The sequence below is a fragment of the Ochotona curzoniae genome, unplaced genomic scaffold (assembly GCF_017591425.1).
Source record: "Ochotona curzoniae isolate NIBS_2020 unplaced genomic scaffold, NIBS_Ocur_1.0 contig_883, whole genome shotgun sequence".
In the NCBI taxonomy this organism is placed as follows: domain Eukaryota; kingdom Metazoa; phylum Chordata; class Mammalia; order Lagomorpha; family Ochotonidae; genus Ochotona; species Ochotona curzoniae.
Genome location: NW_024466599.1, coordinates 29,859,328 through 30,003,506, shown reverse-complemented (window position 1 = coordinate 30,003,506; position 144,179 = coordinate 29,859,328). Strand labels below are relative to the sequence as shown.

General features: G+C 40.9%; 2 protein-coding genes and 1 long non-coding RNA gene across 9 annotated transcripts; 2 read left to right on the top strand and 1 right to left on the bottom strand.

Moving 5' to 3' along the window:
• Positions 1 to 2,973: 2,973 nt before the first annotated feature.
• On the top strand, positions 2,974 to 10,212 carry LOC121164841 (cytochrome c oxidase subunit 7A-related protein, mitochondrial). 2 transcript variants are annotated; one of them, XM_040993153.1, is made up of 3 exons: positions 2,974 to 3,136; positions 8,128 to 8,259; positions 9,293 to 10,212. In XM_040993153.1, the coding sequence occupies exons 1-3, from the start codon at positions 3,065 to 3,067 to the stop codon at positions 9,485 to 9,487; spliced, it is 399 nt and encodes a 132-aa protein (XP_040849087.1). In that variant the 5' UTR covers positions 2,974 to 3,064; the 3' UTR covers positions 9,488 to 10,212. The 2 variants fall into 2 exon arrangements, with proteins under 2 accessions (XP_040849087.1, XP_040849089.1); XM_040993155.1 differs by having other exon boundaries at positions 2,975 to 3,136; positions 9,347 to 10,212.
• Positions 10,213 to 17,755: 7,543 nt separating this feature from the next.
• Positions 17,756 to 19,699, top strand: LOC121165301. The gene is made up of 2 exons (XR_005885214.1): positions 17,756 to 18,030; positions 18,212 to 19,699. It is a non-coding gene; the product is annotated as an uncharacterized LOC121165301 (long non-coding RNA).
• Positions 19,700 to 28,055: 8,356 nt separating this feature from the next.
• On the bottom strand, positions 28,056 to 139,042 carry EML4 (EMAP like 4). Of its 6 annotated transcripts, XM_040993147.1 has the most exons (24): positions 138,758 to 138,986; positions 81,627 to 81,809; positions 73,031 to 73,160; positions 69,792 to 69,965; positions 67,917 to 68,045; positions 67,438 to 67,463; positions 67,208 to 67,240; positions 60,882 to 61,005; positions 59,241 to 59,390; positions 57,238 to 57,307; positions 55,369 to 55,479; positions 52,932 to 53,027; positions 51,358 to 51,492; positions 51,111 to 51,246; positions 48,420 to 48,571; positions 46,389 to 46,514; positions 46,176 to 46,307; positions 45,396 to 45,463; positions 37,871 to 37,959; positions 36,533 to 36,630; positions 33,773 to 33,860; positions 33,319 to 33,417; positions 30,935 to 31,065; positions 28,056 to 30,674 (listed from the first exon to the last, which is right to left on the bottom strand). In XM_040993147.1, exons 1-24 carry the CDS (start codon positions 138,780 to 138,782, stop codon positions 30,255 to 30,257), a joined length of 2,925 nt encoding a protein of 974 aa, XP_040849081.1. In that variant the 5' UTR covers positions 138,783 to 138,986; the 3' UTR covers positions 28,056 to 30,254. The 6 variants fall into 6 exon arrangements, with proteins under 6 accessions (XP_040849081.1, XP_040849082.1, XP_040849083.1 ...); XM_040993148.1 differs by lacking the exon at positions 67,208 to 67,240 and having other exon boundaries at positions 138,758 to 139,042; XM_040993149.1 differs by lacking the exon at positions 69,792 to 69,965 and having other exon boundaries at positions 138,758 to 138,969.
• Between the last annotated feature and the right edge of the window lie 5,137 nt (positions 139,043 to 144,179).

Sequence of the window (144,179 nt, the reverse complement as noted above, 5' to 3'; positions counted from 1 at the left end):
TGATTTGAAGCCAGGAGCCAGGAGCCAGGAGCCAGGAGCCTCTTCCTGGTTTCCCATGTCGGTGCAGGGGTCCAAGGACTTGGGCCATTCTCTGATGCTTTTCCAGACCATAAGCAGAGAGCTGGATTTGAAGGTGGAGCAGCTGGGACACGAGCCAGCACCCATATGGGATGCTAGTGCTTGCAGGTGAAGGATTAGCCTGTGAGCCACAGCTGCAGCCCCCATCTGCTACTTTCTTAGGAGCTGGAACCACAAGGGGAGCAGCCAGGACTCGAACCAGTGCTCTGATAAGGAATGCTGGCTTCACAAGCAGTGGGCTTCATCAAACCACCAGCCCCAGTTCACTAGAGAAAAGTAAGTTGATCCAGAGATAAGGTGAGCAACTTAGGGTAAGCTTTATAGCTTATCACCTGTTGATTTTCAAATCACCACTGAGAGAAGATGAGAAGGACAATGATTCCTCCTTTATGGAAGAGGTAAGTGGGCCTCCAGCATTGGAAATAAAACTAGCCGCGAAGTATACAGTTTGGAGAAATTGGAACTTAAGCCTAAATCAGTCTCCTCTCGTTCTGTCTCTCGGATTCCATTCCTACCATGAGACTCAACTGCTCTGGTGTAGCTTTGCAGATGAATACGTAGAAACTTTTACTGAACAGGCTAGTGGCAGTGGTGAATACCTGGGGCATGTGGGCTTCAACCCATGACCACCAGGCTGCTGGCATTCACCCTGGCTCTGCGCTATCTGTCCTTGATCCTTCTCAGAATGGATTTTTGTTTAACAGTATTTTAAACAGTTCTTGGAGACAGGGATGAATGCTGTGGTGCTGTGGACTAAGCTGCCCCTTGGGATACCCGGCTCCCATTCTGGAGTGCCTGGTTTGAGTCTGGACTCCTCTGCTCACGCATGTGGGAAGGCGGTGGATGTTGGCTGAAGCACTTGGGTTGCTGCTCCCACGTGGGAGACCTCCAGGTGTTCCAGGTGCCTGGCTTCTTTCCTGGTCCAGCCCTGGCTATTGTGGACATTGGAGGAAGGATTCAGCAGATGAAAGACTCTCTTCGTCACTTTGCCTTTCACATAAATATCTTTTAAAAGGTCATGGGAGGGCCCGGCGCGGTGGCGCAAGTGGTTAGGTCCTCGCCTTGCACGCCCGGGATCCCATATGGGCGCCGGTTCTAATCCCGGCAGCCCCACTTCCCTTCCAGCTCCCTGCCTGTGGCCTGGGAAAGCAGCTGAGGACGGCCCAAGGCTTTGGGACCCTGCACCCGCGTGGGAGACCCGGAAGAGGCTCCTGGCTTCGGATCGGCATAGTATCGGCCCGTTGCGGCTCACTTGGGGAGTGAATCATCGGACGGAAGATCTTCCTCTCTGTATCTCCTCTCTGTATATCCGCCTTTCCAAAAAAAAAAAAAAAAAAAGGTCATGGGAAATGGAATTATAATGTTTATTTTGGTGCAAAATTAAGTTATGTATGTGAAGGCCTTCAAAAAGTTCACAAAAATGCATATTATAAGAAAACTATGTGTGGATTTAGGCAAAGTATCTTTTAATTGCATTTCCCCCAAATGTTTTCAAGGACCTTATTAATGACCGGAACCATGCTGAGGAGGACAGACCCTGGAGCCAGTGGCTCTGCTGCTAATCGCAGACCTGGGTAAGTTGCTTAGTTTCTTTGGGCCTCATTTGCTTCTGCTGAAAGGGGAAGTGCTAACAGCAACCTTATAGGAAAGTTACGTGAGTTTATGGGAAATGTACCCAAAGGCTCCATTCATCAGTGTGCTACATGATTGCTTTCTTCTACTTTTTAATTTGATTTTTAAATTGGAAAGTCAGATATTCAGAGAGAAGAGACAGAGAGGAAGATCTTCTGTCCGATGATTTGCTCCCCAAGTGACCGCAACGGCTGGTTCTGTGCTGATCTGAAGCCAGGAGCCAGAAACCTTTTCCAGGTCTCCTACACGGGTGTAGGGTCCCAAGGCTTTGGGCCATCCTCGACTGCTTTCCCAAACCACAAGCAGGGAGCTGGATGGGAAGCAGCGCTGCCAGGATACAAACTGGCGCCCATATGGGATCCTGGCACATGCAAGGTGAGGACTTTAGCCACTAGGCTATGGTACTGGGCCCTCTACTTCTTTTTTAAGGATTTATTTTACGTGAAAGACAAGGGTTTTCTTGCACACCGTGGAGGCTTTAAAAGCACGTTTAAACGAACCGAATGCTACGAGAACAGAAAGTTTCAGACCCTTCAGGCTCATGGTCGAGGTGTTTCCTTTATCTCCAGGAGCAGAGGCCAGGGAAAGGAATATTCCCCCAGTGCCATAAATCCAGACTGCAGGTTCAATCATTTCCGTGAAGCCTCAGCATTTGGCTAGTGCCTGCGTTTCCTTTGACAAAGCCAGGCGGCCATGCCCCTAACACTCCTAGGTACAAATCAGGCCCTCAGCAGGTGTTTCCCAATTTCCTTGTTTGCTCCCACTCCCAGGTTGCCAGGGGAAGCTCGGGCGTATCTCCTGACACTGAGTGAGAGATGCTAACCCAGGTGTTACAGGCCAGGAGCTCACAAATGAGACCACAAACAAGTGCAATTGGATAAAAGAGACACCTTTAACCTAACCATTAAGGCTCCAGCCCGACTGCACCTGCTCTCCCCAGAGCGCTCTGGCCCCGCCCCGTCCCCGCCCTCCTGCCTCAAAGTCCCGCCCCCATGGCCCGTCCCAGCTGACCCCGGCCGCGCTTCGCCAGTAGCACGCTTGCGCATTTCCTAAGACGTCTTAGCAGCTCCGGAATCTAAATGGGTTCGTGGAGGTGGGAAGCACCTCGTGTTTCCCACAGATGTTTGCCCAGCTTTTTTCTGTGCTCTCTCAGAGCTGGTTCTGTCTTTTGTGGTCTCCTTCTGGTTATCTCGTGATATATAAAATGTGAGTTTTAAATTAGGCGGGCTCCGGGCAGCCCGTAACCTGGCGTAGGGTCCTGACGCTGAGCCTTGGGACGACCGCCCGGGAGGCAGGGTCCTTCTCCAGGGCGGTCGCGCAGGCAGCGGCTGCAGGAAGCCGGACTCCGGGCGTCATGTATTACAAATTCAGTGGCTTCACGCAGAAGTTGGCGGGCGCTTGGGCTTCGGATGCCTATTCCCCGCAGGTACGAGTCGCGCCGCCCGTGTTCCGAAGGGGTGCGTGGCGGCCAGACCTCCGCGCGGGCAGTCACGGCGTTCGAGCCGGCGAGGCTTGTGCCCGCAGTTGTGTTGGATTCGCCCGGAACCTTGTGGTTCCTCTCCCGAGCGGCTCGTCCCGTGTGTCTGCGCTCCGTGTTGTGTGGCTGTTTGTTTGGCAGGGTCGTCTTCTGACTCCATGCAGGGTTCAAGGTGACCCCCAGGGTCGCTGCTCGTCTTTGGTGCGTGACTCGTGGGGTCGGGAGAGGGTGGCTGACCCAGCTGAGTCCACGCTCCTGCCCTCTCGCTCTTGCAGGAGGTCCAGCTCTGGACCTGCGTCCTTCTGCCCCGTCCCCCTGTCACTGCCCGGGATGCAGTGTCCCCTTCGGGCGAGGCTGGAGCCTGGGCAGCCTGGGTCGGTTCGAGCTGGAAGGGGTTCTCAGGCGTCCGAGGGAGCCTGGGAGTTAGCACGGAGGGAGAGGAGTGCATCACACTTGAAAAGTGGTGGGAGTGCCTGTAGTAGCCTCAGAAGTATTCGGGTTTAGCATTCGCTGTCTACCGTTTGGAGTTTAAGTCTCCGTCTTGAGTGTTATGAAGAGCTCGGATTTTAGTGTGTCAGGCAGGTTCGGTTTCACAGCCCATCTTTTATGCCCTTAGCTCGCGTGACCTTGGCCAGACTGTTAGACCTGCAGACAGTGAGCGTAATTTCACCCACAGATTACAGCTGTGTGTCACGTGACAAGCACTGTGGCTTGTGTGTTTCTGTTTGGTGATAGCTGTTCTCCGGCCGAGCCTGCTGGAACGTGGTGTTCTTCCTGGTTCTTCTCCGGTGGGAAAGGTTGATGAGACAGCTGGGAGCCCAGGTGCTGTGTGGAGAAGGTATTGCAGCTCCCCCCGCTCCCGGCTATTTTTTTCCTGCCGGGCATTGCAGCTTCCCTAAGTGGGGAAGAAAGCTTTCCTCGTATTAGAGATGCTGTTGGCAAGGTTACAGACAGATTTTTAGGGAAGGATGGTGAGAAGGAATTTAAGGTTTGTAACTCTTGGACTGTGACATGACTTGTCTAGGAGCAGTTGGATTTGTGAATTTAGAATTTGATGGAGATACATGGGCTGCAGTCATGGGGGGAGGGAAGGCAGATAGACGATGATTAGATTATAGGTACGTGAAGGTGGACAGGGAAGAAAAATTATGGGTTAAAAAGTCCAGAATTAAAAGAGAAATCACTGCAGTCACTAAAACCCATTTGATTATGACTTGTGAGGGAGGAATTAACAACGGTGTTGCAGCAATTTCCTTTACAGATATGGGAAAGTGTTGCTTCTACGTTTAGGTTACGACTTGTTTTTCAGCCTGTGGATCTTGTTAAGAGTTTGAAGAGTTTTGACAAGCGTATAGGCTTGTGCCCCACCTTGCTCAGTAGGACACCAGGGTTACGCCATCCCCAGAAGTTTCCCCGTGAGTTGCTGACCGCTTTCCTAGTATGACTTCATCACAGCATACATGGGATCGCACACTGTCCACTGTGCTGTTAACGTTTATTTTTTCCTAATGTAATATTTTGGAGGTTCATCTGTGTTGCAGGAATCAGTTTTTTTGTTTTGTTTTGTTTTGTTTTGTTTTTACTGCTCTGTAGGGCTCCATTGTATGAATATATCATCTACTTGGATAGTTGTAGATTTTAAAACTTTTTGTTGTTTATTTTCATCTTGAAATGCAGAGCAAGAGAGGTCTTCCATCACTGGTTCATTCCCCAGATAGGCCCAGTGCTAGGCCGGTGGTGGAGCCAGGAGTCCAGAACCCCAGCTGGGTCTCCTGTGAGTATGATAGGGGCCCAGGTGCTGTGTCATTGTCTGCTGCCTCCCAGGATGCGTTGGCAGGGTGCTGGACTGGAAGCCAAGTAGCCAGGTATGGGGTGTGGCTGCTCTGAGAGGTGCCCTGACACGCATGACTGATGTTCTTCATAAACTGGGTTTTGCTAAGCGTTTTTTTTTTTTTAAAGTAAACAGTTGGAATAAAACTGACATTGGGCAGAAATTCCCTTGTGGTGCATTTGGTAAAGATCGGGTGTTTGGATTTTATCACCTCTGGAATTGTATTCCTCCTGAAAATTGGAAGTTCACGGTTGCTTAGATTTCAGCTGTGATGGTGGAAGTGATACTTTGTAGGTTTTATCTGGCGAGTACATTTCAGAATGTGGCGGTTAAACCCACCCTCTAACCAGGCACTCCAATTTAGATAATTAGGAGTCCTTTAATATTTCCTTTCTTGGGATCATTAACATGCTATAGAATGAAGATATTTGCAGCTTTCAGTACTGTGTAAAACGAATAACCTGATGTGCATCATTAAATAGTTTTACTTGTTCCATAACAGTATTATAGGTAGAGATTTTAACTTGACGTGATAACTTTGTCATTAGAGAAGCAGGGACGGATTTGAGGCTTACCATGCTAAGTTGCAGCACCTGCAGCCCTGGAGTAAGCACAGGTGAAGTGCTTTTCTCAATCCCTTTGGACACAGCTTTTAGTAAGGCCTATTCTTGAGAAATGCAGTGCTATAAAGCCAGCTGTCTTGAGACATTAGAACCCTTGGCTGCTCTGATAATTGTTGGCAGGGCTGGTGATGGGTAGGTGAAATATTGCGGCATTTTATAATCATTCCGTTAGCCTTGGGGCCAAGCTGAATTTTGGATAGTGTGGTATAATCAAAGCACCTGGGGGACTGGTTTGTGGCAAACGGAGTTAAACCACCACCTGCAGAGTTGACATCTCACACTGCCCTATGCTGATTCCAGTCCAGCTCCTACACTTACATAGAAGACCTGAAAGAAGCTCCTGGCTTCTTAACTTGCCTGGCATAGTCCTGTTTTGGCCATTTCTCTCTTCTCTTCTCTAACTCTGCCTTTAAAACAAACAAAACAGTAAATCTTTAAAAAAACAAGAATAGCTCAGAGAACCTCAGTTTGAATCCTCTCTTGCTTATGGAGTCTGAGCTTTGTTTTAATCATCTGTTCCAGGGACTTCTAGAACTTCATTTACAGGCTGTCAACAGTGAATTCATTGACAATTATGAATCTGTGAATGAGTCAGAAAAAAACTTAATTGCAAATGAGAAAAAACAATATAGATCTTTGCACGGACTGTAAATGTTAAAATAAGCATATCAAAAACGATAGGGGGACTGGTGCAATAAATGGTTAAATCCTCACCTGAAAGCACTGGGATCTCATCTGGGTACCAGTTTGTGTTCCGGCTGCTCTGCTTCCCATCCAGCTCCCTGCTTGAGGCCTGGGAAAGCGGTAGAGGATTTGTTGGGACTCCACACCCATGTGGGAGACCCAGAAGAACCAGCACATGGAAGATCTTTGTCTCCCCTGGTTTCCATAAATCTGATCTGGCTTTCCAGTAAAAGTGAGCAAATCCTTAACAACAAATGTTTACTGAAAAAAGAAAGATAGGGATGCTGGCATTATGGTACAACAGGTTGAGCTGCCACCAGCAGTGCCAGCATTCCGTACACGTGCTGGTTCAGGCTCCAGCTGCTCCACTTGGGTTCTGGCCCCTTGCTAATGGCCTGAGAAACGCTGTAGGGGATGGCCCAAGCACTTGGGTTGTTGCCACACCTGTGGGAGACTGCAGTGACGCTCTCGGCTGCTGCCTTCTGCCTAGCCCAGCCTGGCCTTGATGGCCATGGGGAGAGTGAGCCAGCGGTTTGAAGCTCTCCCTCTGTCTTTCAAAATAAAAATACTAATCTTTAGAAAAGAAGACTATATAATTTGTAATGGATGGGTAAAGCAACAAGTAGGTAGCTAAGATTCTGTGTTCTAAACGTTTGTAATATGTTAAAGGAAATATGGAATTGTTTAAAATAGTTGATATACTTGTTCAAAAACCGGTTTTGAATCATTGGCTGGATAACCAGAGAAAGTAATTAGGAACAATCTTTTCTGAAAATGCTCTCACAGTAGGCTTGTCAAAATGTGAATTTATTTTCCGAGTGTTTCTAGAGATGCTTGTAGAAAGTGACTTTTAGTTTTTGTAGTCGAGGGGAAAGGATCGGTAGGAGGAAGCAGTGTGAGTGCAGGGTCATTTCCAGGAGGCCGGCGTTGTGCAGTCCACGCTGAGCCCTTGTGGTCTCGTGAGTTCAGGAATCGGGCCTCTCCTTCCCTCTCTGACTCCTTTGGAGTCTGTGTCAGTGTGTTATGCAACACCTTGTCATATGGAGAGTCAAAATGTGTTATTTTTCTTTTTAAAGATGATTTGAGAAGTAGAGTTCAAGAGGGAGAGCTCTTCAAGTCAGTGGCTCATTTACTAAAGCATTGGGGTCATCTGCTGCTTCCCCAGACACAGTAGCAGGGAGCCCGAATGGAAGGGGCACATTTGGGACTCCAGCTGGAACCCACGTGGGCTGCCGCCTTCTTTCATCAGCATGATGCTTTCAGGGTTGCTGTTGTGTGTCAGTACTTCGCACCCTCATTTTACTTTGGTTGTGCATCTAATAATCATACAGTGTCAGTTACTTTATACTTTGTGGCTTGTTTTCTGTTCCTGACAGCACACGTGTGTGTCTTTGTCTTTAAACTGTTACAGGCCATTTCAGACTGAGTTATTGCTAAGTTTCTGAAGTACACGTTGGGGTTATGAGTTTCAGGTTGGTACGTTGGCTGACCCAGAGGAGGAACGAGGGAGATGTGGTCACAGGTCACACAGATCATGGGTGTTCTGCTGGTCCCATGGGAGCAGGGGCGCAGTAGGCATTTTAGAAGCGTAGATTGGTGTGCCTTTCCCGCCTTCTCCCTAAGTGCTAGTGTTTGAAAAAGGAGGTTAGGCTGTTGTCAGAAGTTGGAAGACCAGCTGGAGCCTCCCCTTTCCAGCTTCTCCTGTGATTGAATGGCTGCCCTCACTAGCCAGACTGCTCTTTGAGAGGTTTGTCCAACTATCCACACATTTTTAACTTGCTGTTTTCCTTGTTTTCCTACAGGGATTAAAGCCCGTGATTTCCACAGAAGCACCGCCTATCATATTTGCTACTCCAACTAAATTGACCTCCAGTTCTCCCGCATATGATTATGCTGGGAAGAACAAAGTTCCTGAGATGCAGAAGTTTTTCCAGGTGAGACGATGCTAAAACAGAAGTCTGTAAAAAATACTGTAAATAAAAATCCCTTCTTAAGATGAATCTTAGTCCAGATTACTGTCAGACTTCCTTTTTCTGTGATTAGGATTCCCTCAATTTTAATTTGATTCATACACATAGAAGTTTATATGAAGGAGGGAAGGGTAATTTTCAGATTGCATGTAAGCAGTCACATGCATGATGACAGTGAGTACCTCCATGTATTTTGGCTTTGTATGCAGTGATTTTTGCTAGTGGGGTTTTTTTTTCCTCTAATCATTCTTTGCTTGATATTAAAATTCATTGATTTGTCACTGGAAGTACAAGAAGGCCTTCTTGAGCTTGCTGATTAACAGAGAGAAGTCAAAATTAGAACTCAAAATACTGTGAAGTTGACCTGCCTTCCGAATTGGATAAATTGGCCCCCTCACTGAATCTCAGCTACGGTGGTGGTGCCTGTTGTAGGAAATCACTTCCTTTTCAGCAAAAAATGTCCTTATTCTGTTTTCATCATTTTTAATCTCTATATGATAAGATTTGAGAAAGGGTGTTTTAAGTCTTTTGAGATGCGTTGGGTTGAGTTTCAATGAAAAATAACTAAATTTTACTAATCTGTTAAATGGGCACTTAAAAGTTTGGCAGAAAGAAGATAGTGGAGGAGAAAATGGATTTGAACCTTTTAGTTGACCTGGTGTCCTCTGTGTTCATGACCATGAGCCACACTGAATGCAGTGACCCCGGGAGCATGTCCACTGCACTCGGTTGTTTCCCTTCTGGTTGCCTGTGCCTTAAACCAATCCACCATGCCTCTTTCCTAGTTATGCCATATTTGATAAATACCGTAGGAACTCGGAATTTGTTACATGTCTTTCCTTTGGACTGCATCTTGGAATGACTTCAGACTTGCAAGCTTTAGCTGCATGTTCCTAAAGTTAACACCAGCATTTCTGTTAACGTTCTGATGGATTAGGGCTTTGTTCACTAAGCTGCATCTGTGAGTTAAAAAGTAAACACACTTGTTCTTTATTAGCTTATAATTGTAAAACCTTTTTCTTACCAACCATGCCCTTGTTCATTCTTTAAGAAATCAGATGGTGTGCCTGTCCACCTGAAGCGAGGCCTGCCTGACCAAATGCTGTACCGGACCACCATGGTGCTGACCTTGGGAGGGACCATCTACTGCCTCATCGCCCTCTACATGGCTTCACAGCCCAAAAACAAATGAATTAGGCTGCCCGGGACTGGTTTGCTTTCTGGCATTAAATCCTTTGAATTTTCACTTTTCATTGTTTGTTAATTTTTTGTTGTTAAACTTGGTATTTTTTTTTTTTTCCCAAGGAAAAAAAGTCAAGAGACTGTTTTGGTTTGTTTATGAAATACATATGGCTTGCCAGATGTCAGCACTCATTTGACAGTCAAATCTATTGTTTCAAGAAACAGCGCTGTGTCCTGTATTTGGGTTTCTGATTTGCCTGGTGGTTCTGGAGGAAAGTTGTGCACGTGCTCATGGAGGGCAGCCCCTGCTGAGGCCCCAGGGACTTGGGGTTGCGGTTCTGAACCGGGGTGCAGGAGCCTTTCTGGATTTGGGGTGTGACTCGAGGAAGGACGGCAGAACCCAGGGCCTGGCACTCGGGTGAAGGGTCCAAGGCGCTTTGGGGGTTTCCTCTTCACTCTTCAGCAAGATGTTAGTAGATCCTGTTTGCAGCCTGCCTCTGTTCACCACTCAGTTTGTTTCAAAGGATTATTTGCCTCACCTTGGCTTCTTAGTGGATTTTCATGTGTCACTGTTTATTTATTCCAGCCTGGGAACAGAACACCTGTTTAGTATTGCCCTTTGGACTGGTGTCTTGTTAACGCAGCCGCGCCACAAATTTTCTTTTGTCTTTTAAAAATGTTATGGCTTTAAATTATGATTTATTTTGATTGTGGAATAAATACATGAATGGAAAATTTCAAGTTTGTAGTTGTTTTAAATTAAATAACCTTTCAGAATAATTTCAGCAAACCAGAGGGATCTCACATGTTTTTCTTTGTAATTGGGCACCAGATAATCTTTACAGAATGGTTCCTTAAGGTGAGGTAATAGTAATAGGATTTTAATGGCATGTTAATGATTCCATATGGTTCTTGTAAGAAACCCACTGATTCCTTAGCGAAATGTGCCTGCAATGCACAGTTCATGTAGACACTAATTCCCTGTGTTGTCATAATTATCAGACTTCACTTACCCTGGATAAAGGTGGGATTTTATTGTATATGATTATATTATATAAGTATGAGTGATCTGTATCTTGCCTTTGCATATAACATTGACTTCTTACTGAGGACAAAATATGGTATTTGGAAATATTCAATAGCGTTTTTATGGGCCAAAAACTTCTTTTATGTTTCAATAGATCTAAATTTCAGTTGCTAAGAATCATACAATATACATTATTCACTGAGATATAACCAGTTACCCGTATTTTGCCTCCTTGATTTTTTCTTGTCCTCACACACAGACTTAAACACAGGGCATGAATCTTAAACATGAGCCTCAGGTTTGTTTTTTTCTCTAAATCATTTAAGGTAAAGAATTATCACAAATCATCTGTAAGTCTTCAACAGGTAGGTATCTCCCCTGAGAGTAAGGGCCTGTTCCTCCCCTGTCTGCAACAAGGTTGTCACACTCGGTTGATATTGGTTACAGGTAAAACAGTCTAATACAGTATGTTTTCAAATTATCTCAATACATCAATAGTGTGTCCTTTATACTTGTGTTTAAAAGCAGCTTTTTTGAGATATAATTCACACATAGCATAATTTACCTGAAATATACAGTTCAGTTCTTTTACAATATTTAAAGTTTATGAAGCCACTATCAAACCAATTTTAATATATATGTATTTCTTAGAGACTTATTTATTTTTAAAAAAGGCAGATTCACAGTGGGAAGAGACAGAAATATCTTCATCTGTTGGTTCACTCCCCAAGTGACTGCAGTGGCTGGAGCTGAGCTGCTCCAGAGGCAGGAGCTTCTTCTGGGTCTCCCACGTGGGTACTGGGTCCCAAGGTTGGGCCATTCTCTGTTGCTTTCCCAGGTCACAAGCAGAGAGCTTGATGGAAAGTGGAGCAGCCGGGACACGAGTTGGCATCCATGTGGGATCCTGGCATGTATTAGGCAAGGATTTAGCCACTGAACCACCATGCTGGGCCCTAATTTTTTTTTTTTTCTTTAATTGGGCTGGTGCTATGGCTTAGCAGGCTTGTGCTGCCAGCATCCCAATTTTGGGTGCTGGGTCTGTGTTGCTTGCTCTACTACTGGTCCAGCTCTCTGTTCATGTGCTTGGGAATGCAGCAGAGGATGGCCCAAGTGCTTGGGCCCCTACACCCGAGGGAGAGACCTGGAAGCAGCTCCTGGTTTTGGGCTGGTCTAGCTCGAGCCTTTGTAGTCATTTGGAGGTTAAACAGTGGATTGAAGATTTTTCTCTGTTTTTCTTGCCCTCTCCCTCCCTACTGTCTTTTCAGTTAATCAGTCCTTTTTCTTTTCAGTATCTTTTATTATGCTGCGAAAGAACCTTGTCCCCAGTAACAGTCACTTTCTTTCCCCACCCCCACCTCTAACTCCACCTCCTGGTTCCTAGGCCACCACTCATCTTCCAGTCTGCACGATTCTTCTCTCTGGGTATTCCATGTAATTGCACTGTGAATGGCTATGACATTATTGGTGCCCCCCCCCCCCCCCTTAAGATTAATTTGAAAGAGTTTAGAGAGGGTGGGGGGAGGGATGAGAGATCCATCATTCATTCACAGTTTCATTCCCCAGGTGGCTGCAATGGCCAGAGCGGGGCTGGTCTGCAACCAGGGGCCCAAGGACTTGGATCATCTGCTGCTTTCCTGGGTCCATTAGAGAGCTGGCTCAGAAGTGAAACAGCCAGGACAGGAAGCAGTATCCATGTGAGATGCTAGTGTGCAGGTGGCGACTTTACCTGCTACACTAAAATGCCGTCCTATTTTGGCACTTTCTATGGCTACTTGTCTGGATATACCACCTTTTGCATAGCCACTCACCTGTTGATGGGCATTTGTGTTATTTTCATGTTTGAACTGTTACGGGTAATGTTTCTGTGAACAGTGGTGAAGGCCTCCATGTGAGCGTAATATCCTGTTCTCAGGTATGTACTTGGGAGTGGAATTGCACGTTTGTGTGGTTAACTTTTTGAGAACTTCAGGCTTTGTAACCCAGCTGTGCTATTTTACATCCCTGCCAGCAGGGTTTTTTTTTTTAATTAAAAATAATTTCTTGGGGTGGAGCATTAGCCTAGTAGGTGAATAGCCCTGTTCCTGTTGGGGTGCCTTGTTCAGTCCCTGGCTCTGACTCCTCACTGCTGCGCGCCTGGTGCTTGGCTCTGGCCAACGTTGTGGGTGTTTAGGGGGTGAACTAAGCAGATGGACACCTGCTCTGTTTCTGAAAGAGACACATTTGAACTGTCACTGCTGCCTCCCAGGGGCTGCCTTAGCCGGAAGTTGAGACAGGAGGCAGAGCTGGGCATTGCACCCAGGCTCTTTGGTGTGGGATGGAGCATCTTAACGGCTGGGCTGACACCTGCCTGTTTGCTTTTGGATCCAGGGCCCAGTCAAGGATCATATGTTACGTTTAGGTTTTATGTCTTTCAGTCTCCTTTTGTCCGCAGGAGTCGCAGCATCCTTCCTGAACTGACCTGTTTGCAGAGTCGGGACAAGTTGGTGTGCAGGACATCCCTCAGCTTGTCCCTGTCTCCTCACCGATGGTTTCAGGTTAGACGTCAGTGTCAGAAACTCTTCATAGATGGGGTAGTGACCTTTATGTCAGGTGGTACTTGATACCAATTGATACTCTTTGAATTTAGGTAGTTGAGATAACTGCCAGCTCTTGTCTTTGCAGTTAGCAACTGGTCTGGGGTAACATTTGAATCTGGGAATATCTCGCCCTCATTTGTTTTTGCACCACTGTCAATGTTCCTCAGTGGTTCTTACTGATTACTGAGGGCGTAGTGACAAGTGATTGTCTATTCTGTCATCGCTTCTACATCGCAAGCATCTGTGAAACTGAAGGTGTTCTGTAATTTCCATGTTCCGGGTGTAATAACTGTGCCTGTCGTCGCTCCCTGCTGACAGGCATCCGTGGTGGCTCAGTGTCCTGCTGACGTGCCTTACTCTGTGACACAGGTGGCTCCCACATTGACCTTGTGTTTTCTTCACCCGAGTTTCCTGTTTACTTTCAGGTATAGTCTGTGAATATGAGCATATATAAATGTGTTTTCCTTGTCTTTTATTTTTGCCTAAATGGCAATTTTTTGTCTAAGTTGTAGGTTAGAAATTTTCTGCCTCATTTTTCTGCATTATGTTTCGTCTTATAAATGCATCATGGTTTGTTTAGTATTTATTTTGGTGAGTATTTAATTTTAAATACTTTAAAACAACTCCTTTAGTGCCTCATTTTTTAAGGTTTATTTTTATTGGGCCTGGTGACATGGCCTAGCGGCTAAAGTCCTCGCCTTGAATGTGCCAGCATCCCATATGGGCACCGGTTCTGGTCCCAGTGGCTCTGCTTCCCATCCAGTTCCCTGCTTGTGCCTGGGAAGGCAGTTGAGGACAGCCCAAGGCCAGGGGACCTTGCACCCGTGTGAGAGACCTGGAGGAAGCTCCTGGCTCCTGGCTTTGGATTGGCGCAACACTGGCTGTTGTGGTCACTTTGGGAGTGAATCATCAGATGGAAGATCTTCCTCTCTGAGTCTCCTTCTCTCTGTATATCTGACTTTGTGATAAAAATAAAATGCATCTTTTAAAAAAATTATTTTTATTGCAATGTCAAATACAGAGAGGAGGAGAGACGGAGAAGAAGATCTTCCATCCGTTGATTCATTCCCCAAGCAACTGCAAAGCCAGGAGCCAGAAACTTCCTCCAGGTCTCCCATGCGGGTGCACCATCCCAAGGCTTTGGGCCGTCCTCGACTGCTTTCCCAGGCCACAAGCAGGGAGCTGGATGGGAAATGGGGCTGCTCGGATTAGAAATGGCATTCATATGGGATCCTGGCATGCAAGGCGAGGATTTTAGCCACTAGGCTGTTGCGTGGGGCCCTACTGCATCAGTGTTTTTAATGTTGTTATTTAATAAAATAAAATTAAAGGCAGAATTAGAGACCGAGATCTGCCATCCTTGGGGTTCACTTACCAAATGCAATGGCCAGGCAGGGCCAGGCTGAAGCCAGGAGTCTTGAAACTGCATCCTGGTCTCCCACGTGGATGCCAGAAACCCAAGTACTTGGATCATCTTCTGCAGGAAACAGAATCTGAAGTGAGACAGCCGGGACTTGAATTGATGCTGTGCTGTGGATGCCAGTATTGCAGGCAGAAGCTTAGCTCACTGTTCCACAGCATCTCTTTCCCCCACAGAAGCTGTGTTGGGCCCTTTGTGGACCAACCTCCAAACCTGTGAACTAACTACACCTTTTTTTTTTTTTAAAGATTTATTTATTTATTGGAAAGTCAGATATACAGAGAGGAGGAGAGACAGAGAGGAAGATCTTCCATCCGATGATTCACTCCCCAAGTGACTGCAACAGCCGATGCTATGCTAAACTGAAGCCAGGATCCAGGAACTTCTTCCAGGTCTCCCACACGTGTGCAGGGTCCCAAAGCTTTGGGCCGTCCTCGACTGCTTTCCCAGGCCACAAGCAGGGAGCTGGATGGGAAGTGGAACTGCTCGGATTAGAACCGGCGCCCATATGGGATCCCGGGGTGTTCAAGGCGAGGACTTTAGCCGCTAGGCCATCGCGCCGGGCCCTGACTACACCTTTTATCTTTAGACATCAGGTGTTTTCTTAAAGTAATAATAAACCCAACTAATGTGCAAAGCTAAAGTTATATTGCATTAGGGTAACATTTGAGAGGTAAAATTCTAATTATGCTGGTGGAATGGAAATAGAAGTCCAAGAAGATATTTCTGTTTTATTAAAAATAATTTGGGGAAGCAGAAACAGTGCTCCCATCTGCTGGTTCATTCTCTGAATTCCCGTCATGGCTGGGGGTGGGTGGCGATGGGAACAGGAAGCTCAAGTCCAGGTCTCCTACAGGGTGGAGGCACCCAGCCACTGAAGCCAGCCTCTGCTGCTCTCAGGCTTTGCGGGTATCTGCTGTGCAGAGCTGGAAGCAGATGCTTGCGCCAGGTTCTCCCATATGGCATGTGGGCATTTTACATGCATCCCCAAGGAGGAATGGAGACACTCGGTGGTGCCAGGATTCACACCAAAACTGGACCCCCATTGTGAGGTGCAGTCTGACTGGTATGGGGATTCAGTTTCAGTGTGAAACCTGGCCTCAGGTGATCTGAATTACCTCCACTTAGATTTTCAACATTTTTTTAAGGATACGCAAGGGCAAGAAAAGTTGAAAATGATGTTTATGGTTTTTGGAGGAAGTATTTTCCATCCATTACTGACTTCCCAAATGGCTGCCAATAGTCCAGTCTGGGCCAGGAGCCCAAAACGCTCATCTCCATGAATGATAGGGGCATCTTCCGCCTTTCCCCATGCATATTAACATATTAGCATAGCAGCAGGGAGCTAGACAGGAAACAGAGCCACTGGAACTCAAACTGGTATGTGCCATGTTAATATCACAAGTAGTGGATTAACCCCTATGCCACAAGCCTGGCTCCTACACCTTTCAGAGGTAATTCCCTTTATCTTTTCTTTATCTTTTCCCACCTGTACATTCCCTTTATCTTTTTTGACAGTTTAATTCCTTGTCAGGGCTGTGTGGCCTTTTTTTCCCTTGCCCCTCATCCTATGTGAGTGTTATGAAACTGTGACTTGGTGAAGGGGGTGTGGGTTTTAGAACCTTGGCCAACTTGCTTTCATTCCCTCCTTTTATGTGCCCTTTATATGTGAGGCTCCAGGTTGACTCCCAGCTTGTCTGATGTTGAGACTTGGAATCTTCAAGTTCTCTGTCGTGTTCAGGAGCTTTGTAAATCTGTCCCTTTCTGGTCCATTTCTCTGCAGTAGCTGGTGGTCAAACCCGAGATAGTAACTATTGGTTGCTAAGGAGTTTTGATACCACCTTTCCCAGTGACATAATATACCCGGTTGACCTGTAGATGCCACACCTCCTTGGTTGGAGTCTTTGTTAGCACCACTCTGTATGTGTGAGGGGTTGGTTGAGAAGTGGGATTCTGTTCCTGGTGGTCCTCTTGTCAGGTTTGCTGGTTGTCATTTTTAGCAGCTCTCTTATCTGATTCCATAAGTAATTGCTGTGCACATACTATTAGTTGCTGGAACCTCAGAGGTGTGCCAAACACCCTTGCCTTTGCCAAGCTGGTGTTTATATTTAAGGAAACCCTTTTAAGGATCATTTTTAGGACCGTTTTCATAGTATCTTCCATTCTGGTGGGCAGACCATACGGTGGATCGTACGACTTACTGAGGAACTCTTCGGTGGAATCCCTCAGCTGTCTCAGTCTGGGAGTTCCCTGTGACTGGAGGGCTTTGCTTTCTGCAGTCAAGGCTGCCCCTGGGTGTACGTGGGTTGGAGAGGCCTGAGTGGTGCTTCAGTTCTGGGAAACTTAGAGGAGCCACCTGCTGAGGTGAGAGAGATGTAGGGAGGGAGGACTGTTGCTGGGCTGCTGAGCCATTAGCACCTGTCACTTGTATAAGTGCTCCTGAGTGGCAGGGAGGCAGGGGTGCTGGCTGCTGCAGAGCCTGTGCAGGGCCGAGTCGGTTTTCGCAGGAGCTGCTGCACAGTCCTAACAGAAGAAGGCGCCGAGCAGAACCCTGGGACTCAGGTTCTTCAGATAATGTCTTTTCCTTGGGCTCTGACACCACCCGGGGACGTCACGTCTTGCCTTGTCTGACCTTGCTTGTGGCCGAGATGTGTCTTAGCCACACTGTCCACAGCCCACTATTCAGATTGAGATCTTTGCAGTGGAAATGAGCCTGGAGCTGTCCCTCCGTGGCTGTAAGAAACGGCACTCCCATCTGCAGGGGAACAGTTTTAAGAAGCACCTGCAGCAGCTGGCTTGTTCTGGGGCCTTGGTGGGACTGCACAGAATAACAGTGAGGATGCAGGGCCCTGTGCAGGCTTTTAACTTGCCTGCAGCAAGAACTCTGGGGAAATCCATGGAAAGAGACAGCCCAGCCCAGAATCTGCTGCTAAGGAGGGCCCAGTTAGGAAATAGCCCACAGAGCAGGGCAGAAGATGTTGTGGAATCAGTTCATAGCTCATAGGCTCCATGCCCATCCCCGTTATGTTCCCCCACTTTGGCACCTCCAGCCTGTATGGCAGGTGAGTTTGGAAATTGAGTTGCAGCTGAATGAGTTGATGTCAGCTTCAAAGTTCATTGGTGTTTAATTAGAGCCATCCAGAGGTTGAACTTGCTCCCAGGAAATTATTCTGACCGAATAATTAAAGAGAATAAAGGTTAGGTTTTTGTTTCTGGCTAAGGCTGAGTTGAATTCAGCATCTCTAAAAACATGAATTCTATTAACCTTTCCAGAACCACATAAATTGCCTTCAATTAGTTGTCATTCTAATTAGAGTCACACAGAGAAGCCTTTGTTTATTCTGGGCGGCTGTTCCTTTTTCCCCTCTGGAGCAGGTCCTCCTGAAGAAGTGGCCGTTTGGAAAATTGCTGTTTTGACGTGTGTGAGCTCCCTTCGTCACAAACATGGAGAGGCTGGAGCTGGAGGAAGTGGCCTCGAATGTGATCGCAGGGCTGGCCTCCGTGTCGGCTGTCGCCAGCTGGATTCTGAGGTTTGTATGGCACTTGTAAATGTGTCTCAGAGCTGTGAAAGGCAAGAACTGAGGTCACCCAGCCTGCCCTGCCAGGCTCCGGCAGGCACCTGCAGAGGTTTGAGGGTGCACGGGTCAGGCTGCTCCTGTGCTATACTTGGTGACGCTGTCATCTTGCTCACGTTGAGCCTTCACACCTCAGGTGCAGGTGGCCGTGCGGAGGGGTGGAGCTGAGCCTCATCCTGAGTGTCTGCAGTGTCCGTCTCCTGCAAGCCAGCACTCCGAGGCTCCTGGTTAGTAGTCACCTCCAAAGGTGGGTAGGACTGTGCAATAAGGCTATGAGTTCCCCCTCTAGGGGTTTACCTGTACCTTGTCATCTAGCATATTTTCCTGTTTGTTTTCCAGGCTGAACATGGATGAGACGTGTTACAACCCAGGCAGACTGTAAGCTAATGCAGGATTCCACAAGGGGGCAGCTGCAGACCCCTGGAACCTGAGAGGTGAAGGTAGGCTCGTCTGTTGACTAGCTGTGGACAAAGCCAGCAGCACTAACCTTCCCCTTCGCTTGTATATCTTTGGAACTCTGGTATCGGCTGGTCTTTGCAAAGCTACAAGCTTGGAGGCCCCTTGGTGTCGTCTGACATTTGGGTAGACGGTGTTGAAAACAGGTGTGTTACTGAATGAGGTGTGCTTGTCGCCACGGCACACCAGGAGCAATCTGTGACTCTGGTCTTTAGGGAGGAGAGAGGTTTGATTTGCATTGCTTACCAGCAGGGAGGCAGATAGGAACCAAGTTTGTTTCCCCAACTAGTCTTGGCAAGGAGTTGTTAGAGCATGTTTGCATGAAAGAGGGAAGGAGTGCCCGTGCTGGTTGGCTTTGAAGTTCCTCTTCCGTTTGAGTGTATCTGAGGAGACTGGGCACCCACCCCTCACTTGGAAGTATCTTCCTCTCGGTGCTGGATTCTTTGCTTCTGCTGAACCCGAAGGCTTAGCTCCTGGCTCACCTGGGGTCCTGCAACGATGAGTTGGACAGCTTGTGTTTAAGTCCTTGAGTAACTTTCCTTGGAAAATAGCAGCTTTTAAAAGATGTGATCAGAATGTGGCTCAATCTGTTGTTGCAGAATACATTAGGGGGATTTCCGGAAGGAACTGGGAAGCCTCGTAGGATGCCTCTGAGTTTTGGGGTTGTTAAGAGGAGAGCTGACTCTGCCTGAGCAGACAGATGTGCTTCAGCCTTGCATCTGGGAGCAGCAGCCTGACCTGGCTTCCCCGTGTTACCAGCCCGCCCAGCTGCTTCAGAGTCACTTCCTGAAGTCTGGCTGCATCCTTAGCTGTCCTCGTTTCCCAGCTTCTGGTTGTCAATGCTCCTCTTACGGCTTCCTTTTGGCTAGCACATGTGCCATTTGTCCATTCCCCGGGGCTTGGCCATGAGAGGACCTCAAGTGACCTGAGTGCAGGACCCTTTCTCCCTGTTGGACTCGGACATACACCTGGTTCTGTCAGCATTCATCCTGCAGTCACTGTGTCAGATTCCACACTGGGCAATAGGAACCCAGAGAAAGAACGCTCTAGAGGCGTGCCTGGGCCCCAGCGAGGGGAGGGGGCACGACGGCAAGGAAGATCTCAGAGTGCCACCACTGAGGCTGCCCGCTGGCTAGGTAGGTGAGTGGTGGCAGGGAACAAAGAGAAGGAAGGCAGGATTCCTAACTAGACAGAATCTAACCTTAAGCCAATACAGGATTCTACAAGGTAGGCAGCTGCAGTTCTCTGAAACCTGAGCGGTGAACGAAGCCTTTGGGGCCAGGTGAAAGGGCTCCGACTGGCCAGGAAGCAAGAAAACTTACAGGAAGGAGAGAGGAAGGGACAAAAGAAGGATGGTAAAGAAGCAAAAAGGAATCTGGAGTGGTGCCAGAGGGGTTAGGCTTTCCGGGAAGGCACGATGCCCAGTGTGACACAGCCTGAGATCAGGGCAGTTGGGGTGGCTGGGGATGCGGGCCCCAGTGCAGTCATTGTCCTTCCGGGTTCTTGCCCCCTGGGTAAGAATTCTAAGAGGTGTAATATGTGCAAGGAGGAGCCGAGTTTATTTACCAGTGAGAGAGCGTACTCAGTCCCATGGAAGTGTGGGCTGCCCCACATGCAGAAGCGTGTGTCCTGGGAGGCCAGAGGGTTATGCCACAGGGGGCGGGAGGACCCCTCCCTGAGGTGTGCTTTCCGCCATCATTGCCACTTTTAAGGGTGCCCCACTAGGAGGGAGCTAGAGTCAGGAGTGGAGAGGGCCCTGGCATGCAGGAAACCGTCTGGCAGTTTGGTGGCATTTCCACATGGAGTGGCATCTCTTCCCTGCTTGTTTTGGGTTGAGAAACAGGGCTTTCCCAGGAAATTAGGCAAATGGTTTTGATGGCAGGATTTGCCAGGATTCCAGCTCACTTAGGCCTCACCAGCTGCCTGCCTGATCATAACCATGTTATGTAGATACGTAATCCTGATGGTGACCTCGGAGCTCACTCTGCCAGCACTGCTGGTCTATCTGTGCCCCTTTGGCTGTGGAAGGAGTGGCAAAGAAGAGACCCTAGCATTGAATGGGAATGTGGAGGAGTGAAGGATGCTGCCAGGACCCTGAGGCGAGTGTGTTCCTGGGAAATCACTTGTGCTTTGTTCCCAAATCCTGGAGGAGCTTCCTTGCCCTCTCAGGCAAATCCTTGTGTTTAAGTTTGATAATGTTTAATAGGAAATGGAATTAATTAATATAACTTAATTAAAAAGTTTCCTTTTATTTTAACATGAGGGTTTCCCATAGAAACCACTTCAGCTTTGAATGGCAGCCTTATCACTGGAGCAGCGTGCAGGCTCTGCTGGCAGTCTGCTCATGGCTCCTGCCTTGAATGTAAACACCCTCGTGGGGACAGGGATCTGCAGGAGGGGCCATGACAGGAGCGTCTGTTACTGTCAGGCGCCCTGGACCTGGGGCCTGGCTAGAGACTGAAACCATGAAGTTGTGCTTTGGGGCAGCACAGATAACACTAATCTCACTACACTCACAGGAGGAAATATTTCCACAGAATCGAGTAAAGCTGGCCATGAGGGCCTCTGTGTTTTGTTGTTTGTGCAGGCGTTAGTGTGCCTGCGGGAGCTGAGGCGCCTGTGGGGCCCCAAGGGCTCCGCTCCAGCCCCTTGTTGACCAGAGGGGTTGGGGGGGGGGTGATGGTTGTTGGGTTTGTGCCTCGGGTGACTCATGCCCCCAGGACAGGGCTGGCCCACTGAGTCAGGGGTAGGGGGGTTCACACCAAGGCTCCCAAGACCTTGGAAGGTGCAAGTCCTAACCGAGGGGTCTCTCGGCTTACTCGGAGTGAATTCATATTCTGACAGATGTTTCTGCTAGTAGTTCAAACGATGAGGTAGACACTGCTAAGGAGTATACTGAGCGCCCCAGGCAGTGGATTCTGCTGCTAAAGCCAGTGGCCTGTCCCTTGTGGGGGGCGGCGGGGGGAGCCTGATGCAGCAGCCCAGCAGGGCGCCCAGGCAGGGTGAAGCTCTTGTTTTCCTTTCGTTGATTCTCAGTGAAGGGAGGCGATCCGGCTGAGCGGCTTGGGGGGGACAGAGGGAGTGCAGTGACACCTGGCAAAGGAGGGGGAGAAAAGGAAGGAGAGTCGGACGCAGGAAAAGTGCTTCAAACCGGGAACGCACGGGAACCCTCCTTCCATCTGTACCGGGAGAGATGAGCATCCCTAATCCCGAAGGCCCGGAAGTTCCAAACTTTCAGTGCCAACATGGTGCAAAAAAGTTCCACAGCCAACATTCAGGTACAAATATTAAATATTAAATTCCCTTTGGGTTGTTTATGGAGAGCATATGAATCATTAAATGAGTTTCCTGTTTAGATGTCTGTTTAAGTGCAAATATTCTAGATTCTGAAAAACAGTCCCAAACCTGAAACACTTCAGATAAGGGATAGCTCCGCTTGGACCAGGCACCTGTCATTGATTGTGGAGGAGTGGACCGGACTCCGGGAACAAAGGCTGGTCACGTGATTCAATTAATGTGGCATGTGTGTGCGTCAGGTGTAGTGTGAACGTGTACAAGTATTACATTTGCATCCAAACTTTTTTAAGATTTGCTTATTTTGGGCCCGGCGCGATGGCGCAGTGGTTAAGGTCCTCGCCTTGCACACCCAGGATCCCATATGGGCGCCGGTTCTATCCCAGCAGCCCCACTTCCCTTCCAGCTCCCTGCCTGTGGCCTGGGAAAGCAGTCGAGGACGGCCCAAAGCTTTGGGAACCTGCACCCGTGTGGGAGACCCGAAGAGGCTCCTGGCTTCGGATCGGCATAGTATCGGCCGTTGCGCTCACTTGGGGAGTGAATCATCGGACGGAAGATCTTCCTCTCTGTCTCTCCTCTCTGTATATCCGCCTTTCCGATAAAAAAATAATAATAAAAATAAATCTTTAAAAAGATTTGCTTATTTCATCTTTATTGGAAAGTCAGATATATAGAGAGGAGGAGAGACAGGAAAATCTTCTGTTGATTCACTCCCCAAGTGGCCACAGTGGCCAGAGCTGCGCTGATCAGAAGACAGGAACCTGAGTCTCTTCCAGGTCTCCCATGTGGGTGCAGGGTCCCAAGGCCTTAGGCCATCCTTGACTGCTTTCCCAGGCCACAGGCTGGGAGCTGGATGGGAAGCGGGGTCATTAGAACTGGCGCTTATATGGGATCCCAGTGCGTACAAGGCAAGGACTTTAGCCACTAGGCTACTGCTCTGGGTCCACATCCAAAGTTTTTAAAACAACGGAAAAAAAACATGGAATGGTCTCAGTAGTGCATTTAAAAAAACTTAGTGATTTAAAAAAAAGGATCTTTTAGAGCTTAGGTCTGGAGCTCTCAGGTTGTCCCCTTGTCCCTGCTGTCACTGATGCTGAGCTCTACAAATGCCTCACATTGACCACAGCACACAGCTAGCAGAGGAAGAGCTGAACAGCTGCAGACACCACCCCGTGCACACGTTCCACTCGGCCTGCAGGTGGAGCACTTCAGTTGCATGGGGTAGAAATGGTAAGTAACAAAAAAAAAAAAAAACCCTTGCAACCACCATCTGGTTTTTTGTCTCTGAGTTTTGTCAAACAAATATGAAAATGCAAAATCCAAATTGTTGAGATTAGCTTTTGTCACCATGTTTGTGTGTGTCAGTGATTATTCCTTTTTATTACTAAGTAGCAGTGTTCCACTGGGTGGAGTGCATGGTTTTTTTTGTTTGTTTGTTTGTTTTGGTAATTCTTATTTGAAAACTTGGGATGCAATGTAATACTTGTACACTTCGTACAATAGCTGACACAGTGACTAGCTTTTCTGTTTCCTTCTGTGTGTCTGGAGGCTCCACCTGCCCTGAGAGAAGCATAAGGAACGCAACAGCTGCCCCACGGTGTCGTACAAGACAGATCCCGTTGCGTCTGTCTCACTGGGGTTGACGTCTGTTGCCCAAGCTTCCTTCCGTCCCTTCCGTCCCCTTCCCCCACCCTTGCTAGCCTTCAGTAGTCACTATTCCAACTCGAATTGACTTGTTCTGGAAGACTTATTAGAAAGAGAGGGAAAGAAGAGTGGTTTACTCCCCAGAGGACTGCACTGGTTGAGGCTGGGCCAGATGGAAGCCAGGGGCCAGGCACTTCTTCTGAGTCTCCCGTGTGAGTAGGGGCCCTAAGATTTGGGCCATCCTCTGCTGCTCTCCCTGGGTCTTCAGCAGGAAGTTAGACTGGAAGTGGAGCAGCTGAGGCCTGAACTGGTACCCATATGGCATGACAATGTCACAGGCTATAGGGATTTACCTGGTATGTCCCAATGCTGGCTTCCAGGAAGACTTCAATTATGAAGGAGTGTGTAATAATTGTCTGTCTTATTGTATTTAATGCAGCAATCCTCAGTACTGTCTGTTTATCTTAAAATCTCAGGATGTCATTCTTTTTTCATGATTGTATAATATTCTATTGTGTTAATGTTATATTTCCTTTATTCAATCATTTATCAGGTCAACAAAGTTGATTCCATTATCTTAGTTATTGTGAGCAGTTTAGTATACTGGGTCATAGCAGCCCTATTTTTAGTTTTTTTTTTTTTTAGGAACTTCCATAGAGTTCTCCATAATGAGTGTATTAATTTTCATTCCTGCCAGCAGTATATCAGTTCCCTCTTTCTCTGCAGTTTGGCCAGCATCTGTGATTTTATTTTTATAAAATAGCCTATCTTGAGTGAGCTCCCTTATTCTGATTCCTGATTTGCATTCCCTGCTAGCTGGTGATCTGGGCATCTTTTCAGGTATTTGTTGGCTGTTTTTCTTTCGTTGAGTAGTGTCTTCAGATCCTTTGCCCATATTGTAACAAAATCGCTTGGTTGTTAGAATGTTTGAGTTCTGATATTTGGCCTTTGCCAGATGCGTAGTGTTATGGTTTAATGGGACTTCGCTGCCCGGTCTGATGTTAATAGTTAAATGGCCGATGGGATACAGACATGAGCCGGTGCAGCAGAGTTGGGCCCTTCGGGAGGTCCTGAGGTCCCAGGGGCTTTCCTTCAGAGGGGAGCTCCCGCAAAAGGCTTGTTATCTAAGCCAGGATCAGTCCTCACTTCCCCTCTGCACCCTGGCCGTTATTGTCACCGCACCTCCATACATGCTCCACTTCGGCTTGCCTTCCCCAGATCCTGAACTGTGACCCACTAAACCGTCAGCCAAAACGAATGTCTTCCTTCCCACGAAGCTCCTTTTGGGTGATGTTGTTGTAAAATGCTGCAGTGCCATTACGGCTAGTCTGCATGTATTTTCCTCCGTCAGTCCATCGTCTTCTCAGGTTGTTGATTGCTTCTTTTGCAGCAGCTGCTTTGATACAATCTTGTTTGTGCAGTTCTGCTTTGTGTCACCTGCATTTCCGGGATCATTTATCCCTTGTCGCCCATACCAATGTCCTGAATTGTTTTCCTTATGTTTTCTTCTAGTAGTTTCATAGCTTCAGGTCTTGGATCCAATTTTAGTTTTTTCTATGGAGTAGGGGAACAAGGGGTCAGGTTTCAGTCTTCTGCATAAGAAGCCCGATTTCCCAGCACCAGGATTGCAGAAAGTGTCCTTTCTCAGATAGGTTTCTAGTATCGTTGCTGAAAGATCAGCAGGCTGGAGGTGCATGGATTAATTCCTAGGGTCTTTATTTTGTTCCCTTGCTCTGTATGACTGTTTATACTATTACCATGCTATTTTGGTCCCAAGAACTCTATAGCATCTCTTGAAATTTGCTTTTTTGATATCTCCAGCTTTGTTCCCTTTGTTTATGATTGCTTTGACTGTTGGGGACTTCTGGTCTCCATGTGATTTTTAGGATTTTTTTTTCAAGTTTTATAAAGAATGTTGTTAATGGGACTGGCACAGTGGGTTAAGCTGCTGCCTTTGTCATCTGTGTGCTGTGTAGGAGTACTGCTTTGAGCCCTGGCTACTCTGCCGCTGGTCCCGGTTCTCTGCTAGTGAGCCTGGGGGCAGCACATGATGGGTGCATTGGAGTCCTTGCCTCTCTCATTTCCGAGATTTATTTGGTTCAGGAGCTTTCTCCTTGCAGCATCTCATTGGCATTGATAATCCCATTAACATGTATACTCACGTTATCATTGTGCTTATCCTTGTGATTATTTTTCTGAATTCACCAGGCATTTCATGATTTGCCTTTTCACACTTCCAGTGGCCCTACTGTGGAAACCCGACTGTCTCCATCACTTTCAACAAGTGGTTTCTGTCGCAAAAGGCTTTTCCTGAAGATGCGTTTTTAGGTGTCAGTTTGGGAGGCTACAGTGTGGTCTCCTAACTTCTTGCACTGTAATTGACAGCACTGTGTGAGTGGATGGAGCTCCTGTCAGGCTGTGTTGGTGTTGACCTTACTTTAACAGCTTTAAGCTGGGGGCTGCGGGAATGCAGGCCTAGGAGGGACGTGCTTGGGCCCTGGCACTGGCAGGAACAGGTAGGTTCCCACATCAGTCTTCATCGTTTACCTAATGTCTTGGCACCCACCTACCTTTTCACTTCTACAGCAGACAGTTCTCTGTGTGAGGCCATCTCAGATGGGGGGTGGGGGGCAGTGCAGTGCAGTAGTCCTGTGACCTGCGATGTCTCATGCTGGCTCACACTGCAGGAGCAGCTATCGTGGGATAGGGCTACTTCGCAGGTTGCTCTGGGCTGCCTGATGCTTAGTCCAGGAAATTGGGTCCATGGGTCTCCATGGCACTGGGGGCAAGTCCAGTCGCTCCTTGAAGCCAGCACTGAGTTCCAGGATGGGATCCTGTGCTTACTTTGGTTGTCTCCTCCCCCGTGGCTGCAGTTCTGCCCCCTTGCTCTGTGGCGGTTGTGAAGGGTGCCCTGGCTGGCTCTCGGCCGGATTCTGTCTGTCTGTGGAGGCATGTACGGCATGTGTGAGCCTGGGGTTGATGGCTGGACAAACCACGAGTGTTTAAACCAGGACACGTCTCCACATCTGACTCCGGGACAGAACAGAGGATCGTGCTGGGGACACTGGTCCAGGGTGGGGGGGTTTTTAGCAGATATGTGAACTCTTGCTCCCCCAGCAGTTGGATTTTTTATAAAGGTCTGAATTTCTGATTAAAACAAAAACAAAGGAGAGACAGAAGGATCTTTCATCCACTGGTTCACTCCCTGATTGGCTGCAGTGGCCAAAGCTGAGCTGACTTGGAGCCAGGAGCCTCTTCCAGGTCTCCCAGGACAGCAGCTGGGATACGAGCTGATGCCCATATCCCAATGGATGGAAAGAAAGGATTTAGCCACTAGGCTATCACGCTGGGCCCAGTACTTGAATTCTTGCAGTGTGCTGGAGACAAGGTTGTTATGTAGGAGGTCCTGCATGGAGAAGGCGAGCCCTCAGTGTGCATGTTTCACAGGCCTGGGTAGGGGGTTTCTTTTAAGATTTATTTTCATTGGAAAGTCAAATATACAGAGGAGAATCAGAGGAAGATCAGGCTGGAGCTGAGCTGATCTGAAGCCAGGAGCCTCCTCCAGGTCTCCCATTTGGGTGCAGGGTCCCAAGGTCTTGGCCTGTCCTCAACTGCTTTCCCAGGCCACAGAGCTGGCTGGGAAGCGGGGCTGCAGGGATTAGAACCAGCATGCATATGGATCCTGGCACATGCTAGGCTACTGCACCAGGCTCCTGGGTAGGATTTCTAGTATCTGCCTTTTTCTTTCCCAAGCTGAAGGGATGTCTCCTATGCTGTGCTACTTGGAGCAACTCTTCCTGCCTCTGTCAATATGTCTGTTATACTAGAACCAGTTAATGTGGCTTTGCATTTGTTTTCCTTAGCTCTTGTGAAGGTGTTCTGGTTCAAATTCATCAGCACAGACAATTCTTGGAATGTCTTGCTTAGCTTCTCTCATCACTCCCACCAAGGCAGCTTCCCAGGTCGACTCCTACATGTTTGCTCTTCAGCCGTTTTCAAAATGTGTTTTTGTCCTTACTCTCTTCTTTGCAGTTCTAAGTTGGAAAGCTAATTACTTCTGCAAGTTTCTACACTAACACAATATTATCTTGATTCAAAGTCTAATTCATCATTATGTCCATGGAAATGTTTGTTTTCTGGGTTTCTAGATGTTTTATTAAGAAGGCAATTTGCATTGTTTACCAGGTTTGTTGTGGGGCCTATCAGCTGTTCTGTGACAGATGAATGGACAGGTAACAGCAAAGATGAGGAGCCAATAATGGAAAGCCCATCTTACTAAAAGCTGGGAGTGTTTAGGATAGTCTCAACCTTTCTTTCAGAAAAAATTTTCTAGTGTGTTCAGGTGATAAACAGGCCTTGTGGCAGGATCCCAAGGATTAAGCAGAGTGAGAGAAAGGGGAGACAGGAATTAAGTTACAAGGAGGCTCTTCTTCTATTACATGCAAGAACAAATAAAAAATCCTCTCCTCTCATGTGGTAGAGCTTTTACTGGCTCACTAAGTTTCCTTCTCAACTGTCATCTTCCAGTACTTGAATATTGATAGATCCTAGGGATATAAAAGTCACAATACTAAAGAGACAAAGGAAACATTTTGATTATTTTTTAATCTTCAAAATTTTCTGCCATGACACAGGAATGCATGATAGAAATGGCTCAACATCTTCACATGAAACACTTGGATTCATTTTCATTCACAAGTTTTTCTAAAAACCACTAAAATTTCATAATCCTACCCACTTTCAACCTTATCACAGATTTAACTGACCATTAAACAGTAGTTACCAGCGTCAGATAGCTGGAATGCTTTCTGCAGATTAGTAGTGTCTTTTGAAACTACCACCCAAGAGTATCATGATTATGTATCTGATTGTATTTGGCAACCCCAGAGGTGACTGCTGTCTGAAACCAAACTCCCTGCTCAGGATGGAGAGCTGATCCTCCAGCTGCTTCAGTAAATGCTCGCTCTCCTCCTGGAATTGCTTGTTCATTCCTTGTATTTTGCTCGCAGGGAACAGCACATGCGGACCTGCTGACTGTCCTCACTGCTAACAGGTGGGTATATGCCTGATATCTATTGGTGCTCATGTTAAACTATGTACAGAACATATGGGTAAAAACTGGGTTGCTTGGAAGCTATCTCTTTTGAAGAGAACTAGTTTGAGGTTTCTTTTTTGAACAGTTGTAAACAAAAGAAGAGATATACACAGACATACCTATACACACAGAGATTGACACTGAGTATTCTGAATGTGGTGTGTATCTTCTTATCAAGAGATACACATAGAAGAAGTGTTTCTCCACTTCCCCTTCACACACACCTACACCCTTCCATGCAGCGTGTGAATGTAAATGTTCTAAGTGTCCTTGGGAGTTCACTGGAGTTTTCATATTACCAAATGATGACGAAATACCTGATACGTGTTACTCCTGAGAAGATACTAGAAGGGAATGACAGTTCTGATGCACTTTGGAATGGCACAATCACGTAAACACTTGCATACTTAAGACTTCTGAATTCATCCAAAGTTTCTAGACATGATCCAACCAAACAGTTATCAAAACAATGCAGCAAGTTCAAAAATAAAACAAAACTTTTTGTAACCAGTATAAACAAATAGGTAAATGCGTATCTGTCAGTAATCATTTTTAAAGAAGGAAACAATAGTTGTATGACAAAATGTTAAGGAAAAAAAAACACCTTGCAACACACAACACATGCATTGCTCAAATAGCAGAAAGTAGGCCTACGGCACTTACAAGGCTTATAAGCAACTCTACCAGAAGGAAATGACTATATAGCATTATAGACAGTTAAGAATGCAATTTATAAAAAATTACTGTGACTGTTATTCACACTTCTGTAAAAAAGAATTTGTAATTTGAATCTTACCCCTCAGTATAATTTGTATAAAAGTTACAACTAAAAAAAACGAATTTCAAGCACCAATTCAATCATTTAAACTTCCTAAAGTTTGTTTCTCCTATTGGGGGAACAAATTATGGTGAAGGCTAAGTTAAAATTAGCCAGGTAATCCTTATAGTTTAGTTTAAAGGCATGTGGTTTTTTGTTTTTTTCTCTCTTCTAAACATCCAAGAATGGTTGAGGCCAGTGAAGGACTGACTCTTTGGCAGAATCCATCCTGTCAGTGGTTACTATACATGAAAAGCTCTTCATCAAACTGACAGTCGCTTGGTTCTAGGATACAAGAGATTCCCACCCAGGAACGTAAGGGATTGTTCCTCGTAATGATTCGGGAAAGGCAGCACCTATGCAGCAGACTAAGAAGCACATCTGGACAGCTACTGGTAGTGTTAAGGAAATGGCATTATTCAAGAAGGCAACACCACTGCACTAGGCAATAAGGTTTTTCTTTTTTGGAGTGGGAGAGTATCACTAAGAGCACATTTTCTTCTTTCTGGTTTCTGCATCAGGAACAAAGCGGCAGTCTGAGCCAGCAGATGAGTGGCAGTGTTGTCCTCAAGACCTGTTCTGGTAACAAGGCGGTTGGTTCTCCATCCATCCAACTGCTGCTTCTGGTTCCAGTATTTACAACACATACTAACTGCACAGCAATTTCCAAGAAATAATGTTTCAGTCTTCTATTATCAAGCTTGGTTAATTTTTAAAGCACATCAAACCAAACCCTTGGACTGAATTCGAGAGACTGAAGAAAACTGAGTGCATGGAACCCAAGATCTGTCGACAGTGACACTGCATCACTGGCCTCAACTTCCCCAGAGTGACATGCCGCTGAAGGCAGCGTTAGGACAGGGCCGGGGAGGCTCACTGCTCCTCCTGCCCCTCACTCAGCTCAATGACAGGCTCTTCCTCAAGGGGCTCCCCGAGCTCCTCACTGCCCTCTTCACTCCGCTCCTCACTGGGCTCCCCGGTCTGCTCCAGGCTGTTCTCCAGAAGTGGAGAATTGCTTACTCTGCTTTCCTCTTCAGCGGCTGCAGGTAAGGGCTGGGGGGCAGGCGGGGGAGGAGTAGGAGGCTGGATGGCATTTTCCATGGAAGACGGGGGTGCTTTGGGTAGAGTGGTATCCACTGCAGTCTCGTTCTGAGGCAAAGGTAACTTTTCCACAAGTTTCCACTGAATGATGCTCATGTCCTTTCCACCAGTTGAAATCAGGTGACTGTCATTATGAGTAAAACTGACATTGGTGACATGGCTGCTGTGGGCACTGTACTTGTGACTAGGAGCCTATATGAAAGACAGGAAAATCCAATCTATTGTTAATATACATGCTTCCAACAAACACCCATGACTAGGTAAGGGAGATTATTGAGTAATTAGGATTAAAAGCAAAAAGCATCAGCATCTAAGGATTCTGAAGTAATTTCTTTCACTCACAGCCCCCGTCCTCTCTGAACTGTACTGTCAGAGAAATTAACCTTACAAATAACGTGAAGTGACTGTCAAATAAAGGAATGAGAAACCAGTTTCTATTAAGTTGAATTTACCTTTGCTTTGGAGCACGGATACTGGAACAGATGAACTTTACAAAAGTCATCGGCAACAGCTATCACCTTCCTGTTATGGGATCGCACCAGCGCGTTGATGTCTGTCCCATCGGAGCCTTCTGGCCAGACACCTTTGACATGGAGGGACGGGGTGTAGAGAAAGTTAGCCAGAGTTGATCATGAGGATGTCTAACTGTATATATTGACTCTGTTGTGGCTATGTTCAAATTCTTAGTTGCCACTATTTCCTTTACGTTTTCTTCTCAACATTGTTCAAGCAAAACAATGGCATTTTATAAAAAATCAGATATTGGAGTCAAACCCAACTACTGGTTGCTACTGAGGCTAAGTTATTGCCAGTACTTCACTTTGACTCTCCTCAGCAATGTTAGGTTTAGCAAGTGCACTTTAAGTACCTTTTCAACAGACACTTCCCCCAAAAAACTGTAGATTGATTCTGACAAACACACTGGACAACTACTAGTCTAGCATGTTATTTCATGAAACATCCTTGAGAATATTGCTAATATCCAAAGATAAGACATAAAAATGTCTTATTTTTCAGGTAAGTGGAGATTCTCTCATTAAAGTAACAAAAGAAGTTACAGCTAGTGGCTAGTTTGAAATTTTACCTGGACTAATCAAATTGTTTACTGACAAATCAGGATTATTTTTTCTCATTTTTTCCTTGCCTATCAGGCTTTTCCATGTTGGCAGCACTTATGTCCAGGACAGTCCCCTACAATGGATTAGCTGTCACATACAAAGCATAAAGGAATGTTCACATTTAGGATCAGGAGGGGAGAGCCCAATTTTCAGAAGGTAAAGATACACTGCTGCAGGGAACAGGTAATGTATCTGCATGAAGAATTGTCCCATGCACTTCCAGTACCTTATTGCCCAGTGTATTTCTTTACAATGAGGCTTTATTACTTCAACTTTTCCACTGATCTTCTAACCCCCTTCAGGAGAACACTGAAGACCATAAAAGGCTGAGAAAGTTAAATCTAACACAGAGGAGAGATTCCTAGAAATGATGCTGGGACAAGTGGGACAGCCACAGGCAAAAGAGTAAGACTTAGTGGAAAAACTGGATCTGGAGCATATGCATTGGGGTAGTAGGTCGAGTCCCTGCCTGCAGCACTGACATCCCAAATGGCTACCTGTTCAAGTCGCAGCTAATGCACCTAGGAATGCAGAGAAAGATGGCCCTGGTCCTTGGATCCCTGCACCCACATGGGAGACTCAGAAGAAGCTCCTGACTTCAGATCGGCCTAGCCCAACTCTGTCGCAGCCACTTGGGGAGTGAACCAGTGGATTGAGGTTATGTCTCTCCTCTCTGTAACCTTGCCTTTCAAATAAAAATAGACCCTTAAGACATTGCTAGTGGGAAGATCCATGGTGGAGTTGCTTATAAAGTAGTCTAGCAGGCCTTCAGGTCAAACATAAAAATTACCATTGACCCAGCAATTCTGTACATGAGAAATTTTAAAGCATACCTATAAAATAACTTGCATGTGATGTTTTATATTACTTGTATCAACTAAAAAGTACAAACAACTTAGGTGTCATCAGCCACAAAAACCAAAATATGGCTACCTGCCACAACCCAGATGTAATCTGAAAATGTTAAAGGAAAGAAGCCAATTCAGTGGGCCACAGTGTTATACGAATTATTTAGGGTAGAAGGACTACCTTTTAGGGATGGTGGATTTTAGATTAAGATGTTCACTCTGGCTGCAGGACATGATTTTGACTCCTGACTCTACTTTCTATTCCAGCTTCCTACTAATATGCATCTTAAGAGGCAGGATGGGTGGCAGCTTTAACATCTGCGTTCCTGGGAGACTTGCACTGAATGCTGGCTCCTGTCTTTAGTGTGGCCCAATCCTAGCTATGGCAAGTTTGTGCAGAGTGAACTAGCGGGTATTAATCAAAATTTTTAACATAAAAAAATTCCTTCACAAATTGAAGTTTCAATTTTAACTTGGAGGACAAAACAATGGGAAAGCAATCTTTCCCTTTCTCTTTCCTATTTACTAAGGGACCAGAACTGGTTTCTGCACAAATTAGTTCAACTCTAGCATACTTCTCTGAGCCTAACATTCATACTGATAACATTAATGAAAACCTATAGGAACTGGTGTTGTGGCAGGGCAAGCTGAGCCTCTGTAGTGCAGAGATGTGGGATCTGAATGTTGGTTCAAGTGTTGGCTGCTCTACTACCCATCCGGTTCCATGAAGCTGGCTCAAGTATCTGGACCTCTGCCAACAACATGGGAGATCCAAACGGAGTTCTAGACTTCAGCATGGTGCAGTGCTGGCCTTTGGATTATATATCAGAATCCCATACATCACCTTCTCGTATCAGGTAATATACTTACCAAAGACTTGAAAGCCTAACACACAGGTGTATGTCGTCCAATCAATATCCTTACAATCAGATCGGTTTCTGATTAGCTTACAGCCACCTGGAATGTCCCCTTTAAAGTTGAAAACAGGAAGGATTATAATATTTGTGAGCGAATGTATTTGAAAATGCATCTTAACTTAAACTAGCGACGTTTACCTTTCATTTATGAAATATAAATTGAAAATTCTTAAGACATATACAAACACATTTTCACATTTAACAGGGTTTTATAAAATTTCAAATTTTCAGTCTGGAGCTGTAAATTAAAAATCACTCAGCAATCTTACCAAGTAACTTACTACTACATGTGCCTCTCGAAGCAGTGAACTGTGTTTGAAATTCTCACTGCCTAGCTGAGAGGCCAGTATTCCAACTCCACACAGCCCATTAGCAGCCAACACACATCTGTTCTCACTGATACTTACAGTACAGTATCTCGTAGTCCCCAGAGTTAGACATTATGTACTTGTTGTCTGGTGACCAGTCAAGGTGTGTGATATAGCTGGAATGTCCCTAGGGAATGAAAAGAACAACTCTCAGAAAGCAGTTAAGAGTTTTGAATGACGAGTAGGTTAGTCAATATTGTTTTCTGAGTACCAATTTGCCACATATGGCTTTCTGTTTAGGTTGTATTAAATGCTAAATTCTGTTGGCTTCACATGTGTTTGATGATTTCCAATGACCCACATCAGATAAATTACACAGATATCTGACAATTCACCAAAATACACAAATTCACTTTCCATCCAAACAGTTCAGGGAAAATATAAACTGTTTTGGTGCAAAAAATTTTTTGAAACAGTTGTTTTCCCCCCAAAAATACTTTTCCGAGAATTTTCCTCCAATGTATCTTGGGTGCAAGATTTCAAATTTTTTCACTGAATTAAAATCAATTTCAATTTCTATGAACTTTTGGAAATAACTTTGTACATCATCACATCTAAATCTCAGGGAAACCTCAATGACGATATTCACTAAGGCTCAGAGAGGTGGTACAACTTTTCTGAAAATTACAAGGATTTAATGGAATCTTACTCTTCCTGGCTTTCCAAAAGGGGTGGGGAGGGCAGGAATCGCCCATCTGGGTGCCACTTCGGGATCTGACTGCTCTGCTCCACTTCTGATCCAGCTCCCTGCTCGTGTCTGGAAAGGCAGTGGAAGATGGCCCAGTCGCTTGGGCCCTGTGGCAGTCTAAGGGATGAACCAGCAGATGGCAGCTGGCTTGCTCTCCTACTCTTCCCCCAATGAACTCTGCCTTTTAAATAAATCTTAACAAACAAGCCAAAAGGTGGAGCCAGGACATAAACTCAAGTCAAATGATTCTGGAGAAAATTAAAGTTAGCATTCAAACTTACCTTTCATTCATGTATGGAACAATAAAGATGAGAACAAAATAAAGTAACATTTCAAGAGAAAGTTACAGATAAATAAGGACCTTCATGCATGTTCAAGGTACTTGTGTAAAATAATGTAAAATGAAATACTCATGTAAAACCCTCTGTCACAGGAAATTTACTTGGGAAGCTTAATTACATAAAATAAAATCAGATTCATAACAGCACAGCTCAACCCTGTTCCCAGAATTTAAAGGATGTTGTGTGAACAAGTTAAACTCTCTGAACCTAAAGCTGCTTTCTGTACTTTTCCATGGCGTTAACTACAAAGCCATACTGCTTCCACAGAAAGTATGTGATACAGCCATGAATCTGTACTCTATAGGTTATGATCAAACCACTTTTTCTAGTCCTTTAGTAAATACCATAAAGATGGGAGAGACCACGTTTCCACTGGAGATCATGAGATGCAGCCCAGAGAACAAAACGTCAACAATGAATTCTAAACTAGACGAAAGAAGTGAGACTCGCCAACTGCCTCAGCTCAGGTCAAGCAGGGTGTGCGTGCTGCGAGGAACCCAGAGCCCAGCAGCAGCAGCAGCCTCTGCTCCCAGGGCTCCCAGGAGAGTGCAGGAGTGACAGGATGGACTAGTCCCGCTCCACATCTCCCAGCCACCAGGAGTGGGCAAGCTCATGAAGAGCCAATGATTTCCTGGGAGAAGTGTGGGGTTCTTTCAAAGTAATGGGTCAGGAACCCTGCATCATTGCATCCCTTGCATAATCATCTGCTCTTAACAGCTAATGGAGGCAGGTATGCATTTGTGCACTAATCTACACAAAGCTATAGTGGGTAGTGCTCTTCTACTATTGTAAATGACATGCTTTTCAGTGAGATGTGATTGTCATACTGTTGTTTTATAAGCAACATCTAATGCTATATTCCAGTGACAACAGTGAATAGCTAGTCTAAAAGACAGGCACACCAAATAGGGTGATATCCCGATTATAAAAGACTATTTGTAGCCTGGGCTACCTGAAAATAAAGAATCTTACCGGCCCCCTCTGTACCACTTCAAACAAACAAACAAACAAACCCCATTAACTGTCAGACTGTACTTTGTACCATACAGCCATATTTGTATTTTTTTTTCTTAAGTGGCAAAGATCCTCAACATTAAAATGGAATGCAAGGGTTAGAAACGGGAGGGAAAAGTAACAGAATATGAATGTTTGGTCCAAAATGCCCTAGGTCAGGTTCTTCTAGCACATGTTAAGAGATCTGTAGGTTTCATCAATAGCAAAACTTTTTCACTTTAGGAGACTAGTTTATTCATGTGGTTATACTACAAAGCAACTGGGTTAATCCAGATTGATTTCATCAGAGGGGTTGGAACTCAAATCAAGTGAGACAAATATTAAATCCCACTGAAGGCGGATGTTGTACAGTGGTTCAGAAGACAACTGGAATGCCTGCATCACATTTCTGAGTACCTAGGTTCAAGTCCTAGCCCTGTTCCAAGCCCAGCCTCCTAGCAATCTGCACCCTGAGAGGCCTGATTTGGGCTCCTGGCTTTTACAGGTCCAATCTTAGTTGTGGGCATTTGGGAAATGAACCAGTAGATCAAAGATCACTATCCTTTCTCTCAAACAAAATGAAAATATTTTTAAAAGGAGACTTTTACCTAGAGCATATGGCAAACAATACGGTTTGCTGTCAAGTGATCTGTCTTCAAAAACAGATTAAAGCTTGAAGGAGCAAATACAAAATACCACAACATCAATATTTAGTTATTTTTGATACAAGTAAAATTTGCTAATAGTTTCATAATTTAAGTTTATTTTACTACTTACAGTGCACTTTCCATATCTGCTATATTTTCTTCCATTTTCTGAGACTACATAGAGGTAAATAAAGTTGTCATGAGAGCCCACAGCAAGAAAGGTACCATCTAGAATGAAACAGGGAAAGTGTTACCTAGAGAAATGCATTGATGTGTGTGTATATGTATACATATATTTACAGTTATTTTATTGGATCTGTACTAAAAAGCATTTCACAAATAGTACTAAATCTCATTAACAAGTGTTACTTGGCATTGTCACTTAAGCATTTCCCTGTTACATCCCTTCTTGGAGACATGCACAGACCCTGGACTCTGTACTCATCTACCCAGCCCAAAGACAGAATGAGCTCTCAGAGCTAGCTGAGGAGCCTGCTTGGTTTGGCTAGAACCCATGATCTCCCTAGTTACAAGACAGGTTCTCTTGGGAAGGAATCATCATCTCTTACGATCTCCATCATACATATCACTGTGCTAAGCGTGAAATCAATGGACAATAAAGTCCATTTCATCTTTGGATTTTAATCTTTTCATTTGCTGTGGACCACTGGCTGTTACAGAAATATGTCTGCCTTGAGGTGAGTCTAGTATTATAGTTTCAAGTATATACCTTTGCCTTCCTTGCTAAATTCAGAGAACAGAATTCTGTGCCTTTTCTGAAATGACTGAGAAGCAATTAAAAAAAGTTCTTTGGACTCCATGGTGATAGAACTTTTGGAATGTATTTTTCAAATATTAAACTAACTCCAAGGAGGAACAGTGTGAACCAAATTCCCATTAATAACAGGAAAGGGTAATTGGAATATGATTATGGAAATTTAATTGACATTTTGAATCAAGTACAAAGAATTAATCATGGCTAAATGAATGTGCCAAACACGATGAATTGCTAAGTATTTTACCTAATTAAAAAAAGTGATTACTACATAATCAATAATACTATAACTAGATTCTAAAGAACTTGAAAGGCCTGTAATATTTGCAAATTTGAATATTACTAGAATTTCTTTTATATTCATATATACACATATAGGTTGCTAACTAGAGGTAACATTCAACCAAAGCCTTATTCAAAATTCTAAGTCTATGTAGCAAAATATGACATTCAACTGCAAATGAAGTTACAACAATTCTCAGCTTATGTTTGCTTCATGAGTTAGAATTATGTTTAACATAAGCAGAACTCCTGGAGTTTCCAGTGGCAGAATTAATCTAATGTTGGGGAAAACATACTCAATTCTTAGCACCACTAGAGAAAAAATAATGAGCTTTACTGAAGAGGCAAAAGCAAGCAATGTTTATGAAGCGCGCTGGACCCGAGGGTAGCAGAGTGGGCACATGTGCCTACCTACTGAATATCGCATCACAGAGAGCTGTTCATTTCCATCCGTGTGAATAGAGACTAGATCTCTGGTTTCTGCATCCAGAACAAACCACCTATTAAGAAGTAAAAATTAAAAATGAAAATTCTCTTCACATAGCAGCATTTTTATATATATAAAAGTTGATCTCCACTTTTTTCTTTCATGAAATTTCAATAGCCCTTTATGACATGTTCCCCTCATAACATGAAGGATAAAGTCATTTTGTGCTTTTAAAAAAAGATTTATTTTTATTGCAAAGTCAGATATACAGAGAGGAGGAGAGACACAGAGAAGATCATCTTCCATGCAATGATTCACTCCCCAAGTGACCGCAACAGCCGATGCTGCACTGAACCAAAGCCGGGAGCCAGGAGCCTCCTCCAGGTCTCCCATGCAGGTGCAGGGTCCCAAAGCTTTGGGCAGTCCTCGACTGCTTTCCCAGGCCACAAGCAGGGAGCTGGAAGGGAAGCGGGGCTGCCGGGATTAGAACCGGCGCCCATATGGGATCCTGGCACATTCAAGGTGAGGACTTTAGCCACTAGGCCACGCCGCTGGGCCTTATTTTGCTTTTTTGGGCCTAGAGTTGTTCTCACTCATAGTTCGATATTCACTAATTGCCAGCTATCCCTGCAAGGCACTGTTAACATAGAAAATATGTCAGGATTTGTGCTCCTGCAGATTACTACATTACAGCTGGGGAAAGGAAATGATGCAGCTGAAACGAAGAATCTTCGTAACAGTGATCACAGGAACTCATGGAAGGAAGAATGAGGGATAGCTAACAAAGGCAACCTTCAGGGAAGATACAGGCTACAGCTTGAAGGCTGGCACAGGCAGCCTAGGCACGATGCAGTTAGGACAAAGTAGGGGAAGGATCCTGGAGAGAATCAAGGAAGGAGGAAAAAGCAGTGACACTCATTAGGTGTGATTTCCAAGGGACCAGTAGGGGGCACTCTGCTCTCCCAATATTTCCAACATTCATATATGGAAGCTCTAAAATCTGAGGTTTTTTTCTTTTTTATAATAATTTTTTAAGATTTAACCATTTATTTATTTTTTATTGGAAAGTCAGATTCACAGAGAGAAGGTGAGACACAGAGAGATGCTCCATCTGCTCATTCATCCCCAAGCGGCAGCAACGGCCGGAGCTAAGCTGATCCAGAGCCAGGAACCTCTTCCAGGTCTCCCAAGCAGGTGCAGGGTCCCAAGGCTTTGGGCCATCCTCAACTGCTTTCGCAGGCCACAAGCAAGGAGCTGGATGGGAAGTGTAACAGCCAGGACAAGAACCGGCGCCTACATGGGATCCCATTGCATGCAAGGTAAGGACTTTAGCCACTAGGCTACTGTGCTGGACCCACAAGTTTAACTTTCTAAATCTATTCTTTGAAAAGCAGAGACAGTGACTTCCCACCCAATGGTTTACTTTCAAGTGCTTCAAAAGCTGGGGTTGGGCCGGGCCAGACCAGAGCCAAGACAGGTCCCAGGATGGAACCCGATCTCCACCTTCCAACTTCCCGAGTCATCACACTGTATATCTCAGGGTGTACATTAGTAGGAAGCTGGAATCGGAAGTCAAACTGGGATTCAAATTAAGCCATTCAACCAAGGATGCAGGTGTCCCATCCAGGGCTGTAAATGGGGGTTTCTCATTCACATTTATAGGGCAGTAAAAACAACCCAATGACCTAAGTCTCTACTTTATGGATGACTGCTGCCAGATCTTCTAGGAGCACTTAAAGGGACAGGTGCTTCAGAAGAGCAGAGCAGGACAAGATAAAGCTACCCAATGGAGCGCCGAGGAGGGCATTACAGACAGCATGCAAGGGGAGTCGCAGAGCTCACAGCTGAGCACTGCTCCTCTGAGGTTGCCATTTACTATCAAGTTCTATGGCTACACCATGAAACTCCCCTGTGCCAAGCTCCAAAACTGATGCCAAGTGAACTCCCTTTCAGAGCCAGGAACAAGGTGGCAATCCAGAGCAGCCTGAACACTCCTAAGAGCAATAAACAGAGCTACTCCACATCAGGTTCCACATTTTTAATGAGTTTTTGGAAATTTTATTACTTCCCTCTAACACATTTAAAAATCATTTTTATTCTAGACAAGGTCTAAGTAGGTTTAATCTTCTTAGGGAAACAGCACACTCTCATCTTTCTAGAAAGCCCTTAGAAAGCAACAAAAATTACCCACTGGTACAACATGTAGGAGCCCAAAACCCTCCATCATTTACTGGTTTATAGGAAATAATTAGAGAGAAAACCTTGCCTGCTTTTCCATTTTTGTAATTACACTATCAGAAACTACTTTTTGGGGAGAGGGCTGTGGCACAGAGGCTTAAGCCTCTGCCTGTGACACTAGAACCCAAATTGTAATGCCAGTTCAGCCAATCTTATATTGGAATGCTAGTTCAAGTGTCAGCTGCTCTGGTTCTGATCCAGCTCCCAAAAAATGTCCCTGGGAAGGCAGAAGATATCCCAAGCACTTGAACCTCAACCACCTACATGGGAAACCTGGATGGAGTTCCAGGCTTTTGACCTTGGCCTGGCCCAACGCTAGCTAGCTGTTATGGCCATTTAGGCAGTGAACAAGGAAATCTTTCTCGTGCATTTCAAATAAATATTTTTAAAAGATTTTATTTAAAAATAAGTCACTTCAAGCAAATAGTTTTTAGCAATGCAACAGGTGCTACTAACATGTACAACTTCACACAAATCTCCAGGAGTAATTTCAGAGTTCCCATCCTTCACACTACATGAGCTGTATCTACTCCATGTGCAGGACCTCTGCTCCTAGCCACAGATTCTCTAGGCAAAGGGGATTTCATTAAAAATAAAAACCAAACATTACTGTATTTAATCATATTCTTGTTTTAGTCTAGAGCACACACATTAGAACAAAAGCTTCTGCTGTACAATAATCTGAAGTCATTATGGGACTGTGTGGCCTGTAAGACACACTCAATCTTTCTAAATGGTACTGCTCAATATCAGAGATGGGAAATTTTTGGCCGAACATTTAAAACCAACTTGACTTGTGAGCTAAGTCCCAAAACACAGTACCATCGTTTGTTTTGATGACTTTTTTTTTTTTTTTTTTTTTAAGATTTTTCTCAACCTATGTATTTGAAAGGTAAAGTTAGGGAGAAAGATGTTTTGTCAGTTCCCCCTTGAAACAGCCACAACAGCTGGGGCTGGGTTGGAACCAGGAGCTTCTTCTGGGTCCCACATGGGTCCAAAGGCCTCAGCATCTGCTGCTTTTCCCAGGCCATTAGCGCAGCGAATCAGTGCACATATGGGATGTGAGCATTTCAAGCTATGTCTTAACTTGCTGGGACACAATGCCAGCCCTTTGATACATTATTTAAAAAGACACTGCACTGATCTCCTTAGCGGCAAATATTTTATAGCTGGGAAATTTCTTAAAATCCTAAATGTATCTTTTCATATCAATTATAAAAAGAATATATTACAATGTGAAGTGTGTCCTCTGGTAGCAGGCTTGTAAGCTCTATACTCTCTTTCCCCATTCCTTTGTGGTTTTCTACTGATAAAAGCAGGAATGTCAGTTTTAAAATTTACAAAGACATGAAGCCAAAAACAAGAAAATCAATTCAAATCTCTTGAAAGCCCTGAAGTCCTATGATATCCAAACATCTAACCAGATAACAAGCAATTAGTGACAGAATCAGGAGAGCTCCTGGCCTTTGCATTTTTTCTCTGCATCGTACCAGGAAAGGTGGAATCTCATGGAAAACACCTCCCAGCCTTCAACCCTTTGTCTTTGAAGACACAATGACATTCAGGGACCCAGAAAAGAAAGGAAACAGCAAAGGAGACAGGAGTATATGATCTAACTGGAGAGACAGACATATTAATACCAAATAGCAAACAAATATCTCTAAAACAGCCTGGGTGGCAAGGTTAATGCAGTTTGAGAGCAGGGGGAAATCCCTGGAGATCTGTGTGAGCTAGGATCTTCCCATGGATAAGCAGGACATCAAAAGGCAGATAGGAATAGGTCAGAAGTGGAATTTTCCTAATTTACTCCTCTTGCTTGATACAAGGTCCTCACTCTGCTCTGCCTCTTCAGCAACCAAATCCTCCTTCAAGGCCAGGTCCATTCATATTCCTCTGAAGTCTCTGACCACTCAAGTTCCCATTAATTTCTGAGTTCCAAACACTAGTGTGCATGCCTTTATTCAAGTAACACTGAACTATATATTATTTATCTTTTTATGAAGGATATAAGTGGGTTATCATCTACTTGGAGTAAGGACCATGTCTTCTATTTCTTTATAAAACACACTCTAGCATACTATTTTCCAAGTTAAAGGAACTGAATAAACTTTGAAGTGTGACTGAGAAGTGGAGTTCCCACAAGACAGGGAGATGCATGCTTACAGAGATGAGAGACGCTCGGCAACCTGGAAAATGAGCTCTGGAGTACCTACAGGTTGCAACAAACACCATAGGACAAATTATTCCAATTAGCTTTCTCTGTTAGTTCTGTCATAGAAGGAAGTCTCCATGATTTAAAGAGTCTTTGGAACAGAAGGAACATTTCTTAGACTGAGAGCCTTTAGAGTCAAATTTTTGTGGTGAGAATTTGGTAATGACTTTAGACCCGTTGCGGGCTTGCCCAAGACTGCAGCTACCATAATTGATGATGAGTTGAGCTGCATCACTTAAGTGTCTCTAGGCTGAAGGTCCTGTATTTCATCTCAAAAGTTAAAACTCTCTACCTCCCTACTCACCACAGTCACTTTCCCAGCATGCTGTGTGGTTAGAGATCACTTCCAGGACAGCTCAGAAAACTGAATTCTTCTTTGTTCCCTCTCTTCTGCGCACTCCCCTTTCCATTCCTATTTTGTTAAACAGATTATATTTTATATACTAACTCAAAGTCTGTGGATTTGACACATAAAAAAAAAATCTAACTATGGCTAGGAAAGGAATTCAGCCTTCTACCCTACTGATTGCTCGAATTCTGGGATTTCTCTGATTTATTTCCCTGCCTATAAAACATGTATGGCAAAAAAATTTCTTTAATATATTTTACATGTTGGTATGGAAATAAAACTGATCCAGCCAGGACCAGAGTAAACAGTTGTAAAACCGTCTGGAGTATTCTGCAAGTTATTAAATATCTGACATTCTGATGAGATAGTAAAAACATCTATAGTTTTGCTGAGGTCTAGAGAGGGTATAAAGATTAAATTTCTATGAAAAACTACGTTCAACAAAGCGGAGGCCAGCAGTATGACACAGGGAGTTAATAAGCCACTGCTTACAATGCTGACATTCCACATCAGAGCACCAGTTCAAGAGCGGCTGTTTTGTTTTCAATCCAGCTTCCTGCAGAAGTGCCTGGGAAAGCAGCATATCATGGCCCATGTATGTGGACCCCTGCCACCCATGTGGGAAACAGGCTCAGCCCCAGCTGCTGAAGGCATTGAGGAAGTAAACAGCACATGCAAGATCTGTCTTTTCTTCTCCATCTATATACCAGAATTCTTCAAAAGGCTCACGAAAAATGAATTTTGTGAAAAGCAATCCTTAGATATACAAAAATTTTCCACCCAAATAAACATCTTAAATTCTATTTTCAGTAGTGGGGTTATGATGAGTTAAGCCACCATTTGTGAGACTGGCATCCATGACAGAGTATTGGTTTGAGTCTTGATACTGCACTTGCAGTCCAGCTTCCTATTAATGTGCTGGGAAAGCAGAAGAAAATGGCCCAAACACCTGGACCCCTGCCTCTTATGTGGGAAACTGGGACAAAGTTCCTGGCTCCTGCTTTTGGTCTGGCCCAGACCTAGCTGTTATGGCCACGTGGGGAATCAATCAGTAGATGGATGATACCTGCCTATAATTCTGCCTTTCAAATAAATAAATCTTTGAAAAAATTCCCATGACCCTTTTGAAATATTCTTGTGTTACACAGTTACATTCATGTGAATGTATGGAATAGGCAAATCTATACAGAAAGTATATCTGTTTCCCAGAAAGTGGGTGGTATAATCAAAATTTCTGAAATTAAACGGTGAAAATGGTTATACAATGCCATGAACTAAACCAGAACCATTGCATGTTAAGGAAATACCATGTCTACATAGGGCTATGGATTTAATTTTTTCCTCTTTAAAGCTGGTATATCTGCAGTGGCCGCATCCCAAACAGGCCCTGGTTCATACCTCTACTAACCCATTTTTGATTCAGCTCCCTGCTGATGGCCAGGGAAAGCAGCAGAAGTATGGACTACATGGTCTCTCTTACTCGTATTATTGCAGTGACTTCAGCACTTATGATACATGTTTAGCTGCCAAATACACTCATCTGAAGTGAACTCATTTGTGGTTTTCTGAAACCTAGATCAATGATATAACTCATGTGTAAGATCTTTTCTGGTGGTGTTGTTAAGTAAAATAATTTCCTCTAAATCTTACTAAGTGACCCATCATATGCCTGTTTGTTCAAGTCTAATAAGTGCTTTAAAATCATGACTATTATTGACATGCATTTTGTGGAAAACCTGAAAGAGTAAAACCATTGTAAATTTGCAAATTATCACCAATTATTCTCCCAAGCAACCTGACTCAAATTCAGTGATTTGCAGAATTAAACAAACAGCATTTTTGTTAGACATTCACAATTCAAATATTTCCATAAAGACTTTGCAGTATCGAATTGGAATAATTTTCACTTTCCAGTAGTGCTATTTTGTACTCAACAGTCAAAGGCAAAAACCTACTAACAAAAACAACCTCTAAATTACTAAAACATAATTAGGCTTAAATAAGATGGAAAGCTGAGATTTCTAAGCTTATATACACAAAAGTTATTTATAAAATTGTGTCCACTATGGTTACCCTCCAATTGGAAATTAGCATTCAATACTTTTGGAGTTCAGCTTTAGTGAAAATTCACTTCATATCTTTTCTCTGCATCTTAAAATATATAAACATATATTACTTGACCTTATGAAGTATATCTTTAATGAGCATCTCTATAGTATTCAAAACACACAGGATGGCAAAAGCCACAGTACAATTTATAAAAGCCTAACTTGGTGTATCAGCAATAAATTCCTCTTCCCTGCCTAAAAGGTAATACAGCAAGACATTTTCCTTCTAATTTCACAAAGAGGAAACAAGTCTGCTATCAGTAAACCCTCTCCTGACTATTGTACTGATCATTTTACAACTGTACCGCCTTCCTAGAACCCACTGCTCCACTCCTGACACATACTACAATGTGAGCTTCAAAAGGCTAGGGATTTTTCTCTTGCTCTCTAATAGATTCTGAATGTCCACAATAGTATGTAGCAAGTGATAGGCACTCAATTAATAATTATTAAGTGATTAAGTATACATAACAGATAAGAGCAATAAGCATATTAGCATGCCATGGAAAGAGAATCATTCTCTAGTTCAGATAGGAATACTTCTGAATAACGGTATAAACACCCCACCATTTCAGATTACTCAGCTCACTTCAAGACCCTACCTGCCTGAGTGCGTTCCTATGGCCACCACTGTGCCACTTGGATGAAAATCTGCACAGTGTCCTGGTTCCTAGAAGAAAGACAGACAGCTGTTGGGGAGTACATAAGAAAGTCTCCCTAGAACTACGGTGACAGTGGCAAAAACATTTGAAAAAAATGTGTTTCATATAAACATGGAATTCTAACAACTTTATTGGAGCTAATAAGAAATAAATAGATATTAGAGGGAAAGGATTTCAGAAGCTGGAGGAGATATGCTGGCACAATGGTGAGGGAAAAACCACCAGCTTCTGGCCACGCAGGAACACAATAATAATAATAATAGCAATATTGATATAGTTCTTCAGTATCTGCAAAGAACTTACATGCACCTTTTTGTGCTAGAAAAGGTGGATATATACGTAGAGTAAGGAGAAAATACAGTGACAGACCATTCAAAAATAGAGTCTACTAGTGAACAGCATTTACTGAAATCAACTGCAACCCACCAGAAACTCAAATATTTCCATAATAATTTGTTTCACGAACATGTGAAATCTATGATTTATACTATTGAAACTGAGAAAACAACTAATTTATTTTAGCTTGTTACCTTGCTTCCTAGAAGTAGGTTCACATTGCACTTTGAGATGAACACTTGGTTATTATTCCCGTCCCCCTTACTAACACATGTAAGATGCTGGTCTGAAACAAATGCTTAGTGCTTTTTCCTTTGCTACTCTAAACTGCCAGTTAGTAGAGTTTCCATGGGTAGAATTTTAATCATAATTTGCTTCACTCACATCTACGAGCCTGGTCCACTCCAGCTTGTGTTCCACTGAGTTCCACATGCACACTTGCCTGTCCTGAGCACATGTCAAGAGCAAGTCTTTGAAGGGATGTGTGGCAAGTCCCCAGAGTTCATCTGTATGACCCTGGAAGGGAAAGGCACTGGCTGTTAGAAGAATGAAAGCGTCTCATCAAAAGCATCCAGTTAATAGCTGATGTTGGCTTACCTGTACTTCTATTTGGAAGCCATCATTAAATGTTCCCCGCAAGATAAAGTTTCGTGAGGTACCTACTAAAAACTGATCTGCCTTTCCTTCTGCTACAGCTCTGATTGTGCCATACTGATCAGGGACCTAGGAAAAATAAGGAATAAAGTCACCATTTACACATCAAAATGCATTAATTATTACCTCAAGGTTACATCTATAGTTGGAAGCAACTGTGTAGTGGAAAAGGACAGAATTCCAAATCTGAACACATCTTGGTCAATCCACGCCAATAATGACATGTTTATTTTACTATACAGATGTTGTAACACTTATATTCTTGAATTCAGTTATCTTTAAATTTACATGATTCAAGAATTAAGTTAGGATTAGCAAAAAAAAAAAAAAAAGAACAGATCACATGAAGCAGGTAGTCTTTGTAACATATTACAGTATTCTGTGTAATAAGTCAATCAGTATAGGAAAAATGTCTTTATCTGTAATTATCTGCAATATGACATAACAGTATGTATGTCCCATCTACTCAACTAAGGATCAAAACATAAAACTGAAGCACATGAAATTTCTTTGTAAACTGAAAAGCAATAGATAGATTCTGTAATCTTGGATACAACCAATCACGGCTGTAAAGTATTAAAAAAAATAAAAACCTGTGTCTGTACTGAACACAGATTTTTCCCTTTTCATTATAAACTATTATAGTACAGTGAAACAACTGTTTACACATTATTTACTCTGTATTGGTAAGGAATACAGAGATGGCTTACTGTATAAGAGAGAAGGGACGTGAGGTTTAGTACACTTGTAGATAAGTGAGTTGAAAGTCTAAGGACTCTGGCTTCCTGTGGCTCTGGAACTAATCCTCTAAGGACACCAAAAGAAGGCTATCATACATTATTCTGTCATTAGGACTCCTTGGGGTATCAATTTCAGACTGTATCATATATATTATAAACATCATTAGAAGGAATGAAGCCTGGGTCCAAACTCCCTGCCCTCTCTCTAGGTAGGCTCAACACACATTCTTTCTAGTCCTCACGTGTTCTTCAAGACCCTAATGTGAAGTCTTATTAACTTAAAATAAAAAAATTATTAAGAGCACTCCATGGAATATCAGCTGTAATGCATTACATATGATATATTCTTAGTCAATGTCATATTAATCTCAAAGAATGAATCTGAAACATTGGAATTTTTTTTTCTTTGATGGTATCCAAACTTGCTCCTAAAAACACTAAGCACGGAGTCCAAATCTATTTTAGAAATGGCAAGGAAAGCAGAAAACAACATTGTGTAGCTTTTGATTACAAAGTCTATCAGGTATCTGTGATGAAAATAAATGGTAAAGGAAGTGGCATTTCCACTATGAATTTAAAAGGTTATAATAAAACAATTTCTTCATTATCTGTCTGCTTAGAAACCCAAGAATAGTTTCCTCTGGGATCTTATTCATAGACTGTGTTTAGAAAGTACATGTGTAGAAAAGCATTGAGCACCTATTCAAAATTTGTCACCAAAAAACCAGAAGTGTTTTCAGAGGCATCAGTTCAACCAGCAAACTTTGTGCACACGGATACAGGTCAGGTTTTAAGGTTATACTTGGTCTATGCCATGAAACAGGGACACACACAGATACAGAGATTTTTAATAATCATCATAGGCTCAGTTTAAAATTCAATTGTTTAAAAAAAAGTATGTGTATGCTTAGACTTTTAAAAAAGTACTCAATGAACATCTGTTGGATTTTAAGTTTTATGTTTGGTTTTAGATTACTAAAAATACTTTAGAAATAAACTATAAGCAAGTTAATCATTCTATTTATTCTTTTTATTTGTTCAGATGATTTTTAGTTAATGGTCTTTTTTCTTAAATGAGGTTATCCTAAAGGCAATAAAAAACTCTTCCACTGGAAGGGACTGAAATGATAAGAATGTATACTAATTAAAAAAAAAATAGTTATCTACATAAGCCAAAATAGATACATTTAGAAGGTGTAATATTTTAAACATTTTGTTCTATTTTCATCCTTACCTCTATTTCTCTTTCAGGATTCAAATCATGATCCCACAGAATTACCTTTCTGTCCTTCCCTCCTCCAGTTAATATCATCCCATTTCTCATCTGGCAAAGCGTGAATACACTGCCATCATGAGCTTTGATTTGTTTGCTGATCTGATATACACCTAAGATGTTGAAGGAAAAAGGAAAGCATTAATGAAAATTTAAAATTATTTGAAAGGCAGAGTTACACAGACAGGGAGACAAAGAGAGACATCTGCTGGCTCACTCCCAAATGGCCACAATGCCTAAGGATGGGCTAGACCAAAACCAGGAGCCAGAAGATTCATCCAGGCCTCCTACATGGGTGCCATCATTCACTGCTTCCAGAGACACAGTAGTAGGAAGCTGGATCAGCTAGGAGATGAACAAGTGCCCATATGGAATGCCAACGGCAGTTGGTGGCTTAAATACCAATGCCACAGCACTGACCCCTACTGATAACTTTTTGCCAGACTTCAGAGTCCTTTTGGAAGAAAGTTTTAGCAGAATCACAGAGAAAATAATCAGAAACTGTACATAACTCAATAATTGAAACTGTACTTTTGGCAACGCCAGCAGAAAAGTTTGACTGAATACTACTGGGTCTGGCATAATAGCTTAGTGGCTAAATTCTTGCCTTGAATCTGCTGGGATCCCATATGGGCACCAGTTTGTATCCCAGCCATTCTACTTCCCATCCAGCTCCTTGCTTGTGACCTGGGAAAGCAGTAGAGGACAGCCCAAAGCCTTGGGATCCTGCACTTGTGCGGGAGATGTGGAAGAAGCTTCTGGCTTCCAGTTTTAGACTGGCTCAGTTCTGGCAGTTGCAGTCACTTGGGGAGTGAACCAGCAGACATAAGATCTTTCTCTGTCTCTCCTTCTCTGTATGTTGCCCCTTCTAAATAAATAAATAAATAAATAAATACTTACTACAATTTTTATTTATCAGTATTTACTTGAAAAATATTTCAAAATATTTGCCAACAAAAAAGCAAAAAGAGTAGTGATAGCAACTCCAAAGATAAAGAGGGTGTAGTGTGTTTTAGCTTCAGAACTTTGCCATCTCTTGTGATCATCTTGCACAGAAGCTGTGGAAGCCATTACATGAGTTTAGAATTGAGGTCAATACTCCAGGATCACAATGCTGGAGTCAGAACTCAAGAATCCTTTAACTTTAATGTTAGGGTAACAGCTATACTATTTACTATTTACTATTTACTAACCATTGTTCACCTGGAGGTCATCAGTGCCATGGATGCCCTGTTTTACTTGCAGATTGAGAGTCTGGGGAAGGCACTGGGGCAAAGGTGGGCCTGGCAGTGCTGAGCAGAGGAAACTTTCAGTATTTTACTAACTACTCCAACTACACCAATGTGATAGTTAAGGGGCAACACAGTTCTCTGACATGCCTATAGCATCCAGCACTGGGGATAATGTGGGAATATATACCTTTTTTTTTTTTTTTTGCTTAAACTCATATGGAGTGACACTTTATATTTCACCTCCTCTAAAAATTCTCTTTCTGAAGGCTGAGGGTAAGAAATTATAGTACTTGAAAAACAATTTCTTAAAATAAAGATTTGGTTTGATCTGAAAGGCAGATTTAAAGAGGTAAGGACACAAAGAGGTCTTCTATCACTGGTTTACTCCTTAAATGCCTGCAATGGCTGAAGCTGAGCTGACCCGAAGCCAGGAACTTCTTCAGGGGCTCCCACGCAGGTGCAGGGTCCCAATGCTCTGGGCCATCCACAACTGCTTTCCCAGGCCACAAGCAGGGAATTGGATGGGAAGTGGAACACAAACTAGAGCTATATAGGATCTTGGCATGTGCTAAGGTGAAGAAGTTCCTGCCTTCAGATCAGCTCAGCTTCAGCTAAGGTTTTTCAGACAAAAACTAAAATAAACATCTCAGAATCTCTCCTTGTACCTCACAGGAACATACAACACTAAAGTTAAGGAAAGCAACATTTATACCCAAATTTGCCTCAGTGTTGGAGAATATGGGAACAATATTTTTTAATAGATTTAATATAATTTGTAGATATAACTCTAAGAACATAATGATATTCCCTTCCTGTCTCTCTCCATCCTTCCGTCCCAAGTGCATTAGCAGGAAGCTGAACTGGAAATGGAGTAGGCAGGACTCAAAATGGAGCTCCAGTATGAGGTATCACAATTAAAAGTTTACTTCATTGTGCCAACGTGCAGGCTCCCTTCCTATTTCTTTTTTCTTCAATCTACCATAGAAGAGAGCAAGACTGGTTTGAGGTGACACTGAATGAATGCCGAGCATAGCACTGGGGCTGGGAAGAAGAGCTAAAGTGAGAGAAGACCAAATAGCACATTCTTTTTTCCTTTCCTATAACATTTTATCATATAAACTTGAGATTTTGCCTTACCAGAAACCCTACCATTAGCCAAGGGGAAAGTGAGTACATATACTTTTTAAATTAACATTTACAAATATTAGTAGCATCTCTCTCCATTCTGTAGGGAACAATCAGAACAAGTGTATGTTATACAAACTTAATGAGTAACTACATAAATGATTTTTTTAAAAGATCAAATCAACCTTAAAACAAAAGGTATGCTGGCCAGTCTCACACTGTACATCTACCGGGACAGCAGCAGCCCTGAGTGAGAACTATCAGCAAGGCATTTACGACTAGGAAGACACTGCACCTTTCGGTCCTTTCCCAGGTGTCGGCTCCACAGCAGCTTTGCTCCATATAAGCATGATTCCACCTGAGTCTCCAGTAAGAACATCTCCGTTGCCCAAGAATGCTAAACACTGTACAAACTTTGGTTTTTCATATTTCTATAATGAAAAAAATGACAATTTTAGTTTTTCCTTTGACATGATTTTATACTCAAAAATTTTAAAATTTATTTTATATACCTAATGAAGTGCTAATATTTTCATCCTTACCCCAAATATTCCCTGTTTCCTTGTTAATGAATTGCCACTCCAGGTCCAGAAAAATATATGAGATTTACCACATGTTATTATGGTATTTGCATCTGTTGGGTGAAATTCCACAGCCAAAACAACTTCATTTGTTGTCTGTAAAAAGAGAAAAAAATGTTAAATAGCTGTGGCCAGAGCTGAGCAGATCGGAAGCCCGGAACCTGGAGCATCATCCAGGTCTCCCACACAGATGCAGGGTCCCAAGACTTTGGGCCATCCTCGACTACATTCCCAGACCACAAGCAAGGAACTTGATGAGAAGCAGGGCCACCAAGACACGAGCCAGCACCCATACAGAATCCCAGCCCGTGCAAGGCAAGGACTTTAGCCACTAGGCTACCGCATTGTACCCCCTCATGTACTTTTGAAACTTGAACAAAGAACCTTTTGTCTGTTGAAGCATTTTTGTTTTGCAAACCAACGTTGTAAATAAGGCAATCTTACAAAAAGAAAGATCGAATATTTCATGTTCTGATACAAATAAAATGAGACTTGAAAGGGTTAGTTTGAATGTTTTCTTTTCTCTTGAGGCTAAAAGTCTTACATTTCGATTAGTGACATTTGGGCTCAAGGGTCTTTGCATAAACAATAGATATGTGCTCCATAAAATCTAATCTGAATTTTTTTTAAAAGATTCATTTATTTTTACTGAACAGGAAGATTTACTAAAAGAAAGAGAGATAAAGATCTTTCTTCCAGGGCCCGGCGCAATGGCTAAGGTCCTCGCCTTGCACGCCCAGGATCCCATATGGGCGCCGGTTCTAATCCCAGCAGCCCCACTTCTCATCCAGCTCCCTGCCTGTGACCCGGGAAGACAGTCGAGCACGGCCCAAAACTTTGGGACCCTGCACCCGTGTGGGAGACCCGGAAGAGGCTCCTGGCTTCAGATCAGCATAGCATTGACCATTGCGTTCACTTGGGGAGTGACGGAAGATCTTCTCAAAGCCATTCTGTTTTTCCAATCTCCTTGAAAGCCACCAGAGAGAAAAGGCCATTTTCTAACTCTCCTAGGGGCATCTGCAAAGCTAAACTTACTCTTCTCTTGCAAGTTACATCCCAATCCATACCAAAGCAGCAATGCCAATCTCCAGCAATTACAAATGGTATAGTATTTCCTGCACTAATTCTATAAATATGATTAAAACCAGAGAAACTGTAAATGTTGTTTCAGTTATATCAGCCACACAGCTAAGATTAAATCTGTCCTTTGAATTTCTAAAGCATTAACAATGGAATGAAATGATGTACTTTACGAAACAAACGCAGCCAAGTTTCACTCAATTTTGAGATTGGACATCGATCTGCTTTGGCATTCCAGTGGCATAATAATGCATGAAACACTACAGTTACTTCATGTGGCCAGGCTACCTGATCTTCTGTAACTGCAATGTAACGCCAGAAGAATCACAACAAATCAATACATATAAAGCATTTGGTCAGTGGGCTTACTGTATACAATTTAAGAAAATATTCCAAATACATACCAAATATTATATTCTAAATGTTATACATAATTCAAGTATTTTAAAATTTACCTTTATTTCTGCTCCTTTTGATTTCTTCTGCCAGTCCCAAACAGTAAGCATATGCTCATTGGAGTCATCAATAACACATAAATGTACACCTGAATCCTAAAATAAAACCAGTTAAAGGTATTTAAGAATTCCTGAATACGTTCATCTTCTATGAAATAATACTGTTACAACAATAAAGTCACTGAAAAGACTTTAAACTCTGCTCTCTAGAAAATAATCAATGCACTACTAAAACTATAGTTTTATCAGAAATACATAGATTCTTATTTTTAAAGGTTTGAAAAGCAGAGGTATAGTGAGACAGGGGGAGACAGAGATCTTCCATCTACTAATTCACTCCCCAGATGGTCCCAATGGCTGGGACTGGATAGGTCTGAAGACAGGTGCCAGGAGCCACAACCAAGTCTTCCAGAGCAAAGGCCCAAGTAGTTGTTGCTGTCTTCCCAATCCTATTTAGCAGACAGATGGATTGGAAATGCAGCAGCCTAGACTTCAACCAGCATTCACACGAGATGCCAGTGTTGCAGGCAACTGCTTAATCCACTATGCCAAAATGCTAAGCTCAACTGTTTTAAAAAATTCACTTTCTATGTTTAATTTTTTCCCTGCAATGAAACATCCCATCTAGCTACTTCATTATTTAAGGACAGCAAATAATTTAACTGGATGATATTTTCAGTCCCTTTGGCACATTTCCTTCCTGCTGCACAATAAGGTTATTTTGAGGTAGGCAGGAAAGGACACACACAATTTACTTTGTTCCTGACCAAGGTTTGATAGTTTGATGGAATAAGCAAAACTAATGGCTATTTTAAAGATTGCTGATAAATGTTTTCTGTGGCACACCTAACTTATGCTCACATGAATACACAAGATAAACATGTAACTAAGCTTCTGTTTTTCTGAAATCACTTTTATTAACCTAATTTATGTGACAAATAGGTATGGATGATATGGAACAATTATTCTCATAGTATCTGTGTATGTGCCTTATGTCTATGGAAACATTGTAGTGAGGAGTGTACTGAGGAGGGTAAAACTTTACATTTCTTTTAATCTGTATTTGGAATACCTGTCTCAACTGCAAAGAGGTAGAATACCAATCAATTCAAGACACGGTAACAACGGTATCAACAACAAATCAGTTCTCACTACAGAGATTTTTGGCAAAAAAAAAAAAAAAAAAAAAAACCAAGTATTTACTCCCATTATTCAGAATATAGCTGCTGGTGGGTAAGAACTAAAAAGATGAGTGGATAACTATATTCTAAAGAAAATAAAAAGGTCCAATAAAAATACATATGGGAGTTTTCATATTTGAATCTAAAATTTCTAATCCTGGAATAGGCATTTGGATTCGTATTTAAGATGGCAGTCAGAAGGCCCACATCCTACACAGGAGTGTCTGGGTTCAGCTCCCTGCACTGGACCTTACCAATAAATTCCTGTGAATGCAGATCTGGGCAGAGAGCTGTGATGGCTCAATTGTGTCCAGGCCATAAACACAGGACACTTGCATAAATAACATCAGGTCTTATTCCTCACTCAGAATAAACCTCAGACTGCCAAACATAGGGAAAAGCACATGGCACAGTGGTTAAGCTGCTGCTTGGGACATCTGCTTTCCACTGAAGTCCTGGTTCTAATTTGCAACCTGGTAGGTAGCAGGTGGTATTTAAAGTAACTGGGTCCTTGCCAATCCACGAAGACGACCTGGAATGAGTTTGTCTCTTGGCTCTGCTGTGGCCCAGGCCTAGCTTCAGCTGCTGTGAGCATCTAGGGAGTGTAGCAACAGATGGGAGATTTCTCGAAGTGTTTTCTCATGTCTCTCAATATTGCTGCCTACCAACTGTGATTTTAAATAACCAAATAGGCAGAGGGCTTTTGGTGTAGCGGTTAAGGCATCTTGTGTGATGCGCACACCCCACTCTGGGTTCCATGAATTTGAGAGTCCTGGCTCCACCATCAATTCCAGCTTTTGCTGAGTGTACCATGAAGGCAGACAGGGATGGTTCTGTGCAAACCCTGACTGAGTTCCTAAGCCTTGACTGAGTTCTGGTTACTTACTGGCTTCAGCCTGGCCCAGTCTTGGTCTCTGCAAGCATAAAAGGAATGAAATTCTCTTTGCACATGAAATGGGGGAGGAGAAGAAATCAGACACAAAATTTCAAATCCTGGCATTATTAAAAAAATTCATGATTTTAGGGAATAAAAAGACTGAGTTTTTCGGTTCCAAGATGCCACTAAGTATAATATCTTGGATCCAAACCAAATCAAAGCTCAGTAGTTGGGCTAATATGCTAATATTTTAGGAATAATATTAACTAGAGCTAATACTTTATTTTCCAGTTACGAGTCACTTTTTATTCAAACACACATAACTGAACTTAACTTCTTTCATCAGCCTTGTTTCTTTACAAACAAAAAAGTTACTTACAGCTTTTGAAAAATCCAGGCATCCTACTCCACGCTCAAAAGTCCCAAGTCCAATAATCTGCAGCGTAGCTAAACTAACTGAATCCCACACTCTGACATGGGGTTGCAGAGGCTGCAAAGACACAAGACAGCAGAACTCACTAGTCTTCAGTTGGATACAAACAAAAAATACCACTACCACTCAGAACTACATACCACCTTTACAAAGACGGAGGAACCCAAACCTATTAGGATATCACTGCCAGATTTACACATGTCTCTGAAGTTCTTCAGCACCTATTATTCTGTTCATAATCCCCCAAATAAGAAAATAACAGTGAAAATAGTAGCAGCAAACAACTTGTATATTTCCTATGCTCCACACATCTTTATTTATTTGGAAAGTCAGATATACAGAGGAGGGAGAGAGAGGAAGATCTTTTGTCCGATGATTCACTCTCCAAGCAGCCACAATGGCTGGCGCTGCACTGATCTGAAGCCAGGAGCCTGGAGCCTCTTCCAGGTCTCCCATATGGGAGAAGGGTCCCAAGGCTTTGGGCTGTCCTTGACTGCTTTCCCAGGACACAAGCAGAGAGCTGGATGGGAAGTGAGGCGGCCAAAAATAGAACCTGTGCCCATATAGGATCCCGGCACATAAAAGAAAAGGACTTTAGCCACTAGGCTACTGCAACAGGTCCTCCACAAATCATTTTAAGTATGCCACTGAAACCTAAAAATCCAATTAACTTTAGTTACTATTAAAATTACTGATTTAACAGAAAACTAGATACAGAGATCTAAATAATTCTCTCAAAGTTAAACTTTTATTAAGATATACAATATAATCTCTCCTTGTTTTTACTTTCAAAATTGATGTGAGAATGTAATGAGCATGTTCATCCATATCTACCAGTCATTATTTCATCTTCAGTGTTGATTCTTAGGAATAGGCAATACTACACAAAGGTCTTCAAAAGTTCATGAAAAATGTGTACTATGAAAAACTTCCTACAATAAAATCCCAGACTTTCTTGCGCCAATGTAAATTTTATCTTTTGAATCTACTTTCCTTGAACTTTGTGAGGTTACTCAGGAGCAGGCGAAATACTTTTAAGTGATACCTGCTCTAATCATTTTTAAAACAAAAATTGTCAACTCAGAGAAACTGTAGTATCCTTATCAGACCTCACATCACTACAAGTAAAAATAGTTTCTCTAAGGAAAACACCTACATTTTACAAAAAAAAAAAACTTAAACAACATGATTTTTTCTTTCGTGTTTCGTTTTTGTCACTCACGTGTTGGTTACTCAGTGGTGTGTTTTTTCATGGTGCTGTAATTTGTTGTTGATGTTGTTGTGGCTGTTCTAACTCATACCAGTTGTTGACCTGGTTTCATGGCTTCTCAATTATGGAAATGTACACTGATGGAATACTGGAGTCTATCATATGCAGATGTGGGGGAATATTGGAACATGCATCCCTGCTTTCATATTATAGATGAATTTCCAATTGGACATGTGTAGACAATGGGATGCTGGATTGTCTGACACTGTACCAACAATGTTTGGATACACTTAAATTAGAAACTAATAGAATTATGATTCCTTATGAAGGACTACATTATTGTAGTAAAATGGGGGAAATCCGTTGGGGGTGGGAGTTTGGGGGGGAATCCCAGACTATACGAAATTGTACCACATAATTCAGAATTCAAAATAAAAATATATTTAAAAAAATAAAATGTTGTTGTATTGTTTATTACCTGCTTACTTAAGTCATTTTTTGGTAAATTTTGAAACAAAATACATAAGATATAGATAAAATGACAATTTAATTCTGACAGTAGTATCACCAAGTACAGAACACATATAACTGTGCCAGCCACTCACCCTTCCATCTTTATCCACGCCAGCTATCTGTCCAGTTGCAATCCTAATTTTGTCAGGATGTATGGCAAGGCTAAAAAGCATTATAAATAATAACTTTAAATACAGGAAATGTGAAGCAGCAGAAATAAGCACTTTTATCAACTTTTAAAAAGAGTTTTCAGCCAGAAAAATATCACAACTTTGTTGGCAAGCAAGTAACACAAATTGCATGAAGATTTTTGAAACTTTTTCCTAAGCTATCTTTTTCTTTTTCCATTTAACACTGAACAAACTAATAGTACACCACATTCGTAGAAAGCAATTATCCACAACTGTGGCTTGGCAATTAACTGAACTGTCTTCACTTGTTCAAGTTTTCTTCCCAACCACGTGCACAAGAATACTTACACTTAAAAAAAAAGGGAGACATGGGATGTTACATTGTATCATTTTTAATGTTAAAATTTAGGCAGGTTTCATTATGCTAATATAATTCTTATATGTGTACTACTTAAAAATTCTTCTTTTAGGCCATTCCTACTCTTGTACAAACAACCCAGCAGTGAACCTCTGAGTATGTACTGTTGTTCATTACTTTCTGGTAGAGCAGTACACATATTCTTGAAGTTTCACAACTTCCTTATATCAAGTGTATCTTTAGAGGCAGGCACCCTAGTAGCAAAGTAGGCTAAGACCTCCACCTGTGAGGCTGGTATCCCTATATGGGAGCTGTTTGAGTCCCTGCTGCTTCACCTCCCATCCAGCTCCCTGCTTAAGGCTTGGGAAAGCAACAGAGGATGGCTCAAGTCCTTCAGCTCCTGCACCCATGGGGGGAGACCTGGAAGAAGTTCCATGTTCCTTCCTTCAGATCAGCTCAGCTCCAGCCATTGCAGCCATTTGGGAAGTGAACCAGCAGATGGAAGGTCTCTCTCTGTCTTTCCTTCTCTCTGTAATTCTACCTTTCAAACAAAAACAGAATCTGTTAAAAAGTATAAAAATACTTAAGAGAATTTGACTGGTATAAATGGCACCTTGCTTTAACTTCCTTAAGAGGTTAGCATTTATTAATGTTCCTTTAATTCCATTTCCTAAATAGTTTTTCTTTATTGAAATCAGCTACATCTAAAACAACTAAAAAAAATCTAACACATTAACATTTTGCTATATTTAATGAAGACTTCTCTTTATATATAATTAAAGAGACAGATCCCATCTAGGAGTTTACTCCTCCAATACCCATAAAGCATAGTTGCCAGAAATGTAAACATAAGTTTTTTAAATGTCCCTAAGTGATGGGCTTAAATAGTAAACTATTAAACAGCAGAACTTATTTTCTTCTTTAAATTTTAATTTACTTATTTGAGAGGAAGGATTTACTTATTTGACAAGAGAGGGAGCAAGAGACCCCATCTACTGGTTTATTTCAAGGAAGCCAACAGTTGGAGCAGAGTCAAAGCCAGGAGCTAAAACTGAATGTCTCCCGTATGAGTGGCAGAAACGTAATCACTTGAATCATGATACTGTGACACCGAGTCCTGGCTGTTTCACTTATGAGGTAGCTACCTGCTAATGTGCCTGGGAAAGCATGGGAAATGGCCCAACCACCTGGGCTCCTGTCACCTATATGGAGAATCCAGGTTTCTGGCTTGGCCTAGCCCAAACCTGGTTACTACAGGCATTTGAGGAGCAAACCATTGGATGAAAGATCCTTCTCTCTCTGTCTTGTCCTCTACTGTGCCCTTCAAATAGGTAAAATAAATTCAAAAAAGACGAAGATGACAAGGATTATCAGGGACCTGTGGAAGCTGAAGAGATTCCAATGAACATTTAAGGGAATTGTGTTTCTTGCCATAGATACTTCAGAAAATATTTTAGAAGATTCCAAATCTTTTTCTTTTTAAAGTACCTTCTGCAAAATATCTGTAATATCCTTACATTCTGAGCTGTAAATAAGAAATTACTTTTAATATTACCCACACTTTAAAATTTTGAAAGAAAGTGATCAAATATTAAAAGATACCAACCATTTTACACAGTCTGTATGACCCAGGTAGTGTCGTTGAGTTCTTTCTTCATAATTAAATAGTACTACTACTGATGCAATGAAATAAACTATTTCCCCAGTAGGAAGAAGGTAAACATTAGCTCGACAGTCCTTTCCTCGATAACCGTATCTTAAAGCACACAGAGTTAAGGTTTCAATAAATGCAATTCTCAGAGTAACACTTTATCACTGACACCTATGGGGATCAGGACTAGGTTTAGAACTAGACAACCCACACCCTATCATTATTTCTTCAGCAATCCCCAGACTTTGAAGGTATTTAGTTTTTGTTGTCTTCCTCCTTAGAGAAATACACTGAGCTCCAAATAAGCATCAGGCACAATGCTGACACGCAGCTCTGCCCAAGGCAAATATGAGGCCTCTGTCCCCAGAGCGTATGGATTGCAAAAAAGTAATCACCAAATCCATCTATCGTTCAATTGTGGTGAGAAAAATTACATGAGCAAAAAGTATAAATGAAAGACTAATTCAGACGACTAGAGAGAATAAAGGGAGCAAAAGACGGCCTCTCTGAGACCATGATATTTATGTCAGATCTAAATGATACGAAAAAACAGCCATGAAATTTGATATGTTAGGAAAAAAATGTTGCAATGAATTACAGCACTGCCGTATAACAGAGAGAATAAGAACTGTCCCAAGCTGGAGGGAGAGGGATTACAGCAGAATAGAGCCAGGCAAAACTCACATTCCCACCTATTTTGCATTTTGTGGGGTGTCTTAAAAGTTCCAGAAGAAATTAGAATTTCTAGGTGAAATCAGCAAAGTTCCATTTTAAACAGTCATTTAAGAAAAAAAATTGGGTAAGTAACTATGGAATTAGATTGTTTTGTTCATTTGAGCTCTTAATAAAAATAATTCATATTTTACACACTGACAGGTCACAAAATGCTTGATGGATGGAGTGTTATTAAATTCTTGAAACAGTCCTGTGAGGTTGGGGCCCTTAAACCTTTTTAATAGGTGAGAGGGAGGGTGGCTCTACATTGTAATCCTCTAACTTCAAGTGCCCACTTTGTATATGGGCACTGGTTCGGGTCCCAGCTGCTGAACTTTTGTTCCAGCTTTCTGTTCATGGCCTGGGAAAGCAGTGGAGAACAGCCCAAGTCCTTGGGAACCTGCATCCTCGTGGGAGACCCAGAGGAAACTCCTGGCTTCCCAACTTCAATCAGGCTCACTTCCGGCCATTGTGGCCATTTGCAGAGTGAACCAGCAAATGGAAGATCTTTCCCTCTCTGTCTCCTCTCTGTAAATCTGCCTTTCACATGAAAATAAGTAAATTAAGAAAAAGAAAGTTATAGTTAATGCAGAGAACTAGCAGAACCAAAACTCAAATCCTAGTCTTCGACTTCTCTGCAGTGCCCTTCCCACCACACATGTACCAGCAGGGACCTTCATGGGATACTGCTTGTGCTTTCAGAATTTATCAATTTTGAGGGCATTAGGTTGCCAATAGCAAAATACATATAACCATGTCAAAGGACCAGATGGTGTCTTATTTTGTATGTGACAAACAATTCTGACAGACTAGGTAAACGATTTTTTTTTTGTCAATCAGAGACAAAGTACACCAATCTTCTGTCACAGTACAGAAGGATACGCCCACTCCAGTTTGAGCTTCTCAGGAGGCAGTTCTGTTCTGATGTCATCATAGTTATCAATATCAGAAGGAATGAACATTGTAATTGGCCGACCTCGCATAAACATTTTAATATACTCTCCTTCTGTTGAAACACAAGAAAAAATCGTCACATGTATTTCTTATATAATCACAAAAGATGGTTTACTAATGTGATAAAAGAAAAAAACAGCTACGTCACTTTTATGCTCACAATACATTATACAGAATATTGAAAACAAAGTTAATGAAGACTCTGGGGGGAAAACTAGCCACTTCCTTAAATAAGAAAAGCTATTTTCATAATTAAAATATAATTGATCTAATTTGACATATTTCTACAAGTAGACCAGGAAGGCTAAGGTAGAAAATGGGTAAGAATACAATTTGGTGGTGGAGTTTTTGTTGTACTTGTTGTTTTTTAATTCTTGACAAGAAAATTATTTGGGCAGACAATAACCATGTCCAGCACACTTTATTAACCAACTGGTGCTTTATCAACACAGACAAAACAGGATCCTAAAACTGAAAGGAAACAACAACAAAGGAAGCAAGTGAGGGAAAAGGCAACCTACAAAGTAGGATAAAGTGTCTGCAAATCATATTAAATATGGAGTTAACATAAAATAGGTAAGGAGATCTTTAAACTGAATAGCAAAGAAAACCTAGTAATTTATAAAAAAACTAGGTAATTGGGTATCTCCAAAAATACACAAATGGCAAACAAATTGCTTTAAAATTCAGTATCATTAGTTATCAGGGAAATGCAAATCAAAACCTCAACTAGAAATTGTGTAACACCTGAGCCCTTGAACACTGATGGCACAAACACAAAATGGTGCAAATACTCAGGATAGTGATTTCTCAAAAAACTGAAATTAAAGCTACCACTTGAATCAACAATTCCACTACTAGGTGTTTTCCAAAAAGACTGAAATCCTGGTCTTACAGAGACATCAGCACTCTAATATTCACCACAGCATTACACTACCAGTTACAATATGGATACAATCTAAAGAGCCATCACAAATGAATAAAGATAAATACACACACTAAAATGCAACTGTCTCTAAAAAACTTTGTTTGCAATATACAGTCACTCAGATAAACTTTGCCAATCATATAAAATATTACGTATCCCTTCCACTTGTGTGAGGTATCTTACAATGGTCAAATCCACAGAATCATAGCTTAATGGTGGTCAACAGGGGTTAAGAGGAGAGAGCAAAGCGGAGTTTTCAACAAACTGTATAACAAAGTCTCATGCAAGAAAAAAGTGTTAAGTCAGCTGTGCTACACTGTAGCTTCAGTCTACAATAATGCATTGGATCCATTAAAATTTTAAGAGGGCAGATCTCAAAGTAATGCTGTTACCAAAACAAAAGACAAATCTAGACTCAAATCAGTACTTAATTCTTTACAAAAGGAAACAGAACTTCCTGTCACTAAACAGAATATGATGGCTTACTATTATTTCAAAAGTAGGTAACAGATGCCAGCACTGTAGCACAGCAAGTTAAGCCACTACCCATAAGGCCAGCATATTACGAGTACCAGTGCAAGTCCCAGTGGCTTGGTTTCTGAGCCATCTCCCTTCTAATGTGCCTGGGAGAGCAATGGATCAAGGCCCAAGTGCTTAGGCCCCTGCCACTCATGTGGAGATCAAATGGAGTTTCTGGCTTCTGATTCCCATCTTGGTCAGCCTCTGGGGAATGAACTGGCAGATGGGAGATTTTTCTCTCATTTGTTCACTGTGCCTTTAAAAATAAATAAATAAAAGCTTAAAATAAAAACAGAACCATTCAATCTTGCCCCTAACATTCACATGACCTACATATAGACAGGTTTAATAAACACTGACATTAACTGTAAAATGGTTACCAAAAACCTTAAAAGAGTGAAAGAAAGGAACTGAACACAAAAGCATGAGAAATATCTAGCACTTCCTAACCCGTCAACAACATTAGAACCAGACTAAAAACGTAACCATGAACCAGAAGCTGTTATCATCTTAACACCTCTAATTACTACTCTGGTTACCCACAGAGACAGGCACATAGTAACTAAATAATACAAACCATGAAAAGCAGGGAAAGAAATTATTTGCTGAACATCAACAAGTATTTCTTTGGTGTCAGATTAAAAATTTGTGCTTGTTACGGGTGAGAAGTTCAAGTTATTTTTATTATTATTACTCACAGTTGTGCTCAGCCTCACAGTCTGACTTAAGAGCAGACTAAAACCTCCCACACCATAACTGTAATATCACATGATGTATTTCTTTATTACTTCTGAATCTAAGAGTGGGCTCTGCTTCCTGATGATTTTAGCACACCTGCACTTGCATAACTAAGTGACTACTACTGTGACACCCCTCCTGCCATCCTCTTTAGCCACATCTTCTAGTCCCTCTGCAAAGTTTACTCTTATAGCTGGTATTACACAATTTTGCCTCTAGCATTTTTTACATATCATTTTTTAAAAGCACATACCCAGCCCTTTTGAATTTGTTGCAAATTCTTTGACCAGAGGCTCCAATGTCTTCCCAATTTAAAAAAATAAATTATAAATGCTTCCGTTCCTATCCGTTCCTATCTATATCTGTCTGTGTCACACACAGACAGAGCAAAGGGAAATGATTAGATATAATATGTAGCAACAAAACAAACATATAGAAACACAGCTCAGAACAGCATGCCAATTCACTTTTCAATCATCAAAGATAGGAGAAACTAACGAACTATCTAGACGACTGAGGCTGAGGACACTGGTGTCCCTCCAGACCATATCAGGGAACAGCAGCTTGTCAGTTCCATGAAAGATGCGTACTCAGCCCAATATCTTCTCATTTCTCAAAAGAAACTCATTAACTGTTCAATCTCTTAATTTTTAAATGTTAATTTATTTGCTATAAAGAAGAAAATTGTGTGTGAAGCACATCTCTTTGACCTGCACACAAGGACAATACAACCTCTGGCGAGCATGTGAATATGTAAAAGGTGCAGGTTAAAGTCTGCTCTCCAGTCAACCTGTCATTACAGACTTTTTCTGGAGATTCTCAGGCTTGCTGATCTTAAAGTCAAAGAACCTACACTTTGGATTATATTACTCCACAACACTACTTTCTAGCTGCCCTTACCATAAACAACCAGCAAAGTTAAGGCAAAGGGATCGCTCATCTCAACATTTTATCTTCTATCTTGACAGTGAAAATTCCTGGGAGAGAACACAGTTCTTGGTTTGAATTTCAGTTTTAGTACTTACAGCTTAAGGTCAAGGAAAATAAGCATTCTTAACTGAATCTGATCAGACAAAAAACTTTGATCATGAAAGAAATTCTGGAGACCAGTGCTGTAGCACAGCAAGTGAAGCTGCCTCCTGTGATGCCAACTCCGGTTTGAGTACTGACCGTTCCACTTCTGATTTAGCTCCCTGCTAATGAGCTGAAAAAGCAGTGGAAGATGGCCCAAATCCTTGGGTCCTTGCCACCTATGTGACAGAACTACAAGAAGCTTCTGGCTCCTGGTATCAGCCTGGCCCGCCCGGCCCAGCTGGCCCAGCCGGCCCAGCCCTGGCTGTGTTAGCCACCTGATGAGTGAACCTGCTGCTGAAGAGTCCTTCCTTCTCTATAACCCTTTAAAAAAAATAAAAGACTGCAGTTTACTTTCTAAAAAGAAGGAAGGAGGGGGAAGGGGAGGAAAGAAGGAAGGAACGAAATTCTCTAAGATGGTGTTAATGCAACTGTTGGCTCCTTTCTCTAGACAGAGAACTATATATAAATATATAAAAGAGTTTACTTAATGCAACCTTCTATATTTTTGTAACTTTATTTTTATAATCTGAAAGGCGGATCAGATTTACAGAGAGACAATGCTGGTTCATTCCCCAAATGGCTGCAATGGCTCGTACTGAGTCAATCCAAAACTAGCAGCTTTCCTCGGTCTAACATGTGGATGCAAAGTCCCAAGATTTTGGGACATCCTCTTAATTGTTTTTTCAGGCCACAGGAAAGGAGCTGGGTGGGAAGAGGAGCAGCCAGGACACAAATTGGTGCCCATATGGGCATCAGCTGCCACCTGGGGAGTGAGCCAGCAGATGAAGATTTCTCTGTTATCTCCTTCTCTCTGTAAATCTGACTTTATAATAAAAATAAATCTTTTTAAAAAGTTAAAACTTATTTGGTTCCACGTACCAGGCTCTGTTAAAATCCTTATTATCTAATTTTTATAATAACCTGCTGAGGAATTACTGTAGTCACATGGTATTGACATTTGGCTGTACAAGATTATTATTGTTATTTCAACTACAGATTTGTAAACAAAGACTTAGGGAGTGGTAAAGTAACTTATGTAATGGCACCACAGGTAATCAGTAGTGATGTCAGTCTCCATATTCCAAAACCAATTATGTTTAGCAGCTACATTGTGTTGCTTGCCCAAGAATTGCTTCATTAAACAACTCTGGGGCAATTACCTTCCCATATCCAAACTCCAAATCTTTTCCAAACATCCACCACTCCTTGTTTCAGCTCATGCCACTAAAACGCGTTGCTCAGGCTGGTGTTCACAGATTCCCACTGTTATTTACTGCCTATTTTCTATCTATTTCCTAAATCATCTACAATGCACTTCTTTCTAAAGGCTTTTGCTCAATCTCAGTAAGGTCTGAACTATACAGCAGAGTGAAATAAAAAGTTCTCCCTACAGAAACATTCGAATGACTAAAATCTGTTCACCAGTCAGGCCGCAGATGAGTAAAGTGGCTGAGGAACAGACTCAAATTCCTGAAAATATATAAAGTTCAACACAAGCAGCATTTTGCATCCGGACCCATCTTTTTTAAGGTTAAAATTCTTTTAATAGAATTGAACCTATATCCCTGTCTTTTCTCCAGCTTTTCATTTAGTCCTTCTTTCAAGACAATTAATGCAATCCTGTTCAGTGCTTTCTAGAGGAAATCTCCCCCCTTTTAAAATATATTTACTTACTTGTTTACCTGGATGACTTTGAACATTTTGTCACTAACAGGAACCACTCTTACATACCAATTTTAAGTTTCTTTTCCTTCCAAAGAACATACCCCCAACATGAGAAAAGGGCAGGCAGCCCTTTCTCATTTACCTAATAAGGATTTTATAAAATGTGAGCTCTTTTGCAAAAATATTTAATATTACCATATTATAATTACTGTTTTGTAGCATCAAGGTACTTTCATATAGATTATTTCACCTTTCAGTAGTCACATGGTACTGACATTTGGCTGTACAAGGTTATTAAGCAGAAAACAAGTACTACGTGCTAAACACATGATTCCCTAATCTTTGTTCTTTCCTCTCTACATTACTGCTTCACTTTTAAAAATGTTTTTGGTATATAGTAAGTATTATCTTTATAAACCTTAAAGTATTTAATCTGCACCTGGCTACAATGGAGGTAGAAAGTAAGATCTAATAAAATGAGAACAATGCCATCAAAATTCAAGTTGATTAAATGTTCTTAATACACAAACAAGTGAGTCAAAGATGATTATAGACAACTACTAATTTTTTTTAATTGAAACCAAAAAAAAACGAAAGTAAAAACCCACAGAAATTAGGTTAGATCTCTAACAGGAACTTTAAACACACTGTAGCTGATTAATAATCCAGAAAATAAAGATAACTATGATATACAGAAATGAGCTGCAAAAGCATGCACAGGAAAGACATGCTTTCATTTAGAACAGCATGCGTCAATTAAATGGACAGGCAATCTTAAAGAGGATGTAAAACTGATAGATAAAACCTACCTATATTGCCATTAAATTAAACACACATTTACAGAAAGTCTGCTCTCCCTTTTTGGTCAGAACAAGCCAACAACAGCAAGTAGCCAGAAATCACAATTAATATAAACGAAAAATTTAAGAGGAAATGAACTTGCTACACTCATTATAGTATTTTCAGTCTTAGCGTCAAGAAATGAGTGATTATTTGCAATGAAGTTGGCAAGACAAGAAACTGAGTTAAAATTTATCAATCTTTTAAATGGCTTTTCTGCTTTTCTTTTTTTTTTCTTTTTCTTTTTTTTTTTTTTTAGCAAAGTAGAGAATACTTCAGGTCTTGTTTTGATGCTGTGTTTACTTTCATTGTTCACCTATAATCATCAGATTTCACAGATAAGATTTTTTTAAAAATAGCTGGATTCACTCATATTACCATATTTATTCTGTTTAGAGCCAAGCCAGATAATACAAATAATGAAAAGCCAAATAAGAGATCCAAGAAGAAATTAACTTAGAAGGCAACCAACTGCGTAGCTTATTCTTACCTTGGCTGTTTTTTTCACGGGTTGACATTTTTGCTGGTTGAGACAAAAATGACATATCTTACAACAAAAATTGGGCACTTTCTTAAATAACTATAGTAATGAATTTCTCTCATTTCTACAAGCTAGTAAAGTACACCAAATGAAAAATAAGTCAATATTTTATCTACTAGCAAATTTAAACTGAGGCAGGGAAGCAAAAAAAATGTTTTAGTAAAGGCTTTTTAATTTACCTTGGTTGATGATGACATCTTTGTGCCTAAAAAGAGAATTCAAGAAATAAATTTATTTTACATGATTTCATATGGCTGATCATTAAAATTACCTAAAGACCTTATGAAATTTTTTTTGTATCCCTCCATCTTAAATAAATCTCTAGAAGTGAAATTTTGGCATCAGTATCTCTGGTTTCTCACTGGCCTCCATTACTAACATCACTGTTTCATAAAACAATGAATATCCTAGAATAATACCTCAACAGTGAAAAGCATAACAAAATTTAAGAAATGTGCTCAAAATACAAGATTATTGAGATTTACTACTTGAGTTAGGGGTCGATAACAAAAAGATACAACTTTTTTTTAAGACCTAAAAATTACAGAGCAGAAAGTACAGACATTTTAAAGCATTACTTTAAGACATTCAAATTAGGGATAAACGACTTAATCTGCCAACATAACAGATATAAAATAGTAAGAACTATAATACTCACTTATCTGTATTTTTAGTAACTTTTGGTATTAATTTTGATGTTGAAGGCGTTCTCAGTAATTTATTACGACTATCATCTGAATTTTCCCATGAATTATGTGACTTTTCAGTTGTTGGTGGTCGTTTTATACTAGAAGAAATATATACATTTCTTAGAGAAAAATTCTGACCATCAATGACAAGTAATGGACACTTCAAACAAAAAACAGTAATTAATATTTGCTTAAAAGCTAATCCAGAAAAGAGAAGGAAAGATTAGTTGAAAGGCTGTGCCTGGATGAGTGAAGGAATTAAACAAGGCAGTTGCTGAATCTGTTTCATAATGTCACTATTATTCATAAAATTCACAAGAATATCCGATTTAAAATTTTTACCTTTGTTAACAGAAAAAAAAGCCACTAGTCCACATCTTTGAGTAACAATATTTCTCATAATCTATAGCTCCAAAAGCTGTAAAATTTATATGGCTGAAACTTTTTATGTCATTCTATACTCATTTAGTTACATTACATCATACAAATTATAATTTCCAAATTGGGGACTTTAGATATAAAATTCTTATTATAGCTTTAGAGACAAGTTTACCAGTGATCAGATAAACAATATTTGATAAGAAAAAAATATGGTATTATCAATAAATAATTTTGGGAGCTGCATTGTAATTATCCTGAAACTCATCCAGTCTTCAGTATTTTTTGCATAGTAAATCCAAAGAGTGACCAAGAAGGGCAAGCACATTTCCAGGAGCCCTCAGAAGCTGAAAAAAAGACCGGGACAAAGAAGACACCAAGTCAAAATTGAACCTTAGAGAACCATAAAGAGGTTGATTATTAAAAGCCACCTTTAACCACACACAATCCAAAGTTGAACACTTTAAAGGCTACATTCTAGAGAAACTCCACAGGGGATCAGGCAAAAGATTTACAAACCATTTATGCAGTGTAAGATTCTGCACGACACACACAAAGCATTTTGTAAATGGTAAACATGCACCAATCAAGTGAAGGGTAGTTTAATTTCTCCGAATCTCCACTAGAGACTTGAGACAATATATTAAAATGATCAAATAAAAAATATATTGCAATTCTTTTAGAAACAGTTTTCATTCATTTTACTAAAATCTTTGAAAATTCTGGGGATAATTTATCACCTAAGGTTACCAAGCACAAGTAGGATGATATAATGCATCTATACCTAATCATAAAGCTTGAATCAACATCTCCAAAACAGGAAAATTTAATTAAGTTGGTTTCAATATTTGATTACAAGGCAGCTGTAGCAGTGAACTCCCAGCATGCAGGTTTAGATTCCCAATTTAGGCTCACACACATTGTTAGGATATTTATCCCTTCTCCCCTTCTCACAAATTAAAAATATGGACACAGAGAGAAGCCCTCAAGCAAGCCTTTAGCATAGAAAAGACCAGATGAAATGGATTCATTTCTTTACATAAGCAAGAACTTATCCTCCCAAGACCCGAAACTAAAACTGAGATGCAGCCACAACGAGGAGCCATTTGTTGAGAAGGCCTTTGCAAGTTGAAGGTTGTAATGACGCCAAAATATGGTGAGGATAATTACATAAGCATTTGCTACCCATGGCTTTAAAGTTATGTATAAGTATATAAATTGCTAATTTTACATTAAAATATTGTTTTGGTTTTAAAAAGATAATTTCTGCAGTTCTTTTATCAGATTGTCTCATTTTAAATAAGAAATTTTGACCTTAAAACTTTGTTCCCCAATTACGACAAAGAAGAGAAAGAAGCCACTAGGCCTTTTCTCTTGAAATCCAAGGATAGCCAACTTTCCCAAGTTACTGAATTTAGGTATCATTACAACCATTCCCTAGGTCTGAACTCAGGGACAGTTAAAACCTTTTGGTGGGAGTAGAATTCTTGCTTTCTGGAGTTTGTCTGTGTATTTGGAGAGGCTGTGAAGAGGGCTGGGGAGAAGGTGATGCTCGAATTTGTGGACTTTGATCATTAGAATGAGATTCCTCTTTTTTTTCTCTCTGTCCTTGTGGTTTTTCTTTCTTTTTTTCTGTACCACTGTAAAATAAAGTATAACATGGAACAACATATATTTAACAAATAAATCATAAGTAGTTATTATATAATTCAAAAATTTAAACCGTACAGCTAAAACAATTTACATTGCTTCCCATTCAGTAAGAAGAAGTACTTCTTTGAAAATTCTACATGCTACTAAAATCTCTGGTTAGAGATTGATGAAGTTTCCAAGGCAATGTATCATACAAAGAGTGCCCCAATTGGATGGAAATAATCTCCCTCTTATGAATTTCTGCTACTTTTGGCAGATTGGGTGAGGGGGAGAAGGGGAGGCAGAGAACAACAAGATCTCTTAAGGATCTCAAATCAAGGAATCTGTGACACTTTGTATTATCTATGTGAAACATTAATGCCCAACACATGCTAAATTAGGTTATTTCTACTTCCTCTGTATGCTTCTGGCTTCCACCAACTGAGTTTTTAACTTAACAATGGTACAAATCTGAATTTAGTATGTTATTTAAACCAAAAAGAAAACTGGTAAAATGCAAATAGAAAACAGAATTGAAGTTCTATGAAACCTAAGTCGAAACTTCTATAAAGACTATAAAGGTAAGTGCTGTTAAATTTAGGATGATGACACAAATTTTCAAAAACACAGAAATCGGTCCCAATATACTTTACCAGAGTATTCAAAAGTAGTGAGATTTAAAAATCATTCAAGTTACTTATAGGCATATTTTATGTAAGACACAAAACAGGAATTTGATCAGAGACATTCTTGGGAAAGGAAAGAAGCTTGACCTTATTTTAAAAAAATTAACAAATGGATATATATACACATACACATATATATGAATATACTTTTAAGTTAATAATGCTTAACGTGTAAAATTTCCTGACTCCTGAGTCTCAATTAATCAACCACCTGCTATTCCCACACTGGCTAAGAACACATTATACATTCTTGACAACAGTATAAAAAAGTGAATTCCAATGTTGAAAACCTTAAATTCCAATATTAAAGGTAGAAAAGTACAAATGATCTCTTGTTTTTAATCAAAAGATATTTTGTAATTGGTAGGTAATAGGGGCCAGCACTGGAAATCAGCTGGTAACGCACCTGTGATGTTGGCATCCTCTACGGACACAAGCTCATATCAGAGCTGCTCTACTTCTGATCAACTCCCTGCTAATGGCCTGGGAAAAGCAGTGGAGGATGCACCAAGTGTTTGGATCTCTGCCAGTGGATGGGAGACCTGGCTGAAGCTCCTGCTTCTGGCTCTGACCTGACTAAGCCTTGGCCATTGCAGATATCGGTTAGGGAAACCAGCAGATGAAGATCTCTCTCCCTTTACCAGATGGCTCTTTCTCCATGTCTTCCTCTCTCTTTGTATCTATCTTTAAAATAAAGAAATCTTAAAAGAAAAAAAAAGTGTATGGCCTATATAAAAGTAATGTTCCAAGAATATTTTTAAAAAATATACATATTATATACAATTTAATTATCTCATTATAACAGTTCAAAACATTAGATATCTTGAGTGACTTTTTTTATATTAAAAATTATTTGAGAGGCAGAAAGAGAGCTCCCATTTGCTGGTGCACTCCACAGATGGCCACAACATCTGAAGGCCGAGGCAAGCTGAAGCTGAAAGCCTGGAATTTAATCCAAGTCTCCCCATAAGCAGCAGAAACTCAACTACTTGAGCCACCACCACGGGCTCCCAAGGTCTGTGTTACAGGAAGCTAGAATCGGAGTCAAAGGTGGGCATCAAACCCAGGTGCCCCTTTGGGAAACAGTTGTCATAACTGGTATGTCAATCACTAGGACAAATCTTTTAATTGTATTTCTTCATATTTTAATATTTACTTATTTGAAGAAGCTTAGAGAGAAGACAGTGGCATTTCTTCATCTAATTCAGCTCTGATACTTTCTGACTTCAAGTTTTTGTTTACTTGCTCTGTTCACTGTTTCTTAAAATATGTGCTATGAAATAGAATTTGTCAAAAATCGTATCAGCTAAACTGACTTTGAAATTAAAAAGATACAAAAATACTTGAGTTAAAACGTTGTTTGTTTGTCTTAAAACATCATGAATGCACACACAGTTAAATTTATGTGGAACCAGTACAACCTAAAGGGGATTTTCCTTCTGGGTTATTTTGAAACAACTGAGTCCCTTAATCATCAAGTAAGAAACACTGCTGGTATTAGATGGACAAGTAACTACTCTGTATAATAATAATCACTACACAATAGCAAGACAGTAGTTACATAAAGAAATGTGTTGAATCACAGCTATTAAGGATAAAACAAAGGAAATTTATTAAAAACTTGTATTCAACTTGTTTGCTTATATGTCTGTAAATCTCCATTATGAATAATTCAGTCACTGGCATTATTTTATTGAGGTAAGTAGTTACTATTAGCACATGGTTACACATTATCCTATTACTTAAGGTTTCTCCTGACTCATTCCTTGAAGAAAACAGTTGTAAAATTAGAGAGTTGATCTCTTATGGTTTCTCCAAACTCTTTATGGAACAATTTGCTAGAAATTTCAAAAGGGAAAATTCTATAAGCAATTTTATGAAAACAATAGATTAAATTACTACAAACTTATACATTACAGTGCATTTACAACCCTCTTATCCACCATCCCCTAATATACACACATACATGCACATGTATACACACAGAGCACCTCATTTTGAATTTAGCCTTTGTGTTACAAAGAATAAGTTATTACAGCATTTAATGTCTCACTAATGTGAAAGATCGTAATTTTCCTTTAACACTGATGTCAACTATATTACTTAATATGCAAATATCATTGCTATAATTTCATTAAACCTATCAATATTTATCAATAAATGCTTGCTAAAAGAAATAAGAAAAACCCAAAATTAAAGTCACGTTCTTTGGAAAGGACCAAATATTAACGAATGTGAACTAAATGAGCACAGGCTGGACGTCTCACAGTTAAAGAATTCAAAGAACATGCTTACTTCAATTCCACATTTCACATTCTTTTCAAAAGTAGACTGATTAACCACATTCAGACAAATCTGCCATCTTTATCTTCTTTAGAAATGGATACCTTTTAGCAGCAGATGAAAGTGTTTCTTTCCTTGCAATTGAAACAGAGCTTGAGTGACTTGGCTTTCTGTTTGCACCACTGCCATTGCTTATGCAGGACATGGAAATAGCTTCTCGAAGGCCTGACTGACCTAAAGATAGTTAAAAAAAAATTTTTTTATAACAAACCTTTAAATGTTTCTCATAGATCAATTACACTGATCACCCCTTTCCAGGGAAGTAGCACTGGATGTTAACAGTTCAAGAGTTAATCAAAAAAAACAAAGCAGTAGAAAATCCAACACTGTTAAAAAGCAGCCAGCCAGGTTAACTGAGGGCGACAAGGGTTGTTCTCTATACATGGTAGCATTCAAATACATGACTCAAAGTTGAAGTAAGGCATAAATCTCCACATCACAGATCTTCATAAAATTTTGTTGAAACTGTAAGTTTTGAATCCTAAAATGCCAAATATTGAGGTGTTACTGTGAATAAACAAAGCCCTACTCACACATCTATTTATCTACCCACCTTCATACCAAGTCCAATATCTGTACCAATCTATAATTTGCCAATTTTATCTCAATAGTTTCTGCAATTGGCAAATCACCTAATCATTTTGCTGAAATTTTTCTGTTCAAGATCATCAATGGTTTATCACTGATTCAATGGATACATTCCAGCAGTCATTTTATTCAGCTTTTCTTTCTGGTTCACTCCTCCAACTGCCTGCAACAGCTGGCGCTGAGGCCAGGTCAAAGCCAGGACACAAGAATTCAATCCAGGTCTCCCACACAGATTCTCCATTGCTGTCAATGTTCCTTACCTACCAGACCAGGCTCAATTCTTGACATTCCTGAAGCTCACAATCTATGCTTTAGTTTACTCTGACTTCCTACTTGCATCTGGATGTTCCTTAAGTACTTGAGTTTAGACACTTGGATATGGATGCCCCGACAGCATCCTACCCTACACTCCAAGAGCCCATTCCTTCAAGGTCACTATTAATCCTACAGTTCAAAGCAGTTTATAGCACTGGGAATCCTTAATATTTGGATAAAATCATGCATGATAACCCAAACCAGAACAACTGATCTAAGTAAAATAGAGGCAGAAACTAAAAAGCAACTGAGGGTGAATATTTTTCCCGAGAAGTCAACTATACAGTCTTTGAAATTAAGAACTTTACAAACTTAAAGATTCACAAAAGTGATTCTTATATTTATACAAGTTCATAAGTGGAATCCATCATTGGCTCAGAGAGAGTGAATGAGTGTGAGTGTGTGTGTGTGTGTGTACACACAAACACACTTGTCTCGATCTTCCTGGGGTTGGGCACTAGAAAGCCAAAAACTTCTCAAAGTCTTGCCTGTAAGATCTGGAAGCAAAAATGACTTCAGAGATCAAAGTACAAAAGCAGTTCTATTTCTGAGCAGCAACTAACATGAAATAAGAAAAATTCAGGCTAAAAGTCTATAAACCAGGAAGGCACTAATTTAGTTTTAATTATATTGGAAAATATAATAAATTCCAGGGTTGGAGACCAACAAAAATGTTTTTATTTTATGACAGGAGAATACTAGTCCATATGATTTATATTTCTTGATGACAGACTCAAGCATATTACTCTCTGCTACCTTAGACTGACAGCTCCTAAGTAGTAATGAATTTTCCTATACCCTAGACCTACAGTTATAACCAAGGCCTACTACACATTTCAGTTAAAAATTCAAAATCCTTATTATTTCAAAATACAGTATACTCTAATTCTATTTTAAAAACTAATATTTACCTTTTTTATTGGAAAGGCAGATATACAGAGAGGAGAGACAGAAAGATCTTCATCTGTTGGTTCACTCCCCCAAGTGGTCACCAGCTAGAACAGAGCTGATCTGAAGCTAAGAGTTTCTTTCTTCTGGGTCTCCCACGTGGGTGCAGAGTCCCAAAGTCTTAGGCCATCCTCCACTGATTTCCCAGGTCAAAAGCAGGGAGATGGATGGGAAACAGAGCATCTGGGACATTTACTGGTGCCCACATTGGATTCTGGCGCATGCAACGCTAGGATTTAGCCTCAAGACTGACGCACGAGGCTGAATTTCCTCTAATGCTTACATTTATTTTAATCCCTCTCGCCAAAGCAAAATTTTCTTGTATCACAACTTCTGATTTCTGTAAGTTCCCTTCTTCCTGCATTTACAAAGCCACCCTAAAAGGTTAGCTATACATGTATTAGTAATGAACTCTGCCTGCTTTCAAATATATGAGGAGGAGGAGGGGAAGGGGAGACGGGGAGGGAAACGGGAGACTAGAAAAAACACACCAAAATTTAAAGCAACTGACAATATGAGTGTTCTGTGGAATTAAGCTATAACTGCGACCCCTGAAACTCTCTATCAGAGTGCTGGGTCAAGTCTTGGCTCTTCTGCTTCCCAGGCAGCTTCCAACTAATGCCCTGAGGGGAGAGAAGATGGCTCAAGTACATGGCAGATGAAGATGGATCTTCTGGACCCAGGATTCAGCCTGGCCTAGACCTGGCTGCCGTGGCTATCCGGGAAGTGACCAAAACACAATCATTCTCATTCTTTCTGTCTTCTGAACAAACGAATTACTGAATTTAAAAAAAAAATAACAAAAGAAATGGGGGCCTGGCAGCATGGCCTAGTGGCTAAAGTCCTCGCCTTGAACACGCCGGGATCCCATATGGGCACCAGTTCTAATCCCGGCAGCTCCACTTCCCATCCAGCTCCCTGCTTGTGGCCTGGGAAAGCAGTTGAGGACAGCCCAAAGCTTTGGGACCCTGCACCTGTGTGGCAGACCTGGAAGAAGTTCCTGGACCCTGGCTTCAGATCTGCATAGCATCGGCCGTTGTACTCACTTGGGGAGTGAATCATTAGATGGAAAGATCTTCCTCTCTGTCTCTCCTCCTCTCTGTATATCTGACTTTCCAATAAATAAATAAATCTTAAAAAAAAAAATAAAGACCTTTAAAGACGCACAAAATTTTCATCATAGGACAAAGAGGACACATGGAGAAAGAGTCCTGGTTGAAACTCCATCTTTAGTTTATTTCAAATTCCCTTCACATGTTCCATAGCTCTGTCTCTATGCCTTTTTTTCTGGCTTCATTTGCAAGATCTGTTATCTTTCTCAATCTATTAATTGTTTTGGGCTTTTGTTTGTTTATTTGTTTTGGGGTGGGTGGAGGGAAACTGACTACTACATGGTCTTCATCTAATTTTATTTTCTCTAATTGGAATTGTATCTGTACAATTTTTTTTTTTTTTTTGCTATTGTCTTACAGAAGAGTGAACCCTTAGACTTTTTCATTGTTACACACTGATTTTTTCAAAATATTTTTAAGGGTAAACAACCAACACCTGATTCTCATACAGAAGCAGTATTCTGTAAATGTAAACTGCTGAGCAATTTGACATAACATACACACCAATGTATTCCCATGCATAAGAGCATCTTCAAAAGTTCTGAGGTATTCAGTCATTTTAAGCCACACCTGAAGCAGAATTCTGGCACAACACTTAAGATACTAGTTAAGACGATCACATTCCACTTATGGTGGTGCCTGGACTTGAGTTCTGGCTACTACTATGCTTCTGATCAGCTTCCTGCTAATCCGTACCCTAGGAGGCAGCAGATGATGGCTCAAATACTTTGGTCCCAGACATACATATGTGGGGACAGCTTGACTAGCTCCAGACTCCAGGCTTAAGGCCTAAAAGCTGTAGGCACTTGAAGTGAAAAACTGCACAGAGTGTCAATCTTTGTGTGACTGATACTCAAAGTGAAAATGATTTTTGTGTTAGCTTCCCAACCTGACAAATATATGTATTAACAATATATGTGTTAATTAGTGAATCTATGACAGTCCTTTTTATTTTTCTAATAATAATGGGGTAAGAGCCAAAAGATACAGATATCTGTCTTTATTTTTTTTTAAAGATTTATTTATTTATAGGAAAGTCAGATATACAGAGAGGAGGAGAGACAGAGAGGAAGATCTTTCCATCTAATGATTCACTCCCCAAGTGAGCGCAACGACTGATGCTATGCAGATCTGAAGCCAGGGTCCAGGAACTTCTTCTGGGTATCCTACACGGGTGCAGGGTCCCAAACCTTTGGGCCATCCTTGACTGCTTTCCCAGACCACAAGCAGGGAGCTGGATGGGAAGTGGAGCTACTGGGATTAGAACTGGTGCCCATATGGGATCTCAGGGCGTTCAAGGCGAGGACTGTAGCCACTAGGCCATGCTGCCAGGCCAGATATCTGTCTTTAATACTCCAAATTCCACATATCAGAAATTTCGTTTTAGAAAAAGAACCTCTCATTTTGAATTTTATCACTAAGCTATTTCAGTTCTCATGTGTCAATCATAAAGCTTATCTGATTTGCCAACAGTTTCTTTGTTTAAATGATTACAACTTTAGATAAAGCTGACATTTTTACTTCGGTATCTCTGTGTACTAACAGCTTGCCTTCACTTAATGCCACAGTGCTGTATTCTCAAATTACATTCATTTTGTCACCCCAGAGGTCTTAATGGATTTCCCAGGCACCACCTGTAACATTATTTGTCTTCCTGGTAATTAAGCTGCCAAATTATTCCCTAGGCCTTCCTTTTAGCTCCAGAACACAGGAATTTTTTCGTTCAGCAACAATTAAGTAGCCACTGGTTCATACATAATAAACATATGCCATCAAAAGGAAAGAACTTTCTGACAAAGTATATGAGAAATTTAAATGACTGCCTGTCTTCTTTTTTTTTTCTTTAAGATTTGTTTGCTTTTTATTGGAAAGGCAGATATACAGAAAGGAAAGACAGAAAGATCTTCCATCTGCTGGTTCAATCCCCAGGTGGCCACAACAGCCAAAGCTGAGGCAACCTGATGCCAGGAGTTTCTTCTGGGTCTCGCACGTCTGTGTACTGTCCCAAAGCTTTGGGCTGTCCTCAACTGCTTTCCCAGGCCACAAGCAAGAGAGCTGGAAGCAAAGCGGAGCAGCCAGGATGTGAACCGGTGCCCACATGGGATCCGGAAGCTTGCAAGGCAAGAACTTTGGCCATTAGGCTACCGTGCCAGGCCCAGGACTGCCTATCTTAAAAACCATTGTGAAACCTGCCACCTTACTTAAGAGTACAGCATTAAATAATTAAGGAAAGAATAAGGCTTAGGTTTTAATAGTACTGGCATACTTAACATAGCTAAAAGAATAAAAATAACTACTGAAAAACTTAGGGGCATTTCTGATTGTGGCATTAACTGGATGGCAACATTATTATGAAGTGACAGAATTTCAGTAATGTATCAGCACACAAATCATTAATACTGGTGTTACCCGTACATGAAGCCAAGTCATACCTTCTAAATAATCATCATTTAGCAGAATTAAGCAATACTTGCCTTAAGGAATGAGAAAAAAGATCTGTCCGACCACTGCTTCACAAAAGGATTCTACTCTATTTACCCATAATGGGCTTAGTATCACCTCTAGAGAAAAATTCTCCAGAAAATTCAAATATCTTACAAGGATGATAATGTGATACTGCCCTCTTAATAATTTAACTGAAAATGAATACTTATAAATTATATATATACCTACAGGACAAAATTGCCATAGTATTTAAAAGCTGATGTTTTTTAACTGGGGAAGTTAAAAAAAAGCAAAATACTGAAGTGTTTTATGGGGGACAGGAATTCAGCCTAGTGTTTAAATGACAATTCTGATGCACATCCATCACGTCAGAAAGCTGTGGACCCAGCTCCTGACCGCAGCTTCCTGGGAAGCAGTACATGACAGCTCAAGTGACTGGGTTCCTGTTACCACATGGGAAATCGGGACCGAGTTCCTGAATACGGGCTGCGGCCTGGCCATGGCCACTACAGTCACCTAGGGAGTCAATGAGCAGGTGAGAGCACATTCTGTATCTCTGCCTCTCAAATAACATTTTTTTTCCCCAAAAGATTTATTTATTTTTATTATAAAGTCAGATATAGAAAGAGGAGGAGACACAGAGAGGAAGAGCTTCCATTCAATGATTCACTCCCCAGTGACCACAACAGCCAGAACTGCGCTAATCTGAAGCCAGGAGCTCTTCCAGGTCTCCCATGCAGGTGCAGGGTACCAAGACTGTGAGCCATCCTTGACTGCTTTCCCAGGCTACAAGCAGGGAGCTGGATGGGAAGAGAGCTGTTGGGATTAGATCTAGCACCCAGGTGAGACCATGCCACGTTCAAGGAGAGGACTTCAGCTGCTAGGCCACCGCACCGGGCCCTCAAATAACAATATTTTTAAAAATTAAATTATGGGAAACTACAGTATCTTAAAATGTCTTCTTAGAAATATATACATTTTATGTCACTAATATGTTAATCCTAGCTGAAAACAAAATTGATGGTTTATCTATTTAAACACAAATGCCAACACTAAAGAGTCACTTAATATTTCTTCTAATTACAGTCTACAGAATACTACAGAGTTAGAATAATGTGGAAAGAAGAAGTTCCAATGTGGCAGGTATAGATGACAATTTATCTCCAGGACTATGGGATTCTCCACTAAAATCCACTAATACAACTGACCCTTTTTTGTCTCTCCTCCTCTCTGTATATCTGACTTTGCAATAAAAAATAAATCTTTAAAAAAAAAATGACCCTGAAGACTAGCACTGTGGTTAGTATACAGCTTAAGCCTCCACCTGCCGTATTAGAGAGGCAGTTCAAGTGCTGCCTGTTCCACTTCTGAGCCAGCTCCGTTATCTCAGTAAATTACTTGGGAAAACAGTAAATAATGGCCCAAGTGTCTGGGTCCTTGTCACCAACACGGTGGAACAGCCCAGCCGCCGAGGTTACTTAGGCAATGCCTTCATATATGAAACACTGTGTCTCTTCCCTCTCTGCCACTCTACCACCTTCCAATAAAACAAATGAACTAATCTAAACAAAAACTGAACTCATCTATGAGACATGGAAATCATGAATAAGGACAACTAAAACAGAATTAAGTTTTCAAAACTTATAAAAAGTGATGTAGGTGCTAAGTGACTGATGTGTGGTTACACAAAACACGATGTTAGCAAAATTTTTTAAATAGTAGCCCTTAAGTTTCCCTTAAGTGTTTCAGAAAACTCTTTACTCAAGTATTTTTGTAAATTAAAAACAAAAGGAAAAATCCATTAAATTTTTCTCCACTAACACAAAACTACAAATCACTTTTTTTAGCATAATGAATAATGTTTAATGACTAATACATAAGCCACTTAAAGTTTTTTTTTTAAAGATTTATTTTATTTTTATCACAAAGTCAGATATAGAGAGGAGGAGAGAAAGAGAGGAAGATCTTCCATCTGATAACTCACTCTCCAAATCGCTACAACAACTTGAACTGAGATGATCTGAAACCAGGAGCCAGGAACTTCCTCCAGGTCTCCCACTAGATGCTAGGCTACTGCACCAAGCTTATTTAAAGCTTCATGCTTAACACATGTTCCCAGGTGCTTCTGGATAGGAGGCCGAAGAACAGGATTTATAGTATAGGAAAGAATGATGCCCTTAGTCCTTTCCACCTCCAGACCCTTACAGGAACTCAGCACTTCTCCAATATACCTAAATTGTAAGTATGTATGTATGTATGTATGTGTGTATGTATGTATATATTTGCTTGTTTATTTTTTTTTATTTGGAATACAGAGGAAGGAGGATGGAGGGAGAAAAAAAAAGTAAGAAAGACCTGGCGTGGTAGCCTAGTCTTCGCCTTGGACGTGTCAGGAAACCATATGGGTGCCAGTTCTAATCCCGGCAGCCCTGCCTCCCTTCCATCTCCCTGCTTGTGACTTGGAAAATAGTTAAGGACAGCCCAAAGCCTTGGGACCCTGAACCCACATGGTTGACCCAGAAGAACTCCCTGGCTTCAGACTGGCTTAGCTCTGGCTGTGTGGCCACTTGGGGAGTAAATCGGCAGCAGACAGAAGATCTTCCTCTCTGTCTTTCCTTCTCTCTATGAAATCATCCCAAGGGGAAAAAAATCTTTAAAAAAATTCTCAGCAACTGAAGGAAGGGAAAGGACACTAATGTGCTCCAGTCAGAGCAACCTGTCCTCCTGACCATTTTTTTACTAACTTTGAAAACTCCCAATATCTGGAATTAAAATTCATTGTATTAGTGTTGGACAAATCTTCAGAGTTTAATTAATCTCTTCAGAATTCTGTTAAGGACCACGGAGAATGCAGAATAAAACTACATAAATAATATATGTCTCCCTAATACATAAATAATGTCTCCCTAATGATAAGAGGTTTGATATAAAATATATAGATATATAATGCCTATAGAATGAGATACAAATATGGATCTAATTTCTATCCTCAGAAAAGTTATGATCTAGTTGAATTCAAAGTTCACCCAAATAGTCTGATTTAGAAGAGTGAAAGTGCCATCAGTAACATTAAACAAAAAGTCCTAGTTTAAAACTATCAGGATGTCTTGGAAAGAGAAAGGAAATAGGAGAACAAAACAATCCAAGAAATCCATTCTGTATTGCCAATTTTAACGTTTACGCAAAACGCTGCAAAGCAACCCTCCTTATTTTTCATCACATTTACAATTACCTTTACTTGGGACTGATTTTTTCACTGAGGCCACATGATCTTCAGAGATTGCAAGACGTCTTAGAACATCAGCCAAAGCTGCCTTCAGCAGAGTGATTTCATCTTCTTGTTGTTGGACTCGTAACTCCAGGGCTGAGAGGCGATCTTGAACATCAGAAGTACTTGCAGCAGAAATACTATCATCTGAAAAAACATGAAGAAAATGAAGCCTTTTAAAGTCAACTGCTTAAAAAATAATTTGCTAAAAACAAACAAAACCAACTATGCCAGAGTCTGGTCTTATAGTGTAGCAGGTTGTTTACACTGTGATGTGTGATTTCCATATTGTAGTGCCAGTTCCAATCCTGGTTACTTGTGATACTGATTCCTAGTATAACCTCTTCTGAGGCAGCAGATGATGGCCCAAGTACTTGGGCTAATGCAACCAAAATGGCAGACCCAGATGACGTTCTAGACTCACTCTGCCCAAACCTGACTATTGCGTCCATTCAGGATTCAATCAGTGAATGGAAGCTCTTGAGAGTTTGCTCTATGTCATTCTGCATTTCAAATAAACCTTTTTAAAATATAATTAAAATGACTATTTTCAAAGTATTGCATGCTTACAGCTGTAGGCCCTGTTCTGGTCTTTGTGCATGTCTGTTTGTACCCACTACAATAAGATGTTGCTTGAAAGGCAGCTAAGATTTAAAAAAAAAAAAAAAAATGTTTATTCAGTCTCCAAACAGCCACCTCGGCCAGGGATGAGTAAAGCTGAAGCCAGAAGCCTGGACTTCTCTCAGGGCCTTCCTATCGGGCAAGAGTCCAAGAAACTGGACCAATTTTCACTGGTTTCCCAGCAATGATAGCAAGGAGCGGTATTGGAAGTAGAACAGTCAGGAATTCAACTGGTGCTCATGCTAATACTGCAAGCACAAGCTTAAAAGCCACCACGTCACAGTACTGTCCCCCCAGCCAAGAAATCTGATGAATACATTTAGTAACTAGGAGTGGGACAATTTCGGGGGAAAATGTTTGGAATAGCAAAGTCAGATTGTATCTTTGGGAGTAAAACTTCAAATACAAGCTTACTTGTATCCCAGAAAAGAAATCTGAAGAAATCCCAACTGATGACAAAACAAAAGCCAAAGCAAAAACACCTTCCAGCTTTCATCTTTACAGAGCGCACCCTGACAACATCAGGAGAGAGACGAAAGAAAAGCATAATCATAGGAAAACTCAGGTCCTGGCGTGATGGCTCAATTAGCTAATCCTCCCCTGCAAGCTATAATATACCATATGGATGCTGGTTCGAGTCCCAGTTGCTTCACTTCCCATTTAGCTCCCTGCTTCCGGCCTGCGAAAGCAGTAGAGAATAGCCTATAGCTTTGGAACCCTGTACCCTTGTGTGGTACCCGGAAGAAGTTTGTGGCTCCTGGTTTTGGATTGGCTCAGCTCTGGCTATTTGGGGAGTGAACCAGCAGATGGAAGAACCTTCTCTTTGTCTCTCCTCTCTGTGAATCTGATCTTTCCAATAAAAATAAAATAAATCTTTAAAAAAAAATGTGGTCTATATCATGAACAAAGGCCACTTCTTATCAGGTCTCTGGAAAAGTAGAACAAGAATGCCATCATCCCTTTGAACAGGAGTTAGCTATGAGAATAGATAAGCTAAGTTTAATGAACAAATTGCCAAACTTAATTTTTTTTCACTATGTTCAATTATTTTTATCACAAACATTTCACATGCAACTGTTTCACAGTGTTGGTTTAATTAAGATCATCTCCTTGACCCCCCCCCCCCAAAAAAAGTGTGTGCTTTTACGAATGAAAAAAAAAAAGAAAAGAAAAGATGTTCCCCATGGTAAATTTCCCCTATTTTTATGCCATCATCTTAATTGTTTTTTTCCTACCAAAATGTTCCATAAATGTATGGCTTTATCTGGAAACTCAAACAAGAAAAACTTATCTTTTAATTATCACATCATCATATACTCCATGAAAATGAAAAGAATCACCACTGTCACTGGCAATGATCAGAAGGCCCTTTTTACTTTCCCTTACTATCATATTCCCCGAATCTACAAAAAGCAATACTGCTACTGCTACTTTGTAACTAGCAGAAGACTTCTTATTCCTTCTCCTTCCCCCTAACTATCCAACCTATCTAAAAGTAAGTTATGGTTGCTGCACAAACACATAAGCCACAAGTTAGGATGTTGATTAAAGTGGTGGCATTTAACATCAGAGTGCCTGGCAGACCCTGAAGAGTACAGGTGATGGTCCAAGTGATCAGATTGCTGCCACCTGAGTAAGAATCGGATTTCCTAGCTCCAACTTCAACCTAGTCCAATTCCCATTGTTGCAGGCATTTGGGAAGTGAATCACTGGATAAGAACTCCCTCTCTTTATGCTTCTTAGAAGGTTTTAAACTTTTTAAATATAAAAATAGTTTCTATAAAGACCTAACACTGGTCTTAAGTGTACAACATAACCAAAAATCTATTAAAGGTCTAGTTATAACAAATTATGTCCAAAGTTATAAAAGAGAACACTTTTTGCTGGGTGAATCAGAAGCCTATGCATAAGATATATAGAGAGATAACTAATATTGGTTAATTCACTATAATTCAAGAGGAAATGACAATTGCAAAAAAAAAAAACACTTTAGGCACATTTGCTCATAAAGAAAGAAATGTTCAGAACTCAGAAATTTTTATATTAGGGGATGGCATCCAGCACACTGAGGCTAACCCACAGCCTGAGATACATGTATCCCATATGAGTCCTGGTTCCTGGCCCGCTGCTCCACTTCCATTCCAGCTCCCTGCTAATGCACCTGGAAAAGCAGAAATTGGCCCATGTACCTACATCAACTTAAACCAGCTTTCTCACCAAAATTCGGCCTTGCTGCCATAATCTTTTGGGGAGTGAACCAGTGGTTTAAAGATCTATCTTTCTTCCTTTATAATTATGCTTTTGAAATAAATAAAAACATCAATCTTTAAAAATTTTTATATAATGTCTTTTTCATTTCCAAGGTATTATAGCTGAACTGCAAATGATCCACAATCTTTATAAGTGTGTCAGGCTCTGCTGTCAGTTTTGTCTAGAAAATTTTCCTAGTCTCTTTCTTACTGGAAAGTCAGATTTACAGAGAAAGAGACACAGAGAGAAAAGATCTTCTGCACAGTGGTTCACTCCCCAAGTGGCCACAACTGCCAGAGAGCCCATAGGATATTGAGACGGGACACAATTCTCTTTCAATAAGAACAGCAGCTCAGGGCCCTTAAGGCTCAGTGGGTAAATCCTCAACTTGGAAGTGCCAGGTTCCCATATGGGTGCTGGTTCATGTCCTGGAATCTCCACTTCCCGTCCAGCACCCTGCTTGTGGCTGGCAAGATAGTGGAGGATGGCCCAAAGCCTTGGAACTCTGTACCCAGAGTGGGAAACCCAGAAGAGGTTCCTGGTTCCTGGCTTTGGATCAATTTAACTCCGGCCGTTGTGGTCACTTGGTCACTCTCCTCCTCTCTGTAAATCTGCCTTTTCAATAAAAATAAATGAATCTTGAGGGGGAAAAAATGCAGCTCTCTTCTTCTAGGAAACTCCACCCTTTAAAAAATAGTCATTCATTTGAAAGGTATAGTGACAGAGAGGGAAAGTTAGCAAAGACTAGTTATCAAGATTTTCCATCTACTGATTCATTTCCAAATGGCGGCAATAGCTAGGCTCTGGAAAATCCATCTTCTTTTCCACTGGGATATAGGGAATCAAATACTTGAGCCATTTTCTATCACCCTCCAAGGAGCATCAGTTAAGAGGGAACTTGAAGGGAAGTGGGGTGTGGGGTGGCTGAGAGGCAAAGCAATTTCAACTGGCAGCTCTATTGCGTGACAAGCCAATCTTATGTCTGCCATTTTCTGAGGCCCTAATAAGGCTATCAAATTATGATGATTCGGGCCTGGCATGATGGCCTAGTAGCTAAACGCACCAGGATCCCATATGGGCGCCGGTTCTAATCCAGGCAGCTCCACTTCCCATCCAGCTCCCTGCCTGTGGCCTGGGAAAGCAGTCGAGGATGGCCCAAGGCTTTGGGACCCTGCACCCATGTGGGAGACCTGGAAGAGGTTCCTGGTTCCCGGCTTCGGATCGGCACAGCACCAGCTGTTTTGGTCACTTGGGGAGTGAATCATTGGATGGAAGATCTTCCTCTCTGTCTCTCTTCCTATCTGCATATCTGACTTTCCAATAAAAATAAATAAATCTTTAAAAAAATTATGATGCTTCATTTTCCTACCACCCCATAAAATCATACAAATACTCTTTTCAGTTGGTACAAACATCATGACTATTTGGAATTTCATAAGGTTCAATTCAACACTATTACAGGAGTGGTTATGACATACAAGATAGGGCAAATGGAGTCCTTCCAAATTTTCCAAAGAGCATAGTACATGCTCTTTCTCGGTTTGTCAGATACAAAGATGCAGTTGCAGTGCTGTCAGTAATAAAAAGCATCTTGATCACATTCAGTTTCAGTTCTAGTCTTTGAAACATTAGACCTTCCATGTTCAAAGCCACTAATCCTCACAGATAATTACATAACTAATAAATTTACCTTTTACAAGCCACCACTCCTAAGCCAAAGGTCCTGATTTAGTAAGTATACTGAATTGTTCATAAACGCAATTTATGAAGCACAAGCTGTATCTTTAAATTATCATCTCAGTATTTATGTGGCTTCATAAACATGGAACCTGCTTAATGTTATTGGAAAGGCAACAGAGAATAGTAGAAAGATTATCAAAGTATAATACCAAGGTTACATTACTGGATTTCAGTACTAACTTGGCAACTAACTATTGCCTTATGAACGTCATTTATCTTTTATGGATACTGATTTTTTTCTTAATGACTTAGGCTTTTATTTTGGATAATAAAATGAAAGGTGTTTCAGTTTTTATCTACCACAACCTGACAGATACTACAATAGGACACAGATCAATTTTTCAAAGGGTAATAGCAAGCACAAAGTTATCTTTAAGTTAACTATTAACATCCTGTGTTTGTACTGTTCCTTTTATGTTGATTATCTCACCCATTCTTTACATTATCTGTGTTTTATATTTGATGAACCCGCTCAAGATATTACACAGCTTGCCAAGGTCACCAAACTAGTGTTGACACATTAGGTTCAACACAAAACCACTGATTCAAATTTAAATGTTGTTTATTCTATTTAATAATACTTTCTGATAATAATCACTGAAGGAGTTTACAAAATACAAGGACAGAATCAGTTTTCTGTTTTTAGAAAGATCTTTTTTTTCATTCCTATATGAAGACAGAACTGAACAGAGTAAAAGCAAGCAGGTCAGAAAGGAGCGGATGCTGTAGTAACACAGATACGATCAGTGATAATTGCCCAAGCCTGGAGTAAGTTATTCATGTGCCTCAATCTGTCTTGGAAAACTGCTATCTTAGCCTTAAGTATCGTAATGTCCCTTTCTAATCTAAATTTCTCTGCTCAGATGACCAATGACAGTCCCTCAAGGATGAGGTGGAAGCAATACAACTGCAAATGAGAACAGTAGTTGATCTGCACAATTCCTTGCAGCTCTCTAAAATTCTGTTTCCTGTCTAGAATCTTGGTTCTTATTGTTTTTAGGGGATCATTTTATTTAAGTGTCTAGGGGGGAAAAAAAAAAGAAGAAAAATAGCACATGAGCTCTAGTATAAATCCAGACTGAGTAAATCTGCTTTTCACCAATTCAGTGATGAGTTTTTGTGTAGCATTTCCTCATGCTACCTGGGATATTATTCAAGTTTCTGATAACAAGATGAAATAATGAACATTATCAAAAATAGGGGGTTCATTTACTAAAGAAATATTCCTTTAATGCTCTATTAATTGTCACAAAATTGGAACTGATGTAAAGACTATGGAATAACATGCAACTGCTAGGAATAATAAGATGCAGGGTCAGAATGATGGCACATCAAGCTAATCCTCTCCTATGGTGCCATATGGGCACCAATTCACATCCCAGCTGCTCCACTTCCAATTGATTTCTCTACTTAAGGCAAAGGAGGATGGTCTAAATCCTTACAACTCTGCACCCATGCAGAAGCTCTGGAAGAAGCTTCCAGTTCCCAGCTTTGGATCAGCTCAGCAGTGGCCATTGTGGCCATTTGGGAGGTGAACCCAGCAAACGGAAAACCTTCCCTCTCTCTCCTCTCTCTGTAAAATCTATCTTTCAAATAAAACTAAATAAATCTTAATACTATGGTACAGGCAAATATAAGCTAAAAAGTCTAAAGATCTCTAAAGACAACTTAAGTGGATTAATAAAACTGCAAGGCTATGTACTAAATCATTTATAATGACACCTGCAACCCAGGCATTCCATATGGGCAAGTTCATGTCCTGGCTGCTTCCTGAAAAGCCTGGGAAAAGCAGTAGAGGATAGCCTAAGTGCTTGAGTCCTTGGACCTGTCTGGGGGAACCAGATGAAGCTGTCATCCATTAAGGGAGGTCCATTTCTATCCACTTCTATCACTGGACAGAAAACTCTATTTCTGTCTCTACATCTTTCTCTGCAACTCTATAAAATAAATAAATCTTTAAAGCACACACTCACACATGTACAAAACATTTTTTAAAATCAAATACAATAAACTCATGTATGATATACAAATAGAGAACAGAAACACAAACAACTGGTAATTGTAACTAGTTACTTCTAACCAGGAGGCTAATATTAGAAGAGTGAGAAGAGAAATTTCTGCTTTGTAATACAAATATTTCTGTACTGTATGAGTATCATATGTTACTCATGGGCTTTAAGCTAAAACCCATTGCTTCTGAAGCTTAAGTTCCTCCAGACAATATATTTTAAAAGAATCTACTGCAACATAATAAAATTAACACGACTTTGAGATTGCAATAAAGCAGTCCAGGGACAGTTAATTGATACTGCAGTAATTGAGCTGCTGCTTGGGACACATACACTCTCCTTCCCCCCATCAGATCACCTGGATCTGAGGCACACCTCTGCTTCAGAGCTCAACTTTTCATGAAAATGCCCCCTGGGAGGCAGCATGATGGTACAAGCATTAGAGTCCCTTCCACTCATGGGGGAGGACCCAGACTGAGTTCCTGCTTCCTGGATTTGTCCTGGCCCAACTTCAGCTAACATAGCAATTAGGGAAATGAACCAGTGGATGGAAGCTGCCTCTCATCTGTCTCTTTCGAGCATATAAAAACCAAAAATGTTAAAGTCCAGCAGCCCCTCTTACTATTTAATAGACAAGTAAACTAAGACTCAGCGATTAGGTTAGTCTCACAGCAAACTTGAGTCCCAGCTTCTTCCTCTGATGGCTTTACATATTCTACTGATCTTGCTATACCTCAAAAACTTAACTCTAATTTTTCCCCCTCAATTTATAGTATACTTTGATTCCCAATAATTTTTTTTAATACAACACTGTTCATTAAATAGAATATATCTGTTTTGTAGGGTTCACTCTCTCTCAAAAAAACCAATCTACGTTACTTCTTTCTTCTTATACCATGGTATTTAAGGTTTTTAGCTCCTTCTCAAAATAGTTTCTAACCTTGACAGCTTAAATGTGAGCTACAAACTCTAAAAAGTTAAGCAGAAAAGAGAGACAACAAAAGGGACTGTTGTTAATCAGTATTTAAAGGCATTGTCTTACCAGCTATGCAAGCAAATTTATATGTAACCAATCAACTTTACTATCCAATATTACAGCTTAAGAAATAACAGCAGACCCAGCACACTGGTTGCCTCAATAGCTAAATACCCAACTTGCAAGTGCCAGGAACCCATACTGGTGCCGATTTGTGTCCCAGGTGCTCCACCTCCTTTTCAGCACCCAGCTTATGACATGGGAAAGCAGCAGAGAATGGCCTATAGCCTTGAGACCCTACACAGACGTGGGAGACCCAGAAGAAACTTCTGGTTTCAGATCAGCTCAGCTCTAGCTGTTGTGGCCATGTGGGACATGGACCAGCAGATGGAAGTTCTTTCTGTCTTCTTTCTGTGAATCAGATCTGTCTTTCCAATAAAAATAAACAAATATTGGGCCCGGTACAGTAGCCTAGCAGTTAAAGTCCTTGCCTTGCACATGCCAGGAGCAATGGTTTGTGTCCCAGCAGCCCCATCTTCCATCCAGCTCCCTCTTTGTGGTCTGGGAAAACAGTCGACGACGGCCCAAAGCCTTGGGACCCTGCACTCACTTGGGAGACCTGGAGGAAGTTCCTGGCTTCTGCTTTCAGATTAGCGCAGCTCTGGTCATTGTGGTTGCTTGGGGAGTGAATCACTGGATAGATCTTCCTCTCTGTCTCTCCTCCTCGCTACCTAACTTTCTAATAAAAATAAATAAATCTTTAAAGAAAATAGCAATACATAAATTAATCTTTTTAAAGATATTTATTATGCTATTAGACTGAGCCAATGTTAATTTGCTCTGAAATATCAAGTATAAGTCATCTTTGCAGAATATATTGTACTCTCTGAATAAAAGTTGAGACTCATCAAAATGAGGCACTCTAACAAACTTGAGTATCTTTTGAATGCAATATTTGCATCTTATTATTTACTTTCTTATTTGCCTAACAGAGGCATAAATTATAAAAATCATTTCTTGATCAATGTGCTTAAAAGTACTGATAAAATCACCATTAAAAAATTCCTAAATAAGTAACTCATAGTGCTACATTCGCAGTTTTCCAATCTTTTAAAAATACTCTCTCTTATTTTGAAGTTTAATTTATTTGAAAGGCAGGGTAGAGACAGAAGGGGTCTTCTATTCCCTGATTCACTCCCTAAATGGTTTCAACGGCTGAGGCTGGGCCAGGCTGAAGGCAGGAGCTCACCCGTGAGGGTGAAGGGACTCAAGCACTTGGACTATCTCTGGTTGCCTTCTCAGGCACATTAGCAGGGAGCTGAATCAGAAGTGAAGCAGCAGGGACTAGAATCCACACCTTTATAGGATGTCGGTACAAGTGACAGCTAAATCCACTTCATAACAGCACCAGCCTCTACTCATTTTTATTTATTTGAAAAGGAGTACAACAAAGGAAGGAAAGAGAAAATGATTTTCTATCTACTGATTCACTTTCCAAATGATCACTACAGCAGGTGTTGGGCTTGGCTGAATCTGGGGTCCAGAATTCTACCTGGCAGATTCCCATATTGGTAGCATGTGCTCAAGACCCAAGTACTTGTACCATCATCTGTTGCCTCCCAGATGCAATAACTGGAAGCCACAATGCCTTCCTTCCCCTCTAATCTTATCTGCTCTACCTCTGTTGGGAAAATCTCTGCAAAGACCAACATATCCTTCCAATCAAATTTCCTACATAATGGAATATTAGGTAACCATGCTTCTCCAACTCTTTATATATAAAGAAAAACTAATCTCTGAAACAAAGCTTATTTCTGTTTAAAAATATTCTTAAAATGTATGTTATTTATATGCAAGGGTAATACTATAGAAAGTACAAGAAACAGACTAAAAGTTGATTTTGTTGAAAAAAAAAATTTTTTTAAACCTAGGTAGGAGTTTGATCTAGCAGTTAGGACATCCACGCTGCATTCAATACATGGCCCTGATCCTAATTCCAGAAGGTGAATGTGTTCCCATCTTACAGGCTCAGACCCAGCCTATAGACGTTGAGGGTATTTACAGTAGAAGAGAGCTTTGTCTCTCAATCCAGGTCTCCCACTTGGAAGCAGGAATCCAGTCCCATCGAGCAAAACTGACACTGTGTGGGTCTGCACAACCAAGATGACATTAGGAACCAGAGCCAAGTATCACAGCAAGGCATTCTGATGTGGGATGTGGGCATCTTAAACTAGTCCTAACTACCTCATTCCCAAACTTGTCACACTAAAATTTATTAATTCATTTCAATTAAGTACAGACTGCTGTTTCTATCTCTCCTCTTCACACATAAAAATAAAATCAAACCAAAAATGAATGAAAAATTACACAATCTTTAGAAGAGAGTTCCTTCATACCCCATAAGCAGAATTAGCAACTACCCAGGAAACAAAGTGACATTGCAAAGAAGCAATCTCTTAACATGAAAAAAATAACATACACAAATGATAAAGGATTAAAATTCCAAGTCAACATTCCTATCAATCAATCAATAAAAACATTCTACAGAAAAGCTGGCACGTCTCAACTTCATGTTAAAGGAAGCATGAATGGCCACTGAGAATATCAAGCACCTCATTAATAATCTTATAGAAGAAAATTAACACCATAAAATACTCTTATATATATGAAATGGGCAAAAATTTAAAGTGTAACAATTTCAAGTGCTCCCACGGATATACAATGCAATATGAGTTCTCACACATTACTGGTAGGTTATTTGTTTCACTCACCTTGGAAGAAAAATCCTTAACATTATACCTAATAAAACTGAAGTTAAGCATATTTCGAGATTCAGCAATTACACTCTTAGTAACATGAGGATCCTCTCAAAAGTTCACACAAACTTACCAAGAAATAAGGCCAAAGATTTGGAATCTGTGAATATGAGACCTTTTCAAAAAGTTCATGGAAAACACTTACTTGGGGGAAAAAAACTATACAGTCTCTGTAACAACTACACAGATCTTTGTAAATAGCAACACCTATTAATAAATATGTGACTGAATGGATGTGGCTATATTCCAATCAAATTTTACTTATAAGACAGGTGCTCTGCCTGCTAGTCACAGCTTTCCTAATCTCTAACCTTTTTTTTTTTTTTTTCCTTAAAGACCTTCCATTCACTGGTTCACTTCCCAAGTGGTTGCAATAGCTGGGGCTGAGCCAATCCTTAGCCAGGAGCTTCTTCTAGGTTTCCCACACAGGTGCAGAGTACGAAGGCTTTGGATCATCCTCTACTGATCTCCCATGCCACAAGCAGGGTGCTGGATGGGAAGTGGAGCAGCTGGGACACAAACTGCACTCATATAGGATCCTGATGCATACAAGGTGAGGATTTAGCCACTGAGCCATAGCACCAGGCCCCCTAATCTCTAATATTAAAAGAACTCTTGCACCATGATACATGTTTAAGAATAATCATGGCCAAGAGTTGGCACTGTAGCATAGCATATTGATACCACCTGCAATGCTAGCACTCCATGTGGGTGCTGGCTTCAGTCCTGGCTCTCCACTTCCAACCAGTTTCCTGCCTGTGCACTTGGGAAGGCAGCAGATGGACCAAGGGTGTGAACCTCAATATCCATGAAGCTCCTGGCTGCTGGCTTTTGCCTTGTCCAGTCCTGACCACTTTGGTCATTTGAGGAATGACCCAGCACATGGAAGGTATCACACTCTATTTTCTCTCTTTCCTATCCCTCCATCCCCTCTGTAACTCTTTTAAACAAGCAAAATAAATTAAAAAAAAAAGTAAATTTCATGGTGCATAATATTCACAGAACAGCGTATCAGATAAACAATCTTAATGTCCAGTCAAAGGTAAACAGGTAAACTGTGATTTAAACTACCTACAGAATACCATAGAGTGGTAAAAATACACTATGGCTACATACGATATCATGTGTGAAACTTAGGAACAGCCTAAGTGTAAAAAGCAAACCAGGTGAACTTGAAATATAGCTTAAAAATGCAAGTTTGAAACAAAATAAAATATTGAAAATCAAGAAAATTACATACACAAAATTCATGACAAGTTACTTCCTTCATAAATTGCATATGTGTGTGTAAAATATAAACAGCACTAACCTTAAGGGCTATAAATACAGTACTGATTGAAGTAAGTGATTATACTATGGTATATATGGCTCTTATAAAGGATGATGTCACAAGCTTAGTAGGAATATGATACTATTATAGAGAAAAAGACTGCTGAACAATATTTATGTTGTAGTTCTATGGAGAACCATATATTCATGGGTAACCACACAAACACAAATATACTAATAGGAGGTTTGTCTCTGGGAAATGGATCTCCAGAGGATTTTTCTTTCCTTATACCCTATTTTAAATGAACTTATTACCAAACAACCAAGAAAAAAAACTGTACTTAAAATTTACATTATTTTTCAAGTAAAAATTAAAGCAAATATATGCTGTGGTATCAAACAACTTAATAATGCACTTAAAATTTCAGTGTTTTTTGTTAACTTACAGTATTTTATAAACAAGTAAAAATATTTCTGAAATATCTGAATACACAGTCTCAGAATAGTCTTAGGCTGAAAGACTCAAAAATCAACATAATGTATCCAATAGATTTATTCTTTATTATTTCTTAAAAACTAGAACAAAACCTACAATTGACAGGTTGCAAGTGACCTCAAATTATTTTTAAGCTTTGTTACAAAGTGAAATTGCCTGTCTTCAAATACTGCTTCACAAAGACAGCAATATTAACTGCTGTATTCAGAACTCAGAAGACTCTGTATTCTCTAACAGTGAACATTTTAATTTTGGAAATAAATTACAGAAATACATCCATGAAAGTATACCAGCATATACAAAGACTTATTTATATGTATGAAAGAGTTATTATTTCCTGTTTGTCCTGCTATTCTTTTTTACATTTATTTTTCTCAATAAGTTATAATTAAATAAAGCAACTTACTGATACATTCTGGGCATTTTAGTTAGTAAATGAAAGTATAAAAACATCTTTACTAAAATGCACCTACTAGCAAAGTTTAAAAGAAACTGTTACATAAATGAAAATGAAAAGTTTTTGCTCCTCTGAGCATGACGGCTAGTTGCAAGAAAGTTCATTTTCTTCTTTTACCAGGATGTACTCACAAAACTATCTAAGTCTCAATTTAATACAGAATTAAAAATGTTCAACTGACTATTTCTGATAAAGCTTTGGTTAGAGATTTCAGAAGCACATACCAAGCTTAATTTCTGCCTCATTATTATTTATGAGAAGCATTTTTGAATTATTTTCCATTAAAAACTGCTGAGTTTCTTTCCTGGAGAATAATATCTACCACACACACATTCATCTTTTAGAGGAACGGTGAACAAAGCTCATTCTGCCTTCTCAATTGGAATGCATTTGTTCATGAAGTAAGCACAGTTTTGAACACTGAATAAAAAAGTATATAGACAAACATTCATGTCATTACTAACATCGGTAGTGAAGAAAACAAGGAATCTAGACTCATTTTCATGTCTTGCAATTTTTTTGCTCACGAGTGGTAAAATTTCCTTTCCCAGGAAAGAAGAAATACTTTATCAGCCGTGAAGCTTCCAAGTGTGGAAGAAACGCACACTGAAGTAAGAGCAGACGAGCTGTCCTTCCATTCTTGCCCCCTGTGCTACAAGCAACGTAAACCAGCTGTGTCCATTTCCAGCTGCCTTCCCAGACAGTCCCAAGCCAGCCAGCTCTGTAAGTCAGCATACTTTACATTCTGAGGAAATCCTCTCCGTCCACATGGCCTACCACAAAGCACTTTTATGCTGGCACAAACAAAAAAAAACTTGAGACACTCATCCCCTGTCCCTTTGCTCTCTAAACATAAAGGAAAGTTTTCTATTTATTCATAGTGAGACAAAACAACTGAAGAAGATATCAAACGGACAAGCAGGCAAAGAAAGATAGATTTAAACAAAAAAGAAACACAGGAAAAGCAGGCTGCTTTGAATAGCAGCTAAACCACATGGAGCAGAAACTCATGAACCAGCACACAATGTGAATGCTCACTAAAATTATTTGATAGTCCTCAGATACTACTTTTCTGATCTTTTCGCTGGCAAACATTCAAATGCTATCACTTCAAATACAAAAATTAGATTCTTCTGAAACAAACACAACACAGTAGCTATGAAAAAAGTTGAAAATTCTCAATGTGAATATTTTCTCTAATAGGAAATAAGCAATATGTGTGCAAAATATAAAGTCAAATTTCCTCTTTCCTTTGCAGCTACTGTGTTATCTTTTTTCTCATTTTTTAAAGCCTATTTATAGCCATCTCCTTGTGATAATGCATATAATTAACAATGAAGGTCACTTTTCTTACGGCACAAGGTTTCCAAGTTATTTAAAAATATCATTAACTGCAGTAATGAGTAACCCATGATAATGAATAATTTTACATGGGTCAGATCTTCACTGCTAAACTTCCCATGCTTACTAGGAATCTGCATGTGAAAAAATTCAAATTAAGTTTGTCATACAAAATAAGATTTATTCTTTTGAAACCACTTCTAAGGTTAAAGAACAAATTCATGGAAATAAGCATCAATGGAAAGCTATCAGTGATTTATCTTTTCAATTTGTTTCTATTTTCAGCTTTGTATTTATATTTAAGTAAATTTAAATCAATCTAAAGTAAAAGACAAATATGACTGTTAAAAACACATATACATATGCCAAAAAAAATACTGTGAAATGGATGAAATCTAAACCAAACTGAACATGAACAGACTGTGATTAACTAATGCAGAAGACACAGGAACGAAGTAAAATGACTTAAAAATATTTACGAAAAGCCTTTGTAGAAAAGTGAGAGCCATCAAAGCAATGTTCCCCCCCCAAAATGAGACTCAGAAAAGTGCTTCTCTTTTGATTAATATCTGGTACAAATGTATCAAAGTATGGAAGTTATCTGAAAGATTAACCGGATATTAAGTGGGCTGGGAAGTGTGCAATATTTTTGAAACATTACAGAGTAGGAAGGAATTCAAACATGTTATTGATTGGTGAGAGGCTTGGAAGCAGAGTGTATGTTGCTACAGTTCTCTTCAAATGCCAAATATGAGGCTGTAGTGTTACAATTACTTGTCAACTAATCTTTACAATAAATATAGCCCAACCAGATGACTGCTCAGAGTCTCCTCAAGGTAGAAGGGCTGTTATGTTTTGAAACAAAGTACTTTCTAACTAGGATATAACACAAAGACTATTCCTATACACCACAACTTGGCGAACTGTTCACTTTACTACCACCCATTGTACAGAGTATTACTAATACATGGGCTATATTAATTATTCTTTGGACATTTTGTTTTTTCTCAAACCAAAATCTGGTTTCAGGGAAGAATGTTTATATAGTTCCTAGTCTCACCTCTGGTTTTCAAGCTCAAAAATTATACTCTCTACTGCTGCAATCAAATATTTTTTTCCAAAGCATATTCACACATTCATTCAAGCATTTGAGTACTACCACACATATAAAATATTTTCAAGATGCTAGATAAAATTTTTAAGATGTTTTACTGTCAGAAATTCACACACTAGAAAGAACAGAGTTAAGAGTGTAAGGCGTGTGAATCATATTTGTCTCCATCACAGAGGTCACTGCCAACACTGCTGTAACAGAAAACAGGTTTCCAAAAAAGAAATGTAACAAAATCTTTTAAATCAAATTTTAGGTGGCATGGGACTTCAGATCAGAGACTCAAAGGAAAATGCCCACTTTATGCTTAGATTTTATGAAGACTGCAGAGTCATGTAGAATTGTAATTGGACAAAAAGAACATGAGCTAATGTGACAGACTGCAGGGAAAAATTTCAGCAAGGCCTGCCTGTCCAGATTCTTCCTGGCCTCCCTATTTGCCCCAGTAAATGCTACTGAAATACACATGGGAAGACTGGAAGAAAATAAACTCACTTTTCAGTGGTTTCCACCCTGGCCTTGGCACTTCGGGAGTAAACCAGTAGATAAGAACTTATCTGTCTGTCTCTCAAACAAATAATTTGGAAATGAATAAATAAATTCCATAATAATTGAGTGAATGATTGGTAAGCGCCAAGTTAAATCCTGAGGACACAAATTTAAATGCCTTTCTCATTAAAATTTAATTTTTTATGAACTAAGAAAATGGATAAAAACCAAAAAACACATTCATATTATCAATAAATTCGTAAGAAAACTAAACCCAATTAAAAACAAAAATTAAATCCAACTGAAAATGTGAAAAGATATGAATATGCAAACATACTTGCAGGAGGGAAGACAGATCAATCTTACAGTATTTAGGAATGTATAAATAAAAACAAGATTCTGGGGCCAGTATAGAAGGCATGGTAGGCTAATTTCCACCTGTGATGCCAGCATTCCATATGGGTGCAAGTTGGAGTCCTAGCTGTTTCACTTAATATCTAGCTCTCTTCTAACGGTTTGGGAAAGTATCAGAGGATGGCTCAAGACCTTGGGCCCCTGCACCCATCCATGTGAGAGACCTGGAAAAAGTTCTGGCTCTCTCAGCTTCAAACTGGCCCAGCTCTGGGCATTGTGGCCATTTGAGGAGTAAACCAGCAGATAGATCAATCTCTTAGGGCCTAGTGCAATGGCCCAATTGGCTAGTCCTCCCCTTGCAAACTCTAGAATCACATTTGGGCGCTGGTTCTAATCCCAGCTACTCCACTTCCCATCCAGCTTTCTGCTTGTAGCCTGGGAAAGCAGTGGAGGTGGCCCAAAGTCTTGGGACCCTGCACCTCTGTCGAAGACCTGGAAGAAGCTCCTGGCTTCCAGCTTTGGATTGGCTCAGTTCTCGCTGTTGCAGCCACTTGGGGAGTGATCAAGTACACGGAATATCGTTCTCCCTCTCTCTCCCCTTCTCTCAGAGAATCTGACTTTCCAACAAAAGTAAACAAATAAACAGATACTATTTCGCATACATGAAATGGAGAAAATGTACCAAATACTTCAGGTTCAGATTTAAAACATCACAACTTTTACATATTTTGAAGGGCAACACACTGATAAATCACACGAACAATAATCTACTAAGACTTGGTAAATTTGGAAGTACACTTACTCTACAATCCAGAAGCCTTACACTCTCAAAATATCATTAATACACATTTCTTCAAAAAAGATGTACAAATTGCTAATCAATGTATAACAAAACATGGAGAAATTAGCAGTGCGCTCTTTTGGCAGGATTGTAAAATTGGGTATCTGAAGTTCCTAAAAAAATTAAAACAATTATCAGATAATGTGGGAATTTCACTTTTAGTATTTGTAGTAAAACTGAAAGCAACGACTAAGACACGGTGTATACAACAATGATCTTCCTCTCTGTTGGTCCTCCTCTCTGTATATCTGACTTTGTAATAAAAATAACTTTAAAAAAAAGCTGATTTGGGTTAAAACATGCTTGAAATCCAAGAATGCCTTCTCATATATATTTTCAAACAACTTTCAGAAATCCCTCATACGCAAGGGCTTCAAAATTTCTGCAGCAAAATAAAATCTTTCAATTCCATCTTTCACATTTTTTCAAACTACCCAATTTGAAAAATGATTCTAAAGTCTATTGATCAATAAGGTAACTTTTATTAATAAGGCTGAGAAACTACCTTCTTGGAAGTAGTGGTGTACTAATTACATGTCTCTATTTCCCATAGCTATGGAAATGAAAAAACACAGAAGAAGAGAATTTCAGATTTTTCTTTAGTTCACAAAAATAAAATCTGGTATTTCTTGGTACTTTTTGTTTCAGAGCGCAAATTTTGGCTTTGATAGTAGAGTTCCTCAGATAGAAATCACGCATGTATATATAAATAGAAACATATTACTGCTGAAGGGAAAAAACAAACACGTAACAATTCAGAGATGGACAAAAGCAAATATGTTTACATTTTTTCAGAAAACAATAGTAAGAATCACAAAATAAAACCTAGTTAATAATGGCATTAACACGATAGAATTTAAAGACTATAAAAAACTGAGAGATGGGGGGGAAATTACTGCTGTATTAAGTCTAAGGTGGAACATAAAAATAATATAAGAAATGATTATCACACTAAAGGAGCTTTCAAATAAAACAACCCAAATACTGACAACTTACATGTAACAATATATTTATAAAGAGAACTAATCACAAGTTCGTCTTACTGCAGTCAGTCCATTAAATCTTGTGTAGGAAATACAATCATACATTTCAAGAAACAGATAAAGTGACAAAATTTAACACCACCTTATAGTAGTAACTTTTAAAATATGAAAATAGGAATATCTTTACTCTGATTTTAAAAACAGACATTGTTGCAGATCCCATGTTCTGTATTTTTTCTCTCTTTAGACAAACAGAAGCATTTTTGTATGCATGCCATGCCATGATTTTGCAATGCAATTAACAGAAATTCCTTTTGCCAGAGGTAGGATCTGTTTTCTGTGCTTTTCTTTTTGGGTAGGTTATAACTGTACCAATCAGAGAATGGCAAAACCAGACATCAGGCATCCACATTGTGCCCTAACTTAATCCCTAATCCACAGAATCCTTGATCATAATTAAATGCTACTTTCTATCAAAAATTTAGAGTGATTTATTTTGCAGCCATAACAATTGGAACAGGTATATTCTAAAAGTAACAACAAAACTACAACAGGGGGCTCCAGTTGCGCAATTGGTTAGCATGCAGTACTTACATGACAAAACTATAGCAGACATCATATTTAATGTTGAAAGGTTTATGACACAGGGAACAAAACACGAACGCCTACTCTGAGCATTTCTGTTCTGTACTAGTACTCCTACTTAGCTCAATTAACACCAAGGAAGTAAACTAAAGATATAGAAATTGGGAAAGAAAATGCTTTTTATGCACAAGTATATAAAAATCTCAGAAATAAGACAGATTATTAGAATTTACAGGTAAGGATAAGAAGGTTGATGGGTAAAAGCAAATTTAGAAAAATGTATTTCTGGGCCTGGCGCAGTAGCTTACTGGCTAAAGTCCTTGCCTTGCATGCGCGGGATCCCATGTGGGTTTCAGTTCTAATCCCGGCTGCTCTACTTCCCATTCAGCTCTCTGACTGGCTGGCAAAGCAATCGAAGATGGCCCAAAACCTTGGAATCCTGCACCTGTATGGGAGACCCTAAAGAAGCTCCTGGCTTCTGGCTTCAAATTAGCTCAGCTCTGATCATTGTGGCTACTTGGGGGGATAAACCAGTGCGTGGAGGATCTTTCTCAATGTCTCTCCTTCACTCTGTAAATCAGACTTTCCAATAAAAATAATCAAGTCTTTTAAAAAAAATTATTTCCACATACTGGCCACAAAAAAATTTTTAAACATACAGTATTTCCAATAATGCTAAATACTAACAATAAATACCAAATAATAAAAACAATAAACGCAATCAAGAAATGTACACATGAAACATTACTGAGAAAAATTAATTAATGGCATATATATTTTTTAATTAATGGAATGTATTGTATTCACAAACTGAAAATTCAATGAAAGACATCATTTTCCCCCAAAATGGACTTGAAGATTTAATGCAACACATAAAAAATTTTCCTATAGCTTGTGGTTATGTGCATGCAAGTATACACACACATGCATGAAACTCTATAGAGTGGTTATTTTTTTTTTTAATTGGAAAGGCGGATATACAGAGAGGAGAGACAGAGAAGAAGATATTCCATCCGATGATTCACTCCCCAAGTGAGCACAACGGCCAATGCTATGCCGATCCAAAGCCAGGAGCCTCTTCCGGGTCTCCCACGTGGGTGCAGGGTCCCAAAGCTTTGGGCCATCCTCGACTGCTTTCCCGGGCCACAGGCAGGGAGCTGGATGGGAAGCGGGGCCGCCGGGATTAGAACTGGTGCCCATATGGGATCCCGGGCATGCAAGGCGAGGACCTTAACCACTGTGCCACTGCGCCGGGCCCTATAGAGTGGTTTTAAAACATATATTAAAAAGCAACCACCACTGATCACCACATACTGGCACAAACTAAAGTTAGAGTTTGTGGCCTAACTGGCAGGGCTGGATCACTGTACCCACCACTGAGTGTCAGAACATGGGATGGGTCACATTAGGCTGGAACATGACACTAGCCAGCATGCAAAAGAACCAGGTCTAAGGCCAATTCTGTAGAGGATATATGGGCTCAACCCTGTGGAAATACAATATCCACTGATTTGCTCAAAAGCTGAGGGGAGACGGACTGAGCTAGGCATGACCATGTAATCCCCCAACCCTCTTGGGCACTGAGGTTGGGAACATGCCAGACTGGTCCATTCCAGGCTACAACATCTATAGGCATATCCAAAAATAAGAGTATGGGAGGGTGAGGTGACAACATTCACCAGCACACACAGAGCTGGATAGAGGGGCAGACAACGTTGGGTAAGGCCCTAGGACCTACTGGCACACGTGAGATGTGGGTCTGGGATGGGGCCAGGCAGGGCCAGTTCATAACATCTACTGGCAGATTTAAGAACCAGGATGGGGTACAAGACAGGCCAGGCTGGGCCACAACATCAATCAATTCACATTAGTGCAGAACTGGAGGCAGTCCAGTCTCCAGCACACGTTAAGATGCAGGAGTTCAAGCCTGGTAGAGGGGAGCAGTGAGGACTCCCATGCTAGGTCACTGCTCCTACTTAAGAGGGTAACAATTGCAACCCAGGGCAAACCAGGCTAGGCAGGACTACAACACTCATTGGCCTGCATGTGAGCTGGGTAGAGGGGAAGAGTCAAGCTGGGCTAAGCAATATCCACTGGTGCACTGGCTGGACAGGCAGTAGCACCCACCAGCATAAGTGTGAGCTGGATAGTGGCGTTGGTTGCACTCAGCTAGGCCACAGCATCCATTGATGAAATACAAAAGCCAAAAGGGATGCAGAACAGAGACTGTCTGGACCGGTCTGCTGCACACACCATCATGCAAAGGAATCAGAGCTGGGGACGGGCCTGGTGGGGTTGCTCCAACTTAGCTTCAGTTGCCGCTGGTGTACTTGAGGCCCAAGTGTGTGATGGGCAGGGTTTGTTGGGCTGCAATATCTACTGGCTTGATTTTTAAAAAATGGAGCTGGACACAGAACTAATCCAACAACTGCAACTACCAATGTGTGTGTAGGCTGAAGTAAGAAATGGACTGAATTGAACCCAGTACTGGCAAGCACACAAGTCACCCCAGATAAGGTCTCTTTGGGGACCATCTCAACTGAACCACTGGACTCAGAACTCCAACCATGGAGAGAACTGCAGGACCTGTGGTCTGACCATGGAATGCATGTATCAGAACTGGACGTCCTCATTGCTGAAGACAGTGCAGTGGGCAGCACGCCCAGATATACATGCAGGATATGGCAACTCATTGTAGCCTGCAGAAGTCATCTAGTATCACAGCAGAAGGTGGAGGGCAGAACAAATTGGACAACTCTCCCAGCCAAATATTGACAGTATCTAGGTGAGTGGAGACTAAGGTGGACTATGTCAGCATGGACATTGGAAGGATTTCCTCATCCTTGGATCTGCAAGATTGACAACATTTCATTACTATTAAAATCACTTGAGAAGTACCCTCGGAGCATGTCCACATTGGGGATGCTGGAATAACATCAGGTGGCCATTCCCCATCCCTGGGTATTAAGGCAGTTGGGATACCGGATGGGGCTTCCCTTTCCCCAAATACAGGAAGAAGAAAAAGAAAATTGCAAACAGTGGTCTCATCCACTTTTCTGCATTCCGCAACCCTTCCCACACTGATCAGTGATCCACATGGGCACACATCTTTCTTAACTATATAAATACCTCTAAAAATAAAATATATTAAAAAATTATCTATTGGTTTTCCCTTTTTCAAAAGACAAGAATTCAAAGAAACAGATGGAGAGATCTTCTATCCCTTTGTTCACTCCCCAAATGCCTGCAACAGTCAAGGTTCAGGACCAGATCTCAAGACAGCAGCCTGGACCTGGTAGCTAAAGTCCTTGCCTTGAACATAAAGTGATCCCATATGGGCGCCAGTTCTAATCCCAGCAGCTCTACTTACCATTCAGCTTCCCGCTTGTGGCCTGGGAAAGCAGTTGAGGACAACCCAAAGCCTTGGGACCCTGCACCCATATGAAAGACATGGAGGATGTTCCTGGCTTTGGATCGGTGCACCACCCGTTGCGGTCACTTGGGGAGTGAATCGTTGGACGGAAGATCTTCCCCTCTGTCTCTTCTCCTCTCTGTATATCTGACTTTGAGGAGGAGAGACAGAGGAGAAGATCTTCCATCCAACGATTCACTCCCTAAGTGAGCGCAACAGCTGGCACTGTGCCAACCCGAAGCCGGGAACCAGGAACCTCTTCTGGGTCTCCCATGTGGGTGCAGGGTCCCAGGGCCTTCGGCCGTCCTCAACTGCTTTCCCAGACCACAAGCAGGGAGCTGAATGGGAAGTGGAGCTACTGGGATTAGAACCGGCACCTATATGGGATCCCAGCGTGTTCAAGGCGAGGACTTTAGCCACTAGGCCACGCCGACGAGCCCAAAAATAAATAAATCTTAAAGAGAAGAAAAAAAAAAAAAAAAAAAGACAGCAGCCTAAAGCTCAGTCAGGTCTCCCATGCAGGTGGGCAGTACCTGCTGCCTCCCAGGGTGTGAAGCAGCTAGAAGGTGCTCAAAGAAGCCAGAGTCCAATAAGGGATATGGGCATCCTAAGCAGTATGGTAACCACTGGGTCAGAAGTGTGCCCTTAAGATACAGCTACTTCTTGTGAAAAATGTTCTTTATTTGATGCTTTATCTGCTAATTAAACATCGACTCTAAAATCACTCAGTTTTGGAATTCCAATGTTTTCATGTTCATTTTTTGGTCCTCAAGGCCAAGAATTATTAGAACATAAACAACATTAATGATGAAAGAGGTAAACATGTTTCACCAAATTTTGAAGGAAAAGAAACATTTTTAAATTGTGTCATACCTACTTTAACAGTTTTCACTAACTTTTAAAAATGGAAACAAAACTCAAATATTCTTACAAAACAAAATCAGTACTTAAAGGTTCTCCTTGCTATTCCTTAACTCAAAAGGCAGAGAGACACAGACAGATCTGTAATCTACAAGTTCATGCCCCAAGTTCCTGAAACAGACTCACTGAGCTAGGCACAATATTGAAGCTAAACACGCAATTTTGATCCCCCATAAGGGAAGTGGAGACCCAACTACTTGAGCCATCCATCACAATTAGTAGGAAGCTAGAATCAAGAGCAGAGCTGAGACTCAAACACAAGCATTCTGCTATAGAATCTGGAAGTTCCTAAGTGGCCTCTAACTGCTGGGGTAAACATCTGCTCCTTGGTGTGGAATTTTTCTGTGCTGTCTAGACAGGAATTAAGTGCAAAAGGCTCAAATACACTAGGGAAAATCTAACTTTTCTTCACTCCTCTACCAGCTTGAGACAGGCTCAACATTCCAAGAATTAATTTTCAAGTGTAGAATACCCAGGATATTCTAGGACTCAACTGATGAAAGACCCCAGATTTGATATGGACAGACCTATCTATACTGTATCTCTAGGTCAACAGATTAGTCTAAGGACATTACAGAAGTTAGATGATCAGAGCCCAGTTCTGGTGCCCCGTATCTTTTCCAATGTAAATCTACATATTCAAAAGTTAGATCAGATTCAGAACATTTTGTTTATAGTAAGGCTAGCTAGCTAATATGCTAATGGATCTAAAACTTGGAAACACTTCTATGTCCTAAAGACAATCCCAGCAATCAAGCAACAGTTCAAATTATCTAACTACTCATTAAAACAATGAGCACACACAAACATGATCAAACATGGTCCAGAATGTATTTTACAAATCCACACAGAACATCTTTTTCATGGACCTAGAAAACTCTGGTTAGGTACGTATTATGGAAATAACAATTCAAGCACAGCAAAAGAATGTTGACTGATTCAAGTAAGTATCTATAAAGTTACCAAATGAAAAACAGTAACCATCTGTTTTCCACAGAGGACCATACCAGAAAATATACTGAGCTTGTATCATTAAAAACACTTACTGTTTAAAGTCAAAGGAAGAACGAATCTTAACAATCAGAAACAGTTTTCTTGGGCAGGTGTTTGTCACAATATTCAAGCTGCTGCTTGGGGTGTTCATTTCCTGTATCAGAGTGCCTGGATTTGAGCTTGGGTTTTCAGCTTTATGCTAATTTGTACCCCATTTGGCAACAGATCATGTCCAATTATATGGATCCCTGACACTCTTGTAGTAGATGTGGATGGAGTTCTAGACACCTGAGTCTAGCCTGATCCAGCCCTGGCTGTTGTAGGAAATTAGGGAGTAAACCAGCAAATAAAAGATATTCGTCTCTTTCTCTCTACCATTCAAACAAAATTTAGAAAGGTAAGAAACAAACTTTAGTTTTAAAAACCTCTTCAAATTGTTTTCCCCGAAAAAACATTTTTAAAAAAGATTTTACTTAAAAAGTAGTTGCAGAGATGGAAAGAGGGATCTTCCACCTGCTGCTTCCCTCCCCAAATGGCCAAAATGGCTAGAGCCAGGAGCTTCTTCAGTGTCTCCCATGCAGACACAAGGGCCCGAAGCTTTGGGCCATTCTCCGCTGCCTTCCCAGTCCACTAGCCAGGAGCCAAACAGAAGTGAAGCAGCCAGAACATGAGCCAGTGCCCCTGAGAGATGCTGGAACCATAGGTGAAGGATTAGCCCAATAAACCACACTGCATGCCCTGCAAAAAAATCTTAAGATACTCAACTGCATTATTTGGTTTAGTGCAATCCTGTCTCAATGTAGAAGACTCAAATGATTTTCTGTAATGTTCTGTAATCCCTAAGATCACAGCATTCGATTTATTTTAATAATTCTCCATAAACAGCTATTCTGAGGGGTTTTATAAGCTTTTTATCTACTATATAGTTACAGATGGACAGATCCTGAGTTAGATGAACCATGCACAAAGAAACCAGACCTTCTAGTATTGATGTCCTTACGTAGTGCTTAATCTGGGATGGCCTGGGACTTGCTTTTAGACCACTAAAACTGCGTAACTTCCAGGACTAGGTGTAAGTATGCCTCGCTGATTGGTTTCATGAGATACTTTCTCCAGGGTCACTGAGAGGCCTTTTAGTCCAATCACTTTGAGCTACTAAGTCAGATGCCACATTTACATGCTAATGTGACAGTTAACCCTTAGCCTCCCAGGAATCCTAGGCCAATGTACCAAAACTGCATGGTTCTCTTGAATATCACTGAGTGGTCTTAGAGGATAAGAATTATTGCCGAACTAACCCCTGTTCAAATCTTACCACAATAACTGAAATACTACAATGTATGGTTTACATTTTATTAATCCAAATGGACCAGTAAGAACTATTTAATACTGCTGAGCAAATCCTTCAAAGTCACACAGCAGTATAAAGATAATGGTCAACTGAGTGACAGAAAGTAACAGTAAGTTAGGACAGGAAAAGAGGACCATGTTAGACATGTGTGGTCTGTCCTCCTTAGACCATCCTACTAAAGAAAGGAAATTCAATTTAGTCCTCAAAGCCTAACTAGAAACTAGCCAGGAAGAAAAACAAAATTCCAAAATGATACAGTATCTATAGATACATTAGTAACAGAGATTGAATACAAATGAAACTGAAGACTGGAAAAGAAGGCTGGGGGCCAAATTAAAAAGCACTTTGAATCTTAACCCAGAGAAAATTGGATTTAATTTGATAGACAAGAGCCAACCACTAAATGATTCTGACATAATATTAGTATAACAACATAAGTTCTCCATTTCTTTGAGAATCTGACAAATTTATTCAACTTTACCATTTCTTAAAAAAAAAAAATCTTTCCTTTTATGCTAACAGATCATTAGATTCCTCTATGTTAAGTGTGCCTACTAACTGAAGCCTATCACCTATCAAAGTAAGAAATTCATTCAGTATTCATCTTGGATTGGGCAACCCCAGGAAGCTAAATCAACACCAAACACACATTATATCCTTAAAGGACCATTAAATCAATACCATCTACATCCAAACTGTTATTGGTCAAATTCAGTTCACCTGTAATATATCTCCCTTCCTTACCAAAATGAAAATGCAAACTCTTGTTAATAAAAATTTACTACAAATAAAAACAAATTTTTATTTTATTAGTGTTGACTTATCAACACTACAAGTTTCATTAAGCATTTTAGTTTGGAGTCCTATATCGGTGATCACATCTGGAAGTGTTTTTTGTTGCACATAAGCCAGAATTATACTAAATTCACTCTACAAGGTCAAGTTTATAAATGTCAAACTGTAATCTAAGAAGCCAATTTTATAAATTATGCATGAATCATCTTTGTTGAGAATGGCTTTGTTTTATTTTCAGCATCACTTTCCCCTAACAGCAAGAATTAAATTGCCTCAACACCTACTATTCCAACATAAAACATTCAGAAAGTTTTTTTGAGGACTTTAGAACCAAATGGTAATTTATTACAGCATTGATTTCTAAAAGCAAGGTTGTATTAGGAAGAACTGTTAATACTGGAGAACTTCGTAATCTCAGCATTTCATGAATATCTGAATTACTTACATACATTTACTTCTACTTTGTAATTTTTCAAAATGTGGTACACATGTAACACTATTCTGCCCTAAAAAATTAAGGAATCCTGTCATTTAAAACATGGATAAACCTGGAGTACATTAAACACAAAGTCAGGTACAGACAGATGAATACTACATGATTTCACTTATATATATGTAGAAATCTTTAAAAGTTCAATTTATAAAAGTAGAAATCAGAATGGCAATGTGTAGAGGGCAGTGGAGGAGCAATAGACAAATAAAGGGAAAAACTGGCCAAACAGTATATAGTCTCAGTTAGGAAGAATACGTTCTAATAATCTATTGCACAAGCATGGTGACTACCTGTAGTTAATAATAAAATATTGTATATTTCAAAAACGGCTCAAAGAATGGATTTTAGGGAAAGGCATTTGGAGAATTTGAGTGACTGAGTTAGAATCCTAGATCCACCTCAGATTCCAGCTTCCTGCAAGTGCTTACCCTGCACTGCAAATGCTGACTCAGGCAAGTACTTGGGTCCCCCCTAGCACATAGGAGACCCAGACATAGTTCCTTCTGGCTTTAACCAGGTCAAGGCTCCAGCTGTTGTGAACTTTTAGGAAGTACATCATCAGATGGAAATCTGTTTCTGCCTTTCAAACAAAAATAAATTGCTAAAAACTGTTACAGCAATAAAGTAATCTTATCTTCTGATTCCATTTTTTCCATGAACTATTTAAAGTACCTTGGTATTTAATTAAATGGATATCTTTTGATGGTAATGTTTTCACAGTTGTAACTTCCAAATTCAACAGTCATTCTGATAATCAGCACAGTTTACAGCACCTCCAGAAATTTATTACTGATAGAAACTACCATAAGGGTTTACATCACTTAAAGAATTCAAAGTCCCTGAGAACATCATCATTCTGCTGCAGCAGGCAACAATTAGGAGATTCTCACCAGAGTCATCCCTATGCGAATATGGCAGGTAACTCCTGGAGAACAGCAAAGGTGGCAAAGATCTAGAATGTTATGTTGTTTCCTGTCTGGTTCTTCTATTCTCTCCAAAGCACTGAAAACCAGTCCTTTACATGTTTTCATCCATCAAACATTCAATAAAAGAAATGCCAATGCTATCATGCAAGTGTCTGTAGAAGTGCTAAGAAATGCCAAAAAAGATATAAAGCACTTTTTCATATAGGCATTTAGAATTATTATGTTGAGAGCGAAACTACTGAACTTGAAGATTACTGTCTCTACAAAGAAAGCTTACGTGTCTGAATCAGCACCAGAATTTCTAACACTATTTTTTCAGCTGCAGATTTCAAGCAAAAAACATATTTTGTGATCCTGAAAACTAGAATAATTCAAGAACTACTTAAGTGAATTAAATATTCCTGAATTAAATTAACTTAAATGAATTAAATATGCATCTAACTAATAAATGACAATAACAAATTAACATTTATTCATGCACTTATATGAACTTCACCACTATTGTCTACAGATTATACACAGTAAAGGTGATCAGTAATTACCCTTTTTTAAGATTTACTTACTTCTATTGGAAAGGCAGATTTATACAGAATGAGAGACAAAGGTGAAACATCTTCCATCTGCTGGTTCACTCCCCAAACTGCCGCAACATCCGAACTTGAGCCAATTGTGAGGAGATGGGGATCTATTCCAGGTCTCCCACACCGGTGCAGGGTCCCAAGGCTTTGGGCCATCCTCAACTACTTTCCCAGGCCACAAGCAGGGAGCTGGATGGGAAGTGGAGCTGCCAGGATTAGAACCAGCGCCCATGTGGGATCACTACGCGTTCAAGGCAAGGACTTTAGCCACTAGGCCACTGCACCATACCCTATAAATCCATCTTTACAAACTGAAATCGGAACCACCTGCTGCCAACAGATAACTTATTCTGTACTGTCTGTATTAATTTTGAGGGAGTATGGAAGTTTATCTCTTTATCATTAATTTTCCTATTGAAAGATTTAAAAGACGCAATGTATTTCCTTAAGACATTTATTTGTATTTTGTTAGCATTGCTGTTTTTGTATTTACACAGCCTATAAAAATATTAATATTATTTTAGTGAAAATTACTTTTCGTAATAAGGCACTCTGGTCTTTTTTCCTGTAGTGGAAGGGGCAAGATTTTGGCAGGAATGGTTTTCTATTAGATATTTTTAAAAATTCCTCCAGTATATCTATTCTGCAACTCATGCACACATGTGCTATGTTTGCTATGTGTATGGATGTGTGCTGGAAGGAAGTTCAAGTCCAAACTTTTCTTTGAATTTTATTTTTACAAAAAACAAAATCCTATTTTTGCTTTTACTTCTACTTTTACTATATTTTCCTTCCTATTTTACAAAGGAATGAAATAAATGCATGAAAAATGGCTATTTCTCCCTGGTTGGCTCTGTGAAATTGATATCTAGGCATATTAGGCAGGCCTGTAATATTACAATTAGCTGCTAGATCACAATATGCTCAGAGTACACGTAGCATACTAAACTGTATCCTTAGGCAAATTTCACATTACAGATTTGTTTGGTGATTCTCAACTTGTCCCTTAGATCCACGCTTTGTTCTCAAAAAATTCCACTAATATCAGACACTGAATTTCAGAAAAAGATCAAGACATTAACTCATACCTGTTATTTTCCATCAGAATCTGGAAAAGTAAATGGTTGTCATTTCTAATTTCCAATTAAATGTAAGCAAGTATCTGTCAATGATGATCACATAACAACAGTATTCTGAACTAAGAACTTGAAAAGGTTTATGGGTTAAAAAAAAGCAAGGGCCCAGCGTTTAAGCCTAGTAGCTAAAGACCTCGCCTTGCAAATGCCAGGATCCCATATGGGCACTGGTTCTGATCCCAGCAGCCCCTGCAGGTACACAAGACCCAGAAGATGCTCCAGGCTCCTGGCTTCAGATCAGTGCAGCTCCAGACGTTCCAGCCACTTGGGAGTGAATCATCGGACGGAAGATCTTCCTCTGTCCCTCCTCCTCTCTGTGTATCTGACTTTGCCATAAAAATAAAATAAATCTTAAAAAAAAAAAAAGATAGGGAATCAAAAGATAGTTAGGTGCGAGTAGTATTGTGACATAGCAAATAAAGGTGTCACGTGAAACAATGACATTTTAAAAGGGCTCAATGTTTGTGTCTCAGCTGCTCCACTTCCAATACAGCTTCCTGCTTATGGGAAACCTATGGAAGATGACCCAAACACTTGGGGTCCCTAAACATACCTAGGAGACCCAGATAAAGTTCTTGGTATGGCAAGGCCCAGGCTTGGCCGAGTGGCCATCCAGGAATGAAGCAGCGGATGCCATTTGCCCTTTCTGTCACTCTGCCTTTAAAAATGGGGGGAGGGAGGAATTTGGTGCCAAAACGTTTTAAAATCAAACCTTCTTCATAACATGCGCAAAACCTCCAAAGTACTAGATATTCCTTCATGTACACTTTTTGATGTTCCAAAAGAAATTTTTCACAAATTCATTAATAAATTTATGAATTCAGTCATTAAGGGCTCAATGATATTAAAGTTTAAGTAACTTAAATATCTTGTTCAAGTTCCCAAAGCTGATAAATCTAACAAGGTTCACTCAAGTCTCTAATCCTCAAATTTTAACACTCGTTTTGTTAAAAAAAAAAAAAATTCCATCTAAGCATAGCTATGTTACGATATAGAATCACAACTGATACTTAAACACATTTTTCTGCCACAATAAAAAAATCACTGATTCTATTGCTTTTGGATAATAAAGTACAAAGTTCCACAGAGAACTTGGTTATTGAAAAATGATTAACTTTAATAACTCTGGGTATAATAAAGATTAAAGAAAAAAAACTCCAATAACTTGATACTTCATTTCCGTCCAGGCTTCCTGCAATAAATATGTATGTTGCAATAAAACTCCTTGAAAAATGAGTCACTTTAACCAAACATAATCAACAAGATAATGATTAACTAAAGGCTGGCACAATTCTTAACAGACCAATATGATTCAGCTTTAGCCTCTTAAAAAATAACATGTTTAGGGGCTAACACAGTAAGTTCAACAGGCTAAACCTTCACCTGCAAGCACAGGATCACTTATGGGTACCAGTTCAGGTCCAATCTGCTCCATTTCCCATCCATTTTCCTGGCTTGTTGCCTAGGAAAGCAGCAGAGAAAGGCCCAAAGCTTTGGGACCCTGCATCTACGCAAAAGACCCGGAAGAAGCTCCTGGCTTCAGACTGGCTCAGCTCCAACCATGTAGGACATATGCTCTAATGTTTCAAAGCATAGTTTCTTTAGCAACTGAACTAGCTAAACATGAAAGTACCTAGAAAGAGCTAATAATTGTATAATGTAATACTAAAAGCTTTACTGGCTAATAAAACAATATTTTGGATAAACTGCTATTTTTAAGGGTATCTATAGAGAAAATATGAACCTTAACCCTCATCCTATGCCACATACAGAAATTACCTCAAGAAAATCACAAATCTAAAAGTAAAATATTACAAGTCCAAGCCCAAATAAATTAGACTCTATCAATATTAAAATCCCTTCTTGATCAAAATACCCTTAAAATTTCTAGGCAAGCCCCTATACACAGGAAAATATTCACACACACATATATAGGTGAATATATCTTTGTATCATCAAAGCTAAGTATGAAAAGTCAACAATAAAAACAAATATCTCAGTGGGAAAAATAAATGAAAAATAAGACATACAAATATACTTTGCCTCAACTTACTTTTTTTTTTAAAGATTTATTTACTTTTATTGCAAAATCAGATATACAGAGAGGAGGAGAGACAGAGGGGAAGATCTTCTGTCCGATGATTCACTCTGCAACTGACCACAACGGCCGATGCTGTGCAGATCTGAAGCTAGGAACCAAGAACCCCCTCCAGGTCTCCCATGCAGGAGCAGGGTCCCAAGGTTTAGAGCCGTCCTCAACTGCTTTCCCAGGCCACAAGCAGGGAGCTGGATGGGAAGTGGAGCAGCCGGGATTAGAACCGGCACCCATATGGGATCACTGCATGTTCAAGGAGAGGACTTTAGCTCCTAGGCCATCAAGCTAGGTCCTCAACTTACTTGCAATTTAAAATAAAATGGATTTACTTGGTTTCCTTCCATGTCAGGCCAAAACTAAGACCCTGGGATTCCATCCTGATCTCCCACCTGGGCAGTAGCGGCCCAAGTACTTGAGCAGTCTTCTAGCACTTTCTCAGGTGCATCAGCAGGGAACTGTTGCAATATAATGTGATAGGCCAGAACGACTGCCATGTAAAACTTTAAAAAATTTAAGCAACAGCTAAGAAATCTCAGAAATGAAAAAACAAAAAGCTAAAATTTAAAAGAACTTAAATCATTTAGTTCTTATTTGACTGGATCTTATCCTAAGAAAATCACAAGAGCACTTTCTTTTTTCCACTCTGTCTAAACAATTACACACAAGACATAATTCTAGATGCCCTTCTTCTTTATATTTTTTCATTCCACTTTATATTAACTTTTTCTCCAGTAGAATAAACTATGTACATCTTACTTAGTTTTTACCATTAAGCATAGGAGTATTGTGCTATATGTAACTAAAGCCTTTGGCTAAATTCAGCCAACCAAACTCACATGTAACTTCCCAAAGCCCAGGAGACATTCTCCATCACTTCACAGCCTAAAAGCAAGTCTAAAACTTTGATTTGCATCTATCGTTTCTCTACATTAGCAAAACCCTAAATGCTTTTTATAGATGTACCAAGAATTTCAGCATTTCTAGATAAGAATCGGAGGAAATTGAAATAATGAGAATGGAATACATTACTAAAAAGACTCTTGGGACAGCAACAACTCCTTCATTTCATTTCAAACAGCCTTTCTGGGGTTTTGAAATCTAGTGAAAAGCCAGTTTTTCTAGTAAAATGCATTCAGATACTAATGTCTCAGGTTTCCAAAGGATCCTTACCTATTTTTCATCTTGACCTGCATGTTGCTATAAAAGTAACAGATGACCAGGATCTCTGCCATAAAAGCACTCTAGTATTTGAAGGTTTGGAACAGAGCTCAGACTTTTACCAGAGCAACATATCCAGGTGAAAGATCCAGACTCGCAGGAAAATGACACTTAAGAATTTTTTTTCTCAACTAGAGATTTAAAAAATTCAATTTGAGACAGTGACTAAACAATTATGGGGCAAGGAGCAGAACAAGGGAAAGAGAAATGAATATGATGCAAACAGGCAAATGAAAAAAACATTCAACTGAACTGAATGAAACAATGTGTGCAAATGCACACTATTTGGGATGGCAGTCATCCCTGGGCTACTTACCCTTCATTGGAGAACCTGCTCACTCTTTCCTCCTACTAAACATGGGTTCTAAATGAGAACTGTTATCTTCCTACATGACCCTGCACTTTCAACACTTTCAACAAAATGACTAACAGTGGGATGAAACTGTGATGTAAGCAGGAACAAAGTCCTGCCCTAGGACTTCTAAACCAGCATTGTAGGAAGGAAACTTTGGGAATACAGTTCCAGAGCTACTGGTAGCCATGATTGCTATAGCTGGAAAAGCGTATTTCAAATAAAGTCAGTATATAGAGTGCAATGACAGTAAGAGACAAGAATCCAACGATAATGGGTCTGTTACACTCAATTATGTACATGCTGAGTATTTTAGATTAAGCATGATACATGCATTCTACCATATTTTAAGACCTCAAAGAAACAACTAATATTAAGGCAATCTGTAAACAACAGGCTTCCCAGGGGTTATTTCTCAGCAAATGTAATCATTTTAGTTTTCAAGTTAAAACCTATGTAACATTTATACATATATATAGTAAGCAGAAAAGGTAGGTAATAAAACATGTAAGACAACTGTAATCTCAGACAAATGAGTTAGGCGCAGTCAAATCTTGTTATATTTTAATGGGGGGATCAATATAAGAATGTTTTACATGAAAGTTACATCAAGTTCAAGCTCGTATCCACAGACAAAACTTTATTCCAACACTCAACTGTATATTCAACTTTTTATACTTACTAGTGGCTAAAGTCCTTGCCTTATATCCACTGGGATCCCATATGGGTGCAGGTTCAAATCCCAGCTGATCCACTTCCTATCCATCTCTCTGCTTAAGGCAGGGGAAAGCAGTCGAGGACGGCCCAAAGCCTTGGGAGACCCGGAAGAAGCTCCTGGCTTCAGATCAGCTCAACTCCATCTGTTGAGGCCACTTAAGGAGTGAACCAGTGGAGGGAAGATCTATCTTTCCTCCTCTCTGTAAATCTGCCTTTCCAACAAAAATAAATATTTTTTAAAATTATTACACTTTTATAGATTGTTTTATTTGAAAGGCAGAGACATCCACTGGTTTCACTCTGCAAACATCTGCAACAGTCAAGAGGCCAGAACTACATCTGAGTCTCCCACAGGGCAGCCAGCGAGGTACCTGAGCTGCCTTCCGCTGCTTTGTCATCTGGTGGATCACAAGCAAAGAGGAGACTTGATCCCAGGGATTCTGATACGGGGTGGCAGGGGCATCTTAACTGCTTTATCAAATGACTGTTACCAGATTTAGATTTTTAAAGATCAGCTTATTGGTACTGCAGAAAATGATTTACAGCAAACAATATCATATTATGACAAAACTGCAATGATCACTGCAGTGATCTCAACTGGCGTACTTAAATTCTAGAACCAGACAGCACTTCATTCCCTAAGACAGAATCAAGTATGAACTCTGATAGACTGGGAAGAAAAGTTTAGTTTTACAGATACAGAAAGACTGAAAAAAAGCATAAAGAACAAAGATGCACTGATCATTTCAAAGCTGTACTCCCTGGGATCCGGCAGCGTGGCCCAGCAGCTAAAGTCCTCGCCTTGAACGCCCTGGGATCCCACACGGTTCTAATCCCGGCAGCTCCACTTCCCATCCAGCTCCCTGCTTGTGGCCTGGGAAAGCAGTCGAGGACAGCCCTAAGCCTTGGGACCCTGCACCCGTGTGGGATACCCAGAAGAAGTTCCTGGATCCTGGCTTCGGATCGGCATAGCATCAGTCGTTGCGCTCACTTGGGGAGTGAATCATCGGACGGAAGATCTTCCTCTCTGTCTCTCCTCCTCTGTATATCTGACTTTGTATAAAAATAAATAAATCTTTTTTTTAAAAAAAAAAAAAAAGCTGTATTCCCTGAACAATAAAAAGGAGACAGAACATGGTTGTGGCATCTCAAGCAGCATCTTAACCACTGTGTCAAATGCCTGCCCAATGCTGATCATGAACAAGTCATTTTATCCTTAAAAAAAAATTTATTTATTTTTATGGCAACATCAGATATACAGAGAGGAGGAGAAACAAAAAGGAAGATCTTTCATCTGCTGATTCACTCTCCAGTGGCCACAATGGCTGAAGCTGCGATCTGAAGTCAGGAGCCTGGAGCTTCTTCAAAGTCTCCCATGCTGGTGCAGGGTCCCAAGGCTTTGGGCCGTCCTAGGATGCTCTCCCAGGCCACAAGCAGGGAGCTGGATGGGAAGAAGGGTCTTCGAAGTTAGAACCGGCACGCATGTGGGATCCCAGTGCGTGCAAGGTGAGGACTTTAGCCAATAGGCTACTAAGCCAGGTCCAAGTCATTTTATCTTACTCAGTTTTTTCATGTATAAAATGAAAAAAAGTAGTTATTAAGACATTAATACTACAAACCAATAATTTTCATACTATAATACTGATATATTATTGCATAAGAGAGAGAAAATTATCTAATGTAAAAACAACAAATTCTGGGGCCAGTGCAGTGGCAAAGGAGACTGATCTTCCATCTGCAGTGTCAGCATGCTATTTGGGCACCTGTTCATGTCCCAGCTGCACCACGTCTGATCCAATTCCTTGCTTGTGGCCTTGGAAAGTAGCAGAGGATGGCTCAAGTCCTGGGGACCCTGCGTCCAAGTGGAACACCTGGAAGAAGTTCCTGGGTTCTGTCTTTGGATCAGCTCAGTTCTGACCATTGTGGCCTTTTGGGGAATGAACCAGCTCTTTTCTTCTATAAAAATCTACCCTTTGGGGGCAGGGAGGAATAAGTTCAACAGAATGAAATTGCTTCACAGATCCTGTTAAGAGGAAGATGGGGCCCAGCACAATAATCTAGTGGCTAAGTCCTCACCTTGCACATGCCAGGATCCCATCATATGGGTGCCGGATCTTGGCCCAGCTGCTCTACTTCCCTCCCATCCAACTCCCTGTTTGTGGTCTGGGAAAGCAGTAGAGGACAGCCCAGAGCCTTGGGACCCTGTACTCGTGTGAGAGACCCAGAAGAAACTCCTGGCTCATGCCTTCAGATCAGCTCAGCTCTGACCATGGCTGCCACTTAGAGAGTGGACCAGCACATAGAGGATTTTTCTGGTTTTTTTTTTTCCCTGTAAATCCGACTTTCCAATAAAGCAGCCTTTAAAAGAAAAAAAAAAAAAAAAAAAGAGGAAGCTGGATGGGAAGCAGGGCTGCTGGGATCAGAACTGGTGCTCATACAGGATCCCTGCGCATTCAAGGCGAGAACTTTAGCTGCTAGGCTACTGCGCCTTGCCCCTATTGGGGCCCCTATTTCTTAAGGCAACTACACTACTGATGGATAATCAGACTCAACCTTAAAGAGACAAAAAGAAAAATATGGGAAAGTACTACCTGTACAGGTAATAGAGTTAGTGAACTCACAACCTTAATTAGGTGACATTAAAAGAACAGAGCTGGGCCCGGTGGCGTGGTCTAGAGGCTAAAGTCCTCGCCTTGAACACGCCGGGATCCCATATGGGTGCTGGTTCTAATCCTGGCAGCTCCACTTCCCATTCAGCTCCCTGCTTGTGGCCTGGGAAAGCAGTTGAGGACGGCCCAAGGCTTTGGAACCCTGCACCCACGTGGGAGACCTGGAGGAAGAAGTTCCTGGTTTCCGGCTTCGGATTGGCACAGCACCAGTCGTTGCAGTCACTTGGGAAGTGAATCATCGGACAGAAGATCTTCCCCTCTGTCTCTCCTCCTCTCTGTATATCTAACTTTGTAATAGAAATAAATAAAACTTAAAAAAAAAAAAAAACACAGAGCTGACAATTACCCCCTCCACAGGTAAAAATCTGCAACCCAAGTGAACTCTACTGATAGTGGGTCGTTTTCTCAGGTGTTTAACATTAGGGAAGGAGGGATTCCAACAGCTAGGAGAGACAGTTCACCTGGACCTCGATTTTTCTGCTGAAATCCTAAACAAAACCATTGCATTTGCAAGAAAAAGATCAACAAGATGACTAAAGTAACCTTCCATAATCCCAAAGCTTTCTATAATTCACCAGCACAATTCTTATTACTCTGTATTTTAAAACCCTACATTATAAACTCCATAAAGGATTTGTTTATAGCTGGAAGAGTACTGAGCACATACCAAGCATTCAACAAATATTTCCTAAATAAATACTGCTCAAATCCCCATAGAATTATAAGCCTCATGAGAGCTGGGTTTTGATTCTCATTCACCAATTTTCCTACTGCACTTTGCACAGAATGAAATCCACAGAAGCCAATCAAAATCAATTTTTCAGGCCCGGTGCGGTGGCCTAGTGGCTAAAGACCTTGCCTTGAACGCGTCAGGATCCCATATGGGAACTAGATCTAATCCCGGCAGCCCTCCTTCCCATCCAGCTCCCTGCCTATGGCCTGGGAAAGCAGTCGAGGACAGCCCAAAGCCTTGGGACCTTGCCCTGCATGAGAGACCTAGAAGAGCTCCGGGCTTCGGATTGGCTCAGCTCCGGCCATTGCGGTCACTTGGGGAGTGAATCATCGGATGGAAGCTCTTCCTCTCTGTCTCTCCTCCTCTACCTCTCTCCATATATATCTGACTTTCCAAGCCAATAGCAGAGAGCTGGATAGCATCCAGGACTTGAGCCAGCACCCCTATGAGATGCTGGTGCCATAGGGGAAGGATTTGTGTGCCAAACTACCTCACCAGCTACACTTAAATACACTTATCCTGCATCAAGTGGCTGAGTTTCATGCCCACTCCAGCTTCTGACTAACGGAAACTCTGAGCAACAAGGGGCAATGGCTCAAGTGACTGAGTTCCTGTGAGAAGCTTGGCTGAATGCCTCTCACAAGGATGAACCAATAAATGGGACCAGTGTTGCAGCGGGGCCAGTGAAGCTGCAGTTGCTGACATCCATATATATGCTTGTCTGTGCCTCCTCATCCAATCCAGATCCCTATTAATGGCCTGGTAAAGCAGCAGAAAACCTCCAAGTGCTTGGGCTCCTGGCAAGCATCTGGGATGCACAGAAGAGGTCTCTATTGCTGCCATCTGAGGAGTGAACTAGTGGATGAAAGATATTTTTCTGCTCCTTCCCCCTCAGTAACTCTTTTAAATAAATAAATCCCTTAAAACCAACAACAGAAAACAAAACAAACAAACCAACAGACTAGTTAGGACAGCCACATTAGAGTACATGGGTTAGATTCTGGCTCTGACTTCTGACTCCAACAAAGTGGATTCCTGCTACCCACATGGGAGATATACCTCTAGCTTTCACCCTGGCCACTCTGAGATGTCAACTAGCAGACAGAAGCTCTTTCTGTCTCTCTGCTTCTGCCTCTCAATTTTATTATTTCTAAAAAGGGTATATGTTAAAAATTCAAATCCGTAACCTCACCCCCATTACAGCATGAACTAAAAAACCAGAGTAAGAAGCTTCAACATGCGCAAATAATCATTATATTCTCTTCACAAACTTTCACGAGCAAAAACTTAAAAAGGGGTGAGATGTTTAGTCTAGCTGACACCTGCACTCCATATTAGAAATCTTGGATTTGATACCTGCCTCCCACTCCTGATCTAATTTTTGGCTAACGTGAACCCTGGGAAGCAGGGTGATGGCTCAAGTAACTGGATTCTTAAAACCCCGTGAGACTCAGGCTGAGCTCCAGAATTCCAGCTTTGTCTACTCAGGCCTTTGCAATGTGGCGTTTGAGGAGTAAACTGAACAATGGGGACTTGACTAAACCCTCGCCTTGCACACTCTGCGATCCATATAGGTGCCAGTTCGTGTACTGGCTGCTCCACTTTCCATCCAAATTGGCTCAACAAAAGAGAAAAACATTTCTCACTCATCCACAGAAGTCAATTATGATACTTCTCTAGAACAAATGGCTAAGGAAAATGGGTGGAAAAAATGTCATTTGCTCTGAGTGTCACTTGAAGATCAACATAACACGGTCATCTCTAAGTCAACAAGCAAGAATCAAGCCTAACATGACTTAAAGAAAACTATCTGATACCAAAATGTAACAGCCCACTTTTAGAACAGGAAGTTATTAAAAAGCTTCTACAAGGAAACTATCAGAGTACAGAGACAACCCACAGAATAGGAGAAAATATTTGCTAGTCATATTTCTGAAACGGGGTTAATAAACAGAAGATATAAATAATACAGAGTCAACAGAAAAACAAAATACATAGAAAAGCCCAAATAATCTAGTGTAAAAATAGGCAACAGATCTAAGCAGACATTCTTCAGAGAAATACATATAAATGGCCAACAGGCACATGAAAAATGCTCAGTATTATGAAAATCAAAACCACAGTGAGATACTGCCTTATTCCAATTAGAATAGCTGTCAGCAAAAGACAAAACAAATGCTGGCTAGCACAGAGAAAAGCAACCTTTGTATGCTGCTGTTGGGAATGTAGCACAGCCCTGTGAAAAACACTATGGAAGTTCCTCAAGAAACTATAGCAGAACAATCACATGATCCAACAATCCTCCCTTTGGGACTATGTAAGAAGGGTGAAATCAACCTGTCAAATAGACTAATCCATTGCCATGTTTACACTATTCACAACAGCTAAAAAGTGGGAACAACCTGAGTATCATCCACTGATGAATGAACACAGAATGTGGTACATATTCCCAATGGAATATTACTCAGCCATTAAAAGGATGTCATTTCCAACAACATGGATAGAACCAAAGTCTTTATGTTGGAGCATTGTTAAATGAAATACACAAAATAATCACATGTTCTCACTTAAATGTAGATTCCTTTAAAAAGATAAACTCAGGGAAGGCACTGGAAAGGAAAGCAGCCCACCAAGACACCCATATTTTGCAGTGCCCAGGTACCAGAGTACCTACCAACTTCTCTTCTGATTTCAGCTTCTTGGTAATCAGTATCCTGGGAGGAAGCAACTAATGATTTAAGTACTCAGGTCCCTGTCACACTTACCTGGTCCAACCCCAGATTTTGCTGTATTGGGGAAGCAAAATAGTAGATGAAGATTATCATCCCTCTAATACCTTCCAAATTAAAAAGTAATTTTTGGAAAATATTTTTGAAAAATCTGGGTTACAAAGAGAAGGGAGACAAAGAGATCTTCTATCCATGGTTCATTCACCATATGGCCACAATGGCAAGGGGTAGGTCAAGATGAAGCCAGGAGCTTAAACACTGGGTTATCACCTTCAGCTTCCCCAAGAACATTAGCAGGGAGCTAGATAGGAAGTGGGGCAGCTAGGACACAAGCCAAAGCTCATATGTAATTTTAGCATTACAGGTAGGGTGCTGAGCCGATCTGAAGCCAGGAGCTTCTTCAAGGTCTCCCACACAGATGCAAGATTGCAAGGCTTTGGGCCATCCTCCGATGCTTTCCCAGGCCACAAGAAGGGAGCTGGATAGGATTTGGAGCAGCCATCTTCTTTATTTTTAAAGATTTACGTATCTACTTATTTGAAAGGCAGAGTAACAGAGGAAGACAGAACAAGCTTGGATCCTCTGTTATCACTCTCCAAATGATTTCAAAATTTTGGTTTCAATGCTGAGCCAGGTTGAAGCCAGGAGCCAGGAATTCCACTTGAGTTTCCTACATGGCTAGTAAGGACCCAAGTACTTGAGCCAAATTCTGCTAGATGCTGAGGGGCACCAGCAGGGAACTGGACAGAAAGTGGAGCAACCAGGACTCAAACTGGCACTCAAACAGAATACTTCATGGCAAGCAGTAACTTACCCACAACTGATCTTGTTTAAATATCATTTTAAACCACAAACTGTAAAATCAAACATGAAACAACTAAGTATATCCAACCAAATATTTATGAAGTTACTGTCAAACTTCAGGTCTCTCTAAGATTTATGTTATTTACCTGAAGAGGAGTTAGACAGAGGAAAAACAAAAGGAGACACAGAGGAAGAGACAGAAAGAAATCTATTCACTGCTTCACTCTCCTAATAGTGACAACAGCCAGGGCAGTACCAGGCGGGGCCAGGAGCTTCATCCAAATCTCCAAACGTAAGAGCAAGGCAACCAGCATCTGAGCCATCCTCTGCTGCTTCCTCAGGCCATTAGCAGAGAGCTGAATGGCATGTACAGAAGCCAGGACTTGAACTGGTGCCAAAGTCAGTATCGCGGACTGCAACTTAACATGCTACACCACAATGCCAAGCCCCAGATGTAACTTAAAGAAAACAATTAAAATAGAGGCCAGGGAAGACCATTACAACAGCCTCCTTATACCTTAAGTCATTAGCTTTTTATCTTAAGTCATTTGGTGCATGAACCAAATAGAACCACAAAAACAGTTCTTAAATGCACCACTGTATTACAGCAAGCACCATGTCTAATGCTGGTAATCACCACCCTGGGAGTAGGTCATACATACACAGCTTAAGATGACCAGCAAGCCAAATAATGGAATACAATGCATTAAAGTCTATACTTTACTTGCTGAAAAGGAAATATTATCCTGAGATCTTAAGCAGAAAAAGACATGGTTGATTTTGCTGCTAAATCTATTTTCTTCACCTTATGCTTCCATTACCACTCCTCAGTCACACACCATCTAAAAGTTCCTTGGATAGAGGCAATCATTGACTACTTAAATACAGACACAGGATAGTAAGATGAACCTAAATGATTCTGGGGGGAAAGGTATGGGGAGGGGTTGGGAGAATCCCAGAGCCTATGAGACAGTATCACATAATGCAATGTAATCAATAAAAAATAATATAACAAAATAAATAAATAAATGATTCTTATTGACAGCAAATACCCCTCAAGCCACTTTACACTAATGATCTAATCCACTTGTTTAACATTTTTTGTTTAGTCATTTGAGAGGCAGAGAGAGAAAGTTCTGAACCTCTGGTCCACTCCCCACATGCCCACAATGACTGGGGGCTGAGCCATGACAAAGCTGGGAGCAGTGAACTCACCCAAGCATATCTGCCACATGGGTGACACAATCCCATTTACTTGAGCCATCATTACTGCCCCCCAGAGTCTGCATTTTCAAGAAGCTAAAGTCAAAGGCTGTAGCCAGGTATAAAACGCAGCTTCTCCAATATGGTGTCCTACCACTGAGTTATACAATCACTCCTACAGATCATTTACCATATGATAAAATATTTCATCGTTTCAACATTATTAAGAGACTCATGAAAACTGTTCTCTAACTCAACATGATAGAAGCCCTCATTTGAACATAAAATTATATATATATACATATATATTATATATATGTGTACACTTTTTATGTCATTGTTAGAGAGAAACAGAGACAGACAAATTTTGCACTTGTTGGTTCTCCCCACATGGCCACAATGGCCACAATTGTTCTAGTCCAAAGCTGGGAGCCAGAAGCTTGTTTCTGATCTCCCACACTGGTGCAGGGTCCCAAGGTCTTTGGTCATCCTCCATTGCTTTCGCAGGACATTAGCAGGGCCCTAGTGGGAAGTGGAGCAGTCAGGACATAAACTGGTACCCACATAAAATGCAGGTGCCACAGGCAGAATATTAGCCTGCTATATCACAATGTCAGCCCTAAAAATTAATATATTATTATAGGCTATAGAAAACCATAAAAACGAATTTGTATTTAAAATTATACAACACACATATGTTTATGAGTCAATTTTGCTCCCTCTAAAACTCCTATGTTGAAATCCTCAGAATGTGACTATATATGGAGAGAGGATCTTTAAAGAGGTGGTTAATAAAGGTAAGGTCCTAACTGGTGGGTCCTAATCCAACATAACGGGTGTCCTCGTAGCACGAAATGTAGACATAAACAGACATATCAGGGGTGTTCATAGTAAAGACTGTCAGATTGGCTATCTGCAACCCAGGTAGAGGGGCTTTGAACATACACTTTGTTGACACCTTGATCTTAGGACTCATAGCTTCCAAAATTGGGGGAAAAAATCCTACTATTTAAGACACCCAGTCCGTGGCAATTTATTATGGTAGCTCTAACAGACTAACACACCATGAAACTAAATTTGGGAGACATAAATGCAGAAATAGTGTTATCTGGCAGAAAAGTTACTGTTTTCAAAGCTGTTGTTTACTGTTGATATTTTTAAATGAGAAAAAAAAAAAGAAGACTAGGCCTCTTCCCTCCTCAGCACTCTAAAGCTGTTAAACAGGATAGAGCAAGAAAAAAGCCCCAGCATAGGCATGAAAGCTCAGTGCAGGGTGTCAATGCACCCACAGGTGACACAGGAAGTGTAGAATAAGGAGTCTGCCCAAGAGGGCAGCCCAGCACAGTCAAGAGTTATAGCCTGAGCAGGTAAGAAAGCAGGAGATTAATGATACATCAAATAAATGTGCTGAACACATGGAAGCCAGCTTCCTCTCAGTTGAATAATGTACTTAACATTCAAGAGAAGACCAAAGCAAACCCTGTATTACTATAAAGAGAAATATATGAATATATCTACCCATCTCCACATACCTACATTCCCTTGTATTAACCAATAATGAGAAGATTCTACAACAATGAGAAGAACTACTGCATGCAACCTGGCTTGTAAACACCATTCCACACAAAAAGAGCAAGTTCTTGGAAAAATGGCTAATTCCAGGGCTAAGTAGGGAAGAACATAAAATGAACTTAAGGCCCAATACCACAATATAGTAGGCTAAGCCTCCACATGACGCAACTGCACCATAGATGGGTACCAGTTCGAGTTCAAGCTGCTCCACTTCCCATCCAGCTCCCTGTCTGGGGCTTGGAGAAGCAGCAGAGGACAGGACAATCCAAAGACTTGCGACTCTGCACTTGCATGGGAGACCCAGAAGAAGCTCCCGGTTCCTGGCTTCAGACCAGTTTAACTGTAGTCATTGCAGCCATCTAGGGAGTAAACCAATGTATGGAAGATTTCTCAGTAAATGACTGTCAAATAAAAAAAAAATAATTGAAACTGAACTATCTTATGTCTGAAAGCCAAGTTTTCAAAGAATGATGGAAACATAGTAAATGTACACAAAAGTCAGCTTGAATGGGTATCCACCAGCCAAAATAGCACCAAATAAACAGAAATGGATTATAGTCCATTTATAATCCAGTTATTACTGTGAAAACCACAGTAAGACACCGGAGTCCATACAGATAAAAATAATCCAGTGGATTTAAGGTATCAGAAACAAATATCTATAGTTTCAAAATGCCTCCCATAAAATACTTATTAGCATGAACTAAAAAACGTTATCTTATAGCAGAGAAGCCTAATAAAAACCTTATAATAATTACCTAATTTTAAAAAAAAGCCTAATAATTACCTTAAAAGTGACCAAAATGGATAGAACAAGTAGTAAGAAAAACCAAAATTACATGCCACCTGACAGGATGCAAGGGCACAAACACAGCTTCAATTCTGTGGTACTTCTGCCAAAGATATCTAAGGTAAATTTAAGCAGGAGAAAAGATGAAGTTTAGAGACATACTACAAAACAACTAGCCTGTAATCTTCCAAGAGTAAAGGTCATAAAACCCAAGAAAAAAACAAAAGGACTGCACCAAATTACAGGAAGCTAAAGAAGCACAACTAAATAAAACATGTAATTTTTACTGGATCCCTTAAGACAATGAAACTACAATGGTCTGAGGAATATTTACTTACTGGAGCAAGTGTTCTCACCCCTTCCTAGGGCAGGTCAAGCCATTAAAGTTACTCCACTTTCCATCGAATTTCTTAGAAGCTCATATGCGAGGCATCGGAACATGGCTCAAGTGCTTGGGCCCTTTCTACCCACATGGGAGACTCACAGGGCGTTCCTAGCTCCTGGCTTCAGCCTGGTCCAGCCCTGGCTATCGTGGACATTTGGAGAGTAAACCAGCGGATTACAGGTATCTTCTGTCACTGACATTCAAATAAATGAAAATGCTATATAAACAAACATTTTTAAAAAATTTTACTTCCTGGGCCTGGCACAACAGCCTAGTGGCGAAAGTCTTCACCTTGTACACACTGGGATCCCATATGGGTGCCAGTTCTAATCCCAGCAGCCCCACTTTCTATCCAGCTCCCTGCTTGTGGCCTGGGAAAGCAGTTGAGGACAGACCAAAGCCTGGACCCTGCTCCTGCGTGGGAGACCCAGAGAAAACTCCTGGCTCCTGGTTTTTGGCTGAGTTCTGGCCAATGCAGACACTTGGGGTATAAATCAGTGGACAGAAGATCTTCCTCTCTGTCTCTCTTCTCTGTATATCTTACTTTACAATAAGAATAAACAAATATTTTAGGTCCCTGCACTCATGTGGGAAACCCAGATGAAGCTGTAGGCTTCTGGATTCAGTCTACCTCAGTCCCAACCTTTGTGACCTGAGGAAATGAATCAGTCTGCCTGTCCCTCTAACTTCAACTTTCAAATAAATCTTTTTTAATAATTTACCTTTTTTCCAGTTGTAATATGGTTATATAGAAAGTCCTCATTCAACAGAAATAAACAAGAAGTGAGAAATTAAGTTCAAAACCTTAGCTCTGAAGTTGTTCATCTGCACAAAGAAGCTAGACATCCTCGCCACTTCCCATATTAGGTAAAGGTTACAAACATGTAATTTGGAAGAGTGAACCAGAGGATGGAGATCTTTTCCAAACAACAACAACAACAACAACAAAAAATGCAGCATCCTGTCTTTAAAAAAAAAAAAATTGGTAAAACTGAAACAATCTAGGATATTCACTGTACATATCACTTGGTTGTCCATATCAACACGGACACAGAGTTGTCAAAGCCTTTCAATTTTACAAGAGAAATCAACGATTCAGATTTTTCTGTGAAATTTCTAATTTTTAAAACACTCAAGAGACAATTCCATCAGCTAAGTTTGAACCAAACACCTCTGCCCCAGAGGCAGGTTTGTCAAACAGGACTAAGGAGAAAAGGACAAGAAATGGTTTATACACAGATTCATCTCAATAGTTTATAGTGGAATTTTCTGGGAGATAAGACAATTTCATAATTTTATATGCTCTATTATGGTGTATATAACAAAGTTCAAAATTTTTAAGGAAATATTTAAAGAGAATCTCAAGCTTACAGAATAGCTTCAAGAACAAAGAAAGTACAAGGATGGGCATTGTGATGTTACAGACGAAGCCACCAGCTCAGTTGCCAACATCCTGTATCAGAATGCCTGAGATAGTTTCCATCTTCTTTTCCACTCTAGCTTCCTGCTAATGCACTTGAAGCAGCAGCAGATGGCTCAAATACTTGGATTCCTGCCATCCACATGCAAGCCAGATGCAGTTCCTAGCTTCTGGCTTCAGCCTGGCCCAGTCCCAACTGTTGCTGGCATTTGAGCAGTAAACCAGTAGATCAAAGATCTCTTCTCCCTCTCTCTGTTACTCTGCCTTTTAAATAATAAATCAATCCTTTAAAAAAAAAAAACAGTTACACAGCTTTACCAAATCCATCTGTTGTTAACCTTTCATCCATATTTGTACACATGCATGCAATTTCTACTTTTTTTCTTCCCTCTGCACATAAATATACTACATGTGTGTTTAACTATATTCACATATATAAAACATATGTGGACACAGGCATTTGGCATAGTGGATAACATGGCACTTGGCATCCACTTTCCACATTGGGAGTGCCTGGGTTAGACTCCCAGCTCTGCTCTGATCTCAGCTTTCTGCTAAAGTGCACTGTGGGAGGTAGCAGATGATGACTTAAGCACTTGGGTCACTGCCACCCACATGGAAGACCTGGAATGTGTTCTCTGCTCCTAGTTTTGGCCTCACCCAGCCCCCAACTATTGCAAGCATTAGGAGAATGACCCAGCAATGGGAAACCCCCATGTCTTTCTAATGTTAAATAAAAACAAGAAGAATAAAACACATAAATATTACATACTTTTTAGGTACCATTTAAGAGTAAGTTACAGGGACTAGTGCTGTGGCAAAGTAAGTGGCACCACAGCCTAAAATGCCAGCATTCCACAAGGTTAATGGAATGGTTCATGTTTCAGCTGCTCCACTTCTGATCCAGCTTCCAGCTAGTGGCCTGAAAACAAAAAAGATGGCTCAGGTGTTTGGGCCTCTGTCACCTACATGAGACTGGAATAAGCTCCTGGAATTGACCTGGCACAGACCCAGCCCCAGCTATTGAGGACATTTGGAAAATGAAACAGCAGACCTATTTCTCTCTCTACATATAACTCTTTCAAATAAATAAATGCATCTTTCTTATAAGTTTCACACATCAGGTCTTTTTTATCTCTAGTTACAGTGTGAATTTCCTAAAACCAAAAATACTAACTTTTCATAGATAGATTTAGGATAATCTTCCACTTCAGTAAGTTAAACATTAATGCAAACATTAATCTTCCATCTATATTCCAGTTTTCCAAAGTGAATCAATATCTTTCTTTCTTTCCTCTAACATAAGATCCAGTCCAGGGGTGAGTGCTGTGCCTCTGGTCCCAGTGCAGCTTTCTGCTAATGCACCTTAGCAGGTAGTAGATAATGACTCCAATACTGGATCCCTGAAACCCAAGTATAAGGCCCAGAAGGCTTCTAACTTTTGCCTAGGCCAGCTCAGCTATTACAGGCATTTGGGAAGTGAATCAGTGGACGGAGGCTCTTCATTTCTGTTATTCCACCTTTCACATAACGAAATATATACATTAAAAGATCCAGCCTAGAGTCAGATTTTGGAACTGTCATATCTCTCCAGTCTCCTTTAATCTAAAACACACCCACAACCCTACTATCTTCATAATATTAGTGTTAAGTTCAATCACACACACAGGGACTAGCAATTCGGTTCAAACAGCACTCGGGATGCCTGCATCTCACATCTTAGGGTCCAGGTTCCAGTGCAGGCTCCACTATCCATTCCATCACCCTGGCAATGCACATTCTGGGAGAATGATGATGGCCAAGCACTTGGCTCCCTGTCATCCACGTGGGAGTTTCAGGATGTCTGGCTCCTAGTTTTGGTCTGGATCATTTCCAGTTACTGTAGGAATTTGGAAGAACGAACAGAGGATGGAGACCTCCCCCACCCCACAAAAAAAAAATGCAGCATCCCTGTCTTTTAAACAGGAATGTTTCCCATTTGGAGATCCATGTTTCCTCATGAGTAGATTCAGGCAAAACATTCATAGCTAGAAAATAATGTGGCCTTCTCAGGACACTGTATCTAGAAACACACAGAGCTCCTAGTGTTGTTTACTTTCATTGTACACTCAAGGTATTGTCTGATTTTATCATTATTCCCAAAGTTTTTTTTTCTCCTTGCAACTAATAACAAATATGTGGAGCCTTCAAAAAAACTACCTGGAAGGGGCTTGAACTGTGGAGCAATTCTATATTGGATCCTATATTGTAAATTCAGTTCAAGATACCAGAGTGCCGGTTTGTGTCCTGACTACTTGACTTTCAATTCAGCTCCCTGCTAATGTGCCTAGGAAGACAGAAGACAATGGCCCTAATGCTTGGAACCCTGACACCCATATGGAAGACCCAGATGGAGTTGCTAGCTCCTAGAATCAGTGTGGTTCAGACCTGGCTGTTGTAGTCATCTAAGGAGTGAACCAATAGATGGAAGATCTCTTCCTTTCTTCCTTTCAAATACATATATAAATACACAAATTTTTTTCTTAATGTAATGAAAAGATAATGTGAGGGCCGGGTATTTGGCTTAGCACCTAAGATGCCAGTTAAACAACATACACATACATCAAAATACCTCTCTAGGTATACCATAAAAAGGTGGTTTTTATGTAGCTGTTAAAAATGTTTTTAATATAGTAACAAAAGACATCCATGTCCCAGATCACAGTAGCTGTGTTCCATACTTGGCTTTAACTCCTGATTCCAGTTCCTGCTAGTGCAGTACCTGGGAGACAGCAGTGATGGCTCCATCTGCAACAAGACCCAACCCCTACTTAGTGCAGGACCAGGGAAGCATCTAGGGAATCAATCAGCATATGGGAGTACTGTCTATCTCTAACTCCCAATAAATTTCCTGCTTTCATCACATATCATCTTATACTAATTATTCCTGTCTGAACCAAGCTTCAGTATGATTGCAAAATATATGAATTATTTATATGAGTAATCATGAATTTTAACATTAAATAGACCTCAACTTTTGGCAAGCCTCCCAGATCTCTTAGGCAAGAACACTCTCTTCCATTTCAGGAACATTAAAACGGAATGGTTTGAGCATATATGAGTAGAACAATCAGAAGCAGCTTGGGGGGAGGGGTTACCTGAGCCATGCCTTAAAGCCCAAGTAGATTTTAGTTTTAAGTAGCCAATAAAGAAGTAGAGAGCTGATCAAGAAACACACAAATCAGGAAAGCTAAAAGAACAAAGAATCCTGTTGCAAAGTAACTATCATATCCTATGCTAATAATTTTATAACATATTATATATAATGAACTTGCTTGAATTACACTGATTCTAGAGCTGTAGATATATTTTTGTTAACACTGATATTAACCATTTAATAATTCAGAATCTAAAATGTTTTCAGGCATGACACATAATTCACTGTAATTTCTTCTGATTACTAATCTATCTTCACATTTAGTCTTCAAAAAATAGATTTAGCTACTAAAACTGTCATCTGATTGTGTGATCCACAAAAAGAAGCTATACAACAACCTAAGAAAACACAGTTTTAACAAAGTAAAAGTTCACAGCATATCGATATAGCTCAATTGGCTAATCCTCCCCTTCAAGCACCAACATCACATGCGGGCGCTGGTTCCTGTCCCTGCTGCTCAACTTCCCACTTATGGCCTGGAAAAGCAGCAGAAGATGGCCCAAAAGCCTTGTGCAAATGCATCCATCTGGAAGACCCAGAAGGTGGTCCTGGCTCCTGCCTTCAGATTAGCTCAGCTCTGGCCACTGAGGCCACTTGCAGAGTGAACCAATGGATGGAGGATCTTTCTCTCAGTCTCCATTTCTCTGTAAATCTGACTTTTCAGTAAAAATAAATAAATCGTTGGAAAAATTAAAAGCTTCACAGAATACTATTTTTTTTACATTTTATTATTATTATCATTTTATGATATAGTTCCATAGGCTCCTGGCATTTCCCTTATCCCTTCCCCAATTCCCCCCCCCCCCAGTTCCTCTATATCATTACTAAAATATAGTTCTTCATACACAGTCATATGTCCATCATTGCGGGCATGGACAATGGCAGAGAGTCCAGCATCCTATTGTCAAGATATAGTGAATAGTTTCATTTTAAGTCCATCTTTGTCTGGAAGTAGAAATGCATATTACATTGTATTCTCACATCTGGATATGTTAGTCTCCATTTCACAGCTACTGTACATCCCCTTAAATGAAAAGTCATAATACAAAATCAACAATAGAAAGAAAAATAGAAATTTACAATGCCATGAAGTTAAATAACATGTTACTAGATATGACAGTCTCCATTAAAAAGCTACTATAATATAATATAATATAATATAAAAGCCAAGATGGCCAAAGCTGAGACAATCCAAAGCCAAAAGTCAGGAACTTCCTCAGTTCTTCCATGCAGGTGCAGGGTCCCAAGGCTTTGGCTCATCCTCTGCTGCTTTCCCAGACGACCAGCAGAGAGCTGGAAGGGAAGTGGAACAACAGGATATGAACGGGCACCCACATGGGATCCTGTCCCATGCAAAGCAAGGACTTTTGCACAGAGCCCTGGCACAAAATATTTACCAAATTCTCAATAAAGTCAGAAACATTTTTACTCATTCCAAGTTGAAAAAATACATAAACATGAGTTGTTTGCATTTTAAAATAACTTTTAAAATATTTATTCTGATTATGTATTATGTTTGCTCTTTACTGTTCAAAACCATAAAATGGCACATTAAAGTGAAGCCAACTACCTACTAGTCCAAATTTTTTTCCTCTAAATTTTAATGGATCATGAAATCTCCACTGTGACATTTCAAAAACAGATAAGAATTTCAGCTTTCAACAAGTTTATATTAGCTTAGATAAATAGTTCTAATACTTTTAACATTTGTAACAATTACTTCTACCTTTGAGCTATAGGAAGGGACCTTCTCCCGTAAGGGCTCTCAAAGGTTCAAGGGTTACTACTCTCACGAACAAGAGAGATGAATATGGAAGAATTTTCAGAAGGGAAACAATATTTGAATTTGAAGGTTAATGAAAAGGATGAAGCATGAAAAGTTGTCAACTCAATTTTGAACAAAATATGGGTCCTTTTAACTAGGGCATACAGAAAGAGATAACAGACTTCAGCATAAAGCTAAGGTGTTTGAATTCATCTAGTCATGACATGAACAGGCACAATCAAAGCACAGCTTCAGAAGAATAATCTGAAGGCTCTGTACAAAATAAACTAAACAGGTGGAGATTCTTGAGGCTATGCAATAATCCAGGCATGGAATATTAAGTATTTGAACCACAGTGGTGGAAGAGTAAAGTAAAGATGAGAAAAGGTGACAAGAATTGACAAGTCTTAGAAGAGATTTTAATGTGGTAAGTAAAAATAGCAAGGACTCAAATGGTTCTGGGATTTCAAGGCTGACTGACACAGTCAGTGAGAAAGAAGGAATTAAGCTTAGAAGAGACGTGCAGACTCAAGTTCAGGTCTGCTAGATTTGATGTACCAGTAAGTTTAGAAGGTTCAATAACGGAATAATGGAGGACAATACTGGATTTCATCAAAATACATATACACACACACACACAAATTTAAAAGAAAAAGGCTGGTATCCAATAAAAAGGACGAAACAACGCAAATTATGTCTACAGTATGATTTTGATTATTAAAAAGCTAGGCAAAGGAAAAAAACCTACACTAAATTAGCATCTGGTAACTCATTATGGAGAAAAGGACATTTATTTTCTAAATTTTTTTTTTGCCTTATGCTTTTATTATTTAAAACTATTATGGATGGGCCCAGTGCAACAGCTCAATGTTTAAATCCTCGTCTCTCATCCTTCAGGATTCTATACGGGTGCTGGTTCATGTCCTGGCTGTTTCACTTCTCTTCCAGCTCCCTCTTGTAGCCTAGGAAAGCAGAAGATGATCCAAAAACCTTAGAACCCTGCACTCGCAAAGGAGACCGGGAAGCAGCTCATGGCTCCTGACTTCAGGTTAGGCCAGCTCCAGTTGTTGCAGCCACTTTGGGAGTGAGCCACTTGACAGAGATCTTTGTCTCTCCTTCTCTCTGTAAATGGGCCTTTTCAATAAAAAATTTTTTTAAAAAAAGATTATGGGGCCCGGCGCGGTGGCGCAAGTGGTTAAAGGTCCTCGCCTTGCACACCCGGGATCCCATATGGGCGCCGGTTCTAATCCCGGCAGCCCCGCTTCCCTTCCAGCTCCCTGCCTGTGGCCTGGGAAGGCAGTCGGCAGTCGAGGACGGCCCAAAAGCTTTGGGAACCTGCACCCGCGTGGGAGACCTGGAAGAGGCTCCTGGCTTCAGATCGGCATGGTATTGGCCCGTTGCGCTCACTTGGGGAGTGAATCATCGGACGGAAGATCTTCCTCTCTGTCTCTCCTCTCTGTATATCCGCCTTTCCAATGAAAAAATAATAAAAATAAATCTTAAAAAAAAAAAGATTATGAATCATGAGCACCACAAATTAGTTCCCATTCAAAAAAATAAACCTTGAATTAAAAAAGCCTTTAAGAATTAAAATCATACAATGCCTGACGCAGTAATTTATTTCCCAAGGTTAGTATATACACTGAGGTGAAAGCTCCTTTTAAACTATAAGGCAACAGGTAAAATTAAGGAATCATAACAGTCTAACAAAGATAGAATTATAGGATGAAGGCGCACATTCAGAGAAACGCAATAGACTCAGAAATCTTGGACACTCAGGTAGTAACTAATGAAACGGACTATTTAAACTTTTAAAAATCTATCCACTTAATTTAAAAAAATTATTTCTTATTTGAAAGATGGAGTGAAAGGGAGGGAAACAGAGACCACTTACTTTAAAATGAAAATGTTTTCAAATTTTTCATGAGCAAATACTAAAGTTTTTACATGTTATATAAAGGACTGCCACACATAAAATCAGTACTTTTCTACACATTACTGAAACTTACACATAAGAAAGAAAAAGACCCAGCAACATTATTATCTAGAATTTGAATTGCTATATAGTTCCATTTTAAAAAGCCAGGCTCTAAACAGATAAAGCTGGCAGCCCTCAAATGATCTCTCAAAAATTATTTGATAAATAGCATAGCATTTAGAAACGGTGCTTCTCTATTTTTGGTATTTTATTTAGACTCAGTAACAAACATCAGTAGATGCCTATTTAAAGTAGACAGTAAGCTCCTATGAGGCAGGAGGCATGGCTTTATTTGTCCTTCCCTAAAGGACAGCAGGCACAATGCTGGACCACACAAGTTTTAAGCTGAAACATGTTAACTACTCTGCTCTGGCTATATACTATTTAAGATGTAACTTAGTAACCATGTCATCTTGTTACTTATGCCTACTTTGAGCCTTTCAAAAGGCAATCACTTAAGAAATTAAAAGAAAAAATCTCCCCCAAAATTTTATTGTATGAAAAGCAATTTTATGTAAATATTTAAAGAATGCTCAGACTAGATTAATACTAACGATTCACATATAGTACATTGTTTCTTCAAGTGAGCAAAATTACACGTGTGAAAAGAAACCATAGTTCTCTCTGCTTTTCAAATAAACAAAAACAAATAACTCTGGAGCCAGGTTGTGGCACAATGATTTAGCAGCAACACCAGCATCCCAACAGTGGAGTACTGGTTCAAGCTGGCTGCTCCACTCCCAGCCAGGCCCAGCCCTGCCCTGCAGCTGACTAGGAAGTGAACCAGTGGAGGTAAAACCTCTGTTTCTGTCCCTCTTTCAAATAAATAAATCTTTTAAAAAATTATAGCTCTAATATGGTAATATTAAAAATGCTGATTTCTTACATGTCATATGCTGAAGCACACTGTTATTATTTATTCATGTTTATACTTAAAATGTTACATTTCTTATAGACTAACCGTACAATTTCACTTACTATAATTTGGGGGGGGGGCTGTATTTTAATTTTTGAGGCAGAAAAAGTTAAGATTTTATTGCTGTATAGTTTCTTTAATATGTAACCTCTAGGCCAATTCAAGCTTAAAAATCTTAAAATACTTTTATCATGAAAAATAAAGGTTAAGTAGGACAAATTATGAATGCACCCAACCTTTAACTTGGGAAAATCACTAAGAAAAGGTATATCAGTAGCCTCCCACTTTTGCACATAGATCTGATTTTGAAAATAAATTGTCTAAGACAGGCATTTGGTCTCCCAGTTATGATGATGGTTAGCCTTCTGTGTTCCATGCAGGGGCTTCGGGTACCAGGTTCCTGGTAATGCAGAGCCTGGGAGACGGAAGGTGAGTGCTTGGATAGCTGGCCCCATCACTCACCTATGAGATCTGAACTGTTTCTAGATCACAAACTAAGGGCATGGTTGGCTTTTTTAGGAGCAAATCAGGACATGCATGCCTTTCTCTTTCCCAATCTCTCTGCCTCTCAAACACACACAGAGAGTACATTTTGTGTTTATGTATATAACGATTTGAACACAGACATCAAAATAATTTGAGTTACTTTCCCCCAAGTAAGTTTAAAGAAATTATTTCCAAAGTATTATCCTTTGAAATTACCATAGTTTATGAACTAAACGATACACCTAAGGGAAATTCCAGAGCACAAGCACCTGCCAGCCAAGTTGCTAGAAATTTATCAGCTGCAGAGATTAAAGGCATCCTTCAATTGTTGTTACAGAAAAAAAAAAATAACTCATCTATGTAACTTCAATGCGGCATTTATAAAATGGCCAATCACCTAAGATTCCTCATTGTGACTAAAAAAAATTAGTCCTAATTGCCATCAGACATTTTATAAAATATATATAAGATGCTGGTTTCTGTATCACTCAACAAGCAAGGTCACAGTTTAAATTTTAAGCTTCTCATTTTACAAAATGAATTTATGATAGGATTAACTTAAATAATCAGCTTTTCTAGAATCATTGTTTAGGAAGCACTCTACTTTTCTGCTTAGAAAAATTTCTTACAGTTTTTCAAGAACACATCTAGTATGTAAAAGGACATCCACACATACAATTTCTTGAGAATAAATGCTTTCAATACTTGTAACCCCAGAAAAAACTTTGCATGCTTTAAATTCTTGTTTGGCTAAAAAAAAAAAAAAAGCTTTTAAACATTTACTGCAGTCAAGTGCTTGCCTTTATACTCATGGCTTTCTCTATGATAAAATAAAGATCAATGTAACATTAAGTTCTGGAGTGATGAAGTGCAGGAAATAGAAAAAAAGCCGTTTGGCGAGAGCTGAGCTGTTCTGCTTAAAGGCTACCAGTAAAACATACCAGCACCAGCCATCCTTCATCCCAACCCGTGAAGGTTTCAGCTGGGGCCTTTTATTCCCACAAGTGGGACAAAAAGAGAAAGCCCAGAGGTGCTGAGGAGCATCCTCCTCCTGGGCAGTTCCAGATGCACCATCTGCAACCATTTCCTCCGGGGCTCACCGGGAGGCGGAGCCCTGGCCCTGACCAATCTCATTATCTAAAGAAAGAAAAAGGTTCACTTAAATTGCTATCATTTTTAAAATCTAACATTAGGGTCAGCCATATGGTTCTTAATGGGGAGGAGGGGAAGGAAGCCCCAACTGCAATTCGCCATCATTTTTCAGTCTCTTTCATCAACTGCTTCACGAATTGGTGAATTGAAGAAGGAATAAAGTTACTTAAAACCTCTATCCACGGCTTTGCAATAAAGCACTCCAACTGGTGAGAAAGATACTCAAAACACAGAAGTTCAAGCCTCAGGGAATCTTCTAGAAGTAAAAGGAAGCAGTAATCCCATCCATTTTTCAGGTAGTGCAGCCAACGCAGTAGTTATGATAGCTTCAAAGAGAGCCCCCAAACACTCAGTTCCTGACCTCACAGAGAATCACTTGAGTGGACACAGAACAAGTAACCCAGGTATTAAGTTAAAAAAAGTACCAATGAACAGCTGATCCTCTCCAAATCAGCCCAAGAATGAAACCACCTCACTATGGAAGGAATTACAAAACATCAGAGGTTAGACAATGGGCAACAGGTGCCTTTGGGAAAGAAACACTAGCACTCACCAGCCTCCCATTTTAGGATTCCCAACATGAGAGCACTAGAACCGCATTTTTGGATTCCCAAGTTGGGGCCAAAACCACCTATTCTATTACTGAATATCTATAATGGGTTCCTTCCTCTTCTGCCCACTTTTTAATTTCAGATTTGAAAAAAAAGACCCACCTAACTCCAATATTATCAGAGTAGATTAAAATACGTGCTATGGCCGGATCATCCACTGATCCACGTAGAAACGCAACAGAAGCCTTGCTATCTCCACAGAAAAGACTCAGATTATAAACTCAGGAGCAGCTGTACCACATAACCGCGATATCAGTCAACGCAGAAACTGTTTCTCTCACCAGTCTTAACAGTTGAGCTAAATACTTGCAGTAACCAGATTCCAGCGGCCTCAAAGAATAGTAATTCCAGACACAGGTTATTATAGCCACTGAGTACCGGCCTGGAATTCTGATAACCTACAGCCAGCACAAAATTCACCACCTTTATTCGGGTACTTTTCGGAAACACCGAAAAAGATGCTTCTGCTCAATTAATAACCCCTTGCCTTTCTTCGGTCCACAAAGACAACATAATTCCAAAAATGGAGAATCCTTTCTTTCCCTGATAAAGGCCCCCTTTCTTATGGATTCGTTGGGCCGGATGACTTGCTCCCTGGCAGGCGTGCGGGAGCCAGAAAACACTTTGCTTTCACTCTTCAGAGGGTCCCCGCACACGGATGCACCTCTTCCTTCCCTAGGTTCAGCAAATGATGCTTCAGTACCTCTGGGTCTTCCCACCGCTGCCAAACGCTCAGGGAAGCGGAGGGGGGAAGCGGGCGGTGAAGGGAAGTGGTCAGTCACTCCAAATGTAACGTGAAGACCGAGGGGGAGGGAGGCCCTTCCTAACGAGGGAATGGGGGAGGGGGGCTCCCTGCCCGACACGGGAGTCACAGGACTGTCCCCACTCGGAAAGAGAGCTCGGGTTCGTGCAGACGGCGGTGGAGTACTGACTCTGGAGAAGGGTTCTGAGTTAAAAGAAATCTTTTCCCAACCCTGAAAAAAAAAATAGGGGGTTCTGGGGGACGGGAGGGCAAAGGGGCCCCAAGTGTACGGGGAAGGGTGCACCGGCTCTTCGGGGCCTCTCCAAGAGAGGAGGAAGCGGCTCCCTTGGGAGGAAGCAGAGCCCCCCACACCAACACACACACTAGAGGGGGCTCTGCGAAGAAAGGAAGAAGGGTCCGGCCGCGAGGAGGGCTGGGGCTGGGGCCCTCCGTGCCCCGGAGCCGGCGGAGGGCGGGCGGCAGCCTCCAAGGGAACATGTGCCGGGGACGGCGGCCACCCCGAGGGGCGGGGTGGAGAGCAGGGCCCCCGCGCGGCGTGTGGAGGGCACGGGGCTGCCTCCCCGCGCGGGAGACCGCAGCACTCTCCCGCCGTACTCACCCAGGCTGCCGGCGAAACCGTCCATCTTGCGGGGGGGAAAAAGCGCCGGGCTCGGGGCTCAGCGGGGAGGGCACTTCATTCAGCGAACCGACGGAGCGGCCGACGCGGAGCCTGACCCGCTCGCTCTCTAGGCCGCCCGCCTCGCCTCCCGGACCCCGCCTCCGTCGCCCGTCCGTCCGCCCGTCCGCCTCGGGGCTCTCCGCGGCCGCCGCCGGGCCACTTCCCCGTCAGGTTGAGAGCCGCGCCGCTCCGCCGCCTGCCCGGCCTCCCTCCCAGGCAGCAGCCGCGAGCGCCGCGCCCCGCCCCCCGCGCACGCCGTCACGCTTCCGACTCCGCCTCCCACGTGACGGGGCGGGGCGGAGTCTGGTCGACCCTTCCCTCTCACCTTGGCGCGGCCTCCATGTCCGCCGGCTTCGCGCCGGGCTGGCGACTGCGCTTGCGCGCTGGGCCTGCTGCGGGCCCAGGACCTGGGTCTTGAGGCGGGTTCCCGAATGAGTTGTGGGGGTAAGGAAGAACCTATGTCTTAAAATACTCAGGTGTTTGGGGATGGGGCAGGTTTCTCCCCTCGCAGCCCTTGGGGAGGCTGCACAGCCCAGTCTGGAGTCCTTCAAAGGAGATGGCCATCCTTTCTGTCCTACAAGGACGCGTGAAGGCAAACAAGAGAGAAGGGCTCTTCTTCCCTGACTCCATCCTTTCCCATGGTCAGGTGAGGGGACAGTTAGAGGAGAGGCTTGTTGAGCAGCTGATCCCGGGATGGCTGAGAAGGAAAGACTTGGTATTGAATAGGCCTCAAGAGTTAACTTGCCCAGCAAGGACAATGAGCTTTAGAAAGCCCTTGCTGCGGCCAAGGTCATGGAACCTACTAGAAACAGAACTGAACTTAAGCTTCCTTCCATATTCCCCCAGTGCTTCCACCAAGAGTGAATAGCAACCATGTAGGGTTGCTCAGCAGGCACCGGTAATCAGCCTGGTTTCAAGTGAAGTGAGCCTGAATGCCAGTCCCAACTCGACAGGACTCAAGCTATCTCATTAGACTTCCCTTTATTATTTACAAATAGAAGGGCTGCACTTGTGACCAAAGCATGTTAAGTATTCACAGCCTTCAACTTCCTACCCTCTCCCAGCTGCTGATCTCCCGCCTACGGAGACTTCCCTACACCAAGTCCCTCCTGAGACTTGCTTGTGCCGATTAACTATTAAAGGGAACAGTGAAATGCCCAGGGGTTAAGTTGCACTATACAGTAGTGAAGGGCTGGGTTAAGAGAAGGGACTCACTGGAGAAGTTGGCAGAAAAGAGGGAAAGGTGAGATGAAGATTACAGAAATTAAGTGGTTGAAAAGATTGGTCAACGTTCTTGCAGTAGATTTCCTTTCTAAAAATCTAAATTACTTTATTTTTCTGGTGGGTGGGGATTAGCTCTGTAATTCATCTGATTGCCCTACTGTGTGCTAACTGGTCACAAGGCCAAGTGTAAAGCTTCTTATTTCTTTAACGTTAAATGTTTTCCTAAAATGTCCTCTGCTGTAGGCGTCTGCATATCTGTAAAGGTTAGGCATAATCACTTAACCACTGGAGACAGTCTCAGTTATGATACTGCTCTTTTGTGTCCAAATGCAACAAACAGTCTATGCCATAGGCTGATTCAATAAGAATGTGCTTTGGTATATTGATGTACATGGGTTCAATATTTTACATTCAGAGACACATCCACAATTTGGGGGGCCTAAGTTTTTATAATTTACTGAGCTCTTTTAAGTAAACATTAATTAGAAAGTTACAAATATAAAATTAGGTTAAATGAAATATTTACTTGGACTAAGAAACATAAGTATTCCTGCAAACATTCCAAAATTGAAAAATATAACCTTTAGTTAACTACCCAAAACACATCCAATTCTATTTTCCCTGTTTTTTGGCTGTATAAGCTCTGTCTCTTCTAGGACAATTTTTTTTGCTCTGTAATGCATCTCATTCGCTGGGATCCTGCTCTGTGACGGGTTTCATGGGCAGGTGATTCATGTGCCTTATCCATTTCAACATCACAGCAAGCCTGTGAGCTTAGCATTAGGAATAGCATTGGTCTTTTTAAGATTGAATTTTATTTATTTTTGATGATGTTTATATACTTGATCAGGGTGGGAAGAGTTGAGAGTTAGGGGAAGGTGGGTAAAACTGTTTTCCAATGTTCTGTTTCTTCCTCTTGTTTCTGTGGGAAGGAAAGAGATAAGGGGAGAAGCTAAATACCCAGCCTTCCAACCGCCTCAGTATCTGAGGATGGGAAACAGCCACCCGATGTCATTCCAGGGTTCCCAATGTAGAAAATGCTTTGAGGGTTCTGCTTAAGTGGTTTCAATAGTTCTGAAATGCTGTCAATATCATTGATCCAAGGATGAGGAAATCCTTCCAAAGTCCATCATACTGGCTGAAATGGTCCACCTTAAAGTCTCCATTTGCCCAGATATTTGCTGTCAACACTTGGCTGGGATAGTTGTCCAAATAGTTCTGCTCTCCTTCCTCTGCTATGGTGCTAGATGTCCTCTGCAGGCCTCAGTGAACTGCCATATCCTCCAAGTGTATCTGGGCATGCCATCTACTGCACCATCTCTTCCACTGAGGAGGCCCAATTCTGATACATGCACTCTACACTGATCCTGAATCCTCGCCATGGTTGGAGTTCTGAGTCCAGTAGTTCAGGTGAAGGGATCCCCAACAAGACCTTGTCTGAGGTGATCCCAGACAACTGTTGTGTGTAACTCTTGTGTGTGCTTGTCAGTACAGGGTCTGGCTCAGTTCATCACCCACATCATCCTGCACACACACTGGTAATTACACTTGTTGGATCAGTTCTGTGCCCAGCCCCATCTCTTACCCATGGATGGTCTGGACCAATGGGAGCTACGGTCCAGACCAACCCAGCCCACTACACACTTGGTCCTCACATACGTCAACAGGAACTTCAGCCTGTTGTTCTGAACTTCAGAGCAACCCCCAATAACCACCACTAGGACTGCCCCAGCCCTGTTTCCTGTGCTTGTCAGTAGGTGCAGCAGACTGGTCCAGTCTGTCCCACATCCCATTCAGTTCTCATGCACATCAGTGGGAATTGGAGGCTAGTTCAACCCAACCAATCCCACTATCCAGTCCACACTCATGCCAGTGGGTGCCGCCGCCTGTTTAGCCAGACCCTTGCCCAGCCCTGGTTCTCATGCTCACCAGTGACAGATGCAAATCATCAGAGAGGTGCCCACAGTTTCCCTACTGTGTCAACTGCCATTCCCAGATCTGGTACTGTTGAGGTGGTTCTGCAATCTAGCTTGACAGAATTTGCCCCCAGTCTCAACACGTGCCAGCTAATGTGACAAAACCCAATCAGCCTACACTTACTTTGGCTTGTGCCTGCCCCAGTGGATACAGTTAGTTAGACCAGCCTGACTTTCCCCTAACCCAGTTTGCATACAGGCCTACAGGAGTTACAGCCCTACCTGACCTGGTCTGACCCCAGTCCCAGTTCTCATGCTCATCAATACTGGGCCACTGCTACCCTACTACCAGGATCGACCACCTCTCCCCAGGTCTCAGATATATGGCCTGTCTCACCTCAACCTGGTGAGTGTTATAACCTGGCCAGACCTGGTTTGCGCCCGATTCCAGCTCATGCTGGTGGATGCTACAGCTTAGTCCAGTCCAGTTTGCCCCCAGTCCCAGCCCTAACGTGATTTGGCTGGTATTACAGCCCAATCTGTCCTGTCCTGCCCCATCTTGGTTCTCAAATCTGCCAGTGGGTATTATGAATTGGCCCAGCCTGGTCCACCCCAGGAATAGCATTGCTCTTTTAAATAATTTTTTAATTGAAGACAGAAAGATAATTCAATTTTTTCCTCTACCATGGTTGTACAAATTTGGTTTTATTATTAATAGTTGATGTGCATAAGACACAACTTCCTACATACAGGACAGGCTGGTCATCCTCACACTGTAAGAATTCTGATTCTCAGTCACATGATTCCCATTTTTTAAAAAAGAAGTAAAATGTATAGTATGTTTAATATTATACATACTGCATTATTCTTGACAGGAAAGAACATTTGCTTTGGCTTGGTATCAGTGAAAATCAGTTTCCACTTATAATTTGTACACATGCGATGACTGGAAGTTTAGAATCTGGCTCTATGTTTCAATTATTCTTTCTCTCATACTACTCGTATACTTCCAGCATCAGTCCTATGTTTCTATCACATTATAACCTCTAGGCCTGCACCACCAAGACAGGATGCCAAGGTAGTTAGCACAGTCGACCAAGGAGTGGTCCTGGAATCTGTGTGTGTTAGCAGAGACAGCCAGCAATAATTAAGTGGAGGGGTTCCATTGTGTAATGGTGAGCACTCTGGACCCTGAATAATTAAGTGGAAATGACCAGAGTCCATGTAAATACATCTAACAAAGCCTGAAATTAAATGTATCGCAAACTCTACTCTCCCCTAGGCAGATATACAAAACCTACAGAGTCTGCAGTACCACCTACCTGGTAAGGAAATGTGACCAGGGATGTTGTGGTGGAAAACACACTATCCAAGAAACAGGGAAGAGATGCACGTGAGGAGAGCTGGGGCGTATGCTGAGTTAATGTTTTGGTTAATCCGCCTCTGTTTTCTTTGCTTTTGGCTCTCTAAAAGTAATCTGTGGTCAACCTGTGAAACCAGCTTATTTAAGAAAGAAAAAAAAAAAACAGGGACAGTAAAAATGTAATAAATATTCATTCAGAAGATAACAATGGACAAGGGCCATTAGAGAAAAAAAGGCAGTCATGTTTCCATAGTAATTTTGGAATCCTGCTGAAATGGTATTACAGAGGGTAGGCAGCGCTCTCTTCCCAAGGAATTTCCTTGTCTACCTTACTCCATGGATGCTGGCTTTGCTGCTTTACCAGGTCCTTCTGTTTTCACATTCTTTTTATATTCCACAGGCCAAAACTTAGTCACATCACCCGACTGAACTGTAAGGCAGGCTGGGAATGTAATCTATGTTAGCCACAGATTAAGGAAAAAAGAACCATTTTGGTGACTGCCAGTGGTACCTTCATAGGACTCACAGAAACACAATTGTTTTTGAACGAATCATTTCATTCTACTTGAATGAATAGTCAGTGTCTCACCTAAGAAACTATAGTACAGGGAAAGGTTTTTAGAATGTGAGCTTTTAAAATTACAATGCAGTGGCTAAGAGTACAGACTCTGGGCTCTCACGGCCCAAATCAAATCCCAGTATCCCTACTTACTGACTATAACATTGTGCAAATATCTCTCAGTGGCTCAGGTTTTGTTTTGTTGTTTTGTTTGTTTGTTTTGTTTGTGAAATGGACAAGGCAACATTTCTACTCCCTGGAGTTGTTGAAAGGATGCAATGAGATAATACATGGAATCAC

What these genes read in the sequence shown, in the direction of transcription:
- LOC121164841 (XM_040993153.1), top strand. Translation starts at nt 3,065, where the DNA reads ATGTATTACAAATTCAGTGGCTTCACGCAGAAGTTGGCGGGCGCTTGG. An exon ending in CGGATGCCTATTCCCCGCAG is followed by an intron (nt 3,137 to 8,127) that starts GTACGAGTCGCG and finishes GTTTTCCTACAG; the next exon opens with GGATTAAAGCCCGTGATTTC. An exon ending in AGATGCAGAAGTTTTTCCAG is followed by an intron (nt 8,260 to 9,292) that starts GTGAGACGATGC and finishes GTTCTTTATTAG; the next exon opens with CTTATAATTGTAAAACCTTT.
- EML4 (XM_040993147.1), bottom strand. Translation starts at nt 138,782, where the DNA reads ATGGACGGTTTCGCCGGCAGCCTGG. An exon ending in GGAAACAGGGAATATTTGGG is followed by an intron (nt 51,247 to 51,357) that starts GTAAGGATGAAA and finishes TTTTCATTATAG; the next exon opens with AAATATGAAAAACCAAAGTT. An exon ending in AGTGGACCAGGCTCGTAGAT is followed by an intron (nt 45,464 to 46,175) that starts GTGAGTGAAGCA and finishes TCTTTCTTCTAG; the next exon opens with GAACCAGGACACTGTGCAGA.